Raw genomic sequence first — 126,874 nt, 5'->3', positions numbered from 1 at the left:
AACAACACAACTGGCATTCACTGAGTGAATTATTAGGCGCTCAAGGATCTACCAGAATTCTTTGGCTCCTGGCCACATCACTCCAATATCTACTTTTATCCTCACCTCACCACCTTCTCTTTTGACTTCTCACAAAAACCATTATGATTATGGGAGTTTCCTTCATAGCTCAGCTGTTAACGAACCCAACTAAGATCCATGAGGATACAGGTCCGATCTCTGGGTTAAGGGATCAGTGTGTTAAGAATCTGGCATTGCCATGAGTTGTGGTATATGTCACAGACATGGCTTGGATCCTGCATTGTTGTGGCATAAGCTGGCAGCTTGTACCTCTGAGTTGACCCCCAGCCTGGGAAATTCCATATGTCATGGGTGTGGCCCTAAAATGAAAACAAAACAAAACACCACACCATTGTAATTACACTTAAGACCCAGATGATCCAGAATAATCACCCTCACCCCTTAAAGGTCTTTCATTTAACCACATCTGTCATTAGAGGATTAGAACAGAGAAGTAACATGATTTGACTTAAGCTCTAAAGTTCATCTTCTGATCATTAGTGAATGAGGATAGTGGTTTATACCACAATGGTTGAAACACCGGTGTTGATTAGTGATGAGAATTGGTATATAACTTAATGTTAAGCCAATAGGAATTGCTATTGGATTGGATGTGGAGGGTGAAAGGGAAAGAGATGCATTAATAATGTTAATTAATGTTAATTATAGGAGTTCCTATTGTGGCTCAGCGGAAACAAATCTGACTAGTATCCATGAGGTAGCTTGGATGTGGCATGGCTGTGGTGTGTGCTGGCAGCTACAGCTCCAATTCGACCCCTAGCCTGGGAACTTCCATATGCTGTGGGTGTGGCACTAAAAAGACTAATAATAATAATAATAATAATATCCTAGGTTTTGGCTTGAGTACTTGCATGAATGACACTTGAAAGATGAAATTATTGTATTAAGCTATTGTTATGGACTGATTATGTCCCCCCCAAACTCATATGTTGAAGCCCTAACCTCCAATGTATTTGGAGATAGGGCCTATAAGGAGGTGATAAGTTTAGGTGAAGTCATAAGCAGAGGCACTGATAAGGCTGGTTGCCCTTATGAGATGAAGAGAAACTAGTACATGTCCCCCATCCCCCACTCTTTTCACTGTGAAGACACAGTAAACAGGTGGCCAATGGAAAGCCAAGGAAGAAAGCTCTCTCCAGGAACGAGAGCAGCTGACGTCTTGATCTTGGAAGGTCCCACTTCTGGAACTGGTGAAAAAAATTATTCTCTCTTGTTGAAGCCATCAGTCTGTGATATTTTGTTATAGCAGCCCAAGCTGCTCCAGCTTCCAACCATTAACAGGGAAGACAATTTCATTTCTTGATTCCAGAGTGCATCCTAATGGCTTCTATGTTAAAGGCAACTCTAAAGGTATGAAATAAATGCCACTTATGTGCATGACATTGAGAAGACTCTAATTTAGTAATTGCATGTGCATTTGAAGTAGTCATTTTATAAGACTTTATGAAGCAGATTACTAGTGAAGAATAGTTCATCTTAGGAAAGCTGTCACCTAAATACCTAGACATACAAAGACATTAGTGGGAGATGCTCATTCAAAATCATCCACTGTTCATTTTCTTTAGGTAGTAATTCATTATGACACATTTAAACAAGGGTTTTGTTTGTAAAGTTTCAGATCAAACTCAGTATTTCAGAAGTGTAGCCACTTCATAAAAGCATGATATCCCTGAAGATGTATTTGCAAATAGTATAGCAGAGATGAACAGGGCCTTAGGCATTATACCTCCTTTTTAGAAAGAAGTACACTTCAGAGCCAGAAAATGACTTGTCAGTAGATCACTATTTGAAAAATAACTAAATTATTCCATGATGTAAAGGAATTTTTGTTCAATTTTAGGTATGATAATGGTATTGTGCCTACATTTTTCAGGATATTTTTATATTTTAGAGATGCACAAAATGATATGATATCTGGAATTTGCTTCAAATTAAACCCACAAGAAGCTATGAGGAGAGGAGAGAAGAAATGAGCTTGACCATGAGCTGTCAAATGGGAGAGCTGGATCATGGTTAAATGGAAGGAAGGTCATTACACTGTTCTCTCTGCTTTGGAATCTGTTTGAAATTTTCTGTAATACAAAGTTAAGCAGGAGCCAGTCTCTCATTTAATGGATATTTGGAAAAAAACTCAGGTCACCAAGTCTCAGCTCAGTGCCTTGTCCTCTTTACCAGCCTTTCTATAACTTTTGTTTAAACAAATTTATGCACACACACACACGTTAAAAGGTCATTTTCATAAAGGGGTAAAATACTCACATATAATTATAAAAATGAATATATGTAAAAGATTTCTTTATGTCATAATTGATGAGAGAAGAAGACAGAAAAGATTGAAAAGCAAACACATCTCTAGATCAGGAGCATGAGATGAATGTGCAACTGGAAGTGATGTTGGTGCTTCTACAAGATGAAAAGGGACATCTATAATTTTTTTTACAGGAAAGGACTGAATTGACTTGTCTACAGTCAAGAATTGTTTTACATTTCCTTCAGTTGTTTACAGTCTATCTAGTTGTGAAATAGTTCAAGGACAGTGAGAGACTAAAATCAGATAACCTGGAAGATTGTCATCTAAATAATCAATTTCTCATTGAAGCACATAATTTTTCATCATATATTTCTATCAAAGAATATCTTTTAGTGATCCATGGATCCCACTTTGGGAAATGACTTTAGAATCTGCTGCCTTTCTGTGCCAAACATGGGAGATTAAAAAAAGGCGGACACATAATTGATTATGTGTCTCACTACTTGAACTTGAGTTCCAGATACTGCTCGTTTTGTATGTATCCAAACATTTTGAGAACTTATATATCCTCTATTGGTATAAATTATTTAACATTTTCAAATATTGATTTTTTCGAACTATAGGTAGCAGACTGGAAGCATTAACACACAGACACACACATTTTGTTTCTGCTGAGAAATACTGGCCAAAAATAAATAACTTGCCCACATGATCATAATTTTAAATCCATCATGTTATGTTTTCTGTTTTTTGAACCGGCTACCCTTTGAAAAATTGTTTCCTGCACATTGAAAATTATGCCATCTCCCTTCTGGAAAATGCTGATGTCTATCCATACTGCAATCTTATTAACAGACACTTTGCTGTTACTAAGAGCTGAAGGGGCAGATTAATTTGTATGATCTGTATCCACATGATTTTTGCAAAATCCTATTTTTTTATTACTCAAATGAATTTATCACACCTGTAGTTATATAATGATCATAACAATCCAATTTCACAAAAAGACACACACACACACAAAAAAAAGAAAAGATCAATGAAACTAAGGGCTGGTTCTTTGAAAAGATAAACAAAATTGATAAATTTCTAGCCTGAATCATCAAGAAAAAATGAGAGATGAAGAGTTCCCTGGTGGCTTATCAGATTAATTATCTGACATTGTCACTGCTATGGCTCGGGATGTCGCTGTGGCATGGATTCAGTCTGGGAAATTCCTCATGCCACAGATGCAGCCAAATAAATAAATAAATAAATAAAAGATGGATGATCCAAATAAATAAAATCAAAAATGAAAATGGAAAAGTTACAAATAGTACAGAAATAATATCATAAGGAAATACTAAAAAAATTATACAGCAATAAAATCAGACAACCTAGAAGAAATGGATACATTCCTAGAAACATAGAATCTCCCAAAACTGAATTAAAAAGAAATACAAAATATGAAGAGATCAATTATCATTAATGAAATTGAAGCAGTAATAAAATAAACTCCCAACAAACAAAAGGCCAGCACCAGATGGCTTCACAGGTAAAGTCTACACAATGTTTACAGAAGAGTTAACACCTTCGTTTTTCAAATCTTTCCAAAAAATTGAAGAGGAAAGAATACTTCCAAACTCATTTTATGAGACCAGGATCACCTCAATACCAAAACCAGATTAAAAGTATCACACAAAAAAGAAAATTACAAGCCAATATCAGTGATAAACATGGATTCAAAAAAACCTTAAAAGGATTATATTCAACAATGCATTAAAAGGATTATACACCATGGATTTAATCTGGGGATGTAACAATGGTTCAATATGTGAAGACCAATCAATGGGATACACCATATTAACAAATGGAATAATAAAAGTCATATGATCATCTCAATAGATGTAGAAAAAATCTTTTAACAAAATTCAGCATCCATTTGTGATAAAAACTCTCAACAAGAAGTCCCTGCCGTGGTGTAGTGGGTTAAGGGTCCGGCATTATCTCTGCAGCATCTCAGATCGCTCTAAGAATGTATCTTGAGGCATCACACTTTCTGATTTGAAACTATACTACAAAGCTAGAGTCATCAAAAACAGCATGGTACTGGCACAAAAACAGGCACATAGATCAAAGAAACAGAATAGAAACCCCAGAAATGAATCTAATCCACTCTTATATGGTCAATTAATCTACAAAAAAAGAAGCAAGACTATACAATGGGTAAAAGATATCCTCTTCAATAGATTGTGTTGGAAAAACTGCACAGCTACATGCAAAAGAACCAAACTGTACCACTTTCTCACACCATATACACCCACCTCTCAAGCCTGAAAATGGATTAAAGACTTAAATGTAAGACCTGAAACCATAAAACTCATAGAAGAAAAGATAGGCATTATACTCTTTCACATTGGTTTTAGAAATTTTTTTTTTTTTGGCTATGTCTCCTCAAGCAAGAACAAAAGTAAAAATAATCAAATGGGACTACATCGAGCTAAAAAGCTTTTGCACAAGGGAAACTATGAATAAAATGAAAGAGCCACTCACTGAATGGGAGAAGCTATACATAAATGATATATCTAATAAAGGGCTTTATGTCCAAAAATAAAAATAACTGTAAGAATTCAACACCAAAAAATTAATTCAATTAAAAAAATGGGCAGAAGATCTATATAGACATTTTTCCAAAGATGATATACAGATGGCCAACAGAAACATGAGAAGATGCTCAATATCACTAATCACCAGGGAAATGCAAATCAAAACCACAATGAGATCTCACTTCCCACCCGTCAGAATGGCTTTTGTCAAAAAGATGATAAATAACAAGTACTGGTGAGAATATAGAGAAAAGGGAAATTTTCTGCACTGTTGGTGGAAATGTGACTTGTTATAGCTACTGTGAAAAAGAGTAAGGAAGTTTCTCAAAAAAATTACTAGAACTACCACATGATCCAGCAATTCCATTACTGGATATTTATCTGAAGAGAATGAAAATGCTAATTTGAAAAGATATACAGGAAGTTCCTGTTGTGGCGCAGCGGAAACAAATCTGACTAGGAACCATGAGGTTATGGGTTCGATCCCTGGCCTTGTTCAGTGGGTTAAGGATCTGGTGTTGCTGTGGCTGTGGTGTAGGCTGGCAGCTATAGCTCCAATTAGATCCCTAGTCTGGGAATGTCTGTATGCCGCGGGTGCAGCCATAGAAAGACAAAAGACAAAAAAAAGAAAAAAAAGAAAGAAAGAAAGAAAGAAAAGATATGTGCACCTCTATGTTCATTGCAGCATTATTTACAATAGCTAGGATATAGAAACACTCTAAGTACCCATGGACAGACTACAGGTAAAGAACATGTGATATGTGTACATGATGGAAAATAATTCAGCCGTAAAAAATAGTGAAGCGTTACCATTTGTAACAACATGGATGGACCAGAAGGTATGCTTTCATTTAGCTCATGTGAAATCTAAAATACCAAACAAGGGAATCCCCATTGTGGCTTAGCAGGTTAAGAACCTAAAATAGTGTCCGTGAGGAGGCAGGTTCAATCCCTGGCATCATTCAGTGGGTTAAGGATCTAGCATTGCTGCAAGCTGCAGCATAGGTCACAGATGTGGCTCAGATCCTGTGTTGCTGTGGCTGTGGTGTAAGCCTGCATCTGTAACTCCAATTTGACCCCTACCCAGGAATTTCCATATGGCACAGGTACAGCCATAAAATAAATAAATAAATAAAAATAGCATAAAATCCCAAACAAGGAGCAAACACAACATGGAGAGTCATAGATACAGAAAACCAACAGTGGTTGCTGAGGAGGGAGGGGCAAGGCGGGGCATATTGCGTGAAATAGGTGAAAGAGATTAAGAGGTACAAATTTTCACTTACAAAATAAATGAGTCAAAGGGATGAAATGTACAGTGCAGAGAATATAGCTAATAATAGTGTTTGTATGATGAAAAAACAGGGGACCTCATTTATTTTCTCCATTCCCTCTCAACGCTCTTGAACCCAAAGTTCCTAAAGAAGTGACAACCACCAAAAATTGCCTTTCTTTTTTTTTATTACTCAAATGAATTTATCACATCTGTAGTTGTATAAAAAATTGCCTTTCTTAAGTAATATTGTTTTCCAATGTTGCATTAGCCTAAGATATTTATGTGTTGATCAACAGTCTTACCATAATAATATATAATACAATAACACCATATAATAATATATGATTATAATACATATCAATATAATACGTTGAGCAAGTATATTTAGAGTGAAAATCAGACTGTAGCATTTAAAGCCCAATGTTAGGTAAATGCACGATTTCCATTAGAAGGTTTAAAAACTGAAAATCAATCATTCTGTAACTAACACATGTTGCTCTGAAACCTCATGTTGAACTGTTCACTATAACTGGTCCCTCAGCAGAGGAAAGAAATGCCATTCCTGCCAAACTATTCCTTTGCTGGTAATAAGGAGTTAAACAATTTTTTTCTTTCTATGCTGTCGTTTGTGCGTGGGCAACTACCTTTGTCACGGGGGATATTTCCAGAAACATCCAGAGTCAAGCATCATATTGAGTCAAAGTATCAAAATATAAAAAAAACTTAACAGTTCTTAAAAATTGGAGTTACTGTTCTTTTTTTTTTTTTTTTTTTCTTTCTTTTTAGGATTGCACCTGCAGCATATGGAGGTTCCCAAGCTAGGGGTAGAATCAGAGCTGTAGCTGCTGGCCCACACCACAGCCACAGCAATGCCAGATCCGAGTCTTGTCTTCGACCTATACCACAGCTCACGGCAACACCAGGTCCTTAACCCACTGAGCGAGGCCAGGGATTGAACCCTCATCCTCATGGTTCCTAGTAGATTTCGTTTCTGCTGCACCATGACAGGAACTCCTCCTTTTTATTTATTATTATTATTATTATTATTATTATTATTATTATTTTAATCTATTGCTCTTAACAGCTATTAACAAAAATAAAGAGGAGGGATGGAGTTTCATTCAATCCACTCCTTTTCCAAGCCCATTGGCTTTTAATAAATGTGTATGGTTCCCACACATATTTCTCATAAAAAATATTCTCTTGTTTTAGCAATTTCCAAAAGATGTCAGCCCTAATGTTTTTCTACTTTTCAAATAGGCTCACAGGAGTTATTCATTTAACAGGAACACGGATATGTGAATTTTAGCCTTTAGTGATTGGGAATAATTTACAAGGAACATTCTATTAATATTCATCTATAACATTCACATTAGCTTTTAGTGATTGGGAATAATTTACAAGGAACATTCTATTAATATTCATCTATAACACTCATCTATAACACTCTATGTGACACAAGAGTGTCACATAGTTGAATACATGTAGAAAGATGACATCTCTGTCTCACTCATGAAGAAAAGGTACTGGCAGAATAAGAATTTATTCCAGGATATGCATCCAAGCACAGCAATTTTCTTTCAGCATCACCTTTTAGATAAAGCTATCATCACTATCTGGCTTCAAATTATCTACTTAAATTATATCTTAACTATCCAGAGAATTTCTTCTCAGTACAAGACTATAATTTAAACAAAACTACACTGTTTAAGGTCATTTCAATTCTGATGGTTAATCTCTAAAATCAGAGAGCTGACATCTCATTATGAACCGGTCTCTTCTGGCTCATCATTTCCATGTACAGCTGTATTTTAAGAATACCCCATTCTGGAGATTTCTGTCTTAACCTTCCACACATTGCTTACAGAGAGTATAATTGTCAGCATTTATTATCCATGTTATTTCATCATTAATCTTGAGACTATTTTTACATCTAACATAAAGAGATATTGTAGAATAAAGTTAGTTTTTTTGTTAATCAAAAGGGCAAATTTTAGGTTCTAGTGACTACATGCATAGTATTACATTCTGTCTTAAAGAACATTATTAAATGAATGGGGAAGAATTCACTGGTGGCCTAGGGGGTTTATAATCCAGTGTTTCCACTGCTGCGGCACCAATCACTGTTATGGTGTGGGTTGTATCCCTGATGTGAGACAGTTGGCAAGTTATTTGAAAAATAAATTATTTCCTATGTTAGGACATTTAAACACACACACACACACACACACACACACACACACACACATATATATAAAATTGGGATACAGTACGTGACCTAGAAAACAAAGGTATAATTTCTGATCATGCTATGCTCCCATCTTGTATTGCCTGGGTCTCTTCATCACCCTCAGTCTATGACCCAGACTGACAAAGCAGCCACTGCTAAGACATAGCTGGCTGCTGTAAAGAGGAAAAATAGGTAGGAAGGGTTTTGTCTTGGTGATTAAATACTCACGCCCCAATGGGCAGTCATCACTTCCACTAACAATTCTTTGGCCAGAACTAATTATGTGGCTCAGACCTAGCAGCGTCCCATCCACAAGGGAATCAGAACATGCAACATCCCCCTATGTCTTGAAGGGAAGAGCTGGATATATTTGTTGCCAAAGTGTATGGTCCACTTTGCCTTCTGAACAAAATAAACTCCTCACCTTTCCAAGAGAGAGAGAGAGCTAGAAAATCTCGTTTCAGAGTTTCTGTTGTGGCACAGTGGAAACAAATCTGACTAGTATTCATGAAGATGTGGGTTTGATCCCTGGCCTCACTCAATGTGTCAGGGATATGGCATTGCCATAAGCTGTGGTGCAGGTTGCAGATGAGACTTAGGTCTGGCATTGCTATGGCTATGGCTGTGGCCAGCAGCTATAGTTCTGATTTGACTCCTTGCCTGGGAACTTCCATATGCCGCAGGTACAGCCCTTTTAAAAAACAAAACAAAACAAAACAAAAAAAAAAAAGCAAAAGAAAAGGAAAGAAAGCCCCATTTCATCATGACCTTCAGCGCAGAATCCAGGATTTCCACTTTGATATGTGGGAGTTTTGACTTCAGAGGCAATGCATGGGATTCTCTACAATGGGTTGGATTGTAGTTTATCTAGAAGATCTCTAAATAAATGAAAAATGAAGTTTCCTGTCTTCTATAGAGGAATTACTCAAATTGTAGACCAGCCGCATCAAATATGTGAAATGTAAAATTTCAGACCCATTCCATACCTACTAAGTCAAAATGCTGGAGGTGCGCCTAGGAATCTATGTTTAATCCCTGGGTGGTTCTGATAGAAATTTGCTGAGCTCCGGCCTACACAGATAGTACCCTGTGACAGACCAGAAATGGAAAAGCCAGTAGAAAGGGGAAGAGACTTTCAAAAGGCGCTTATCTGTAGTAATTCTAAAGTCCTCTCTTGCTTTTTTTTTCCCTCCTTTTTTTTTTTTTCCCTTTTAAGACCACATATGCAGCATATGGAAGTTCTTGGGTTAGGAGTTGAATTGGAGCTGCAGCTGCATATCTACACCACAGCCACAGCAATGCCAGATCCAAGGCGCATCTGCAACCTACACCTCAGCTTGCAGCAATGGTGGATCCTTAACCCCTTGAGCAAGGCCAGAGATCAAACCCAATTCTTGTGAATACTAGTTAGGCTCTTAACCTACTGAACCACAACGAGAACTCCTTGTTTTCTAACAAAACACATTTTGGTTCTTAATATTCACAATGGAAAGATACACATAATTGTAATTGTTTATCTGAACAATGTTCATAAGCAAAAATGTGTATTCATATGCTCCAAATGCAATTGAATATTAAAAAAATGATGTGACTGAAGGTTCTTGCTCTACATTTTGGTTACAGTTTGTAAAATAGCAGAAACTCATGCGGATGTTTTGAGAAGTATACTGAGGGTCTGTGGGGACACGTGTTTTTCTAATGCATGCAAAGTAATTGTTAACAACATTTCAATTTTTTTGGTCATCAGGGAATAATGTTTTAAGCACTTTATATCCTGACATGAGAGTTAGAATTTATGCATAGATGTTTTACTTTATTTTGATTCCATGTTTCAGAAACTGGTTGAGGATTGAATGTTGGCATTTAATGTAGCATAATTTTCACCATTTAAATAATCAGAGTTAAGTTCCCAATTTGCATTTTCATGTAGAATTTCTGATTTTCAAGAGTGGTTCCTTTTTTTTTTTTTTTTTTCGGTTGCACCCACAGCATTTGGAAGTTCTTGGGCCAAGGACTGAACACAGCATAATCTGAGCTACAGTGGTGATAACGCCAGATCCTTAACCTGCTGAGGCACCAGGGAAATCCAAAGATGGATTCTTGATAGTTAAGAGGAATTTGCTTACATTTCCTTACTTTTTTGCCCTTTTCCCCCTATGCTGCTCTTTCTTTCTCTATTTTGACATTTTAGTGCATATATGTTGGTTTTCAAATGTGACCACAAGTTCTTAGACACTCATTTCATTAAGAGCTGGAGTCTGTATCTTATGCCATATACAGAAAATAAATTCAAAATAGATTAAAGATTTAAATGTAAGACTTGAAACCATAAAACTCCTAGAAGAAAATATGGGTAGTAAGCTCTTTAACATCAGTCTTGGCAATTGTTTTGGGTTATGTCTTTTTGAGTAAAGGAAACAAAAGAAAAACAAACAAATGGGACATATCAAACTGAAAAGCTTTTGCACAGTGAAGGAAACCATCAACAAAACAAACGGCAACCTACTGAATGGGAGAAATGTTTGTAAGTCATATAGTCAATAAGGCATTGGTATTCAAAGTATACAAGGAAATTATAAAGCTCAATATGAAAAAAAAAAAACTGATTAAAAATGTGCAGAGGACCTGAATGGACATTTTCCCAAAGACAGGCAGATAGGAAAGCAGTACATTAAAAGGTGATCAAAATCACAGATTTTGGGGAAAATGCAAATCAAAAACACAAAGAACTACCACCTCATATCTGTCAGAATGACTATTATCAAAAAGACAACAAATAACAAGTGCTGGCAAGGGAAAAGGGAATCCTTCTGCACTGTGCATGAGAATCAAATTACGTCAACCACTGCAGAAAACAGCATGGAGCTTCCTCAAAAAAAAAAAATTTAAAAATGAGTGATAAAGGCCATTTCAAACTGAGTTCTGTGCAAGGATCAAATCTAGGGCACACCTCTCACACTCCTTGTTAACACAACTAAATGAAAAAGCCATTATAGAGCGAGACCCAAATAAGAATATGATGCTTAATAAACCTTTTCAACTAGACAACATGACCTGAGGAAAGGAGCAAAACTGTGTGGCTGATATACCCGAGGTATACTGCTACAATTAGCCAAGCCTATGCAGCACGGTCCCAAATTTAGTCATATAAATCAAGATCAATTTTGCCGTGCTCATGGAGTCTATACATGTTTCTCTTTTTAGTATCACTATCATTTATTTATTTATTTAAATTGAATTATATTTGACATACAATGTTGGTTTTCAAGTGTATGACACAGTGGTTCCACATTTATGTACATTATGAAATGATCTCCATCATACATCTAGTAACTATCGTCACCATACAAATTTGTTAAATATTATTTATTTTATTCTCTATGCTGATTATTACATTGCCATGATTTATTTATTGCATGGCTGAAAGTTTGTACCTCTTAAATTCCCTTCACCTATCTTGTCCGTTTCTCTTTGACATCACCAGTTTGTTCTTTATACCTATGAGTCTGCCTCTGTTTTATTTGGTTGGCAGCTTGGTCTTTTTTTTTTAGATTCCACAAATAAGTGAAATCATGTTACAGTTGTCTTTCTCTGACTTATTTCACTTAGCACAATACCCTCCGGGTCCATTTTTGTTGTCCCAAAAGATCCCATTCTTTTTCTATGGCAGAGTAATATTCCACTTCACGTATGTATATGTACGTATATTCACACACACACAAACCACATCTTCCTTCTTTATCCATCTATTGGTGGGCATTTAGGTTGCTTCTGTATCTTGGGTATTGTAAATAATGCTGTAATGAACAAGGAGGTGCATGGACCTTTATAAATTAGTATTTTCTTTCTCTGGATAAACACCCAGCAGTGCTTGAGGGTATGGTAGTTTTATTTATTTATTTATTTATTTTTCTTTTTTGGCTGCTCTGTGACATATGGAATTCTCAGGCCAGGGATCAGATCCAAAATGCAGTTTTGACCTACACCAGAGCTGTGGCAACACTGGATCCTTAACCCACAGTGCCAGGCTGGGGACTGAACTTGCATCTCAGGGCTCCAAAGATACCGCCAATCCCATTTTTTTTACTGACCAAGGTGGGGGAAAAAATAGCAGCTCTAAAGCTTTTAGCTCTCCAAGTTTCTGGACACTCTCTTTGGAGAATCTTTTTTCTCCCTGTGTATAAACCAGCCAAGTCTTTGTGAGCTAATTTTTCTTAATAATGCACCCACACAGCCAAATAGTAGCCAACTCATACTCTATATTTTGCTTTCCGATGCCTTTCCTTAAGGGTTCATATTCATTAAGTACATGACCTGCCTTCCAAGTTATTGTGAGCGAAATGAATAATAATGGTTTTGCCTCTTCAGGACATGAATTTTCATCCTTTTTACCTTTAACAATTTTCCCACCACTCAACCCCTAACCAAAGACCTAAGATTTTTTTTCTTTCTTTCTTTCTTTCTTTTTTCTTTTTTTTTTTTTTTTTTTTGTCTTTTTGCCTTTTCTAGGGCTGCTCCCATGGCATATGGAGGTTCCCAGGCTAGGGGTCGAATCGGAGCTGTAGCCACTGGCCTACGCCAGAGCCACAGCAACTTGGGATCCAAGCCGCGTCTGCAACCTACACCACAGCTCATGGCAATGCCGGATCCTTAACCCACTGAGCAAGGCCAGGGATCTAACTTGCAACCTCATGGTTCCTAGTTGGATTTGTTAACCACTGAGCCATGACAGGAACTCCAGATTTTTTTTCTTTTTTTGTTGTTGCCTTTCTCTAGTACTATTTTTTTCAGTCAGTCAGAGTGGGTTGGATTATACTGCAATAAAAAAAAAAAAACTTCAAAATGTTAGTGTCTTAAAACAACGAAAGTTTGTTCTTTTTCACACTATGCAGCTGTTTTGGGCTGGCTAGGGGCTACCTTCCATGATGCCCAGATTTGTTGGGAACTTGGGCTGGTGGAACAGCCACTATTTGGAATATTGCTACTTATCATGAAAGGAAAAGAGAGGCCCAGATGGTCTTGGTTCCAATTAAATTCTCTGTCCCAGAAGTGACACACTACCCTTCCACCCATGATTCTTTGGCCAGGACAGGTCTTATGACCCAAATATAGCACAAGCAAATCAGAACATGCAATCCTAGGAAGGTCCTGGAACTTAAAGAGACCTATCTATTGAAGAGCAACAATGACTAGCAAAGTGCAAGAGACATCAAAATATTCATAAACTAGGAAGAAATAAACAGACCAAATTTGAGTGAGAGCAAGAACCCAGAGATGTAAGCAGAATTACTTTTCCCCCAAGGGTATGCTCTGAACCCAGTACTGGGTCTCTATTTTAATTTGCATCATGGACCTTGGGATACTGAAGGCGAATAATACCACTTTCAAGGTAAACACCAAAAGAATGTTAATTCAGGGTAGTGGAGAAGCACAAGTAAACTCTTTCCAACCCTCATCTGTCTCCTTCATCAGACTGCTTGCAAAGTTCTGCCCTACTGAAACTAACAACACTTAAGCCTTGAACCTAGCAAGAACACAGATTAGGAGTTGAACCTACATGCCAGGACTCAATAATAGCCTAAACCCAGATTGGGACTTGAACCCATGCTTTTCAAATTAGGATCACTCACCAGTGTATGGACTTATGAATTTCAGGTTTTTTGTGCATTAGGGCAGAAGGAACTCAGCAAGAGACAAAGTGATAGGCAAGAAATCAATTTTTGTGAGAGATACAAGCAGGCAGGCAAGGAGGCTCTTCCCCAAGGATGAGGTGGGCTCTGTTTTTAATCCAAGGGAAGTGGGAATGGCAAAAAGACTGCCTCTTCCTCTTTCTGGCTTACATCATTAGCTCCTCCTTCATATCTGGTAAGAGGGTATTTGACCCTATAAGGTCAAACTAGGAGTGTCAAGGTGCTTATTCAAATCCACAGAAGGGGAGGGTGGTGGTCCTTAAATCCCTGCCCTTGGTCTGAACTTGAATGCAGGCATCATTTCATCTTTCACTTAATGACCGGAGGTATGTTTCATGCTTTTATTATTTAAGTGATGTTGCTTCATTTTTATGGCTTTCTGGAGCAATTATTAACTTACAGTGGTCTCCCAAAGTTCTCTAGGTTTTCCTCTCTATCTGTGGTCTCTCACTGGGACTTCTACAACTACCTGTGTAACTATCCCACTCCATCCCTATACTGCACAGCATGAAAGAGGGAACCTCTCCAGAGGCTGGTAACAGTTGTGCATCCTTTCATCCCCGTTCAAAGCCCTGACCTTGGACTTTCTCGGTGGCTCAGCAGATTAAAAACCTGGCATTGTCACTGCTGTGGCTTGCTTGGGTTGCTGCTGCTGTGGAGTGGGTTTGATCCCTGGACCAGGAACTTCCACATACTTATGGGTGCAGCCAAAAAGAAAAAAGCCATGATTTTAAAGGGCATTAGTGGATGAAACAGGAAAAAAAAAAAAAATCCACTTAGCTAGAGGCAACTTGCCTATTTAGGACTTGAGTCTAATTTAGAATAAGGAGTAAATAAATTAAAAGCAACAACGGTAAAAGAATGTGGAGGAACAAAAGGAAGGAGAAGAAGTAGAAAAAGAAGAGAAAGAAAATAAAGTTAAATATGAAGTCAAAGAAAGAAGGGGAAGGAAGGAGAGAGAGAGGAAGAAAAGGAGGAAGGAAGAAAGAGAGAAAAAAAATAGAGACTAACCACATTTATTCAATCATGTAGCTGTAAGGTTGACATTGGCATTTTTGGTATGAAAAAAAGCCAAGAACTCAGTAAAAACATACCTTATATATGTATAACCACAAAGGATCTGTGTTCAAAGTATAGAAATTCTACTAATCAACAACAAATCTAATATAAAAAAATCCAATATAAAAAATCATCAGAGACACGAGCAAGAATTTCACAAACTGGAAAACACAAAGGCCAATAAACAAACATATAAAAGATTATCAAATTCATTAGTAATCAGGGAAATGCAAAGTAAAACTGTAGGCAGAGAGGGTTGGGGGTTCCTGGAAGAAAAGAATCAGATTTGGCTTCTCCTTTTTGACATAAAAGAAGCCATTCTGGCTTGAGCCATTTAGAGATTTAAGCTTGGCTGCAGTGCTTGCCCTTGAATAAGTCTCAGTAATTAATGATCTTACAGGAACAAAGGAATGAAAGAACAGAGAAAAGCAGTCAAACAATTACCGCAGTGAGAAAGCAGAGTCCTTGTTCCTCCTCAAGGGATAGTCATAATAAGATACCCTTGAGTTGCAGGAACTAAGGACCCCGCCCAGGAGGGGGATGGAATGAGGATGACCTCCTGACTCCAGTCAACTAAGACTTGGCCTCTGCTGACATTTGCCCCAATTCCATGCTGAATTCTCTTCTGCTCAAACCCCTTCATGAGTATGCCTGTACCCTTCACTTAAAACTTCCCCAATTTTGTTCTGGGAGACACTGCTTTGGGAAAGAGCCTCTGTGTTCTCCTTACTTGCTGCAAGTAATAGTAAATCCTTCCTTCTCCTGATCTTTGGTTTGGTTGTGTCCATTGGCTCGACACCCACTAAGAGGCAAATCTAGTTTTCAGGTAACAGATTCACAGTGAAATCCTTTTTACCCTTGTAAGGGGCTTGTGCATGCACACTGTCCTGGTTACCCTGATGTTTCTGAAACACGAGGGAAGAAGGCAGGATATGACCTTTAAGAAAAGGACATAGCCTCTGAAGACATGACAAAAATTGGTTAGAAATAGTGAGGCCCAAGATGGCAGAAAGTTTGGCTTCCAGTGGACCTGCCATCACTCCCTGCTGCCTCTCCAAGATCAGACCTTGAGCCTCATTATATGCTCACTGTAATATATTAGCATCTAAATGACACACCCACAGGCACCAAGATAGTCCCAGGCTGACTATAAAAGGCCAAAAATTAGGCAGTGGCCCAAATCCTAGAAATCGCCTCTGCTTCCCCTGAAATAGTTGGCATAATCCTCTACTTCTTAGCCTATGAAATTGCCCAGCTCATAAAAACTCACCAGCCCATATTTTGGGTTCTCTCACCTTCTGAGATGGACAGCATTCTGCCTATGTAGTGTATACCTCTCTGCATAAATCTACTTCCTTTTTTTTTTTTTTTTTCTTTCTTTTTAGGGCTGCACCTGTGGCATGTGGAAGTTTCCAGGCTAGGGGTGGAATCAGAGCTACAGCTGCCAGCCTACACCACAGCCATAGCAATGTGGAATTTGAGCCACATCTGTGACCTACAACGCAGCTCATACCAACACAGGATCCTTAACCCACTGAGTGAGGCCACGGATTGAATCTGCATCCTCATGGATACTAGTTGGGTTGTTAACCCTCTGAACTGGGACAGGAACTCCCTTAAATCTACATTTTATCCATCGCTTTGCCTCTCACTGATTTCCTTCTGTACTGAGACATTGAAGAACCTAGACTTTAGTAAGTCCTAGGACTAGATGTGTGGTTTTTAATTAAAAGACAGTGCATTCAAGAACCAATCTAAGTCTTGGCTGGGTTTGAGTCCCAGACTGTGGGTTCGAGTCCTGATCTGAGTTGAGCAGTTTCAGCTTACTAGTCATTGGTGCCTGTGATATTGTGAAGAGCCCCTTCCAGCGCTTTGAACAGTGGGGATGCCTAAGATTCTTCCCGTGCTATACCTCATTGAAAATGAAAAGTCTCTGAAAAGGTTAAAAATGGAAAATAACATTCTTCAAGCACAGTCTCACTCACATCTTAAGATGAATGAGAGAGAAGATCCAGTGTTCCCTTATAGCTCATACTTGAGTTTTCCTTGAGATGAAGGCAGGAGAAGCGTTCCCCATGGTTTGGAACAAGAATTGTGGAGACGGCAAGGCATTTTTCTGTTGAACATTGATTTTTTTTTTTTTAGGGCTGCACCAGGGGCATATGGAAGTTCTCAGGCTAGGGGTCAAATCAGAGCTTCAGCCGCCAGCCTACACCACAGCCACAGCCACTCGGGATCTGAGCCACATCTACCACCTACACCACAGCTCATGGCCATGCCAGATCCTTAACCCACTGAGTGAGGCCAGGGATCGAACCTGCATCCTCTTAGATATTCGTCAGCTTCATTTCTACTGAGCCGCAACTGGAACTCCTGTTGAACATTGATTTTGTTGGGATGTTAAGAAAGGGTTAGGAAGTGAATAAAGCTTTAAGTCCAGGGTAAAAAAACAAAAACAAAAACAAAAAAACTTCCTATTGTTTTGGCCACTGAGAAGGAGAATGCTCTAAGCCAGCCATAGACGTCATCGCCTGGCCATTTCTCATCCTCATCTTCCCAGACGGACTGGGCAGGGTGAGCGGATGGGGGGAATGTAGCCTCTAGCAGCTTGAACAAGGCCTGAACGTGTCCTGTTTTGCCCTCACAATCTCACTTCACAGAGTCCTAGTGAATTTTATAGAATGTATTGTCTCAGAAAGAATGTGAGGTATTTAAACAACGTAATTACCACAAATTAACAAAAGCTGTTCTAAACTCAATCACTTCTTTTTGTTCTCTCCACCAAGAGATTAATTAAGCAATGTCAGGACTATATTTAGCTTATCCACTAAGCTGGTTCCATACTCTAAATCATCTGTTGGGCTGCAGTTGTGCCGAATAAGAGGGGATTTTTTTTTTAATTTTTATTTTTTATTTTTTATTTTTTTTTTGCTTTTTAGGGCCTTGCCTGTGGCATATGGAAAATCCCAGGCTAGGGGTTGAATTGGAGCTGCAGCTGCCTGCCTACACCACAGCCACAGCAATGCGGGATTGAGCTGCATCTGCAACCTATACCACAGCTCGTGGCAACACCAGATCCTTAACCCACTGAGAGAGGACAGGAATCAAACCTGCATCCTCATGGATCCTAGTTGGGTTCATTAACTGTTGAGCCATGAAAGGAACTCTGGATTTATTTTTTTAATTCAAATCTCTCTCTCTCTCTTTTTTTTTTTTTTTTTTGTCTTTTTGCCTTTTCTTGAGCTGTTCCCTCGGCATATGGAGGTTCCCAGGCTAGGGGTCGATTCGGAGCTGTAGCCGCCAGCCTACGCCAGAGCCACAGCAACGCTGGATCTGAGCCGCGTCTGAAACCTACACCACAGCTCATGGCAACACTGGATCCTTAACCCACTGAGCAAGACCAGGGATCGAACCTGCAACCTCATGGTTCCTAGTCAGATTCGTTAACCACTGAGCCACGACGGGAACTCCTTAATTCAAATATCTTTAAAACTCTTCACTGGAGCTCTTCTGTGGTACAGCAGATTAAGGATCTGGTGTTGGCATGGCAGTGACTCGGGTTACTTCCGTGATGTGGGTTTGATCCCTGGCCTGGGAACATCTGTATGCCAGGGGTGCAGCCAAAAAAAAAAAAAAAACAACCTGCCTCTATTCTCCATCCACCTTTGGCTAGCAGTTGTTCTCAAATAATATCATGTATCAAAATCACTTGGAAGGCTAGTTATAGCACAAAAGGCTGTAGAGTTTCTGATTCAGCACAACTGGGGTGGGGCCTGAGAATCTGTGCTTTTAACAAAAGTTCCCTGGTGAGGCTGATTGTTGCTGGTCCAGGGCCACAATTTGGGATGCACTGGCCCTTCTTTTCCTTAGTTAACACCAGCACTTGACCTGCTTAAGTTTCATTCTGGAGTGTTAAATTGTCTCTGCATCAAAATTACTTGAGTTGCAAAGTGCTAACAGTTTTAATAACTATAGAAGTTGCAAATAAATGAATAGGTTTCTAAAAGGTCATGCTTTAATCTGCAACTTTTGATCAGTTCTCACAGGAAGTAAGATCTCAGACCAATTTTTATAATGATTTTCTTAGCTGTGCAGTTGAGTTTTTTCTTCTAGAAAGGATTAATGGATTTTCACTTTCCAATAGTATTTCTGAGGCCAATTTAGCTATCATTGAACTGAAGCAAAAAGCAGGCATCTGTGAACTTTGGGAATAAACCGATATAGAATTCAATGCTAATCCTAACAGCTGAAAGGTCTTTAATTCCATTAAGGGGTAGTGAGATGGGAAGGAAAGGCAGCTAATACAGGATGAGTTACCGACCAATGGCATTTGTGGGCGACCGAAGCCTGCACCGTAGGATGCACATCTAGGAGTTAACTGCCAGAGGAGTGAGGGATTTGGTATTTATACACCAATTCCCTTAAGCTCTTGGTGTAGGATTGTTCCATGGAGCATTGAGTCCACAGCACTTTAGCCTGCCATGTGGATGGAAAAGTAGGCTCCAAGTTCAAGAGAACATTCTCATACAGGTGCAGGCAGTTGGAATTCAGCAGTTGAATAGCTGGTGAGCCACTTTAAGTGGGGGCTCCCAGGTGGAAATCCAGGACTGACCGATGTCAAAGCCATTGCTATCTTTCTTCTTCCCTTCCTTCCTCCTTTCCTTCTTCCTTCCCTCCCTCCCTCTCTTCCTCCCTTCCTTCCCATCCATTTCATAGGCTCTTTTTCATATATGTGCATGATCCAAATTTGGGAGGAAAATGAGTGGACAGCACATTCTGAGTACCAATTAAATAGCCAAGTCACACACCGTGGGAATGAAGCAGCCTTAGGAAGAACTGAGCCAAGAGGGGTTTCATGCAAGTACTTCTCTAGGTCTTTGATTTTTGACTCATTCTTATGCCTTTTTAACATGACAGACACCTAATCCCCTTCTGCTGCCTCTCCAGCCCAATTTTTTGTGGCTTAGGTGTACCTGCTCTTTGGCAGACAGCTGCAAAAGAAATTTCAAAGTCTAAGCATATGTTTGCTCACTTACTGTAAGCAACAGAGAAGGAAATCTGAACTTTGGAAAAAGTCTATTAATAATTGACAAATAGCAGAATTGTCAGGATGTAGAAAGCAATACAGAAAAAAAAAACAAACAAACAAAAAATCATCCTGGCGTTTGCAATAACCCAGGAAAATGTTCACCCGGCTTGTCTGTATCAGTGATTATGAGCAACATGCTAAATCCATACTTCAGAAGTCTATATATGACTATTATAAGTCTGGGGCAAATGATCAGGAAACCTTGGCTGATAATATTGCAGCATTTTCCAGGTAAGAATATTTTTTTAAATCATGCTTTGAGATTACACATGGACATTCTACCAGAGCAAGATCAGTTTCTGTGTTGATAGTGTGAAATTATTTGTCTAGACAATATGCTTATTAGAGAGGGGGCAATTCATGGGGCTGTGAGACATATTGAGCTTTAAACTTGTTTTAAAATAAAAATATCCCAAGCCTGGCAATCTTGGACAGCTGACAGAAAAAAAAACTAACCCTAAGTTTCCTCACTTGAAATGACGTAGATGATTCATTTAACTGTGTATAAAAATAGTGACAGATTCTGACTCTGTTTTCTTTGAGGCTGACAGAGTGTATGTTTATGGTGGAGAAAGCCATTCGTATTAAATGCAAGATAGCCATCTTATCTGGTGGAACCAGATCGGATTGTTCTCTCAAATGTTCTCATCCTTCTGGCTTGCCATTATCATTTATTCTGATTACTATTGTCTAAACTTTCACTTGAGCTTTCAATTGGCCTAAAGAACATTAATCTTTCAGCTTTGCTGTTTCATCTCTAAAGTGCTTCATCTCTCTTCCCAAATTAGTTTTCCCTTGACTTTCATATTTCAAGATCCAACATGGTGGATGTCATGGTTTATGGTTTCTGTTTGTAATAAAAACAAGAAACAAAATAACTCTAAAGGAGTGCTTTTCTCTCAAGGCAGTTAGGAAATGGTTTATTTGCTGGAGCAGGGGAAGAGAGCCTTCAATATACTATAGTCTTTGAAGCTCATTGATCTTTTCTTCCAGCCATTAGTAAAGCCAATGAATGTCATGAGTACTCATTGATGGTGATAAATTAAAGAAAAAAAAAGGCAGAAAGTATCCAAAGGAAAGAATCTACCTTCCTCCTTGATTTCTTCTTTAGCCCCTAGAGCAAAAGCACTCAAAATCACTTTTCTACTTGTCAACTGGGAGAAATGAAATCATTCTACACAAGGTGGTTGCTGGCAAGCAGACTGATTCACCTGCAAATCAGTGTAGGAGCTTGAGAGTTGAAGTGGGGCCTCCCCTAAACTCCTTCAAGCCTTGACTTTGTCTTGCATTTTCTTTGCAACAAAAATGGCATTTTAAAAAAGCTAGGGGGAGCCATGGGAAGAGAAAAGTTGGCTGAGAGTGGAGGGGCTTAAAATTCTGCATGATCTTTTTTTCCAACCATTATGGAATTTTTTAGATCCTTTTGATATTTTCTGCTCTTGAGAGATGCTCGTTTTTGGACCTGTTTCAGCTGTTCGCCAGGTAGTGTGGTTTGCCTCTTAGTAGTCTCCTGAAAATGACACTTGAACCCAAACAGGTAATTTTAACCAGGGATATTCCAGGCCTTTGACAATCTGATGGCGTTGGTATCTCTTAGCATGACTCAGGTCGAAATACTTAGGTGACCATCTACTCCATTAATATATGATCTTCCTCAGCCTTAGTGCCCTTCACCTCATGCTGGTTGATTAATTACCTTACACATTGAGAATCTCAATGGGCTAGACTCAGTACTGCATGCTGAGGATAAAGCAGTGAGTGACAGAAAGTTCTTGTCCACAGGCATTTACATTCCAATGGAAGCACATTGACCTTTGGCCTCCATAATGGTAGTAGGTTGAATTGATGCAAAATGGACATAAAACAATCAGCCCAGTGGGGGCCTCTAAGAGGGAGGAGAGGGGTGCAGCAAAGCAGACAGACCACCTCTATCCTACCCCAGAAATTCTAGAAATCTTGTGAGACCTAAGTTCTGGTGACTTCCAAGCCTGGACCAGAAAAGTACCTCCTGCTGGAGTTCCCACTGTGGCTCAGTGGGTTAAGGAGCCAACATTGTCTCTGTGAGGATGCAGGTTTGATCCCTGGCCTCGCTCAGGGGGTTAAGGATCCAGTATTGCTGTGAGCTGTGGTGTGGGTTGCAGATACAGCTTGGATCTGATGTTGCTGTGGCTGTGGCTTAGGCCACAGCTGCAGCTCCAACTTGACTCCTGACTTGGGAACTTCTGTATTCTGAAGGTATGGCCATGAAAAGAAAAAAAAAGTTCTTCTTGGGAGTTTTCCCAGCCCATTCAGCCTAAGGACAGATCTTAGGGGCAGGACACAACTGATGAGAATGAGTTTTGAATGCCACCTTTTCCATGAACTTTGATCCTTGTCTTTTGTTCAGCTTTAAGTGAGGGAAAATGTCTTAATTTTCTCTGGGGGAGGGCAGATGATATTTTATTATCAAACAGCTGAGGAGTTTTTATGGCCTGTACAAACATTGCCTATACCATCTCAAATCCTCTTTTGCTGGGTCACGCCTAACCCTGTATCAGCAAGTTGATCACAGGGAACTAAAAACAGAGCTTCTGTCGTGGTGGTAGGTCTGGTTGTTAGGTTGAAGGCAATCAATCTGAAAGCTCTCATTCTGAGTCACATGAAATCTGCAAAGCAGCCAAACCTCAGCTCACCCATTGTGACACAAGGACAGGGTATTTTAAAGACATTTATGCAATGTACCCACCTCCCCATCCTACACATACAAGAAGAGGTCAATCACAGTGACCCCTTTTATTTCTGCATGCGGCTCTGACATGACCAAGCAGTGACTGGGGTATGTTTCTCAGTAAGCTTGGGGCTTTGACACTATTGTGTCCACTCCCCAATATTAAAAAAGGACAGAAAAGGTCAAAGAGACAGAACCACCCAGAAGAACAGAGTTTCCTCTTGCAAACATGACAAGAACAGAGAAAATGTCAGCTGGCGAAGTTTTGCTTGGACTGACCTGATTGGAGTTAATTTTCAAAAGAACAGTCCTTCGATTCTCTTACACATTAACTCAGGGTATCTTTCTAAACCATGGCCTGTACATATTTTGTGGCTTCTTGGGAAATTATCATTGGTGGAAAATAACTCTCCAATGTGGGTGTTCTAATAGTTCTCCGATTCAGGACTTCAAAGTTCTGTGATATTGGAACTTTTTCTCTTCTCATCCACGGTGTGTCACTTAGTGACACTGAAAACTGCGTAGTTTTCTTTGAAACAAACAGATGATAAAAGAGAAACCATTCCCCCTCTTTCATATTTGAGAAGAAATACACTCTCACCAGCAGCATCATCAGTATTCTTTTCATAGGTGTAAGTGTCACAGAACCCTTCAGCTTGTTTGCGCAACAGGTGAGTAAGCTGCTCTTCCTCCTGCAGGAAGAAAAGCAGCTTAATTGTCACTTGTTTTTTTTGAAGAGTCACATGGCAGGAACTCATATTCCAGCTCTGTCTCCTCCTCCCTCCTCGCCTCTTCTTCCTCTACACAAACCCTTCTGCCTCTCAATTTTGGACCTCAAAGCTGTGGCTTCTTTATGCAGACAAGTGTTGACAAACCTACACACGTGAACACACACACACACACTATTTCTGAAGTATCATGGAGGCATTCCAAAAATGGCTTGGCTATTTAAATATATTCCCCCCCACCCCCACTGTGTTTTTTTTCAGACTTCCATTCCTGCCTCCTTATTCCTTTAGTTGGGTTCTTTGGAGGTTAAATGTTTTAAAGGTCTCATGACATTGTAAATGAAGGGTAAATAAGATTACAAAAACTGTGGAATATTTTATATACATATATACACACTTTGTATATGTATATACATATATTGTATGTTTTTGGCTTTTTTTTTTTTTTAAGGCTGCTCCCATGGCATATGGAAGTTCCCAGTCTTGGGGTCGAATTGGAGCTACAGCTCCTAGCCTACACCACAGCCACAGCAACGGGATCGGAGCTGCATCTGTGACCTACACCACAGCTTACAGCAACATCCTGACCCACTGAGTGAGGCCAGGGATGGAACCTGCATCCTCATGGATGCTAGTTGGCTTTGTTTCTGCTGAGCCACAATGGGAACTCGGCATACATTGTGTTTTTAATGCTCAGAGTAAATAATGAATGTGGAGTAATTAAGATGCAATATGATCATCTCACGGGACGTAAAACATGACTTCAGTGTGCTGCGTTGCTAGGGTTCAGTAACAGCACGTGGCTTTAAAGCGGGGGGATGTGGGATTGTCCCCCTTCATGAGAGTCCCTCCTCTGGGGACTGTGTGTATCACCTGATTTAGGGCAAATTAAAATTGAGGCCCTTGTATATGAGAAGGATCCCCACTTTTGCCCCACTTCCCTTAACTCAGTAAACCTTTGAAAATAGTTCACCATTCAATTGATTCAATTGCTTTGTCAATCTTTGTATCCTTTTTCCAACGTGGAGGTCCCATGAGAGCACAGTCCAAGGCCATAGTCTTCTACTATTTTATGTAAAATTGTGGGGAAGAAATCACTTACATTGGAGCTGGATGGGGATGGGAAGGGGTAGCTCTGGGAATTACCCAAGGTTAGTTGTAATTGTTCTTTGGAAAATATCAAAACGTGGAGGATGTTTTTAGAGAATGCACACTTCCCACTCCATTGGTCTCATCTCATTTTATCTGGAAACTGCATTATGTGCATAAGATGAGGAGGGTCTATAATTTCATATTCAGGACGGGAAATGCGTGTGGGGAAGTGAGAACAACAATTATTAAACTGACTGCGCCACCTCGTGGACAAGTATAAAGCTGCTGCCTGGAGATATGGAAGGGTTGAGCCTTGATTTAAAAAGGGGGACTGAATATTTGAAAATGTTCCTTTTGAGACACACACACACACTCACACATACACACCCACATACACACCCACATACCCCTGATTCCTTGCAGCTCTGTATGTGATCTTTATAAAAGCTTTATTGTTTCCTCAGCTCTAACTAAATATTAATGCCTTCCAAGGCCAGGATGCCAATGGCTGCTATTAAATCTTTTTCTCTCATTCTAATAATACACTTAGAGACGATTGGTGGTAAAAACGCTCTTCAAGGCTTCTGCCTCTCCCTGTTCAAGGTGGAGATCAAAGAATCATGCTGTTAGTTAGGGTCAGTAGAGAAGAAAAGACTTCCAGCAGCAGAGCATGTAGTGTGACAGAAAATAATGACAATTATGATGTTCAAAGGAATTGCAGAGAAATCACAGTTAAACTTCTTTATTATGCTTTTCAGGGGCTGGATGTTTTCATTTTATTATGTGAGGAAGGGTTCTATTACCAACCCTTAGCTATTCCTCAAAGCAACATGAAGGCAGAATTTCTTCTTCCACTATAGGAAATAGGCTTCAATTAAGAATTGGGAGGTTCACCAACTATCATCCATGAGGACACAGGTTTGATCCCTGGCCTCGCTCAGTGGGTTAAGGATCAGGCATTGCCATGAGCTGTGGTGCAGGTCACAGACGCAGTTCGGATCTGGTGTTGCTGTGGCTGTGGTGTAGGCTGGCAGCTGTAACTCTGATTCGACTCCTCTCCTGGAAACCTCCGGTGTGGCCCTAAAAAGGCAAAAACAAACAAAACAAAACAAAACAAAAAGGATTGGGAGGTTCAACTTCTCTTGGCTACTCCCTTACTAAATCACACCTCACCATATTAATTAAAAATAATAATCTATCTAGATGCAGAGTTATACCTACGTCATGAAAGTTGAGTGCTGGTTAGGAAAGGTGAAGGAATATGTGCATTTACTTGTTTATTGCCTTAGTGCTCATCAGAAATGGGGCTGTTTTTTCTTCAGTTTTAATCAGTTACTAATGAGGAGAAATTAATCCTGAATAAATAGGAAATATAAATTTAGCTAAGAGAAGAAGAACTCGTTTTCCAGTAAATTTTCCAAGTTTGAGTCTTGGTTTGTTAGTAACTTTCATTGCCACACAAAAGAATTGGAGAAAAAGCAATTTAAGTTAAAGTTCAGGGGTCAGAAATTCTTTAGGCCTAACACTCTAGTCTCTGCCAAATAGCAGTTTTGAAGGAAATGCTGAATTAAACTGAAAAAACTTTCCATATCATCATACTTCAAGGGATAAAGCATTCAGATCAAGGATTGTAAAGAAACCACATTATAACTTTAAAAGTAATTGCCTGAAGCTATTATCTGTCAGAAAAAAAAAAAATGATATAGACATAGGATGTCTTCTTAAGCTCTAATCTAACCCCATGCCATTGTATACCACCTTCAAAATGCCTTGAAGGAAGTGAAATGAAAGCTATATTCACACAAAAATCTTTAAGTGGATCTTTATTGGCTTTATTTATAATCTTTCCAAATTGGGAGCATTTCTAATGTCTCTTATCTTGGGAATGAATAAACAAATGTTTATCCATGTGCTACCTTCTCACAATGGAATACTAGTCACCAATGATACAGAAAAAAACTATTATTATTATTACTTGAGGCCGCACCTGTGGCACATGGAAGTTCCTGGGCCAGGAGTCGAATCAGATACAGCCACAACAACACTTGATCCAAGGCATATGTGTGAGCTTTGCTGCAGCTGGCAGCAATGCCATATCCAGATCCTTAATCCACTGAGCGAGGCCTGGGATTGAACCCACATCCTCACAGACACTATGTCATTGTACCTAACTTACTGGCTGAGCCACAATGGATACTCCTTAAGAACAATCACTGATGCACACAGCTATATGGGTGAATCTCAAAAACCTTAGGCTAAGTGAAAGAAGCCAGACTCCAAAGGCTACATACTACAGTTGACCTTTGAACATGGGTTTGAACAGAGCAAGTGCACTTATCATGGATTTTTTTTCCCCCACTAAATATGTACTACATGATCTGGGGTTGCTTGAATCTGTAGATGGGAAACTGGAGATCTGGAAGGTCAGACTGTAAATTTATACCCAGATTTTTCAGAGCACAGAGGGCTTTCCCACACTGTTGAAGGGTCAACAATATATGACTCCAATTGTAGATGTTCTTGCAAAGTAAGAAAAGTAACACTATAGAAAAAAAAATAATAATCAGAGGTTGTTAAGGGATTGGTTGGAGGAGAGTTTCACCAAAGAAGGAAATGGGGACCTTTTTCAGGATGGCTGAGCTGTTCTAGATCTTAATTTTCTGGTGAGTCGACAGTAAGCTTTTCTCATAAAGAACTGTACACTCAAATGGGTGAATTCTACCATGTGCTAATTATACTTTACTAAGAACAATGGTTTGAGAAACTCATTATTAATTTCATTGATGATTTTCCATCTTAACAAACATTAAAATAGCCCCATTTTCTTCATCTTTGTAGTGTGCTTGCTAGGAAAATTACAAGAATATTTTCTCTTTCCAACTCTGATGTCATGTCAACATTTTGGTTATACTTTTAAAATTCTAAAACCTCTTTTATTTTTTTTTTTTTCTTTTGAAACAAATTCTAGGTGGAAGTTGTATCCACGGATGCTCCGGAATGTGGCTGAAGTAGACCTGTCAACTTCTGTTTTAGGGCAGAGAGTCAGCATGCCCATATGCGTTGGGGCTACTGCTATGCAGTGCATGGCACATGTGGATGGAGAGCTTGCAACCGTGAGAGGTAGGAAGAAGGTCCCTCCTCAGTGGAGTAGAAGCTGATTAACACTTAGTGACACCTTCTCTGTATGCATCAAGCAAACCCTGCCCCTGCCCTGGATGCTTTTATAGTCACAAAAGTTAAGCTTATTGACTGCCATCAACATATGTGTTCTTGCATGTCCTGCTTTTCCATCTTCTAACTATACGTTTCTAGCAAGACAGTTTTTCTTTTCTTTCTTTCTTTCTTTCTTTCTTTTTTTTTTTTTTTTGCCATGCCTACTGCATGTGGAAGTTCCATGGATGGAACCCATGTCACAGCGGTCACTCATGCTGCTGCAGCGACAATGCCAGATTCTTAACACACTTTGCCACAAGGGAACTCCTAGCAAGATACTCTTTGTGTCTCAGTTTTTATCAGCTGTAAAATGGGGATAAAAATAGAACTTATGACCTACTTCCTTAGGTGACTGTGAGGATTAACTAAGGTCATGCGCATAAAGTGCTTACAGCAGTGCCTGGCAAAGAGTAGTGGCTCAATAACTTTTAGTTATGAGTATTAATATCAACATCTGAAAACATCAAAGTCTGAGAAATGGGCTCATCTGGGGTCACACTGCTAGGCAGTAAAGAGATAGGACTCAGGCTTGTGGCTACCTAATTTCAAAGCCCTTCCTACTTCCCCCATACTCACATGATTCTCATACTCAAAGAGTAAATGTGACTTGGTTGGTTGTATTTTCTGCCATGGTTTTGGACCAGGATTTTTATATGGATGAGTTGTATTCCTAATGGAGCATTTCCAGCCCTCTCGGGGGGAATGATGAGAAATTCAATTGTGATATACAGAAAATCTTTTTTTTTTTTTTCTTTCTGTTTTTAGGGCTGCACCACTGACAAATGGAGGGAGTTTCCCAGGCTAGGGGCCAAATCTGAGCTACAGCTGCCAGCCTGTGCCACAGCCACAGCAACACCAAATCTGACCAATGTCTGTGACCTACACCACTGCTCACCACAACACTGCTCACCACAACGCTGGATCCTTAACCCATTGAGCGAGGCCAGGGATGGAACCCACAACCTTATGGTTCCTAGTTGGGTTTATTTCTGATACGTCACGACGGGTAACCAGTAATTCTTGATTAGAGCCAATTTATTAACTTCCCAGCTCCCTAACAGCTAGGAACATTTGAAAGTGTATGTGCAGTGATCAATCTCCCACATTCTGCTTCAGAAATGCATATGGGAGTTCCCCTTATGGCTCAGTGGTAACAAACCCAACTAGTATCCATGAGAATGTGGATTTGATCCCTGGCCTTGCTCAGAGGGTTAAGGATCCATCGTTGCCATGAGCTGTGGTGTAGGTCACAGACATGGCTCAGATCTGGCATTGATGTGGCTGTGGCATATGCTGGCAGCTGTAGCTCTGATTCAACCCCTAGCCTGGGAACTTCCATGTCCTGAGGGTGTAGCCTTAAAGAGAAAAAAAAAATGTTAAAAAAAAAGAGAAATGCATAGGAAAACTGGTCATGAATTCTATCTGATTTCTTTTGATGCTGAGCAAGGCAGGAACCTCAGACCCAAAGAACAGGAAGGAAATACTATTCTGAAATATTCCAGTTCTAAGAATTAAGGATCTTGTGGATTCCCTTCCCTCCTTGAAATGCCTTCCACAGAATACTGCCTGGAACATCAGCATGAAACAGTGAGGATGTATGGAGAGGCTGAGGTTGGAGCCTGGAGTCTCTTTAATTCTAGGACCACACACAGATAAAGTGGTTGTAGGGCCCCAGCTATTCCTCTACAGTCATCCTGAAATATGGGGAGCGAGAAGGAAAAAGAAAGGGAAATGTTACCTGTTTATTTAAAGGTAGGATAAGAGGCCTTCCCAGGCATGTTGTAGACAATAACCAGTTTAAAAAAAAAAAAAAAAGCAAACAAAATCAAAACACACGCACACAAATGGAAACTTGCACACCCTCAAATTTCTGTAAATTTGATAACAAATGGCCTACTAAAAAGTATTGAAAAAAAATGAGACTGCAAAGAGTTAATGTCTTTCCTTTGTTTTTTTTAAGATTTTTATTTTTTCTATTACAGTTGATTTATAGTGTTCTGTTAATTTCTGCTGTACAGCAAATTGACCCAGTCATATATACAAAAATGTACACACACACAAATTCTTTTTCTCATATTATTCTTCATCAAGTTCCATCACAAGTGACTAGATATAGTTCCCTGTGCCATACAGCAGGATCTCATTGCTTACCCACTCCAAATGCCATTCAACATTTGCATTTATTAACCTCAAACTCCCCCTCCATCCCTCCCCCTTAGCAACCACAAATCTGTTCTCCAAGTCCATAAGTTTGTTCCTTTTCTGTAGCTAGGTTTATTTGTGTTGTATATTAGATTACAGATATAAGTGATATCATATGGTATTTGTCTTTCTGACCTACTTCACTTAGTGTGAGAGTCTCTAGTTCCATCCATGTTGCTGCAAATGGCATTATTTTGTTTTTTCATGGCTGAGTAGTATTCCATTGTGTATATATACACACATCTTCTTAATCCACTCATCTGTTGATGGCCATTTAGGTTGTTTCTATGTCTTGGCTATTGTGAATAGTGCTGCAATGAACACAGGGATGCATGTATCTTTTTCAATGAAAGTTTTGTCCAGATATATGAACAGGAGTGGGAATTCTGGGTCCTATGGTAATTCTCTATTTAGTCTTCTGAGGTACCTGCATACTGTTTTCCATAGTGGTTGTACCAATTTACAGTCCCACCAACAGTGCAGGAGGGTACCCTTTTCTCCACACCTGCTCCAGCATTTGTTATTTGTTGACTTGTTAATGATGACCATTCTGACAGGTGTGTGGTGGTACCTCATTGCAGTTTTGATTTGTATGTCTCTAATAATCAGTGATTTTGAGCATTTTTTCATGTGTCTGTTGGCCATCCACATGTCTTCTTTGGAGAAATGTCTATTCAGGTCTTCTTCCCATTTTTCAATTGGGTTATTGTTGTTATTGCTTTTCTTTTTTTCCTGTTGAATTGCGTAAGTTGCTAATGTCCTTCCTTAATTTGAATAATAAAATAACATATAACCCAGAATTCGAGTTGTGGTGCAGCAGAAACAAATTCAACTAGGAACCATGAGGTTGCTGGTTCGATCCCTGGTCTCGCTCAGTGGGTTAAGGATCCAGCACTGCTGTAAGCAGTGATGTAGGTTGCAGATGTGGCTCGGATCTGGCATTGCTCTGGTTGTGGTGTAGGCCAGCAGCTGTAGCTCTGATACTACCCCAAGCCTGGGAACCTCCATATGCCGGGGGTGTGGCCCTAAAAAAGGAAAAAAATAAAAATAAATAAATAACATATAATCCAAAATGGAGGAAAAGATGTAAGTGGAAAAAAAAAGGAGATTCACAAATAGAGACATGAAAATGGCCAATAAACACATGAAAAATATTCAGTTTGGGTAACATCAGTAATTACCCAATAAGTGTAAATTATAACTACACATTTTCTGAATCACAAATTATTTTAAGATTAGGCAGTGTAATGAAGTTATATGCATGAAAATGTGCATTTTCAAATACTGGTAGGAAGAGTATAAAGTAGAATAATCTTCCTAGAAAATAATTTGGCTCTGTGTTAAAGCTTTAAAAATACGAACTCCATGTGGTGCTATAAATTATCTTCTAGGAATTCCAAGGAAATAATTATGATTTTGAGGAATGACATTTTTAAAAGGATTTTCACATCTGTTATTTTTAATAAGAAAGAATTTGGGAAAAACACTCAAATGTCCCATACTTGGAGATTGGTTGGAAAAAAAAAATAGGATGCCTAAAAATCAGATAAATATTTAAAAATAACATCACAGAAAGAGTTGAATGGCATATAAATATGTTGAAATATAATAATTTTAAAAAAGCAGTTACAAACAATAGTAAAATTGTAAAAAAATATATATTTTTGAAGACTAGGAATGTAGACCACATTTTACAAATTTTTATTTATTCCTGCCTCTATATATCCTCACTTTTGGTCCATATGTACACAATTTTCCTTAAATTATTATTATTATAATTTTATGGCCACACCCACAGCATGTGGAATTTACTGGGCCAGGAGTTGAAACTAAGCCACAGCAGTGACAATACTGGATCCTTAACCTGCTGAGCCAGCAGGGAATTTCCTGAATTATTTTTGAAGAAGAGAACAATAAAAGAAATTTAAAGAAGAGAGAAAAATGGAGCAGGAACCATGGAGAGAGTGGAAATGAATGGAAGGAAGTGGGAAAGAGTGTAAGCAAAGTTCACTTGGTGAAAGAGCCTGAGCCCGCAAATGATTTTTCCATGTATCACTTTCTTTGCTATATGACAAGTATCATTGTCCCCATCTCAGGAACAAAGTGCTAGTTCCAGAGAAAGCAGGCTAGTAATTGATAGAACTTTCCAACTCACTTCTGATAGTTCCAAGGTCACTGCTCTTTACTTTTGCTGGGGGTGGGGTGAGAAAAAAATGAGAAGGCAGCTTACTCAGAAACTATAATTTTTGTGTATTTTTAAAAATTATAGTTGATTTACAGTGTGTCAATTTTTGGTGTACAGCATAGTGACCCAGTCATACATATATGCACATTCTTTTTTTCAGAGTATCTTCTATCATGTTCTGTCCCAAGAGACTGGATATAGTTCCCTGTACGGTACAGTAAGACCGCATTGCTTATCCATTCTAAATGTAATAGTTTCTACCTACCAACTGCAAACTCCCCATCCACCCCACTCCCTCTCCCCTCCCAAAAACTATAATCATTTTTGGCCACACCCTCCACATTCAGAAGTTCCTGGGCCAGCGATCAAACTTTGCCCCTAGTGACCTGAGACACAGAAGGGACAATGCTGGACCCTTAAGTGCTAGGCCACCAGGGAACTCCTAGAAATTATCATTTGACAGCCCAGGCAGGACTATTTTATCTAACATTATTTCATTCCAGCACTAACCATGAGGCATTATTAAAAGTCTATTGGAGTCCTACCCCTTTAGATTTATTTTTCAAACACTTATGAAATGATTACCATGTTCCAGGCACTTTTCTAAGTACACTGCAAGTATGAGAGCATCGAATCCTCCAAGCAGACAAAGGAGTAGGTACTATTATTAAGCCCATTTTATACATGAAAAACTGAGGCAAACAGTAGATGCCCAGGGTCACACAACCCATAAACAATGGAGAATGGGATTCTGACCTAGGCAGTCTGGTTCCAGAGTCTGGTCTCCTTACCATCTTGTGCTGCTTTTCTCCTTTCTTTCCCTTTCTCCTTTCTTTCCCTTTCTCTTTTCTTTTCTCTTCCTTCCTTCCTTCCTTCCTTCCTACCTTCCTTCCTTCTTTCCTTCCTTCCTACGTCTTTTTTGAGCTGCACCCGTGCTATATGGAGTTTCCCAGGCTAGGGGTCAAATCAGAGCTATAGCTACCAGCCTACACCACAGCCACAGCAACACAGGATCTGATCCATGTCTGCAACCTACACCACAGCTCGTGGCAACACTGGATCCTTTTATTTATTTATTTATTTATTCATTTATTTTTGTCTTTTTAGGGCCACTCCCTCGGCATATGGAGGTTCCCAGGCTAGGGGTCCAATAGGAGCTGCAGTGGCCGGCCTACGCCAGAGCCACAGCAACGCGGGATCCGAGCTGTGTCTGCGACCTACACCACAGCTCACAGCAATGCCGGATCCTTAACCCACTGAGCAAGGCCAGGGATCGAACCTGCAACCTCATGGTTCCTAGTCGGATTCGTTAACCACTGCGCCATGACGGGAACTCCAACACAGGATCCTTAACCCACTGGGTGAGGCCAGAGATCAAACCTGCATCCTCATGAGTAATGGTTGGGTTCATTAACCGCTGAGCCACAACAGGAACTCCCTTGTGTGGCTTTTCATTTCCAGAATATCCCATTCATGTCATGAGGTGAAGCCCGTTTATCTATCAATCACAATCCCTCCAAAGTAATTAATTTATCACTTTAGGCGCATGTAAGCAGGCCCCCCAGGAGAGTGCAGGAGAGTGACATACTTGAAAGACATTAGGATAAGGTAGGAAGGCGGGACAAAGAGGATGTGCAGACATTGAGGACACAGAGGAGCTGGCAATGAAAGGTCATAACATACTGTCTTCGAGGATCTAAAATCCTGAACATGGGAGTTCCCATCGCGGTGCAACGGAAATGAATCCGACTGGGAACCATGAGGTTGCGGGTTCGATCCCTGGCCTTGCTCTGTGGGTTGGAGATCCGGCGTTGCCATGTGCTGTGGTGTGGGTCGCAGATGCGGCTTGGATCTGGCATTGCCGCGGCTCTGGCGTGGGCTGGCGGCTACAGCTTCGATGGGACCCCTAGCCTGGGAACTTCCATATGCTGTGGGTGAGGCCCTAAAAAGGACAAAAGGCAAATAAGTAATAAATAAATAAATAAAATCCTGAACATGACAGTTTATAGTCCAGATTTGTAGTAGAAAGGCCCCTTAAGCCTCTCAACATTCTTAAGGTTTTCTTCTATGTTCCAATTACCATCTGTGGATTGATGGTCTAGTTAATGTTCCAGTCAATCCCGAAGCCATGGTGAGCAGCTCATCGCAAGAGTATTCCGTGGCTGGTATGCTTTTGTTGTGGGGTAGATAGGTTACTCTGAAGGAGAAGCGTGCCTGGAACAGATGCTATTGGTACCAAGGATATAGCCCCCTGCTTTTTCCCAGTTCTATCAGGACCTGCAGTTTTTTGCCTAATATTTTCTCTGGCACCAGGAGCTGATGGATGGGGGTGGGGTTAGGAGTGGGTGAATGGAAGGGTGTCCCTCAGGCTGATGGATAAATGCCCAGCTCTCTTTGATCAGGGTACCTGAAGCATTTTCTAATCCTGTCCCCCAGGGTTTCCCCAACAGAACCGAGACTCAGTTGTCCTCAGAAGCTACCTGCCCATTAGTAGAGCCTTCTTGGGCTGTCTCCCACCCCCTTTCACCTTCAGACTCCTTTGGTTCATCTTGGGATCATTCCCAAATAAAAGAAAGGCTCATAGCATTATCTCATTGTCAGCTTCTGGAAGAAAGCAAACCAAGACGGCTACTTGAATATGTATGTAGCCACAGGCAAATTTCAGTCAGCATGGAGGAACACTCGTATTTGGTGGAGAGTTCTTCCTTTTCTCAAAACTCAGAAAATCACTATGCGTCTGCTATACGATTAATTATATCATTTCAAAATATGGAAGTCCTCTCAAGCCAGCCTGATCCTTGGGGAGATGGTGAAATCTATGGAAGTTTTTGTGGGGGATTTTTTCCCCCAGCCTCTAAATTATCTGGCCTCTAATCAAGCTTTCTTGTTTCCAGGGTCTTGGACCCTAGGGAGAAGGAGAAATTGAAGCCAAGTTCAGAGGATAGAGGTTAGTTAAAAGCCCTTTCTGGAGAAAGTGTTCCCATTAGGCTGGTTGGTAGGAGCAGGTGAAGGGCATTCAAATCCCCAGGGAATGGTCTGGCCTGAATAATTAGAATAAGCATCTAGAAAGTTCTGGAAGTTGCCAGGGTACCACGACCTCACGTCCTAACTGGTTCTCTAGATTTCTTCACACAGATCTGCCTCAAGGGTTCTCTGGCCTTTCGTCTCGGCCCTGGGGACAGTCTCCGGGGTGAATGAAGCCCTAGAACAGAGCTCTCTTTTTCACACGGCTGCGGCGGTGTAGAGGGACCAAAGAAGCTACTCTGCCTTCGTTTCCAAAATGGAAATGAGTGTAGGATTGCCAAATAAAACACGGGGAGCTAGTGATCATTGAAATTTAGATAAAAACCAAATCATTTGGGTATCCTATGTTTATTTGCTAAACCTGGCAACGCTAGTTACATAAGCGATCTTACCGCTAGAAGTTCTTGTGGGGATCACGTGAAAAGGAAAAGCTTCCTGAAATGGGGCTCGCTTTTTATTTGCCCCCGATATTTCAAGTCCCTAAAATATTTCTCTTCCATACATTAAAACATTGCTTTCAGAAAGGAATACGTGGTTCATCTTAGCGGGAATGAAAATTGCTCTTTTTCCTTGGTTAAAGATGTTTTTGTTTTAAGCTTTTTGCAGGAACCTCAAAAAATGGCTTTAAGGGCCAGGCTGGTAATGTAAAGGTTCAAGGAAGTTAAGAAAATGAAGTTAAGAAAACGTAAGCTCCGTGGTGGAGACTAGCGAACCTGAGATTGCGAGTTCCATTGAAGGAGAGCAGCCACATCTCAGCACTGAGCTAACTGATGCCCCAGGGGAGCGAGGATGTGGGATTGCCAAATCTTCCTAAATGTTAAGAGAAGCCAGAAACCTTGATTTTTACGTGCAATCTCCTGGTTTTTAAATGTTGGCAAATAAATCAAAATTCTTTAAAATACTGTTTGAGGCAACAATGTGTGGGCCAAAGCAAATACTTTTATGGGCTACAACTGTCCCCTGGACTGTCCAGCTGGGGCGTCTGATTTATGTGGAAATTCACCACTAACTAGTTTCACTTTCTGTGGCGGGTCATTCTCACTCTCTAGGATTACATTTCCTCCCTGATAAAGGGAGCTGCTTGTGGAGATCAGTGGTTTACTTCTGGTGCCCCAGAGAAGCTGGAGTTGTTTCCAAGGATGTTAGGGTAGTAGTGTGTGTCACTGAGCCTTCAGCTACTTGTGTTGCTCGCTGGGATTAGAAAGAACAGTTCTTTATTTTTATCTTTTTTGTCTTTTTTGCCATTTCTTGGGCCGCTCCTGCGGCCAAACTCATGACAAAGGCCTGCCTTAGATTGGCTTTTTTTTTTTTTTTTTTGTCTTTTTGCCTTTTCTAGGGCCGCTCCTGCGGCATATGGAGGTTCCCAGGCTAGGGGTCCAGTTGGAGCTGTAGCTGCTGGCCTACACCACAGCCACAGCAACGCGGGATCCAAGCCGCGTCTGCAACCTACACCACAGCTCATGGCAACGCCGGATCCTTAACCCACTAAGCAAGGCCAAGGATCGAACCTGCAGCCTCATGGTTCCTAGTCGGAATCGTTAACCGCTGAGCCACGGACGGGAATTCCAAGAACAATTCTTTAAAGAAAGAGTTCTGCTGCTAAGTTGAAAGAGAAAGAGAGAACACTCAAAACCAGAAAACAGGAGTTCCCATTATGGCTCAGAGTATTAAGAACCTGACATAGTCTCTGTGAGGCTGAGAGTTCAATCCCTGGCCTTGCTCATTGGGTTAAAGATCTGGTGTTGCTGCAAGATGCAGCTTGGGTCCTGTGTTGCTGTGGTTGTGGCTTCAGCTGCAGTTCTGATTCAACCCCTGGCCCAGGAACTTCCATATGCTTCAGGTGCAGCCTTAAAAAAACAAAACAAACAACAACGAAAGCCCTAGAAAACTCCCAACAGGAACAGATAATCTTTATGATTTTTTTTTCAGAATTTGAATAAATGTTTTGGGGCCCTTTTAAAATGTCATCAACAAAAAGAGGGATCCAAGTGGAGACCTGCCCTTCCTTATATTTCTGATATTCCCTTTCTTTCCCTACCTTCTACTCTAAGCCAGGCTGGAGGACATTGACAGGACATGACATCTGCCTACATTGGATTTTCATTTCTTAAAGCTACATTCTTGGGATAGAGAGCAATCAGATATGTATTTATCTCTGGACCTTGCTAAAAACACATAGGCATTTAATAAATTCTCCATACACTTAAAAAATGATACTTCAAAGTCGTGTGAAAAATGATGATAACCAACACTTATTTAGAAATTAATATATGCCAGGCAATTTGAATTTATTAACTTATTTATCCTCGGCTACTGTCTTAAAATATTTGAGCCCAAAGCCCTAATGAGCTTTCTCCAGCTCCTGTGGAAGTGGAAACTGAGGCTTAGAGAAATTCAGATCTTGCTCAAGGTTATTAGTCCCTTACATGGTGCTGTCTATAGCACAGCATGGTCAGTTACTGATATTTCCAAGATCCCTAAGGCGAACTCTATGGTATGGTCTTGGAATATTAATTGCAAATGTTCTATGTTTTTACAGTTTAATCCCTTTCATTTTGAGAGTGTGGGATAAGCCACGGAATATGAAACGTATTAGGAAATTAAAGCCTTGGGCAAAATTCAGGAGCATAAATAAAGGGGCTTGAATTTTAAAGAAGCAAAAATTACAACTCCTAAAATTCTCTTAAGATGGAAGGAAAATAAGCAGGAAATAGTGGAGAGCAGTTTGCCATGCATTGTGTTATGAATAAGAGATTTATTGCAGTGGATGATTTGGTTAACATTTTAATATTGACAATTATTATATTATTTAAGCAGTCATATAAATGCCTCTACTTATAATGGCACATCTGTTTGAAACTCTTTTAGATAGGTTTTGGATTTTCTAAGTTTTATCCTTCATATAAACCTCAGGGATGAATACAGAATCATTTCCTCAAAATATTTAGCATATTAAAGAAAATAGCAGTAATAAACATAAACGTTAGTAGCACGTAAGGAGGTGGTCTCATTAAATTAAATTTCCATCTTGCAAAATAAGTAGAGCATCTCTGATTTCTCAAAGAACCAATTAATAAAATGCTTACTGTAGCACGGAGGCTTTTAGTACCTTATTGTGAAAATCTCTCTGGTTTTATGCACAGTGGCTGTAATAAAATTTTATTTCACTCTCCATGGAAGTACATTAGCTCCTTTGCTCCATTTAATCATGGGAAATCATAAAGAAAGTGAAGAAAGCGATTAAATATTTACTTATACTTTTGCTTCTGACTTGTTATGTGGACAAATGCCACACGAGGGAGTGCTGGGACCTCAAATAGAGAAAAATTAAAAACCACCTAATGCGTTCCACGAATGCTCAGCATATTAGTAATTTCTTATTAAACTGTCAAAAAAAATTAAAAAAAGAAATTCCTGCCCCTGGATGCAATTAGAGGCTACCACACAGGATTCCATGGGTCATAAAACCATTAAATCTAAACACTTTCTTTTTGAGCCTAAAAGGCCAGAACATTCCAAAGTGAAGTTTTGGGGACTCAACTATGACTTGACCACCTATTAAGGTGCAGGTGGAACAGATTGCAGAGTAACACAAAGAGCCATACAGACCCCAAAGAACTGAATTAGGGTGTAGGTGAGAGCTTTAGCTGTTGAATTTTCTGGATTTTCCAAGATTAAGTGATCAACTTTAACACCGAGTGAAAGACCATTCAGCGAGAAAAATTGTCATTTTCTTTGCTCCAGACCCAAATGATGTATTTTTGAAAGCTTTATTGATTTATAGATTTATGTGTAGTACTAGGTGACCAGGTCGATATACATTTCAGCATGCCTACGAGGAAAATATCACCATTATTCTTAATTTTACCTAAATCCAGGAAAAGCACCAGATCTGCTTTAAATGAAACTTTTACTCTTTTTGAAGTGAGTGCCTTTTATGCATCAGGTGCTTGGACTTTACATCCCTGTCATTAATCCTCACAATAGACCGGTGAGGTCATTACCGTTTATCATTCCCCTCATTTGACGGGGGGAGGAAGACACCCTCCACCAATGCCTAGTGTTGGTCCATGCTTAAGGCGGCATTTGAACCTAGACCTGTTTCACACTAGAGTGTGACTCAGTTAATTTTCTTCATCCATCATTGTATCCACTTTTACTGAGAAGAAACAAAAGTAGGGAGGAATAAAGGAGAAACAATAGTTCGTGAAAACATTGTCCAAATTGTATCAGTTAAACATTTGGAAGGGACTACTTTGCATCACTGTAGTAAAAAAAAAAAAAAATCAATTCATACCCCTTTTTGCCTTCATTTTCAATCTATTTCATCTCAATTTTCTGTTTTGGATGTTCTTTTCCAACAACCAAAAGTCAGTGGATATGTCTTCGCACACATTCACACATTATGCACATATACACATATATAAACATATATTAATTATTATGGACATCCTTTATATATGTGTTTATATGTAAATGTATAATTCGTATACAAAAAATTTCAAAAAAGGATAGATTCAGTGTTAACAATCACGTTGCAATGAGGCAAACTTCATTAATCCAGGACAACCATTAAAAAATTGGACTCCAGCTGTTTTAAAGACCAGAATCAAATGCAATAATTTCTAGTATTTTGCACCAGAATTTGAGCTATCGAGCAGCTTTCTTGAGAGCATAAATTGCTTCTTCTTAAAGTATTAGTGTGCCTGATACATTAAAGTGTGACAGTGAGAAGTCAGAGGCTCACATATATATATGTATTCCAGCAAACTGAGGGATGTCAATTGACATCATCACATGCAAACTTGATACTCCTTGAAATCACTCTGCAAAGGCTTCTCACAGTGGTGTGGTGTGGTGTCCATGCCATCTGCCAGTTGTTATAGTACTTGACAACAATAAGATGACAGAATAACCTGGGAATCATTACAGGAAAGCAAATGGTTTTGTTTATTGCAGAGAAATAAAGTGGAAGCAAGGAAGGGAGGCCTAAGATGTTATTGGGACTGATTGTTCCTTGAAAATATTTTCATAGAGTCAAAAAGAGTTCTTGGTTAATTTGTGCCACATTTTAGATTCCACATATAAGTAATATCATATGGTATTTGTCTTTCTCTTTCTGACTTACCTCACTTAGTATGAGACTTTCTAGTTGCATTCATGTTGTTGCAAACAGCATTGTGGCTGAGTAGTATTTTTATGACTGAGTAGTATTCCATTGTATATATGTACCACATCTTATTCCATTCATCTGTTGATGGACATTCAGGTTGTTTCCAAGTCTTGGCTATTACATTTAGAATGGATAAGCAATGAGGTCTTACTCTATAGCACAGGGAACTACATCCACTCTCTTGGGATGGAACATGATGGAAGACAATATGAGAAAAGAATGTATGTATATGAATGACTGGATCACTAGGCTGTACAGAAATAAATTGACATGACACTGTAAATCAACAATTAAAAAAAAAAGCTTGCTAAAAAAAAGAGTTCTTGGGGTGCAGTGACATTGTGATCACTCCAGGTTATACTGCTCCAAATTGAGACAATGGACCATCATGAAAACCCTGGTGTCTCGGCCTTTGGAAGAAGTATTTAAATTTGTTAAATTGGAGTTCCCTGTCATGGTGCAGTGGAAATGAATCTAAGAACCATGAGGTTGCCGGTTTGATCCCTGGTCTCGCTCAGTGGGTTAAGGATCTGGCGTTGCCATGAGCTGTGGTGTAGGTTGCAGATGTGGCTTGGATCTGGCATTGCTGTGGCTCTGGCATAGGCCGGCAGCTCTAGCTCTGATTTGACCCCTAGCCCAGGAACCTCCTTATGCTGCAGGGGTAGCCCTAAAAAGCAAAAAAAAAAAAAAAAAAAAAAGATCTAAATCATAAATGAAGATTTGTTTGACCCCATCTAAATATTCACACATAATTATAGTGGACGTTTTGTACTTCTCTTAGATTACTGAATTCAGAGCACTATTTTTCTGAGTAATCTCAATGATAGTTTTAGATATGCAGGTAATAATGTTACTTTTGTCTTTACCAAACCTGCGTAATGACAGTTCCTGTGTGAAGAAAGGCTGACCCACTCCCTGGCTGGTGGGGTGCATGTTTATGTAAACACTTCAGTGTGTCAGACCCTGAGTGTGTCACATGCAAACGCTTGGTACTTTGTCATCACATATTTTCCCCATTACACAATGACTTCCTGTGCAGAAGACAAAATGGTTTTCTCAACCAAATTTTCAGTGCAGCTGTTTTGGTGACTAAGTTTTGCAGGAGCTTTTTAATCAAATGCACCTAAAAAAACCCCTTTAGGCCCTTTCATCATATTATCCCTTTTCCTTTCAATACACAGTTTTGGAAACTTAACTCACCTTTCCCATAAGGAGAGCTATTTTCAAAGAAAAAATTTGTACCCAAAGTAGCACATTGCTTAATTGTTCCACTCTAATCTGGGTATATGATTTGTCCCACATGAATTAATGTTCCAAATAATAGACATTGACTCCTATTGATAACTAACAATTTACATTTTCTCTGTTGTCGTTTTTGTGGTAGTGAATAAACATTACTCTTGAACATATTATAATTCTCATCCTTGTCAAAACTAGCATGACGAATTTCAGTTTTACGCAATGATTTGGCACCTTAATTGTATGTGTAAGACTGTTGGATCTGATATTAGAAGCTATTTTATAATGGGTAAATTGTGTCTTCTTATCTTTGAAGAACTTCTCTCTTCTTCATTTTCTGTCATTTTATCTTTATTTTGTTGCTTACTTTTGCTTTGAAACAAATCTAGGAAGCTGAGCAAACCCTGGATAAGCAAGATTATGAAATACTCCTGATAATGGTTGAGTGTGCTAAAGGTCTGTTACTGTAATGCAATTTAGTTCTTTGACTTCAAATCTAGTAAGAGATGAATGCAAAGAGCACCTGTGCCCCGCTCCAGAAGGACAACAATGGAGAAGGAGGAGAGATTCAGCAGGGCGTGGCTGGCAATTGACAAGACACCAGCCGTTGCTACCCACCCTTCCACTACTGGTCATTTTCTGCCCCCTGTTTCCTGTAAGGTCCAATCTTTACTCAGGCCATCAACTTTATCCAATTAACCTGCATAGGTCCTTGTGGAAGAAGATATCCACTCCATTCTTATCCACGTATAATCCATGAAACAAGCATTGGCCTCCCTTAGAGCTTGTTGGAAATACAGAATCTCAGGTCCTATCCCAGACCTGCTGAGTCAGAATCTGAACTTTATCAACATCCCCATGTGACTCCTATGCACCTTGAAGCTTGAGAAGTACCGGACAGAGACTGGCATGAAAGTTCCTGGTGGTTCCCATGGCTTAAATCCTCAAAGATGAAACAGCGTTAGGTGTCACATGGATATCATTTCTCTCGAAGACCTTTTAAGATCTCTGAGAACTTGTTGATCTCATAATGACTGCCTGCAATGAGGAGGAACTGAGAAGCAGACTCTAGATACATGACAGAGCTGGGTACAAAGTAATTTCCACTTAAATTAGAATTTCTTAACAAAATCTGACTATGCTAGATAATTTAGAAAATTAAAAACCTTGTGATTTTTGTCCCCCAAAGAACAATGTGAGCTGGAAGGGTACATCTTTATCTCTCAGGAGTAGGTGATATTTCAAGTATTTAGCAATCAGTACACTGAAGACTTTGATCAATTACAAGAGCTGCTCAGATGCTGTTCTCTAGTGCTCTGTCAGTGGTCTGGATGCTCCCAGCTTTGCCAGACACTAGCCTTTAAATTGCTGGATTGTGTGGGACTGTGGGGGTGAGAGTCCAAATGTTTCTTGGGGGGAGAAAGGAGTGATGTCACATTGAAGGGACTCAGGAAGCAGGGTCATTTATTTCAGAGCCCTGCTTATTTACCAAAAGCAGTGGAAGCATTTCAATATTTCAACAGGCAGAATTGTCATGCTGGTATGTGCCAACTTAATCTTAGATCTGTCCTTAGTGGAGCCAGGGTAGATTTTCCATGGTCTTTGTGAGTGGTTCTTGCAAAATCCCAAGCTCCCTTATCTCATTCTAACATAAAACTGTGTTGAAAACAACGGATGGGAGTCATCAGTAATTTTTCTTTATCATAACAAATAATCACAAGATAATGGGGAGCATAGTACATCATTCATACAGGGTCCAAGCAGTGCGGAGCCTTCTCAGTTTTGCTCCTATTCTCTCCTGAGAGTGATATCTTACTTAGTCTCAACTCATGTCAGCACAGACACTGATATTCCCGCTGCGTCCAAGAGACTCTCTTAAAGTAAACGCATTAAATTACCAAGTATTTATTGAATGCCTATAACTGGAAACAATGGTAATTTAGAATTTGGGGAACACTTGATTCAAAATTTCAGTCCCACATAATTGAATCTTGGAAAGTGAACCTTGGGCATCACTAATATCAGGAATCATCAGTATCAGAGTCAGTAGACTCAAGAAGCAGATGGCTTGCTTTTCTTCAGACATGCTTACCCAAGGGAAATGGACCGAATGTTTGTGAAGGCTGATGCTTCCTACAAATTTGATAGTTTAGGTCAAGTAGATATTATTGGTGCATTGGTTTGTAGCATTTTAGCAATCTGTGTGGAGCGTGTGTAGATATTTCATATGAATTCAAGGAGATCTGTTTGAAGATTTTGGATCTTCCATGGCAGAGCTACTGTTGCCCTTGCGAAGCCTTTGCATAGACTACAGAAAGCTACCATATCATTTGATGGTCTTTTTAGTTGGACCCTTTTGTATATCCACAGTTTGCTCCTACAGTATGTGGTAGGCTTTACCCACTGGATTCCAAGCTTCCATACCTTTCCAAAGCTCTCCTCAAGCATGTGGAAAGCCTGTTCCCTTGGGTGTCATGGCCCTGGAGGATTGGGGGAGTACATTTATCCATGTTTGATGCCAGGGGAGATTTCTGGACATCTAGGAGTTCTACAAGAATCATTTCCTTGGGGGAGTGGTCAGACACCCTCTGAGTTCTTATCCTACTCAGGCGCCCATCTCTGTGTGACCTTACTTTGGCCACATCCTCTTCAAGACATATTTTCTTTATGGTAAATTGATGGTCAGAGAGTTCTCACTAAAGTAATCAGTGTCTCCTAGTGTTCGGTCCAAACAGCAGTGGATGACCTGTGGCTATTTTCCGTATTTACAAATCTTAATGAAAATCAGACAATGGTCCAGATGTTCATATGCAGTATTACTTACTTAAAATGTGACTTGTTGGGCAATGTTTTGCAAGTCATGAATCCTTCAAAGAAGAGTTCTCAGGGGAACAGTTGGAGGGAACAGATCGGTGACCCACAGAAAAGGAAATCTACAGTTGAAGTCTTCTTTGTCTGACCCATGCCCTGAAGAACACGGATGAACAACACCTTCAATGGCATAGGAAAAGTAACATTTATCAAAACCAAAATCCCCTTCATTACTGGGTGAACTTAGAGTTTTACTATCACAGGATAAGGCTATTTGATTGTCAAGTGTGGTCCAAGGACTGGAAGCATCAGCACCACCAGAGAGCCGGTTAGGAAGGCAAATTCTTGGGTCCCATCTCAGATGACTGAATCAGAACCCTTGGGGGTGTTTTTCACAACCATGTTTTCACAAACACTCCTGGGGTTTGGCTGTCTGCTAAAGTTTGAGAAGCATGAAAACATTTTAACCTCTCCGGGTAGTTTTGTAAACAGCCTGTCACTAGTTACTCATCATCACCCTATGAGTGTTATTTGGACAGGGACTTTTACTCAAATTTGATATACGGCAGGCATGCAGGAAGTCCAATGACCCAGGGTAGTATCTCTTAGTATGTTTGGTATTTGATATACAAATTTTATCAGTTTCTTCTCCACTCAAGCTGACCCCAACCTGACTACCTATTTTTGGACAAAGGCCTATTAGTTATGTTCTTTAAAGTTCTTTAAGACAATTGGTTAGATGAATCTATCTAGTTTTTCACTTACATGCTCATGGTATCTTGTTTAAAAGATAATGATGTCTGCTTGGATGGCTGACATGAATGGTATAACATTTTAAAGGACAGTGTAAATGGTAGAATGCACTTTTAACAAGATTTTAAAAGATAAAATTGAAAAAAGTTAAAAAGGTAGAAAAATTAAACTCTGCCACAATTCTCCCACCTATAATTAGAAATTAGGCTGTTTAGGTTCATATACCAGTAATCACCTTTGTACAAATTGTGTTATACATGTTATTTTGTAGACTTTTAGCTTTCTTAATAAATCCTGAAAATCTTTACTAAGTTTGTAAATGTCATTCTTTTATAACTAATAGAAACAGAAGGAAGGTGGGGTGAGAGAGATGAGAGAGATAGATATATATATAGAGAGAGAGAGGGAGAGAAAGAGATTCATTTAAGGAATTAGCTCATGGAATTGTACAGATTGGTAAGTCCAAAATTTGCAGGGTAAGCTGGCATGTTGGAAGAGCTGAGTTGCTATTTGTGTCTGAAGACAGTCTGCTGACAGAATGCCCTCTTCCTCAAGAAAGGTCAGTCTTTTTTCTTAAGGCCTTCAACTGATTAGATGAGGCCCAGTGACATTATGGAGAGTAATTCACCTTATTTAAATTCCATTTGATTTAAATATGAATCTCCTTTAAAAAATTTCATCACAGCCAATACCTGGGAACCATTGCCTAGCCAAGCTGACAGATAAAATTAACTTTCATAAAAATATGACTTTTAATGGGTGTGTGTACTTCATTTTATTTATGAACTATGGTTTATCCTATCCCCCAAGTTTGGAGATTCAGGTCATTCCCAATTTTTTCATCCTTACACATATCTCATCTTTGGCAATTTGAGTCATTTTTGTCCTCAAGATCAGTTCACAGAGTGTGGAAAGGAATGCATATTTCTAACTTTTTGAAGATTTGACTTATTTCCAATTTGCCTTTGTTGATGCCTTGAACCACAACTTGAAGACTTTGGAGTCAGTAAGATGTCAGGCTGACTTTGAATTTTCTCCTTTCCTCCTCAGCCTGTAGGACCCTGGGAACTGGCATGATGCTGAGTTCCTGGGCTACCTCTTCAATTGAAGAAGTGGCAGAAGCTGGTCCTGAGGCACTTCGCTGGCTGCAACTTTACATCTACAAGGACCGTGAGGTCACCAAGCAGCTGGTGCAGCGGGCTGAGCGGATGGGCTACAAGGCCATATTTGTGACAGTGGACACTCCTTACCTGGGCAACCGCTTTGATGATGTGCGTAACAGGTTCAAGCTGCCATCCCAACTCAGGTAACCATGGGTCTCTGATCACCTGGGCCCCTGAGCTGGTTTTCTATGTCTCTTTGCTCTTGGTTAGGGTTAGGGTTAGGGTCATACCCACGTGGAAACTGGAGAAAGCCTCTGGGGTTGGATCATAAACCCCAGAGGCTTTCTCCAGTTTCCACGTGGGTATCCAGGGGAATGAGATCGTCACAAAACATTGGTCCCAAAGTATGGTTGACTGGGATCTTGTCTAGGAAAGATAAATAAGGTCTGGGTGCTAGAGATAGTGTCATTGTCAAATATCCACATAATCCTCAGCAAATCACACCCCTTATGTGAGGGTCTCACGCTTGAGCTCTAAAACAGAGACAGGAATCACCATCGCCCTGTAAAAGTCAAAAAAATGTATATACCAGAGTATTAAGGGTTTTAGGTGGCATGAATTGCCATGTAGATAAGACCATACTTAATTTAGCCTGGGTAACAGTTTGTTATTGCTATTCTTTGTCTGTTGGAATCAAAGAGCTACCTTTATATTTTATTTTTAACAGTATTTGGAATAAATCTGGCAGGGAAGGTTGAAGAAAGCTAAAACAATGGGGACAAAAGAAGTCAGCTGTTTGCTCTGTCTCTTCTTTCTTCTTCTTTCAGTAATATTCCCCTTTATTTTTTTATGTATATATTATATTTACATACATATATTCTTTTTTCTCACGTTATTCTACATTATGTGCCTTTCTTTATTTTTATTGTTGTTTTTTGGGCAACATTCCTCTTTTGCTCTAGTTCATCCATGGATCAATATTCACAATTCATTCATTCACTCCTCCACTCACTCATTCATCTAAGCAAAAACAAACAAAAAAACAATGTATCTAGTAATCTAAAATTCAGCTGTGATGGTTTTTTCAGGTCCTTCATCCCATCCTTAGTGGGAAATTGTTGTCCTTTTCCCTGGAAAAGATTAGAATCATCTTGAGCCAAAACTAGGAACTCAGTAGAGTGTACTGAGAAAGACCTCAACCCCCTTAAGCTATAGATCTTTCCTCCCCTTTGTTTTTAACTTCCTTCAGTTCCTACCAAAATCTACCCTTATGTTTTTCATGCCAGTGTGTTACTGACAGCCTTTAGGGTAAAACTATTTGAACAGGAACCAAAATCTTAGTTTTATTGGAGAACACTTTGATGATGGGATTGGAAAGGATCTATCAGAGCTTGTGAAATGAGGGATGCCTTCCCTGAAATCCAAGCCCTCATTTCACACAGACCATTGCTTACTCTGTCTATGTATAAAGTTAATCCTTCTGAAAGATCCCAAAACTAAAAGATGCAAAATCAAGTCAGCATTCCACATCAGGGCAAGAAGATTTTTGGGAGCCAGGAACTCTGTATGTATTATGGAATGGGATGTATCTTTTTTTTTTTTTTTTTTTTTTTTTTTGTCTTTTGTCTTTTTTGGGCCACACCTACAGCATATGGAGGTTCCCAGGCTAGGGATTGAATCGCAGCTGCAGCCATTGGCCTACGCCACAGCCACAACAATGCAGAATCTGAGCCAGATCTGCGACCTACTCCACAGCTCACAGCAACACTTGATCCTTAACCCACTGAGCAAGGCCAGGGGTCTAACCCGCATCCTTATGGATACTAGTTGGGTGTGTTAACCACTGAGTCAGGGAAGGAGCTCTGGAATGGGATGTATCTTAACCATCGCATATGTCCACAGTCTTGTGTAAGTGTCACATAACTGCCATATAGCTCTGCTCTGTGTGCGTGTACCTATTTGAGTACGAGCTACTGTGCATAAAACCTGGCCCTTAAACTATATGTATATGAACCATTGTGATGTTATCTCTGTGATTGTCCCAGGTAAGCTTAGATATTATTTTTGCATGTGGTACCATCAGTGGCTCAATGTCAAAAAGAGAAAGTGCCCCCCAACAGCTGTCAATCACTCTGCTACACGTATCCCAGACACCAAGTTGCCCAAACACCCTGTCTTTCTAAGAGAATATATGTGTATGACTGGGTCAGTTTTCTGTACAGCAGAAAGTGACAGAACATTGTAAATCAACTATACTTTAATAAAAAATAAAATAAAAAAAAAAAAAAACAGAAGCCCCTGACATATTCCTACTTCTTGCCAAGTTTTCAGAAAGTGGATGGTTTCATATTTCCCTAGTATGAAATCTCCATTCATATTATTTCTCTATTTTGGTTGCCTTAGTTTTCATACTTTTTACAATAATTAGTTTTCCCATATTTAGGCTGCTGACAGGAAATGTTCCTCATTGTTTGCCTTTGATCATTTGAAAAGGAATTTGCTTTTCTTTTTCCTACTCCTCTTACACTACAATCATCATCATCAACAGTGACAATAATAGATAATACAGTAGGATTTTTTTTTCTTTAAGTTTAGGAAGCCCTTCCTTGCTCTGAATAACAGAATGTGTTTCATAGTGGTATCTACTGTGACAGATGACACACGTGTTAATTCTGGTCAGTATCTCTCGCTACTTTGGTGCCAGAGCCACTCAGTCAGGAGCGGGAAGGCTGCTTTGCTTTTTCCCCCTTTTTGCGCCTGGGCTCCTGCCCAGATGACGTGAGGGACCACAAGACAAAGGCCCTTTTCAGCTGTTGATGTGCACAGGAGTGGCCACGGCTCCCCAGCTTGTCACATCTCCCGTCTGAAGATGATCAAATAATGAGCAACACATCCAGGCTACAGGGAACACAGGAAACACCCCTACCGGTGCCCTGGCCCCCAGAGCTCACATTGGCACTGTTTGTCCCTGTGGGCTTCAGAGGGGCCAGTGCCCTAGGGTCAGTGCCTTGGCGGCCCACATTCAGTGGTGGAGGCAGAGCCCACAGATGGGAGGCCCAGGCTTCCGCTGGAGGCCACAGGCCACCAAAAAGCTCATCTGTTACAGCCTGATATGAAATCAGGTTTCTTTCCGCAACTGACCTGACTCATAGAAGGTGAAGCTGGGCTGTTCAGAAGTGAGGTTTGGCAGGCAAGGGAGGCAGGAAATCCAGAGGAGAAGGAGTCTGTAAAACAGTGGCTCCTTCCAGCCCTCGCTGCTTCCTCTGCCTGGAGGGGTGGGAACAGTCCTGACTTTTGGCATCTGGAACCAGCCAGAGTTCAGGAGTTTGGTAGTCTCTGCCTGGTCTATGCGCAAAACAAGTGTGTATGCATCATGAGTGGCACGGAGGTTCCCAAAACTGAGGGGGAATGTGGCGAATTCTCATCTCCTCTCGGAAGAGGCAAGGAATGAAGCCAGTTCATCAGACTGATTCCCAAGGCTCTGAGGCAGGAAGCTTCTTCCATCTCCATGCCCCATGGAGGTGGCTCATTAACCCTGGATTAAGATTTGGCTTTTTGGTGCAGCACCAAGGCAATTAATAGAGAAGAAAAGAAATTTCCAATCATTGATGAAGATAAGGGTAAATCATGACACCTATCCTTTTGGTGGTTTGCCCAGGAACATGCTTCCTTATGCCCTGGAATGATTTATTCATCACAATAGTCAGAGCAGAACACACACAAAGAGATCAGACTGTTTTTCTTCCCAGGCCTCTCAGGAAAAAGTGGTTGGTGAGGCTCTCCCTTGCTTCTCTGACCTCATCACCCAGCACCCTCATTTTCATACACTTTTCCCAGCTCCACTGGCTTCCCTTCTGTTTTTCCAATATGTCAGGCACAGAATTGACTTTTCCTTCTGCCTGTAACCTTCTTTCCCCAAATTAATACAACACTAACTTCACTTCCTTTACATTTTTACATCAGGGATGAATCCACACGTCTGTATATTGGGAAACTAAAATAAAAAGTAAGTAGTAGATACAGTATATGGAATAGAGACACAGTATATGTGGGGATTGTGAGTTGGTGGTAGTGGGGAGAAAAGTATTTGTGAGGGGGGGACTTCAGACATAGCCCAATAGCATCTAAGTTATTTGGTTAAGAAGACATTCACAATATAATTCATATAATATGAAACAGAATAATCACCTTCCAAAGAGGTCCATGTCCTAACCCTTGGAACCTATGAATATGTTTCTTTCCATGGCAAAACAGACTTTACAGATGTGATAAAGGACCTTGAGATGGGATGAGTATCCCGGATTATCACAGGCTTCATGACAAGCAAAGGGTCGTTATAAGAGGGAAGCATTAGGGTCAGAGTCAGAGAAGGGGATGCTTTGTGAGAAGCAGTGGTAGGGAGTGATACTATTGGACTTAAGGCCATGCAGATCATTTCTAGAAGCTGAGCAAGACAAGGAAACACATTCTCCCCTAGAGCCTCTGGAAGGAAAATAGTCTTGGTGACCCCTTGAATTTATTCCCATAAGATATATTTTGGAATTCTGATGTCCAGAGCTGTCATATAATTACATTGTGTCACTGTAAAGCCTCTAGTGTTGTGTTTATTACAGCAGCAACAGGAAACAAATACAGTAAAACAGCTCAGCTAATTTCTTCTACAAGGCAGCTTCTCCATGGGGCCAGTCTATCTGATCACCATATTTAGACTTTCAAGTTAAGCCTCTATCAGTTCACATCCCTCTTATTCTGCTCTCCTTTCTTCTTTAATTTGCAGAGCACTCATGTTGTGACAGGCTCCATCATATATTGATGATGTTCTTTGCTTATTTTCTGTCTCCCCTGGCTAGAATGTCAACCCTAGGCGGCCAGGCAATTTTGACCATTTTACAAAAACATTGACGTGTAGTAGGTGCTCAGTAAGTAATGTGGAATCAATCAATGCACACTAGAGTATAAGAGACATACCCAATATAGCAAGATGAGTAAGAAGCTGAACAAGCGATTGAGCTCATACTTAAAATCCTTGTTCTGAATTTTTCTTCCAACTGCCCAGCTACAATGAATAAAAAATTAGCAAGGTTATGCTCTCAATATGTGTTTTCCTAACCACAGAATTAAAGGCTGATGTTCCATGCACCAATTCCTATAATGTATTATGAAAGTCTTTCTCTCTCATATTGTGTTAATACCATGTGTCCTACTGGTTGTTATTTTATCATTTGTTTCCCCTAATGGAGACATATAGCTTTATCTTTAATGTTACATTGTTAATACTTACAATACTTAATATTATACATTTCTCTGTAATAATCATTCTTATTAAGTTACTATTGGTTATTTAATAATGCAAAATTTCTTTAATAGTTTTTACATTTTTATGATGCTAACTTACTAAAAACTAAACTCATTTTTATATTAGATTATATTTGGGGTCCTTTCAAAGCCCAATGATTCCCTTACAAAGAAGAAATTCTATAATTCTATCCATTGCCTTTGTGTCATTAAACAGATTGGGATTCAGGTAATTAAGTCCCAAGTAATCTTGTTATTATTTTGATGTTGCCCTTTTCCTTCCTTACGAAATGGAATACTTTGGTTATCAGAAGTCACTTTAAGTGTTTTGTTTTTTTTTTGGTGTGTGTATATGTCATAATCCTAATAAAAATAGCATTCATGGAGGTTTCCTTCAGAGTCATTGGTAAAACACTCCATCGTGGGTCTCTGTCAAGTTATCTGAAAACTTTTTCTTGGCTCTGGCTTTGAACAACGTTTTAGAGTAACAACAAGGCTTCATTGTGCAGTGAAATTTCTGTAAGGCAACATTCATTCAAGTGTTGATCTGCATTTCACCATCCAAGAATAACAACAGTTATTTATATAATTTTATCCATGTTTCTGTTTTTTTCCTATCCATTTCACCCTTTCACCCCACCCCTGCTGAAACACTGTAGCTTGTTTGGGATGGGGGTTGGGGTGCTATGCAGAGAATATACACATACAGATATTATACCTTTTTTCCCCTCTGGTTTTGCTATGAGATAGACAGACTGGTCCTTTTTCTTATTAACAATATTATTTAAAAGTTTGGAAATTAATATCACTTAATATCACTTCTAAGTAATAGAATAAGTCTCCATACTAATGTTATGTTTATTGACCTGAAGGTTAGTTTAATTCAGGTTGGGATGAACACAGAAGGCCAAAGTCTGTGACTAAATGTACAACCCTAAGTGGTTTGATAAAAAGAAAATGCCCAAATATTTCAGCTAAAACCCAAACCAAAGCTCAGTAAATAGATGGATACCAGTATGACTCTCATGGAGGTGGAATTTTCTGTGATTTTTAAGGCCACCTGAATCAATGAAATTATTAGATTAACTGTTCAATCCTTATTGAGAAAAATTTGCCAGTGGTTTGAATAGAGCGATATGGGATGTGAATATACATGTCCTTACGATAATATGTGCCACCCAAGCTACACAACCAGCTATTTTAGCTGAAAGCACAATGAAAGCATTAAACGTAGTTTTGTATTGAAAGAAATCAGGTTTTTTTTTGGTCTTTTTGTCTTTTGAGGGCCGCAACTGCAGCATACGGAGATTCCCAGGCTAGGGGTCTAAACGGAGCTGTTGTTGCTGGTCTGTGCCAGAACCACAGTAACGTCAGTTCTGAGCCACGTCTTTGACCTACACCGCAGCTCATGGCAATGCCGGATCCTTAACACACTGATTGAGGCAGGGATCGAACCCGCAACCTCATGGTTCCTAGTTAGATTTGTTTCTACTGAGCCACGACGGGAACTCCAAAAGAAGTCTTATTATTCTCTTAAAAAATTAAAACCATTTTGCCTATATACCTCTAGTTTTATATAAAAATTGCTACAGCCTTGACTCCAAGATTCTTTCTAGGTTCAATGGCAGAACCAGTGGAAGGAAAGAAAGAACTATGATAAATTCAGAGGTCAATATACAGCTGTACTTTTATGCAAAGAAGAGATTGGTTAGCAGGATAATTTATGGTGTGCAGAAGAGCAAGGTGAATCCTGGTCGTTGTCATCATTCAAAGTCAGCCTTTTAGAGAAACTAAGTAGACAACTGGATTTAGGGCTGTAGGCAGCCAAATAACATGGGTGGTGGTATTGTGTATCCAGATAGCCAGCCATCCAGTTAGAGGAAGAGGTGCGGGCAGAAAAAGCTTTGTCCCTAGCTTGGAGAATTGCCAAAATCTAGATGTTAGACTATCAGGATATTAGACTTAGAGAAAAGATGTCAAGTGTAGAGTAAGCCAGAAGTGAAGTCTTACAGGTGATTTGGAGACGTACCATTCTAAACTGGGTTAACAATATTAGACATAGGAGAAGGCAGCTGCTCATGATGTTGTGTCTCAGTTTGGGTTCCTTTAGGAGCAGAGTGTGAACCAGTGGTTTAAGTACAAGTAGATCCTTTGGAAGATGAAGGGAAGCGTAATAGAGGAGTGGGGAAGAGGTGCAAGGGAGGAAAGGTCATGAACAATGGGCGTGTTATCAAGTAGAGGAAAACTATTACATTTAGAATGAATAAGCAGTGAGGTCCTGCTGTACAGCACAGGGAACTCTATGCAATCTCCTGGGATAGAACATGATGGAAAATCATATCGGAAAAAGAATGTATATATGTATAACTGAGTCACTATGCTGTACAGCAGAAATTGACACGACACCGTAAATCCATTATATTCTAATTTTTAAAAAGATGGTTACAGCTAAGGGGAACTGAAGCTTAATCTTGCTGGGAAATTCTGGGAGATCACATAGAGTTAATCTGCCTAGGGGTGAAGGAACTGGGGTCTTTACACACCAATGTCTTTGACATGTTGAGTTTGCTGAATAGAAGGTGACTTAGGCGCCAAGAGCAAGGAAACTATTAGGTACTCCAGAGAAACTGAACTAATAGGATATTCATATCTATACATCTATATCTAAAAATAGATTTATTATGAGGGATTGTCTCACATAATCATGGAGGCTGAGAAAGCCTACAGTCTAATATCTACAAGCTGAGGCCCCAGAAAGTCAGAGTAGTTCAGTATGAATCCGAAGCCCTGAGAACCAGGGAGTCAAAAGCGTAAGTCCCAGTCTGAGTCTGAAGATCCAAGAACTGGGGGGCAATAGTGTAACAGATTGGAAGATGCCCACCCACATTGTTATTCGATCTACTGATTCAAATGCTAATCTTATCCAGAAATATCTTCACAGACACCCCTAATGTTTTACCAGCTATCTAGGCATCCCTTAGCCCAATCAAGTTGACCAAACTAACCATCACACCACAAGCAAAGAAAGGAGGGCCTTGAGAATTGGAAAACTGAAATCCTGGTCAGGATTGTCTAGAAGATTGAGAAGTTTGAGTCAGCAGGCAGAGGGCCTCAGAGAAAGCAACTAAATGAAGGGAGAAGCAAGAGCTGACAACTCGCCTGCTGGAAACATTTCCCACTTCTCCCACCACCACCACCACAGTGATAGTAGGGCAGGGAAAAGTGTCTCCAGTGGCCACAGACAGAAGGTGTTAACACAAGCAATTGTAGTTTAAATCTCCTGTAGAATTTTCCACTAAGGCTTTGAAAGGTTTCTGAAGTCAAATGCAATTGCCTGGATGCAATTGAGATCTGAGTGAAGAGAATGCAGTTAGGAGTCAAGAGATCCACTTTGAAGCCCAAATGCTGTCTTAGCTAGCATACTTGGTTTTATTTCTATATAATATAGGAATTATAGATTATCAGTTTAATTTTCCTTTTTTTTTTTTTTTAAATCATGGGTCTGCAAATGCCTTTGGTAAGTTTGTTTTTGTCTTTTAGGGCCATGGTGGTTCCCAGGCTAGGGGTCCAGTTGGAACTGTAACCACCGGCCTACATCAGAGCCACAGCAATGTCAGATCCAAGCCACGTCTGCGACCTATAACACAGCTCACTGCAACGCTGGAGAGCCCACTGAGTGGGGCCAGGGATCGAACTCGTGTCCTCATGGATGCTAGTCAGGTTTGCTAACTGCTGAGCCACGACAGGAACTCTGCCCTTGCTAAGTTTTTATGCACTATGCAAATGTTCATCTTTATGATTAGTATGCATTGCTGTCTGAAAATACTGTCGAATCTATTGTTTATATTGAGAAAATGGTTTAAAAATGTACAGGTATTTGAATTTAGCTGAACATTTTTTCCTTTAAACTGATTTATTTATATAAAAAATCTAAGATGTAAAATAAACTTTAAGTGACCAATTAAGTTCACTAGGTTGTGACATTTAGCTCTGAATCTTCCATCAAAACATGGAAAATACGCATGGAATCAATATGTAGAAAGTTAAAGAATGAACAGCCCATTGACTAGAAAAGGATAACTTCTCTTTTTTTCATTGGGTGAGTCATTGTAAAGATATCTCTAACTTTGGAAAGTTTCTCATTTTATTTCAGAATGAAAAATTTTGAAACCAATGATTTAGCATTTTCTCCTAAGGAAAATTTTGGAGACAATAGTGGACTTGCTGCATATGTGGCTAAAGCAATAGACCCATCCATCAGCTGGGAGGATATTAAATGGCTAAGAAGACTGACAACTCTACCCATTGTTGCAAAAGGCATTTTGAGAGGTTTGTTTATTTCTCCACTTCAGTTCATACTGATCTTATGATTCTTTGTGGATATGAGCATGGTATATGCATAAATATATATATATATATGTGTGTGTGTGTGTATATATTATATATATATAATATATATATATTTATGGCCATGCCCATGGCATATGGAAGTTCCTAGGCCAGGGATTGTATTCAAGCTGCAGCTGTGACCTACGCCACACCTGCAGGAATGCCAGATCCTTTAACCTGCTGTACTGGGCCAGGGATTGAATTCTTACCTCTGCAGTGACTGGAGCTGCTATAGTCAGATTCTTAACCCACTGCACTATAGCAGGAACTCCCAGCATGATATTTTTAAGAGATAAATCATCATTAAAAATTAATATGTAAATAGAAAGAGACAACTGAACTCTCAACTCTCCCCTTTGATGCTAGTGGATAAATATTTCTTCATTCTTAGCATTCTGATGGAGAAAAGGACTCAAATGTAGTAAGAAGTTATCTTTTCTAAAGTATTGGGAGGACATTGCCTTATTTGGAGCCACAGGGGAAGTCTGACCTTGCCTTATTTTGGAGTTGCCATTAAATCATGGAGCTTGGCAAAATCTACATAGAAAGTCTTGAGTTCATTGCTTTGGCTGAAAGCTTCCAACAGCTGCTCTCAGACCAACAAGAAGACCCAAGGATGATATTATGACAGCCAAGCCCTATTAAAGAACCTTTTCTATTTCCTCTTGTTCCCTCCCAGTACCAGTGACTAGGACTGATTTTTGAGTGTCCTGAATTCCACATCATTTCCCTTCAAGGAATGGCTCACTAGAACATTAAAACCCTTAAATATCAATCTGTGGGTATTAAGGAACTTGACTGCTTCCCCAGAATACACATGTATTCAAATCCAACAGGGAGGTACCAATGACTATAATAATTTGGTGTGTAAATGTGTTCACCCACAAAAATGTTTTCTTGTCTTTGAAAACATTTTAAAGTACTGTTATGTAGATAACTGCCAAAAACTTATTATTTTAAATGGAGATGTTTAAGTAAGGAGCTCTCAGATGAGAGATTCTATTAATTTATCTCAGGGTTAAAAACATCTTAGAATCAAAACTTTTTCATAGGTCTTACTTGACTATGTATGAGTCACATTGTCTCTGTTTATAAAGCTAGGCATGCTGCTGACTTTATTTAATCCTATGTACACAAATATAGCTAATGCAAGTAAAAGAATGGGCCCAATGAAGCTTTTAAGTAGTGGAGATATGTTTAAATCTAGATCTGTCTTGATTTGTGCTTTAAAAAATATTATTACATTCTTTCATATTGATCATTGTCTTAGTTCAAAATTTCTGTGGGTTATGCCTCATTGAGTATATCCTGATATTATAGACACCTTTTAATAACAGTTTCACTTACCTTGCTTGAATCCATATTGTCATCAATAATTTTTTTTTTTTTTGACCATGCTTTTGGCATATGGAAGTTTCTGTGCCAGGAATTGAATCCGAGCCACAGATGCAACCTATGCCAGATACTTTGACCCACTGTGTCAGGCCAGGGATCAAACCCACACCTCTGCAGCAATAGGAGCCACTGCAGGCATATTCTTAACCCACCGTGCCACAGAAGGAACTCCATCATCCATGGTTGTTAGTATTACCTCCTGTAGCTGTATTTGAGTATCGGTACTGAAATATTAACCTGAAGGATCTGCCCATTTATTCATTCATCCATTCACTTATTCACTCATTCATTCATTTTATAAACATTTATCATGCTCACTGTGTACTAAAATTAAAAAAAGATAAATAATCTGGGGGTCCTTGGCCAAAAGGAGACCCCATTCTCATAGGAGATTAACATAAAAACAAGAATTTGGGTGCAATAAGATGTTACAGTGCTGAGACTGAAATATGTGGATGAGGCTTAAAATAGGTTTTGGACAATTATAAACTTTTCATTCCAGAATGAAAGATGATCCTTGAGTTTGGCCATGATATCAGGTCAAAAGTCTCTTTCAAGACTTAAATTATGACAAAATACAGCAGTCACAAGTAGCAATATTAAAGAAACCTTAAACAGTCTGTGTTAGAAGCCATATTAGGGAGTGACTTTAAGATGATGGGAACCACTAAAGATCAGGGAAGCATCAGATTAGCATTTTAAAAAAGTCATGCTCTGTGTAATGAACCTACTTGATGGAGGTGGCAAAACTGTGGTCAGGGAGGCTATTTAGGAAACTGCCTTTGCTCGGGAGAGAGATGATTATGGCTGACCTACACTCAGGGCAGTGAGGAAACTGAGAGAGTGTAATTGATTTAGAAAATTAGTGCTGTTTCAAGTATTAAATTCACTCTCATCATAGAAATGGCCCAGGGCAATTGGCTTAAAAGCACCAAGGTCATTTAATTTTTTTAAGCAATTTTTCAATTTTGGATTCCCAATATATATATAATTCCTATAACTTTATTCTCTAGGACATAGTACAAATCTACCAAATTAGATTTTACTACACATGTTTGGCTTCTAGAACTATATTTTGGGTATTAAAATTATATTCTGGGTAAACCTAGGACCACCACCACCCCCATCGCCACTCTTTTCTTCTTTTCCATATGCATTCTATGACTTGTTTCCATATAGATTCATGTTTTGCACTCAGTAGACAGCCCAAATGTTAATTGTGTAAAATCCTCAGTGTCTATAATTAGAGAGAGCTCAAAAGCAAGAGAAGGAGAGACAGGGCATCTGGCATTTGAAAGGAAATAACTTATTTATACATGTACAGTTTACATTGCCTAATTTTCCTGTAACTATTTAGTTCATTTATTTAACAAACAAGAAGCATCTCTATGACAACAGCTGCATCCAGGGTGCACATGCTCAATCTGGATGGAGGGGAGGGGCAAGGGTGGTAAGGCCCATTCTGGGAAATCCAGTTCTCATTATTTCACAGATTGTCATCCAAAGGTCACAGGGATTGACTGAGAGTCCTCTATCCTCTTTCATTTTCCTTTTACTAGAAAGGTACAGATTATGTTTATAGGAACATGAAATCATGGGCGACTGAGAAGACGGCAATGAAACATCTCCCCTTATAACCATTTGAAGAGTTGCATTCTAATGAATGCAAATTGGACTGCAAGACGTCATCTCTTGCTGTGGTTAAACTCTGCCCTTGGAAAACTCAACACAGACTCCAAACACATACTTGAGACAGGATTTGGTCTTCACCAGAACTCATGCTAACAAACATATGGCTGTATGAGCAAAGGCGTAATGCTTTTAAGAATTTTTTTTTAATCAAAAATTTAAAACTAGGCTCTCTCACTTCTCCAGAGACTTTTGGTTTCTCAGAAACTTCTCTAACTGGTTTTTTTCCTATCCACATATTTTAAAGACTTTCTCAAAGAATATTCACTCAGTGTTCCTGATTGTGTACAAAACTGCTGCCATGGAGCTAGGATTTAATTCCTTCACTCCAGTGAGATAACACAGAGCCTTGGGTCAGAAGCTCCAAGGATTTGAGGGTAAATCTTGAGTATTTCCATTTCCCTTTGGTATTTTAGATTAAATACAGAAATAATGTGTTAATGAGATCACAAACAGTGCCATTCACTATGGATTATTGTGTTTGTCAATCAATTAAAGCATTAACTGGCAAATCAACAAACACAGAACACCATACCAGTAAACTCTAAGAATTAATGAAAATATCAAAGCAAAGACTGGTGACAATTTTGCTAAGTCAGACCACTTTAACCCTCTTATTAAGGTAACACTGTTTTTCTCTACGGATTAAAAGAAAGTGTAAAACTACACATAAGATTTCATAAGCACCATATGAAAGGGGCTCCTATCTAGTCTTAAATTATACTTTTGTTGTTTCCCTAAATACTTTTGATCCTATTCTCTAAGCAAACCATTCTGCCATTTCTCCCTACATTCCCAGCACTGCCTGGAAGAACACAGAAAACCATTCAATATGATAGAAGACAACAAACTATTACTTGAGTAGCATTTCACAATGAAAGGCTCTTCATATTCAAATGCTTGCTAGGATGAAAATTTATTCTTATAAACCAAAATGAAATGGACTTGCCAGAAGTATCCGGCAAATGAATCTTCTTCCACCTACTCATCTTAGTTACTACGTCCTGCACCATCAGATGAAAATAATAGCTCATATTTATCTGAGTACTCAAGATGTGTCAGTCACTTTCTAAGAGCTCATTCCCTCATTTAATTCACCAGTGAATCTTATGTGAAGTATTATTCCCAATTTGTGGTTTAGGACATCAATGTACAAAGTTAAGTAACTTGCCACTTATGTGGCAAACAAGTAGCAGATATGGGATTCAAATCCAGGGGTCTGACTACTAAGCCTAAGGTGTTAATCTCTTTTTCATATTTTATATGATCAGTTTATTGACAGTACACAATATTTCAAAGCATAGGTTGTAGCTACATGGTGGCAGATATCTGCATATAAATTGGAAGACAGCTTGCATCTTCAATCATGGGGTTCTTAAAATATTATAGTTCATGTATTTTGATTTGATTTTTTTTTGTCTTTTTTGCCATTTCTTGGGCCGCTCCTGTGGCATATGGAGGTTCCCAGGCTAGGGGTCCAATCGGAGCTGTAGCTGCTGGTCTACACCACAGCCACAGCAACGCGGGATCCAAGCCGTATCTGCAACCTACACCACAGCTCACGGCAATGCCGGATCCTTAACCCACTGAGTAAGGCCAGGGATCGAACCCGCAACCTCATGATTCCTAGTCGGATTCATTAAGCACTAAGCCATGACGGGAACTCCATCATATATTTTGATTTTTTTAACTTACGATTTTACATTGAGTATCACAGGAGTTCCCATTAAGGATCTGGTGTTGCCATCTGGTGTAGGTCACAGACAAGGCTCGGATCCAGCATTGCTGTGGCTCTGGCGTAGGCTGGAAGGCTGTAGCTCTAATAAGACCCCTAGCCTGGGTACCTTCATATGCCGCAAGTGCAGCCCAAAAGCAAAAAAAAAAAAAAAAAAAAAAAAAAAAGAAAGAAAGAAAAAAAGGGAAGAAATTATTAAAGACAGCCATTATCTGAATGTTGGAGACAAAAATCAGTAGATGGAGAAAGCAAGTCAGAGCTTATTACATCCCTTATGAAATTTCAGTAAAAAAAAAAATGTGTATAGGAAAGAAAACAAACATAAAATAGGCTATTTACAAAGTAATGAGAGACGACTGGTATCAAAATTTTTGTCAACAACAATGAGCAATGGAAGACAATGGAGTTATATGTCTTTTAAGTTTCCAAGGAAAGTGATTTTTCAACCTAATTCAATTATCATTCAAACACCAAAGAAGTCATTTAAATGCTCTGTAAGTTTACCTTCCATGGATCCCTTTTTAGAAGCTACAAAGGAATATACTATAAACAACCAAGAGCACTTACCAAAGGAAATCATAAACTTGGCTAGAAATAGAGTCAACCTATAGATGAAGGGTAAGGCCTTGAGAGTAGGCAGAGCAGGATAGAGCAGGAAGGCAGAGAGCTCCAAGGGGTGGGCTCCAGGGGAAAAATTAGGTGATTTAAATAGTTAGATAGAATAATGGACAGATTTGAAACTTGAAGATACTCTAAAGTCTCATGATAAATGGAGAGAAAAGAAAAGAAAAAGAAGGGCATTTAGAAATCCAGGAAAAGGAATTTCCCCTTGTGGCTCAGCAGTAACAAACTCAACTAGTATCCATGAGGACGTGGGTTTGATGCCCTGACTCAGTGGGTTAAGGGATCTGGCATTGTTGTGAGCTATGGTGTAGGTTGCAGATCTGGCTTGGATCCGCGTTGCTGTGTATAGGCTGGTGTTTACAGCTCCAATTCAACCCTAGCCTGGAAACTTTCATATGCCGCAGGTGAGGCCCTAAAAAAAACGACCCCTCCACCCCCAAAAAAGAAAGAAATCCAGGAAAAGAAAGTCATGTAATAAAACATGTATGATCAAAATATGAAGTAACATTAAAATATAAAATATTAGTAAACTAATGGGGTGGGGAAAAAAAAGTCTTCTTTCATTCATGAGGCCAGAACATTTTCCTCGTGTGTGGTTCAGAAATTGCCAATGAACCATGCCATTGCCATGCTTAGATTAAGACAGGTAGCTGAAAACAGTTACATTGAAACATTGGATTTTGCATTTAGCAAAACATAAATGGAGGATATCAATCATATATCTAGTATGTAACAAAATGCCTAACACAATATATGCTTACAAGTGACTAGATAAGATACAAAGTAGTTAGTTGGTAAACACTGGCAACTCAGTTATTAGATGGCCTTTTTATACTATATATGACCTACAAAAAACACAGGTTTGAACTGTGCAGTGGATTTTTTAAATTATAATTTCCACGGTACTACATTATTCCCAGTTGGTTGAATCTATGGATATGGAACCACATTTACAGAGGAATCACATATGAGGAGGACCTACTCTAAGTTATAAATGGATTTTCAACTGTGCGAAGTGTTGGTACTGAACCCCTGCATAGTTCAAGGGTCAATCATATTTCATTGTATTTTAGGGTTTGTCATAACATTCCTTATGTACTTATGTATGCTATATATTACACACACACACATAAGAATAGTATACATACTATATATTCTTTATAATACTGTTCTCTAATAGTAATAATAAAATAATAACAGTATGATGACGTGTTTTAGTCAGCCCAGGCTACCATAACGAAATACAGTAGCCTGACAGGGTGGTTTAAAAAACAGAAATGTATTTTCTCGTGCTTTTGGAGGCTGGAAGTCTGAGCCAGGCTGCTGGCATATCCAGTTTCTGGTGAAGAGTCTTCCCTTGAGGTGCAGATGGTTGCCTTGTCACTGTGTGCCCACATGACCCCTTCTTTGTGTGTGTGTGGAAAGAGAAAGGGGAGCAAGCTCTCTGGTCTCTTCTTATAAGGGCACTAACGCCATCACGAGTGCCCTACCCTCATGACCTCATCTAACCCTAATTACTTCTCAAAGAATTCATCTCCAAATCCTATCACACTGGGGGTTAAAGCCTCAACATATGAATTTTTTAAGGATGCAAAATTTCATCTATACCAGATGGACTTAACACTTTCATATACCTAGAATTTTAGAGGAAAAATATTACTAACATCATTTTTAAAAAAATGAGACTATTTAAAAACCAATATTCCATGAACATAGTTTGGAAAATGGCAGATTCTCTTATGAATATGTTAAAATTGTTCTAGGACTTCCCTTGAATTCCATTGTTGAATTACAAATATGTACAATGCTCTGTATCCATTTACTTATGTTTCCAAAATCTGATTTCACTACAACCATGGGTCAACTAGTTTTGAGTGTTAAACTTAATAAGCAGTGCTATTTTCATTATTTTGTTAGCAAATGGTTTTTATTGGGAGAATGCTGAAAATAATAAAGCATAAAACATAAGCAAGTCAGAATTTGATTGAAGAGAATGTTAATCTAATTTAAAACTGTATTTTCAGAAATCAATTTTTTTTTTTTTTTTTTGTCTTTTTAGGGCCATACCCATGGCATATGGAGGTTCCCAGGCTAAGGGGTCAAATCATGAGCTGTAGCTGCCGGCCTACACCACAGCCACAGCAACACCAGATCTGAGCTACATCTGTGACCTACACCATAACTCACCACGACGCTGGATCTTTAAACCACTGAGTGAGGCCAGGGATCGAAACTGCATCCTCAAGGATGCTAAGTCAGGTTTATTTCTGCTGAGCCACGACGGGAACTCTGAAATCAATATATTTTGAAGCATGATTTCAGATGTAGTGTATAATTTTAGTATTCCATTTTTGTGTACTTCAATGGACAAAATACATTTAATTATAGAACATCGTTACTTTAAATAATTACTGGTTATAACATTGTATTACAGAGTGTTTTTGAAATAGACATGTTCATCACCTGTTACACTTAAAGTGCTTGCTAATTATATATTCTTTTATGCTACCCAATTGGTAGAGGAGTAATTATGTTAAATGCTAAATAATGTGGTCTTAAAGTTCCCATTGCAGCTCAGTAGGTTAAGAACCCAACTTCCTGAGGGTGTGGATTCGACTCCTGGCCTTGCTCAGTGGGTTAAGGATCTGGCGTTGCCACAAGCTGTGTTGTGGGTTGCAGATGCAGCTCAGATCTGGTGTTACTGTGTCTGTGGAATAGGTCCTAGCTGCAGTTTTTATTTGATCCCTGGCCCAGCAACTTCCACATGCTGTGGGTGTGGCCATAAAAGGAGAAAAATAAAAAATAAATACTATGATTTTGTTTAATAATAAAAAAAATCTTAGCAGGAGTACTTCCTTATGAGGATAAACAGATTCCAACTTCATGTCAACTTACCATCTATTGATAATTTTATTCCACCATTAAATTGTTATAAATGCTATCCTTTTTTAAATTAAAAAAATTTTTTTTTTTGGCTAAAGAAACTATCACTAAATTCTAGATTTAACTGTTGGGCATATTTCTCTGCTAAAGTTTCTGAGCAAGGTATGTATGTATGAGATGAGGCTCCCTTTGCCTGGGATGCTTTGGCCTCAGAACCCAAGCCTTTGATTAAGTTGTCTTTTCCATACCATGGTTGTCTTACTCTTTCTAGGTGATGATGCCAAGGAGGTGGTTAAACATGGTTTGGATGGGATCTTGGTGTCAAATCACGGAGCTCGACAACTTGATGGGGTACCAGCTACTGTGAGTTTCAGCAAATGCCTGGATTGGAATTCCCATTTCTATCCCAGTTTTAACTCTCTCTGTGACTGCCTCTCCTTACATATATATTTTCATGTGAATGCTCAAGGTAAAATATGTAGAAATATATGTATGACCTCAGATTTTAGGTTTAGTGGCAAATAAATACCTAAATCAGATCATTATTCAGTATGATTATTTGTAAACTTCTAAAAGTCTGTGTTAAATAAGCAGCTGTTTGTGGGCAGGAATTATTCCTATATTAATAGATATACCATAAATTGGAAGATGAAAGGAAAGACTATGCCTTCCTAAAGGTGGGTGTTGAAGAGCTGCAGAAAGAAGGCAAGTGGGGAAGGAAGTTAGAAATTCTATGGCCCAGGTAAGAGAGGTCTGCTGCAAACAAGCCACTCTGTTGAAACTGTAAACCACCTTGGCTATATATTGGAATTGCCTGGGGAACTATAAAGAATTCTAATGCCCAGTCTGCACCCTAGATCAATCCATCAGAATCTTGAAGGACCAGTAGGGAGGCAGAGGCACCAGCATTTTTGGCATTTACCCAGAAGATCCAACATGCATCTATGATTTTTATACACATACATCCTGTGCTAGGCAAATCAGGGTCCAGAATCCAGATATAAAAATAAACTAAACTGGCTGGGGTGATGTGTGCTCTAGTTAAAACTATAAAGGAGAATAATTAACTCCCCAAAGGCCAAGCACCAAGGAACTCAACCAGGGGTAGATTTTTAAGATCAAGAATTGATGGGGTTAAGAAATGGATTAAAAGCCATGGCAGCAAGAGTTCCCAGGTGGCTTAGCAGTTAAGAACTCAGCAATGTCACTGCTGTGGCTCAGTTCAATCCCTGGCTTGGGAATTTCTGCATGCCATGGGCATGGGCAAAAAAAAAAAAAAAAAAAAAAAAAAAAAAAAAGTCATGGCAGCAAACACATATCCAAGGGTGGATTTCATGGATCAGGGATCCAGAATGGAGGCCTGGAGCCATAGGTGAGGTGATGTGGGCTGTTAAAAAGTGGTCCCTTATATGCTATCCACACTGTGGGAATATGAACAAGATGAAGCAATGGGGTCACATCTCTGCTCTGTTTCCATGTGGACTACTGCTTTTAGAAGTGTCATTCTAGAAGTGGAATGGGAAAGGGTGGGGTGTATATGGGGAATCCTAAGGAATCCATTCTGTTTGTGTCTGGTGAGAGTGGAGAATCCTGGAAAATATGCCTTCTTGGACAGATCAGGGAGGAGGTCCTTGAATATTATGAGTCACTGGATACGCAATAGGAAAGGCTTGAGTTAGTAACAATGAATCTCACAAATTGGACTGTGATCTGATGGGGCAGGAGGACCAATGAGGTGGTCTGAAAACTTATGAGAACCAAGGAAAGAGGGAAGGGCCTGACCTACTCTGGGGCAGAGGGAATCAATAGACCCTCTGAACCTTAATTTTCTCATCTTTTAAAGTTTAAAAATCAAATGATTGATTCTTTTCTGCCTTTAGACTTTAGTATTCTATAATTTTATTTTCATAGGCAGAGTAAGCTAGCATTGTGTAAAAAACTTAAATTATATGTATTTACAAAATAATCTGGGTGGACTTTCTAAACCATCATTTCTGAACTGGATCCTCATACACATTTCCCCCTTTTGTCGAAAAGATTTAGGCAAAGTTATTCCAGAATGCTTTTAGTTGGGATAAAATTCGAATTTATTCAAACAACTGGAAGTAGAGCAGAACAAATAATTTAGTCAGGAAGTAGTGGATTACTGTTTCATTAAACTACCAGGCTGATTTAGCTAAATCCCTAGATGTTGTGTAGCTCTTGGGGCAAATTGAACGATGACAGGGGAATATGGAGTATATGTATTTGGACTCAGCTTTTCTTGAAGCACGAACCAGCTAACTATAGGAATGGATCAAGTCTTTGCACACAGTCAATAAGAAAAATCATAAAAATGGACATCAGTGTCCCTTTCCAATTAAGTGTTACTTATAGAGACCCATCTTTTTAGGTGATATTAAACATTGCCTGCAGTGGAGAGCAAAGAGGTTCTCTAGGCAGGGAGAAGTTGGAAGCTCAAGGCTTTTCTGCAGATTTATGCCTCTCTTGTGTAAGAAGACATAAACTTAGTGTGCGGCCCAAATTAAGTTTGTTTTCTAAAAATAAAATCTAAATCTACTGAAATCAAATCTAACTAGATTTTAAGGGGAAAATATCTGAATGGTGTGGTTTATTTCCCTGGCTGAAGGGATGTGGAAACTTATCTAAAAGGGCTTTTTGAGTTGTGGTCTCAGGGCCTGTTTTAAGAAAAATAATGACCCTCCCCTTTGCATGATGTGTGCATGAGAGAAAGTGCTTGCTTGAGTTTGCCTCGTACTTTAGAGCAAATTTAAGGCCCCTAATGATGAGAGGAGTGTGAAACCTGATTCTGTTGAGAGTGAAGGTGTTCTTCCTTCAGTGTGTTGGTTTTGAGGTGAGTGACAAATGACTTGGAGGCTCTGTGTATCTACAGACACAGACGGACTTGCTCTCCTGCAGGTTCCATGACATCATAAGTCAAAGCCCAAGAGGGAGCAGGATGTCATGGGAAAAACATTGAAATGAACCCAGTCTTGGGTTCAAGTCCCTGTATTGCCTCTTCTGAAGGATGGGAACTGGGTGAGCGAGCAAGTTGTTCAGACTTTTCAGCTTGAGCCTCTACATAGTATTGTGTTGGTTGCAAAAATAAAAAGTGGCTGGATTATATGATTTCTACATTTCTATAAACCATAGAGTTTCCTTATATGGAGAAATACTTCTCACTAGGAGTCCTAGAATAGGGGTTTGACTCCAGTGTGTCTTAATACAGTGCTACCAAGAACCATGGCCAGACTTAAGCTACACCAAAGAATTTAAAAATAAGTTCATGTCAAGATCCTTACCCTGAAGCTAATAATGTGCCCAAGACTGGTCTTGAAGTATTTAGAGAATGATATTACAGAATTAAATTCATTTCCAAAATTTGCAGTACTGGAACACCTCAAACTGGGGTCTAAATCATATTCTATGGAGTCTTTGAAGCCTAGAACCAATTCTTTTCATTTTTTTCATTTTTGTTTTGATGCTACTGAACCCAAACTACTTTAACCTTAAAAATATGACCTTCTTTTCAAGTGAAAATTCTCCACTATAAAACATTTTCATAGAGTAAACTTTAGATTGTTAAATCACGGTTCCCAAAATTGAATCCTTGGGCATATTCTATGATATCTAAGATATTTCATTTTTCCTTCTAAAAGGGATTTGTGAAATTCTACCTTTGAGACTCTTGTTGTATCAGTTAGCTTTTGCTTTTAATGAACCACTCTGAAATATACTGGCTAAAATCCAGTAGACATTTGTTTCACAACTTTGCGAACTGGCAATCTGAACTGAGATCTGCTGGGAGGAATTTCTGGTCCTGGCTGGGCTCACTCATATGCATCTGTGGTCAGCTGCTGGGTCCACTAGGGCAGGGTGGTATAGGATGACCTTGGCAGAGATGGCTCTGCATTGTCTGACATCTAGCACATTAGGTGGGCTGGTTCTCACAAGGAGGCAGTTTTCCTAGAGAGTAAGTGGAACTGTGCAAGGCTTCTTGAGCTCTAGGCTTACAACAGGAGCACTGCCACTTCCCTATAGTTCTGGTCAAAAGGCTAGTTCAGATTCAAGGGGTGGGGGAAATAGAATCTTCTGGCCCAATTTCTCCCTCATGATGGGAGGAGTGGAAATGTCACATTGTAAGGAGATGAAGATAGGGAGGGAGAGAATTGCAGCTATTTCTGCAGTTGCAAACAATTAGCCAGAGCTATATGCATCAGTGATTTTCTAAGCATGCTTAGTAGTAGCCACTCCCCAACTCCCAGCCAGGGCTGCCTGGTGAAGCATGATGGGTAGACAGTCAGAAGAGCATTTTTGGACAGTGGCTAGAATTTGACCCCCTTCACTATAAAATAAAGCACCCCTGGCTTTATCTGCCTTTGTTTGTGTTCAACTGCTTTGGTTTAGAAGCTTAAAAAGGTTTCCTATCTAAAATGTCAGAAATCAAGAGTATAGACCTGGATGCTATCAATAGGCAGAAAGATGAGTGCTCCCTGTGAGTAGAAGTTTTGTGGGTCACAGAGGACCTGGAAGAGTGAGCCTTGAGCAGGAAGGAGGATCTTTTTGGATTCCTTAAACTTCCTGGCATAGCTCCTGGGATTTGCCAGGTCATCAATAAAGTGTTTGGTAAATTGGTAAATGGATGGATAAGTGAGCAGTAGTCTGTTGGAATCTTAGCATATTTTCCTGTAAATTAACTCCACTGGAGCTAAGCCTACAGTTGCCTAAAGAACCATGAAGGAGAGAAGAGCTGAAATGAATGGTCTCTTAGATGTGTAGCAAGCTGAAAAGAAGAAAACAGAACAGTCGTAAAATAGTGGATTTGTCTACTATATTTATTTATTTAATCTGCTCTGATCAGAATTATTCTGAGTAACATATATCCAGTAAAACTGCAGCTCCAGAAAGAAGAGGGGAGGATAGAAATGCTCAGTGATAAATAGAACCTCCTTGTCCACAGACACAGGAAACACCATACTGGGCTTCGTTTTCTAACCCAGGATTCACATTTTTAATTATCCTTATTAGTTTATTTTTTATGCCAGGTTGGGCATTGGAAATATCCTAAGCAGACTTGATTTGCCTGACTTTGAAAATGTGTATTGAACCCAAGCTAGCTAATGTTTTTCTTTGGTTTTGGTTTCAAATGGGGAAATAGGCTTAATTATAGCTTGCATCATCAGTTGGAAATTGTAGCATTTATATGTTGATGTAACTTGCTGAGTGTAAAAGGAGGACTATGTATAGGTAAAGGGACGTATGTAAATGGATCCAGAGCATGTTTGGCAGGACAGAAAAGCCAAAAGGAGAGGGGAAAATCACATTACCTGCCAAACGTTTGGGGACCATGTGCCAAATGTTGCCTTCAAGGCCTATCTTCCAAATCTGTAGTCGGGTTCGGTCTTCGAAACTTTTACATAAAACTCTCTAACTTTTGCCTCTAAAATTTTAGGAGAGAATTGGGAAAGCCTCTGAGTGGTTTCAGCACAATTATTTCTAGAAAAACTGCACTTGAATGTATGGTAGTTTCTTCAACATGCATTTTAAACATGGATGGACTTCATTTGCTATTTAAACATTTGGGGATGAATGTGGGTAATTTCTACAGATTTTGACCTACAGGTCACCTTGGGAATTGTTTCCACCCTCAAGTGCCAAGATTTACATCAAAGTAGCCAATTGTGTCAGTTGTGAGCTATTAACTCTATTGGCTATTAGCCAACTTTATTAGCTATTGCAAAATGAGGCTAGAAAACAAATGATTCCCAAATCAGTGATTTCAACCCAGTCTTTATTCCTATGAAGCTTGGTGTCAACTGGGGGTCTGCTGATCTAGATTTGGTACTGATTAGGTGGCTATGCTCCAAGTTTCAGGTCCAGCGGGGCTTGAATGAGAGAACTCTGCTTGCTGAATATTTATCCTGGGTCTCAGCTAAAGGGGAAGCATTACCAGGGACTATCCTCACATGGCAACTGGCAGAGGTGCAAGAGAAAGTTGAAATGCCTATGCCCAGAAATGGCACTCTGCCACTTCTGCTCATGTGTCATTGGCCAAACTGGGTTGCAAGGCCAAGGCCACTGTCAAGGAGTAGCAAGTATACTCTGTTTCTTTTAGTAGGACACACGGCCAAGTGGCTTTGGAAGAAGAGTGGGTTCAGAATGGTGTGAAGAATTAGAAACACTAATGCCATCTACCAGATCGACCTCAATGAGGATCTTATATTCTCTAGGGCTGATATAAGCCCATCATAAATTGCCAATCAAGATAGGGACCTTTGGAGTTCCCACTGTGGTGCAGTGGCTTAAGAATCTGACTGTAGTCCCTCAGGTCACTGTGGGGGTGTGGGTTCAATTCCTGGCCCCACGCAGTAGGTTAAAGATCCAGTGTTGCTGCAGCTGTGGCTTAGGTCAAAGCTGCAGCTCAGATTCAGTCCCTGGCTTGGGAACTTCCATTTGCTGTAAATGTGTCCAAAAAAAAAAAAAAAAAAAAAAAAAAGATGAGGACCTTCCAGGTGTATGTGGTCATAGTCCTTAAAAGCAAGAAAAGTATTTTCAGGGAGACTTTTCTAAGGGATATCAGGTTGCAAAGTATTTTGGATGGGAATGGGGAAACCAAAGACAAGTTTTTATGATCAGTGGTGTTTACATTTTTATACACCACTGCTTCTACCACAATCTGGGTATAAATCTTAGCAATTGATTTTCTGTGAGTAAATAATGTTCAGAATAACTTCTATGAGCAATGTATTTCTCTTATATTTATGCATATAATGAAGACTATCTTTGTATCTTTTAAGATGGTTGTGTGTTTTTTAAATTATGTTTATATATTTTCCAGTGGTGATATCAAAATTTGAATATCAGGAATAGAAAAACAACTTGGGTCTTTGATAGAAAAATAAGCCACTCAGTTCCAAATTTAGTTGGTTTTTAGTTATTAACATTTGCACCTCTTTTATTTTAGGAGGGAATAATTTTACCGTTGATTCTGAGTCCAGCCCCTTTCATGCTAATCCCTAGTCAGATGTTTGGTGGCCTGTGGCATTTGAGTTGGGTAACAATTCAGCATGCGTAATATTACATAATTGACTTCTCTCCACAGATTGATGCTTTGCCAGAAATTGTGGAGGCTGTGGAAGGGAAAGTGGAAGTCTTTCTGGATGGGGGTGTGCGGAAGGGGACTGATGTTCTGAAAGCTCTGGCCCTGGGAGCCAAGGCTGTGTTTGTGGGGAGACCGATCATTTGGGGCTTGGCTTCCCAGGTAATTGGAAGATGAAGCAATAAATGTATAAAACAGGATGATTCAACAGTGGAATAAATTGTTTTTATTTTTATTAGAATATAGTTGATTTACATTGTTGTATCCATTTCTGTTGTACAGCATAGTGACCCAGTCATACATATATATATGACTTTTTCTTATATTGTCTTCCATCATGTTCTACCCCAAGAGATTGGATATAGTTCCTTGTGTTGTACAGCAGGACCTCATTGCTTACACACTCTAAATGTAATAGTTTGCATCTACTAACCCCAACTCCCAGTCCATCCTACTCTCTCTCCTTCCCCCTTGGTAACCACAAGTCTGTTCTCTATGTGATTCTATTTCTGTTTTGTAGATAGGTTCATTTCTGCCATATTTTAGATTCCACATGTAAGTGATATTATTTGTCTTTCTCTTTGTAACTAACTTCACTTAGTATGAGAATCTCTAGTTGTGTCCATGTTGCTGCAAATGGCATTATTTTGTTCTTTTTTATGACTGAGTAGTATTCCATTGTACCTATGTACCACATCTTAATCCATTCACGATCCATGTCTTTTACTTGTTTAGGGAGAGAAAGGCGTTCAAGATGTCCTTGAGATATTGAAGGAAGAATTCCGTTTGGCCATGGCTCTGAGTGGTAAGATTGGCATTCTCATTTACAGCTTTCTTTTCTTCTGAAGGTCTTTAGGGTAGGCTTCTTGATGGAGATAAATGAATTTGCTGGGTGCTTGGGATATGGGGAGGAGATTGGAATCATTTGGATTTAAGTCATTTGTATTAAACTTAAACTTGGCTCCATACTCCCAGTACTAGCGCAGAGTCCTCTCTGAATGGAAGAGCTCCACAGCTGTGCTGTCTGTGGGGATCACTTAGCCTCTGCCTTTGGCAGTCCTATTAGGGATATTTTGGTGAGTCTTATTAGTACCTTAAGGGTAAATACTACATTCTACTCTTACTCATCTCAAAACTCATGAACAATAAATTTAACTGGCTAGTCAACACCTCCACCTGGATGTCTAAGTGGCATCTCAAAATCTATCCATCCCAAACTAAACTGCTAACTTCCCCCATTAAACCTGATCCACCTACAGACTCTCTAGGTTCTGTTCCTGTTAATACTATTGTCTTGGGTGCTCAGATCAAATACCTTAAGCCATTCCTGACTCCTTTTCTTTCTCACACTCTCACATTCACTGAGGTGCTTTCTGAAAAAGAGACCTCACTCACCCATCTCCATTGCCACCTGCCTAGTGGAGGTGGGGAGTGGGGGAAAGCCTTCATCTTTCTTCATCTTGGAGATGCTGATGATCTCCCTGGGTATCCTTTTTTCCTCCAGCATTTCAGGTCAGCCTGTCTATTGGTGGGTTTTTGTTTTTGTTGTTGTTGTTTGTCTTTTAGGGCCTCACCCATGGCATGTGGAATTTCCCAGGCTAGGGGTCAAATTGGACCTGCAGCTGCCAGCCACAGCCACAGCAACTTGGGATCCGAGCCGAATCTACGACCTATATATACTATAGTTCACAGCAAAGCTTGATCCTTAACCGACTGGGTGAGGCCAGGGATCAAACCGGCATCTTCATGGATACTAGCTGGGGTCGTTACCACCAAGCCACGACAGGAACTCCTCTATTGGTGTTTATATACCTGTCCCAGTCTACTTTGAGCACAGCATCAGAGGGATCCTTTTCTTTTTTACTGTTTAATTTTTGTTTTCCTTTTTTGGTTACACTCATGGCATGTGAAAATTCCTGGGTCAGGGATCGAAACTGAGTTGCATCTGTGACCTCTGCCACAGCTGCAGCAAAGCTGGAAACTTAACCCCCTGTGCTGGGTGGGATATCTAATGGCAACAGCATAGAGACAAGCCATATCCTTAACCTGCTGCACTACAGCAGGAGCTCCCAGAATGACCCTTTTAAATATTCATTTAGATCCTATCACTCTCTCTCGCTCTTTTTTTTTTTTTTTTTTTTTTTTTTTTTTGCTTTTTAGGGCTGCACTAGCAGCATATGGAAGTTCCTAGGCTAGGGGTTGAATCAGGGCTGTAGCTAGGGGTTGAATCAGGGCTGTAGCTGCTGGCCTATAGCAATGCTGGATCCTTAACCCACTAAGCGAGGCCGGGGATTGAACCTGCATCCTCACGGATACTAGTTGGGTTCGTTACCACTGAGCCCCAACAGGAACTCCTCACTTTTCTGAACAGAACCTTCTGATGGCTCTTAATTTCTTCAGAGTAAATGCCCAGCTACTTAAAATGGTCTACAAAGCCTTATGTGGTTTGACCTCTGTCACCAATCTGACTGCAGTTCCTCCCACTGTCATCCTTGCTTATTCTATCCAGGCTACATTTGCCTCCTTGCTGATCCTTGACTATGTCAGACATGTTTCAGCTTTGGAGCTTTGACTTTGGCTGTTCCTTCTGCCTGGACACTCTTTCCCCAGATTTCTCTGTGGCTAACTCGCTCACATTTGTCCTTCAAGCCATACTTACATCGTACTTTCTCACAGGATCCCATCCTGACTGCCCTATTGAAAATGTCAATTAGTCCTCCACCTCTTCAGTTTTTTCCCCTATTTTCCATTATTTTCCTAGAGCGCCCAACACCTTCTATAGATCATCTATCATACAATTAATTTTTTGAATGACATGCATTATGCATTATCTCTTTTTTCTCTGGAACATAAGAACAATGAGGCAGGGATATTTGTTGGCTTCACTGCCGTATCTCCAGTGCCTAGTGCAGTGCATGGCCTGTAAACAAATATTTGCTGATAGGAGGACAAGATGGCGGAGGAGTAGGGGGACACGCTCGCCCTCTCCCACAAACACAACAAAAAAAGCACATCTACAGAAGAAATGACTCGCACAGAACAACAACCAATCGCTGGCAGAGGAACCTAATCTCCAATAACGGCAAGAAATTCGTGACATTATTGGGCAGAACGGGAGAAAAGAGGAGAGTGAGAGAAGGTGAATCCGAGCGGGACAGGCGCTCCCGAAAGGGAACTGCGGAGGGGAAAGGGATCCCGCACCCTGGAAAGTCACCTACCGGGCGAAAGATCAAACGAACCGGAGGAATCTCCAGATGCAGAGAAGAGTGTAGCAGTAAGTTGGAGTACGGAAAAACGATCAAGAACCCAACGGACCATCTGAACTACGGGCACAGTCACCAAAAATTGAGACGCCTGGGTGGGGGCTGGGCACCGAATCCTCGGCTCCAGAGGTTAGTCCCCGGGAAAGGGCCGGGGGACGCCTGGGTGGGGGCTGGGCACCGAGACCTCAGCTCTGAAGGTTGGTCCCCGAGAGGGGGCCGGGGACGCCTGGGTTGGGGCTGGGCACCGAGACCTCGCCTCCGAAGGTTAGTCCCCAAGAAAGGGCCGGGGGACGCCTGGGGGGGGGGCTGGGCACCGAGACCTCGGCTCCAGAGATTAGTCCCCGGGCTAGGGGGGCGGGGCAGAGCGGAAACTGCTTGGGAGGTCTCTAAACCATTTGACGGGGCAGAGACTGCCTGGGAGACTAGAAAACAAAGCTGTCGCAGAGGAAGGGAGCAATACTCTAGGGGCGGGGAAGTGGAAAGCCGCCTCAGAGGGAACCTGGGAGAAGAGCCTGGTCTGCGCCAGTGCTGGGGAGGGGAGAGAAGAAGGGGTGGGTCCCCATAGAATACCCCCCACGCCACAACAAGCTTACAGGCCCGCTAGCTAGCAGAAAGCTGTGCTTCCCAGTGCATTCCCTCCCCCCACCCCCACCACCCCCTACGCTCTCGCCGAACCTGGGGCTGCCTGCCATCCAGGAGGGCTGGCCTCAACAATTGCCTGAAGCCTACCACCGCAGGGGCTCTCCCTGCACAGGCCTGCTTGCCCTTTGGAGGGGCTACACTTCCACAGAGCAGCACCAAACACCACCAGCCCCCTAAAAAAGGCCTGCAGCCCAGAAAAGCTAGAACAAGCCTAGCCAGGCCGTGAATAGATCTACCTAATTCTCTGACGGTTTTTCTGAGACGGGCTCCCCCGGGGAGGAGCCTCTTGAGTCTCCAAGGGCCTTGCTACACGCCCAAGACCCTAGGGGGTGCTAAGACCTAGTGGACCAGCTGCATAGGACTGCCAGCTCCAGGCAGGACCCCCTGCAGCCCAGAAAAGCTGCAACAAGCCTGGCCGAATCGGGAAAAGATCTCAGACGGTCTTTCTGAGTCGGGCTGTCCTGGGGAGGAGCCTCTTGAGCCTCCAAGGGCCCTGCTACCCGCCCAAGACCCCAAGGGGTGCTGAGACCTAGTGGACCAGCTGCATAGGACTGCCAGCTCCAGGCAGGACCCCCTGCAGCCCAGAAAAGCTGCAACAAGCCTGGCCGACTTGGGAAAAGATCTCAGACGGTCTTTCTGAGTCGGGCTGTTCTGGGGAGGAGCCTCTTGAGCCTCCAAGGGCCCTGCTACCCGCCCAAGACCCCAGGGGGTGCTGAGACCTAGTGGACCAGCTGCATAGGACTGCCAGCTCCAGGCAGGACCCCCTGCAGCCCAGAAAAGCTGCAACAAGCCTGGCCGAATCGGGAAAAGATCTCAGACGGTCTTTCTGAGTCGGGCTGTCCTGGGGAGGAGCCTCTTGAGCCTCCAAGGGCCCTGCTACCCGCCCAAGACCCCAGGGGGTGCTGAGACCTAGTGGACCAGCTGCATAGGACTGCCAGCTCCAGGCAGGACCCCCTGCAGCCCAGAAAAGCTGCAACAAGCCTGGCCGAATCGGGAAAAGATCTCAGACGGTCTTTCTGAGTCGGGCTGTCCTGGGGAGGAGCCTCTTGAGCCTCCAAGGGCCCTGCTACCCGCCCAAGACCCCAGGGGGTGCTGAGACCTAGTGGACCAGCTGCATAGGACTGCCAGCTCCAGGCAGGACCCCCTGCAGCCCAGAAAAGCTGCAACAAGCCTGGCCGACTTGGGAAAAGATCCCAGACGGTCTTTCTGAGTCGGGCTGTCCTGGGGAGGAGCCTCTTGAGTCTCCAAGGGCCCTGCTACCCGCCCAAGACCCCAGGGGGTGCTGAGACCTAGTGGACCAGCTGCATAGGACTGCCAGCTCCAGGCAGGACCCCCTGCAGCCCAGAAAAGCTGCAACAAGCCTGGCCGAATCGGGAAAAGATCTCAGACGGTCTTTCTGAGTCGGGCTGTCCTGGGGAGGAGCCTCTTGAGCCTCCAAGGGCCCTGCTACCCGCCCAAGACCCCAGGGGGTGCTGAGACCTAGTGGACCAGCTGCATAGGACTGCCAGCTCCAGGCAGGACCCCCTGCAGCCCAGAAAAGCTGCAACAAGCCTGGCCGACTTGGGAAAAGATCCCAGACGGTCTTTCTGAGTCGGGCTGTCCTGGGGAGGAGCCTCTTGAGTCTCCAAGGGCCCTGCTACCCGCCCAAGACCCCAGGGGGTGCTGAGACCTAGTGGACCAGCTGCATAGGACTGCCAGCTCCAGGCAGGACCCCCTGCAGCCCAGAAAAGCTGCAACAAGCCTGGCCGACTTGGGAAAAGATCTCAGACGGTCTTTCTGAGTCGGGCTGTTCTGGGGAGGAGCCTCTTGAGTCTCCAAAGGCCCTGCTACCCGCCCAAGACCCCAAGGGGTGCTGAGACCTAGTGGACCAGCTGCATAGGACTGCCAGCTCCAGGCAGGACCCCCTGCAGCCCAGAAAAGCTGCAACAAGCCTGGCGGAATCGGGAAAAGATCTCAGACGGTCTTTCTGAGTCGGGCTGCCCTGGGGAGGAACCTCTTGAGTCTCCAAGGGCCCTGCTACCCGCCCAAGACCCCAGGGGGTGCTGAGAACCAAGTGAAATCTGCTACCATCGTGGGGTGGACCTCCCAGTCCTGTCTGCCCTCAGGAAGTCCTCCTTTGCTTCAAAGAAACACTGTTAGTCCCATCAACACTCCAGAAAAGCCACACTGCCTCAAAAAAAGATTGACCAACAACGACAGCCCTCAGGAAATATTCCAGGGCAGTGACAAGGCAAACACTACCCGATAACAGAGAGTACAACTCCCTCAGGAGAAAGAAGACAACAAGCAAGATGAAGAAGCTGAGAAACCACCCCCAGTCAAACCAACAGGAGAACTCACCTAAAACAGTCAACAATGAAACTGATCTCTGCAGTCTGACAGACCTGGAGTTCAAAAGAGAAATAGTGAAAATACTGAAGGAATTAAGAGAAGATATGAACAGCAATGCAGATACCCTCAGAAAGGAGCTAGAAAATATAAGGAGGAGCCAAGAAAAACTAGAACATTCATTTGCAGAGATGCAAACTGAACTAGGGGCAGTAAAAACCAGAATGAATAATGCAGAAGAACGAATCAGTGATATGGAAGATAGAATAATGGAAATCACTCAATCTGGTCAACAGACAGAAAACCGAATCAAAAAACTGGAAAGCAATATAAGAGACCTATGGGATAATATAAAACGGGCCAATCTACGCATAATAGGAATTCCAGAAGGAGTAGAAAAAGATAAAGGAATGGAAAATATATTTGAAGAAATTATCGCTGGAAACTTCCCAAATCTAAAGGATACTGGATTCAAGATACAAGAAGCACAGAGGGCCCCAAACAAACTGAACCCAAACAGACCCACACCAAGACACATCATAATAAAAATGGCAAAAGTTAGTGATAAAGAGAGGATCCTAAAGGCAGCAAGAGAAAAACAGAATGTTACCTACAAGGGAACCCCCATAAGAATATCAGCTGATTTCTCTACAGAAACACTACAGGCCAGGAGGGAATGGCAAGAGATATTTAAAGTGCTCAAAGGAAAAAATATGCAACCTAGAATACTTTATCCAGCAAGAATATCATTTAAAATAGAAGGGGAAATAAAAATTTTTCCCAACAAACAAAAACTTAAAGAATACAGCAACACAAAACCCAGGTTAAAGGAAATATTGAAAGGGCTTCTCTAAACCAAAAAGAAAGGAAGGAAAGGGAAGAAAAAAGAAAAGAAAAAAAAAAAAAAAAAGAAGAAGAAGAAGAAGAGGAAGAACTAGGACTGAGGAAGATACAATCAGAGAGCAGTCACTCAAATAAGCCAGCATACAGATTTAATCATGAACATGCTTCAAACAAAATAAAAGTAAAAAGAAAAAAATAAAAGAGTCATCAAAACCATAAAATGTGGGCAAGGGATGTTAGGAGGTAAATAATCCTTTTTGTTTGTATGTATGTCTCTCTTCTTAATTTTAATATAATAATGAAGTGTTTGAACTTACAGGACCATCAGGCTAAAACACACAATTATGGGAAGGGGTTAGCATACTTAAAAAACAGGGCAACCACAAGCCAAAACCAAATATTGCATTTGCAAAAAATGAAAAAAAAAAATACACTCAAGCAGATAATAACAGGAGACCATCCAACCAAAAAAAAAAAAAAAAGAAGAATGGAGAACCATAGAATCAACTGGAACACGAGGATCAAATGGCAATAAATAATCATCTATCAATTATCACCTTAAATGTCAATGGACTGAATGCCCCAATCAAAAGACACAGAATGGCTGAGTGGATAAAACGGCAAAAACCTTCAATATGCTGCCTACAAGAAACTCACCTTAGGACAAAAGATACATATAGATTGAAAGTGAAAGGCTGGGGAAAAGTATTTCATGCCAATAGACATGACAGAAAAGCAGGAGTTGCAACGCTCATATCAGACAAAATAGACTTTAAAACAAAAGACATAAAGAAAGACAAAGAAGGACACTATTTAATGATTAAGGGATCCATCCAAGGAGAGGATGTTACTATCATCAACATATATGCCCCAAACATAGGAGCACCCAGATACATACAACAAATATTAACAGACATAAAGGGAGATATTGATGAGAATACAATCATAGTAGGAGACCTAAATACCCCCCTCACATCAATGGACAGATCCTCTAGACAGAAAACCAATAAAGCAACAGAGATCCTAAAGGAAACAATAGAAAAGTTAGACTTAATTGATATCTTCAGGACACTACATCCAAAAAAATCAGAATACACATTCTTCTCAAATGCTCATGGAACATTCTCAAGAATCGACCACATATTGGGACATAAAGCGAATCTCAATAAATTTAGGAGCATAGAAATTATCTCAAGTATCTTCTCTGACCACAATGCCATGAAATTAGAAATCAACCATGGGAAAAGGAAAGAGAAAAAACCTACTCCATGGAGACTAAACAACATGCTACTAAAAAACCAATGGGTCAATGAGGAAATCAAGAAGGAAATTAAAAACTATCTTGAAACAAATGATAATGAAGACATAACCTCTCAAAATCTATGGGATGCTGCGAAAGCAGTGCTCAGAGGGAAATTTATAGCAATCCAGGCCTTTCTCAAAAAAGAAGAAAGATCCCAAATTGACAACTTAACCCTCCACCTAAATGAATTAGAAAAAGAAGAACAAAGAAGTCCTAAAGTCAGCAGAAGGAAGGAAATTGTAAAGATCAAAGAAGAAATCAATAAAATAGAGACTCAAAAAACAATAGAGAAAATTAATAAAACCAAGAGCTGGTTCTTTGAAAAGGTGAACAAAATTGATAAACCCCTGGCCAGACTCACTAAAAAGAGGAGAGAAAGAACCCAAATCACCAAAATTATAAATGAAAAAGGAGAAATCACAACGGATACAGCAGAAATACAAAAAACCATAAGAGAATACTATGAACAACTATATGGCAATAAGTTTGACAATCTGGAAGAAATGGACAATTTTCTAGAATCTTACAGCCTGCCAAAACTGAATCAAGCAGAAACAGACCAACTGAACAGACCAATCACTAGAAATGAAATTGAAGAGGTCATAAAATCACTCCCTACAAATAAAAGCCCAGGACCAGATGGCTTCACAGGTGAATTCTATCAAACATATAAAGAGGAATTGGTGCCCATCCTCCTTAAACTCTTTCAAAAGGTTGAAGAAGAAGGAATACTCCCAAAGACATTCTATGAGGCCACCATCACCCTCATTCCAAAACCAGGCAGAGATACCACCAAAAAAGAAAACTATCGCCCAATATCATTGATGAATATAGATGCAAAACTTCTCAACAAAATCTTAGCCAACCGAATCCAACAACATATCAAAAAAATTATACACCATGACCAGGTTGGGTTCATCCCAGGTTCACAAGGATGGTTCAACATACGCAAATCAATCAACATCATACACCACATTAACAAAAAAAAAGTCAAAAATCATATGATCATCTCAATAGATGCAGAAAAAGCATTTGACAAAGTTCAACATCCATTCATGATCAAGACCCTCGCCAAAGTGGGTATAGAGGGAACATTCCTGAATATAATCAAAGCCATTTATGATAAACCCACAGCAAATATAATCCTCAATGGGGAAAAACTGAAAGCCTTCTCACTCAAATCTGGAACAAGACAGGGATGCCCACTCTCACCACTGCTCTTCAACATAGTTTTGGAAGTCTTAGCCACAGCAATTAGACAAACAAAAGAAATCAAAGGCATCCATATAGGAAGAGAAGAGATCAAACTGTCACTGTATGCAGATGACATGATTCTATACCTAGAAAACCCTAAGGACTCAAACCCAAAACTCCTTGAACTGATTAATAAATTCAGCAAAGTGGCAGGATATAAGATTAACATTCAGAAGTCAGTTGCATTTCTGTATACCAGCAATGAAGCATTAGAAAAGGAATACAAAAATACGATACCTTTTAAAATTGTACCTCACAAAATCAAATACCTCGGAATACACCTAACCAAAGAGGTAAAGGACCTATATGCCAAGAACTATAAAACCTTAATCAAAGAAATCAAAGAAGATGTAAAAAAATGGAAAGATATTCCATGTTCCTGGATTGGAAAAATCAATATTGTGAAAATGGCCATCCTACCCAAAGCAATCTACAGATTCAATGCAATCCCTATCAAATTACCCATGACATTTTTCACAGAACTAGAACAAACAATCCAAACATTTATATGGAACAACAAAAGACCCAGAATCGCCAAACCAATCCTGAGAAACAAAAACCAAGCAGGAGGCATAACTCTCCCAGACTTCAAGAAATACTACAAAGCCACAGTCATCAAAACAGTGTGGTACTGGTATCAAAACAGACAGACAGACCAATGGAACAGAATAGAGAATCTGGAAATTAACCCTGACACCTATGGTCAATTAATCTTTGACAAGGGAGGCAAGAACATCAAATGGGAAAAGGAAAGTCTATTCAGCAAGCATTGCTGGGAAACCTGGACAGCTGTATGCAAAGCAATGAAACTAGAACACACCCTCACACCATGCACAAAAATAAACTCCAAATGGCTGAAAGACTTAAATATACGACAGGACACCATCAAACTCCTAGAAGAAAACATAGGCAAAACACTCTCTGACATCAACATCATGAATATTTTCTCAGGTCAGTCTCCCAAAGCAATAGAAACTAGAGCAAAAATAAACCCATGGGACCTCATCAAACTGAAAAGCTTTTGCACAGCAAAGGAAACCCAAAAGAAAACAAAAAGACAACTTACAGAATGGGAGAAAATAGTTTCAAATGATGCAACTGACAAGGGCTTAATCTCTAGAATATACAAGCAACTTATACAACTCAACAGCAAAAAAACCAATCAATCAATGGAAAAATGGGCAAAAGACCTGAATAGACATTTCTCCAAAGAAGATATACAGATGGCCAACAAACACATGAAAAAATGCTCAACATCGCTGATTATAAGAGAAATGCAAATCAAAACTACCATGAGATACCACCTCACACCAGTCAGAATGGCCATCATTAATAAATCCACAAATAACAAGTGCTGGAGGGGCTGTGGAGAAAAGGGAACCCTCCTGCACTGTTGGTGGGAATGTAAACTGGTACAGCCACTATGGAGAACAGTTTGGAGATACCTTAGAAATCTATACATAGAACTTCCATATGACCCTGCAATCCCACTCTTGGGCATCTATCCGGACAAAGCTCTACTTAAAAGAGACACATGCACCCGCATGTTCATTGCAGCACTATTCACAATAGCCAGGACATGGAAACAACCTAAATGTCCATCGACAGATGATTGGATTCAGAAGAGGTGGTATATATACACGATGGAATACTACTCAGCCATTAAAAAGGATGACATCATGCCATTTGCAGCAACATGGATGGAACTAGAGAATCTCATACTGAGTGAAATGAGCCAGAAAGACAAAGACAAATACCATATGACATCACTTATAACTGGAATCTAATATCCAGCACAAATGAACATCTCCTCAGAAAAGAAAATCAATCATGGACTTGGAGAAGAGACTTGTGGTTGCCTGATGGGAGGGGGAGGGAGTGGGAGGGATCGGGAGCTTGGGCTTATCAGTCACAACGTAGAATAGATTTACAAGGAGATCCCGCTGAATAGCATTGAGAACTATGTCTAGATACTCATGTTGCAACAGAAGAAATGGTGGGGGGAAAAACTGTAATTGTAATGTATACATGTAAGGATAACCTGACCCCCTTGCTGTACAGTGGGAAAATAAAATAAAATTTAATAAAAAAAAAAAAAAAAAAAAAAAAAAAAAAAAAAAAAAAACAAATATTTGCTGAAAAATTACCAAGTAAATGGTCACCATTATTATGACTGGGGACTGTTTTGACTTAGAATGGAGCTATAGATGCAAGGAATCACCTTGAGTCAGGTATCACCTCCCCAACTTTTGAAGGTAATGAGGGCTTCCTTTCCTGTGATCCATGTTGTCATGGTCCCCGCATGCTGGTTGGAAAAAGAATTTTCTGGCACAGCCAGGTGAAGAGAAAGACGAGTTTATTGAGATAAGAGGTACTGCTAGTGCAGCAGAAGGACTTCCTCATAGTCAGGGAGAGCCGATCCTGGGCTCGTGGTCCTGTCTGTTTTTATGGTTTTATACCCCAGGGAGAGGAGAGGTCTGGTGATACACCTGCTGACCTACCCATTGGGTGGGGAAGGAGGGGTCTTACAATACACTTGCTGGTTGGTGGGGGTGTATAAGGGTGGGGTGAGGAGTGGGCCACATACCTTCCTAGTAGAGGGCAGGAAGGAGTGGGCCAGGCTGCTCAAGATGGGGGAGGGGGCATTACAATGAGCGGGTGGGGTGATGATAAGGGTTTGGTAATTCTTTCTTGGCCAGAGGCTTTGAGTTCAATCTCCTTGAAGGGGCCTTGAAGTTCCCCATGTATCACCCAGATGGTCCCCACAGATAGACTCCTGGAGATCAGAATCTACTCACTCCTGTACTCAGGCTGTGTGGACACAGTGTCAGTGAGAAGAATGCCATTCTGTGACTCCTCACTCTGCATTTTAATTTGCTACAGACATATCCTAAAAGAGAGCTTTCAGCCACTGACTCTCTATTAAATGTGGCAGAAAGAATATACTCTTTGTGTTAATAAAAATATGTGCCAGTCATTTTGTGTTAAGAACTGTTTAGGTAATAAAAATGGTCTCATGCCACATAAGATTTGGCAAGCCTACCTTGAATCATAAACCTTACATTTGTCAAGTTTTACATTCCTTGGGAAAACGATTACCTGCCTGATTATTATTGCATTCATTTCATATTAAATGTATGCGTTATTTTTTCAGGGTGCCAGAATGTGAAAGTCATCGACAAGACATTGGTGAGGAAAAATCCTCTGGCCGTTTCCAAGATCTGACAGTGCACAATATTTTCCCATCTGTATTATTTTTTTCAGCATGTATTACTTGACAAAGAGACACTGTGCAGAGGGTGACCACAGCCTGTAATTCCCCACTTCGATACAAAGGGTGTCCTTCTTCTCCAACAAAATAGCAATCCCTTGCTATTTTAAGTTCATTGCTTCTGACTTTTCAATGGGTGTCCCAGGAACCTTTTAGAAAGAAATGGACTTGCATCCTGAAAATATATTAACTGTTAAAAAGAAAACATTGAAAATGGGTTTAGACAATGTCATCCCCTGACAGGCCACGGGCTGCAAAACAAAAGATATCCTTGGATAAAATTGGAGGTAGCTTGTGTGTGTGGAGGTGAAAAGATAATGATTACTGTTTATTAATCTGCATGTGTCCGGGTAGCTTTAAAACCATGACCTTAAATTATATGTGCCAAGTTCAGAAGGCTGGAGGTGCCTGGAGAAATAGGAGATGTGGGTTCACAATACTGAGGAGCTAGCACTTGATAGAATTAGGATAATTGGGTGGTGATTTGTGATTTTTCTAGATAACTTTTTTAACACCCTGGGCTATGTTGCTTCTCTGAGTGTCAATTTCCATTCACATCTCCCATTCGCATCTTTAGTATCTGAATATATCTGAGTATTTTATGATACAGATTTCTTCTTAGAAATAAAGCAGTATTTGAAAAGAAGATAACTCGTCCATTTGTAACTGTGGAATTCGCTCCCCCCCCCCTTTTTTTTTGGTTTTTAGAGCCGCACTGCAGCATATGGAAGTTCCCAGGCTAGTGGTCAAATCAGAGCTGTAACTGCTGGCTTATGCCACAGCCACAGCAAGGCGGGATCCAAGCCACATCTATGAACTGCACCATAGCTCATGGCAATGCCAGATCGTCAACCCACTGAGCAAGGCCAGGGATCGAACCTGCATTCTCATGGATACTAGTTGGATTCGTTTCTGCTGGGCCACAGTGGGAACTCCCGGAATTCAACCAATTTCATCTCTGAACTGGGATTACCTCCCTGTTCCCTTTGTGCTCACGAGTTCATTCTCTTATCCCTTTTAGTTCCTCTTTTAAAAAAAAATTTTCTTTTTATGGCCACACCTGCAGCATACGGAATTTCCTAGGCCAGGGGTTGAATCCAGAGCTCCAGCTGAGGACTAGGCACAGCCAGAGCAACATGGGATCTGAGTTGCATCTGCAAACTACACCACAACTTGAGGCAACACCCGGATCCTTAACCCACTGAGCGAGACCAGGGATTGAACCCAAATCCTCATAAAGACAATGCTGGGTCCTTAACCTGCTGAGCCACAATTGGGAACTCCACTTCCTCCTCTTTGTCTTCTTCTTTTTTTTTTTTTTTTTTTTTGTCTTTTTGCCTTTTCTTGAGCTGCTCCCATAGCAAATGGAGGTTCCCAGGCTAGGGGTCTAATTGGAGCTGTAGCCACCAGCCTACACCAGAGCCACAGCACGCAGGATCTGAGCCGCATCTGTGACCCACACCACAGCTCATGGCAACACCAGATCCTTAACCCACTGAGCAAGGACAGGGGTCAAACCCGCAACCTCATAGTTTCTAGTCAGACTCGTTAACCACTGCACCATGACAGGAACTCCCCACTTTCTCTTCTTTATTCATGTGCTTCTTTCAGCCTCATGCAAGTCCAGCTCCATGATTTGTGAGGACCATGCCAAATGAAAATGTGGGCCCTCTGTTCAAATAAGAAGGAAAACCTTTCTTCCAAGGTTTTCCTCCTAACCTGTCAGGGTGTCTTTTATTTGTTTTTTAATGTCATGTTTCCTTGGGCATGGGGATATCCACGGGGAATGTGGAGACCCTTACAGGTGCCTGAACACCACCCTGTTATCTGTCCTGGCTCCTCAGTTCCCAGGACGCCAAGGACCCTGAAGGGTGGGGGTGGACAGTGAGGCTGCCCCTGGAGGTGGGTGAGCCATCAGCATGGACTCCTTCAGGAGAAGTGCAGAGGATGGGCCATGTGGGCCTTCTAGGCCCCAAGACCCCAGCACAACAAAATATGTTGAGGGAGGGGATTATAGGGAACAGATAATTTAATGTAGGCCAAGTCCCATCACTATGTACTTATAAAACACAATCTCAAAGACAAAATTATTAAGAATGTCAAGCCAACAGAACATTAAATTCAAGCCTGAGGCCACCTTTGGGGTGTGGAGTCCTGCGTGACTGTACTGCCTGCCTGCGAAGACCTGGTCACATGACTCTTACATTTATTCCCAAACCAGGTATTTGACAGATTGGAGGTAAACTTGGCTACAAAAGTAATTTTGAAATTGTCTTTCACCCTCTCCCTGGTTGTTCATTTACTGTCAACCATTGAATGAAACAGTAGAATCCCTACCTTAAAATATGATCGTGATATTTATTATGTTTTACTGTGTTATTATTTTGTTTTATTATGTTCAGAACTCTCTGTCATTCTGTCTCTCTGTCTCTACCCTTCCTCCCTTCTTCTCTTTTTTCCCTTAAATGCTAGGGCATTCGTAAATATTTTGATGGACACAAGCATAGACCTTTCTTTCTGAAATTGTATCTAGGTCTGATAAAGAAGAATCATTTCATTTGATAAAAAGAATAGTTACCCCTAAAGTTTTACTCTAAATACCAAGAGGGAATATTACTGTCATATCCTGGAACTGTTTTGTGCTTTTCCAATTAACATTCATCAATTAATAGGTCTATAATATGCACCTCTTTGATCCCACCAACTGATTCAGAAGTGCCTTTGCTGTTGGCCAAGAATATCCACTTTGGCTACAATGTAGTATGTGGTTGCTAAAAACTTGATAACTTTCCCAGCAAGTGGAGATCTGCACATGGTATTTTAAGGAAGTTTTATGAGAATGGGGATTAGTGGTCTTAATTTGTGAATTTCTAGACACTTTTATGACCCCCAAAGCTATGCTACCTCCTTGAAAACAGATATCCGTTTTTTCTTCAGAGTTGTAATATAACTGAAAGCTTTATGATATATGTTGTTTCCATAATCAGAAAGATACAAAGTTGTTTTTATGTTTTTTGAGCGTGTCTCCTGTCCATTGGTAGGGGAGGCTAAAACCAAAGCTGTCTGATGTCTGAGACAGGAATGGAGTGTGTTGGTTGTACATCCATTTCTGGACATTTTCTCACTTGAACTTGAAAGAATTTATTTGAGGAAGACAACTGATTTTTCTGTTCCTAAGTTTCTTAAAATATGGGGAGGGATTTATAGGGAACAGATAGTTTAATATAGATCAAGTCGGCTTTTCAGGTATGTTTAATATACATGGTGCCCTAACTCGCTGAGCCACAATAGGAACTCCTGAAATTTATTTCTTATTGAGAAAAAAAGTACTTACAGTGATGTGTGTGAAGTGTTCAAATTTAAGTCATAGGTGGATACATTTTACATGTACCCCCATGTGATTATCATCATCAGATCAAGAGTTGGAAATTTTCCATCATCCCCAAATGACACCCCCTCTACCAGAAGTAAACCAACTATCACACTGGTTAGTTTTGGCTGTTCTTTTTTTTTTTTTTTTTTTGGTCTTTTTTTTTGCCATTTCTTTGGGCCGCTCCCGCGGCATATGGAGGTTCCCAGGCTAGGGGTCCAATCGGAGCTGTAGCCACTGGCCTACGCCAGAGCCACAGCAACGCAGGATCCGAGCCGCGTCTGCAAACTACACCACAGCTCACGACAACGCCGGATTGTTAACCCACTGAGCAAGGGCAGGGACCGAACCCGCAACCTCATGGTTCCTAGTCGGATTCGTTAACCACTGCGCCACGACGGGAACTCCAGTTTTGGCTGTTCTTGAACTTCATATAAGTGGGACCATACCGTTTGTACGGTTGTTTTGGGTTTTCCATGTGAAGTTCAGTCATACTATTGAGTATATCAGTCATTAGTTCTGTTCTCTTCTCTGTAGTAATCCAGTGTATGAACAGGCCACAATTTATTGATTCATTTTCCTTCTGTAATATGTTTGGGTTGTTTGCAGTTTTTCTGCTGGAAGCTGATTCCAACTCTTTTTAGTGAAAATGCAAGTTGAGTGTTATTTTCTGATGTTTCAAGAAAAGGTAGACATCTACATTGTTCTGTGAAGATTTTAAAGGTTGGCAAATATTGAACATTTTCAACATCGAATAGGTCATGTTAAACATGGTCATGGCCCTTGTCTGGCCCATGAGTCACTGGTTCTTAAAGCCTGTAACATCTTGTTCTCACAGATGTTTCCCTCATGGCTAAAATTACTCTTAATGCCCCTACACAGAATCATGCCTGGGACATGTAGCAGTGATGGGAGCCAGCTAACAGAACGCATCAGAATATCTGTTTAAGCTTGCTTATATTCTGCTACCTGGAAGAATGTGGGTGTGAAATAAACTTCCTTCTCTCTACCAGGCTTGGGGAGCCAGGGTCCCAGGCCTGTAGGAATGAATCAAGTAGTATTGATGCTTCTTAGCGTGTAGTTTGCAAACTGCATCTGTGTCATTGCTGTGTTATTCATTCATTTGTTTATCTTGCCAAAACATTAACGTTTGTGAAACAGCTTTAGAGGACTGTGGTGGATTAGTGTAGCATGAAAGGAAGTGATGGCTTGTTCTCAAACAGGGAGAAAAGACCTTTCATTGTAGAATTCAAAATTTATTTATTGTCTGATGGACTGTATTACAGGTCCGTTGCATAGCAACAAAATAAAGTTTGTTTAGGAAAGTCTGAAGTTTTCTTATAATGTAAAGATAGAGAACGCTTTTTGAACTTATGTTTGCTTCAACATGTGTGCTGTCACATGCCAATTATAGGAGAACATCAGGATGAGAGTTTATTTTAGGTAATGCAAATGTTAGCACAAATGATAGAAGGGTATTATTATATGTTTATGAGATGGGAAATCTTATCTATTTAAAAGGATGCAATTTCCTGTTCTTATCCAACTCTAACTTGAGCAGTCAGTATCCTTCTTTCCTCCCAAATGTAGTTGCCATTACTGTTTGGGGAAAATAAGAAATGCTTATTTTTATCCAGTTATCTGTTTGTTTTTCTACTGATATTTTTCTGAATATCATTTTAGATAAGGAGCAGAGGTTGGTTCAAGTGAAAATTTTCCAGGAACTTCTGCAAACCAAAAATTGTGTTACCATGAATGATGCCGGAACAAGGGCTGGAATTCAAGTGAGCAATAAATTTTATTTTGTTTGTTTACTTGATTCAGCTTCATTGGAAAAAGATTCTGGCTTGATTTCCTACCTGTATTCTCTGGTTAGATCATCTGTTTTTAAAGCTGATTTGTTTTCCATTATAGTCAAAACACTGAGTCTATTTCTAACAGTGGGGATCTTCTTATTGATGGAATAGTTTACTGTAATATATTTCACATTATGTATTAGAGCTTTATTACAAACCTCACTAAATGAAGGTCAAAGCCAACCCACCCCCAAACCTTTGGGTTAGGATTCCAAAGATCCGAGTGAACAGCCACTAGAGACATTATTTAACCTTAGGATCCTCAGATTCTTGGCTATGAAATTAGGACACAACATCGTGAAATGTGTAATACTGCATTGTGAATTATAAATTGGCATTCAAAGTCCTATTCACAACGATTATTATCAGAAGAGATAATATAACTCCAATATGCATTTTGTTTTTATATTATTTATTTCAAAAATGACTTTTTGTGGCAATGGTTAAGGATTTCAAGCAATTCAACAAGTAAAAATGAAATTCACATATTTTATCACATAGAAATAATTGTTATTTATATTAGGTGAATAGCCTTTCGGACACTGCTATATACATATAAATAATAAGCAGCTGGATATATAGGTAGAAATATTTTCACTCAAATATAATTAATCAATAAATATTACATTTAAGTCAAATATTTAATTTAGTTTTACTTGAATTTAGAAGGGAAAGTGAAACTGAAGGAATTTTTAAAATTAAGGTAAATGATTCTTCCAAAAAGAAACATATTAAGTGCTCATTGCATTTTGAAAATTATTTAAAACCCAAGAGGTTGGAGTAATTTTTTTTTATTTCTAGCTCATCCATACTTCAGTTTGGACACTATCTGTTAGCTCGTCACTCTAATATGAAGAAATTAGCCCCTCTTACACCTACTTTCTTTTTTTCCCCTTCTCTCCCAATTTTCTTAACGTATTATTTTTCTGCTATCAAAGTATAAAGCATCCTCCTATGCAACAATAATTTCCAAAATTGTTTAATATTAGTTTTCATTGAAAAGGGTTTAGTATTGGTAGCTTCTCTATTCCCTGGTTCTCAACTTTGATTTACTTCTTCCTGTTTCCCTGGATTTCATTGATAAATTATATTTTCAAAAATAACTGTATTCCTTGAGTGTGCGTATGTTTAAACATCAGCCTGATGATTTTCTATTTGAGCGATAGCTAAAATGAATACAATACTTTGGGGCCACACTTACCTTTGATAGACAATTGCATTACCATCTGGCATCTGGTGAAATCCAGACTGGCTTTCTTTTCTTCTCTTCCTGTTAACTTAGCACCATTCACCGAAACAAATAAACAAAAAGCAAAAACAAAAACAAAACGTGATACCTGAAAAATTCGTTGTTTACTTTCTTGGCTGTACTCATGGCATACAGAAGTTCCCAGGCCAGAGATCAGACACCTGCCACAACTGAAACCAGAGCCACAGCAGTGACAATGCCAGATCCTTAACCTGTCGAGCCACCAAAGAACTCTCTGAAAAATTATTTCTTTATCTTTGAATTTTAATACTTTCGGATGGGGCAGTGCTAAATATTACATGATTCACAATTTAAAACAGGATGATGCCTAGCACATTGTTTTTTAATTTTAATTTAAATATGAAAAAAACACAACATAACTAACATATGTCTCATATCAATTATTAATATATTATTAACATTGTCCTCTATTTTTCTATATTAGCATTACTAACAATGTCATAACTATAGTAACATCAGTGATTATTATAAATTTGGGGATATTTTTTCCATTAAAACAAACATTTAAAGATTCCTGAAATTCCTTGGTGGCCTAGCAGTTAAGAATCCAGTGTTGTCACTGCTTTGGTGTGGGTTCAGTCCCTGGCCTGGGAACTTCCAAATGCCACTGGTGTGGCCAAAAAAATAATAAGGATTCTTATTATTTAGACCAGCACCACCCCATGAAAGTTTGGTGATGATGAAAACATCATACATCTGTCCTATCTGATATAGTAATCTACCTACATATGGCTGTTGGGCACTTAAAATGTGCCCAGTATTGAATGCTGCATTTATTCAACTCTAATTATTCTAAATTTAAGTAGTCACGTGTGACCAGTTGGTATAGTCCTGGGTAGCACAGAGCTAGATACACAGAACAATCTTAGGCAGAGAAGAAACTTTAATACATTTAAGACCAACCTTGCTTCATGGTTACTGTGGGCAAGTCATATAAAGTCTCTCCACTGCAGCTTTCCAATTTAAAAAATAAAATGCCATTACTCTATTGTAGGCACATCAGTTGCAATAATAGAGGAATAATGTTTAAAATTATTTGGAAGAAAAATACTATATTGATCTAAAGCATCTTTTTTTTTGTTTGTTTGTTTTCCTTATTAATCTTTTCATTTATGGTTTTCTGGGAAGATCCTAGAAGTTTTGTCTAAAGTCTTGAGTTCATGGCTCAGACCCACCCCTGAGAGCTCATCATCTTGAGAAAAGATTCTTGATCATTAATTTTTATCCTTTAGGTGGAATAGTAATATCGCATCATCCATAGGATCAATAGGGTGTAATGATGAATAAAACTGCCCTTTTAGACTAAGAAATGATGAACCTGTAAGTTATTATATAAATAATTATAATAAGAATATATGGCACACAGTGTAATGACTGACATCTTGTAAATCTGAAAGGAAATCTGCAAGGCTGGTTAGACATAGTGAAACATGTCCTTAAGTAGACAAAACCCTGTATCCTAAATAGCCACTGGCACCAATAAGGAGGTTTTCTCTAAGGAACTTTGGCATTTCTTTGATCCAAGAGCACAGATTTCTTTACCATATGGACACGTAGTGTTGCCTAAGTCAAGAACACACCTTTGGTTCAGATTTTCCTTTATTGTTGATACCATGTTCTCTGGTTTTAATATTTATTAATGGATATTCATGTTGCAACAGAAGAAAGGGTGGGGGAAAAACTGTAATTGCAATGTGTACATGTAAGGATAACCTGACCCCCTTGCTGTACAGTGGGAAAAAAAAAATTTATTAATGAGCAAACCTCTCAGATTTTAAAAAAGTTTCTGAATAATAGTAGATAATAGTTTTGTCCTAGTCAAGAATATACTTTTGGCTTGAATATTAGTTATTACAACCATGCTATCTCATTTAAATATTAATGAGCAATATCATTAATTAACTCCAATTTTTTGAGAATTTCTGAGTAACACTAACTCAATATATGTCATGACATGAACATTTCTGTTGTAAGTAGTGATTTTTTAAAAAATGCACTAAATAGCGGTCAGGAAGAAACTCTTCTAAACAATTCTTCAAAAAAAATAATTGAATAAAGTTAAAATTCACTGTTTCCAACACTCTCAATCATATATCCATGAAAAAAAATGCAACAAAACCAAGAAAAATATTTGAAGATTCAGGCACGAGTAAACTGTTAATGTACCAAAAAATTAACTTATGCAACTCTTAAATATTCATAGTTATGGGCAGGGACAGTGTATATGAAAGCCAGAATCCATAAATTTGAAAATGCAATCATTGGATCAGCTGGTGGTTTTGTCTATACAACTGCATAAACAATTTGCCTACTTTCCACTAAATTGACCAGATGCTCTGTTGTCATGTAAACACAATCTAAATGAAATCCACAGACTTCCCCCCAATCCTTATTTTAGCTAAATGTTTCTTGGTTAATTTTTTCCAGGTCTGTTAACAATCAGAATGATTTGATTGGCTTTCAACTCTTTTGCCATTTCTTGTCTATCCTTTATTGAGCAGGCAAATGATGGAGAAAATGATGCAAGGGCAAGCAAATAAACATAGAAAGAAAGGTCTTTGGAAAGCAAGGCACTGCACATAGTTGGCCCTTTCTCAGGACAGGAGTGGTTAAGAGGGCGTGGGAGGTTAATGGCCAAACTGCCTCCCCAGTTGAGATGCCTCCTTCCAGGAGTTCAGGAATGAGAACCTCTCTCCTCTTCTATGAAATATCTTCTTTGTTAATGTTTGTACTTCCAAAGTTCTTCAAAGGTTTCACTTAAGTAAAAACTAGCAACATATGTTTTAAAAAGTTGATTTGATAAACATAGAATAACCTAATTAAAATTTTCAGTCCCTAATAATTTTGATAAAAGTGTCCATTCTTGTTGCTTATCCAAATCTTCCTGATGAAAAAGTTTCATGTGGTCATCCATTTTTATTTTTTTACCTTTTCTGATAGAGGGAAATGAGAGATGATAAGGCTACAATAAAAACAACATAGTAAGACTCACATCATAGCAAGAATCCATCTTTTCACATTAATTTAAATTTATTTTAAGTCCTGCTGATCCTCTGGAGTTTTCAACACTCATTCAGAAACAAAGCATAAATTAGGTATTCTAAGTATTCCAATCCTGTGTAAGAGCCAAGATGATTTCCTCGTCTAGATTCGTTTATAGTTTTGCTTCCATCAAACTGAGAATTAAGAATGAAACTGAATCCTGCTGTATAGTGCAGGGAACTACATCTGGTCACTTGTGAAGGAGCATGATAATGTGAGAAAAAAGAATGTGTACATGTATGTGTAACTGGGTCACCATGCTGTACAGTAGAATGTTGACAGAACACTGTAAGCCAGCTATAATGAAAAAAAAAAGAAACAGAAATATCAGACCCTGTTGGAAAATGCTCATAATAAGACCTTGTCTGCACTATGGAAGCAGCTCAGTAATGAACAATTACATTTGTCACCCACTGATTATTACATGATCACGTATCTGTTACTAAAACAATATACTAGTCTTAAAAAATTTTCAACCAGTTTCACATTGGGAGTGCAAAGGAATATGGGGGTGGAATTTTGGGGACAAAGACTTGAATTTCCAGAGGATGCTTAGATGGCATTAGATATTTCTCTGAGCACTGAGGTCATAGCATGATGAGACCTGAAGTAAGAGCTCCCTTTAGATCTTTGGGCTCCCAGCAGAGACCTCTTTCCTTCTGTACTGCTCTTTGGTACTTTGATATCTCAGAGAGGGAAGAGTTCTATAATTGCTAACTGTAGTACTTATCAGTCCTTTAATATTTTAACAGCATCAAGAACAAAAAAAAAGAGTCTCCCTCAAAGGTGTTCCTTCTACTCTTGTAGCATTGCTTCCAGTTCTGGCCACATCGAGTTTATTCAGGGTATAGCACACATGTTCCAGGTGCCTGGACATCAAGTCATGCTTCTAGAATGTACCACAGTCTTGAAAGTTGACATGTGAAGACCTTCATTTTCTTATACACTCTTAAGTAAATCTATGGATAAACTTATACTATTTGGTCCTAAGAACAAAACAAACACCAACAGGGAAAAATTGTGAAGACATAGAGCTAGAAACCAATTGTCATATCCATGAAAGCAGAGAATCTATCTTGTTTTTTTGCCATATTACCAGTACCTTAGAGGAAAAATTGTAGTGATTCAATAAATATTTATTAAATTAATTGATGAAAGCTTTTCAGGGATATTATAGAATTTTTTTTTAGAATAGCATTCTATGCTTGGCATCAAAATATAGCAAATACTTAACACATTCCATTAAGAGAATTAAAAAAATCATAGTATTTGGTGGAAAATCCTGAGAACCCTGATTTTATATGTATTTGATGATCATAAATTGCTGTTGTGAAATCATGTTTGATTTTCAAAACGGAAAGGAAAAGGGGATATTATTAAAATAGGAAGAAGTACAATTTTCCCAAGGTTAGATTTCATCATTTAAATTTTCTTTGATTATATTTTTGTAGCAAATAACTACCAAATTGATATTGATAAATTGTTGAAATGTCACAAAGTTGAATTTTAGAGTTGCTTGGAATTCGTCAGAATATGTGTCCAAGTACTGCTCACAAGTATTCTATGATGATTGGTCCAACACAAGTTAGGTGATGTGGGTATTGCTGCATATCAGTTATGCGAGAGTTAGTTTCTAAAACATGGTGAATAATTACTACTTCTTTAGTCCTTCTGAGAAAATAAATATTTGCTTAAGTAAGCTGAACAATGTCCCATTGTGATTTTATAACTCCTGACGCTTAGCCGAAGAGAACACAATTTGTATTAGGTCAAGCAATAAGGAGGGGCTTTTTGTATCTCACCAAATCACAGGAAGTGTTAAACCATGAAGCCTCAGGAAGAACATGAATGTAGGTGGAACTTAGGAAACTTGGTTCCAAGGATTTAAAAGTACTTGGGGCTTGTTTTGCCTTTTATTTTATTTTTTTTTTCCTCTTTAGTTCTCCTAGAATGTTGGCTCTATTGCCTTCTCATGGCAGACAGGCAACTTCAACTTAGTAGGTCACATGGCTGCAGGAAGCTCCCTAGATTCAGATTTCCCAGTTCTGCTACCAAGAATTCATGCTCTTGTTCCAGCTCCAATTTAACATCATGGGAGAACAGAACACTAACTCGTATACCCCCTGATCAACCAAACCTGATTAGGGAGAAAAAGCACAGTATGAGTATGGGGCTTCTGTGAATCTTAAATGGAAGAGAAGGGGTGGTACTGTTTCCAGAGTAAGGAATTTTGGGAGGTAACAAAGCAATAGGTGTTTCCTGTGGAAACAAAAAATGTTTTATGGTATAAGTGTATCCCATACAATATTTGGGATGTACTTATCCTAAAAAATTTTTGTGTTTATCCGATATTCAAATTTAACTTGGCACTCTCTATTTTCTTGTATGTGTGTGTGTGTGCTAACATTGTGGGCTTTCTTATAACATAACTAATGTTTTCTGATAATATTTTCATTAAAAAGAAACTTGGGAAACATATGAGTTCTTTGACCTTAATCTTGTAACACCTGAAGGGTACAGCATCACTTGATAACTGGGAAATTCATAGCAGGCCAGGGAATTGCCTTGAATCCCACTGTGAGTAGTGTCTTACTTTCTTTGCTTGACCATGCATCAGTGATCCAGAAACATACTGTCAGCTTCAGACCACAGAATGTTTGATGAAAGTTCAACATGTTATTCCAAGACTAGTGTGTTCATTCCTGCAAATTTAATTTCTCAATTGCTTTATTATTGAAGTGCATAAATTAATCATGGTAATTTAAATTTAAGATCTGTGGTTTGCTACGATACATTTGCCTTTAACGTATTTCAAGTCTTATATTAAGGAAACCTACTTACCTTTGTTAAATCAGGTATTGTCCATAAATACTTTGTGTATGTCTACACTTACTGTAATATGGAACTAAAGTTCTATGGACTGCAATGTGAGAAATGCTACAAATCCAGCCCTTTCATCTTTAGTTTAGGAAACTGATCCCAGAATAATTATGACTTACCCAAGTTCAGTTAACTAATAGTAGTAGAGCTGGAAATAATTTATAAAGTTTTCTTAACAAAATAAATAAAAGTTTAATGGTAAGGATATTTATTTATTTATCTATCTATTTATTTAGGCCACACCCTCGGCATATGGAGGTTCCCAGGCTAGGGGTTGAATCAGAGCTGTAGCTGCAATCCTACACCACAGCCACAGCAACACCGGATCCTTAACCCACTGAGCAAGGCCAGAGATTGAACCTGCGTCCTCATGGATACTAGGCAGATTCATTTCCACTGAGCTTCAATGGGAACTCTGAATGGAAAGAATTTTAAAAAGATTGTTTTATGCAAATTCTGCTCAGAATACTCCCCATCAGTTTAGCATATGGAGACTTCAGGTAATCATTTCTTCAAAAAATCAGGAAATTTGAAAGGACGCAGTTTTATTTTCCACATTGCAATGCTGAAGGAACTATACAAAGCAAGAGAGATATAGTGGCTCATCAAGATCACCAGACAATAAAAGGAATTCAGCACAGAGGAGCTGGAAATCAGTGGGGCAGTCAAATAAAGTGCTATTCAATCTCCTAACAGGAAAGCAACTCATTAACAGGAAAACAGAAGATTCCATGTTTGCTCAAAACATGTATGCTCCTGTTTGTTCAAAACAGTCCCATTTTAATACTCATTCTCCCGGGGAAATACTCATTCTCCCAGTATAAATGTCCCATTTACTCCTCTAAATCTCCCAATTTGGATTATGAATTACCTGGGTCTCTTTGATGGAACAATATGAACTGTACTTGTGATACACCTCAACTGACCTGTAGTTGTACTGCTGAAAATTCTAGCTACCTATTTAAACATTGGTGGGGAAAATGCAGTGTTCCTGGAGTAACCAGAGGGATAAAAGAAAGGCTGGATCCCAGGAAGTTATCTTTAATATATAAATAGTTCTTTTAAAAGAAAAATAAACAAATATCTTTGGTTGCTTATACTCAAGATAAAAATATAGAATCACTTGTACACAACATTTTACAGGCCATTGTTGAATAGGGTATTTTCTTCTGTGAAAACACCTTCTTAGAGTAAGATGTTTCTAATTAGAATTCTTTCTGACACTATGATCCAGTGTTTTTTGTTTTTTTTTTTGTTTGTTTTTTTTGGCCATGATGAAATTCTGGGGCCAAGGATCAAACCAGAGCCACAGCAGCCACTCAAGCCGCCACCAGATCCTAACCCACTGAACCACAAGGGAACTCCCCAATATGCTTTGAAATAGTTTCGTAGAGAGTGATCAACATCTAATTCTCCCCTCTGCTACTTCTGGAGCAAAATGTTCGGTATTGGGAAAGGAGGAGAAAAGGAAAGCTTTCCTGCCTTCTCTAGCTCATCTGGCCTCCCAGATGTCTCTGGGCATGTCTGACAAGCCATCATTCCTGTCTACTGTCTAGTTTTTCCTGCAGAAGGTCATTGCCTTTGATGCTCTCCAACAGCTCTTCATCAGGTCTTATTCTGTGAGGGATGGAGCCAAGGAGAATACAGTTGAGCACTTGCCTCTGGCTCCCATTCTAGCCCTGGCAAGGCTAGACTCCAGGATGAAGACAGAGACAGGAATCCAGCCATGAATATCTGCTCCAGTTAGAGTTCTTGCCAGGCTGGGATCTGGTCCTTATTGGAACACCCGTATTCCCTCTTCTATCTTCCATCTCTATGGTTTGGTGGTTTAGATAATTATTTCCACTCTCAGGTAAGTCAGCTTATCCAAGATGGCTGAACCTGGAAACCTCCAGCAGAGTGATTATAGGAGATTTTGGTCTGCATCTGTTATTTAAATTCAGGAATACAGTACATTCTCATGTTGTTTCTTCCAAGTATGGCTCTTGGAGTAACACTTCTTAAAAATGATCCTCGTGTCCTAGAATTACCCAGCTAACTCATACATGGAGGGAAAATTTCTACAAGGACAGACCAAATGTTGGGTTTTGAATGAAACATACAAATAGGCAAGGACAAAAAGAGAATATTGTATATCGATAATGTTTATCCTGTATCTATAAAACATGCTTTATTTATGTTTATTAGCCATTGAGGTTTGATTCATCAGTGTGCTCTTTGCTGTCACACAGTCTCTCCTTTCTATCACAACTCTCTCTACTTAGGTTTTATTTGAATGAGAGGCCCAGGAAAAGTTTTGAAACATCCAGATTCTAAAGTGCTGATTTGTGGGAAATCTGGATTATAAGAAGAGCAGCTCCATTCCAAACTACATGACAGGCACAGATTTTTTGTTTTTAATGTCTCAAGCTCGAGGACCCATTCGAAGCTATCTCATTCAAAAGAGTTCTCCAACATCTCTCTCTAACACCTGTCCAGGTGACTAACAAGGCAACAGAAACAGATCGAAACTGTGATTATTTTCCCTGTTCTTCACACAATAAATGCCTCTGGTTTCTGTCTGGTATTTAATCGAAAAAGAAAACCTGCAACCATCATAACTATTGATCTAAATTACCAATATTTGGAGCTACTAACACATTTGCCTGTTATGCCAAGGCATCTGAAAGTTTAAAGCTTGGCAAAGTAATGTTTTTCTTTTTCTTCTGCTATAATCCCAGGGAAAACATTAAGCAGACAGTATTTCTGCTTTGAGCATTAAAGAAAAAAAAAAAAAAAGACTGAATTTGAAAAGCCTACTAGTACACGTTGGGGATTTCGGAAAGTGTCCTTTGGCTAGGAGCTGAGTGGAGGAGCTGCCATTCTGTAGATGGGAGAGGAGGGAAGCCGCATGGCCTCATTCATAACTTCACAGCTACTGCAAATATCAGCTGATGAATATTTATGTTATCCCTGGCTTAGACCCGAAAGACAAACAGGGGAAAAAAAAACTAAAGTTAGGAAAAGGTCGTCTGAACTCTGTGGGATTTTTTACCAGCACTTTCCATGCGTGAGCAGTAGCCCTGAATGAAGTCATTCTGCTCAGGGGCCCAGCACAGGAAAACAGAGCCTGTTCATTAGTGCCCCACACTTTGTTTGAACCTTGTACACTCATGGGGTCCTGAAAGGGAAACCCTTTTCCTTAAGTCAAACACACAAGATATAGAGCTACTGTATTATTCAGCTTTTTTGTTTGTTTGTTTGTTTTTTCAGTTTTGTAGATTATTGCCAATTGCTCTTCATCATAGAATAACTTCAATGGTTCAAAGAGAGAGCAGGTCAGGGAAGGAGAGCTTTTAAACATAAAAAAAGGACATTTCCAGGCCAGCTTAATATTTTATTGAGTTATGTTTTAATACAAATATCTATAAGCATGTATAAATAATAGAATTACATAACTCTACTAGTATCCTAGTAGAGAAAATTATTTTCTTAAAATGTAATAGAGATTCTAGTTTTATTTCAGAAAAGATGCCCCTTGAGCCCCACTGTCTAAGAAATAATCAAATCTTGGAATTCCTGTGGTGGTGAAATGGGTTAAGAATCTGACTTCAGTGGTTCAGATCTCTGTAGAGGTGCAGGCCCCATCCCTGGCATGGTGCAATGGGCTAAAGGATCTGGCCACGTGGCGTGGCGTAAGAAGTTGCAGGTAAGGCTCAGATTCAGTCCCTGACCTGGGAACCTCCACATGCTGCTGATGCAGACATGGAAAAAAAAAAAAAAGAGTAAGAAATAATCAAATCTTAATCACTTGGGGCTGATTATTTAAATTCTCTCTCTCTCTTTAAACTGTTTCTTTACCCGCCAGAGCTCCCTTTAGCCTCTCCTGCCATTTCTGCTATCTTTACCCCTTCCAAGTTGACCAAGGCTATGGAAACAAGAAAAGGAAACTCATCAAGTTGAGAAAAATTTTCCACCTGCTCATAATTATTATCAATTTTAGTTCAGGAGAAGAAGCTCAAAAATACAGATAAAATGAAATTTGTGACCACCTTGTGAATGTCAATGACAGACAAATCTACTTTCTCATACTATGGAAAGGCAGATGCCTTCAGTAAGTATATCCAGAAATGTTTCACTGAGATGAGAATGGGGTGCAAATGATTTACAAAGGAAGCACTTTCAGGGGTCATGGAAAGTGACAGAGGGGAAACAACATTCAGAAGGGGAGATGGCCAGTAAGGGAAATTCCAGCCTCAGCTGGGTCCTGCAAGGAGTGCTGGAGCATAATTGTACCTGAATATTTATCCACTTGAGACAAGAAAATTGGGCTTTCCTGCTCCTGCACTAGTCCAAAATGGGCTAAGGACTACCCACTTGTGGTGATGGCGGTGCTTTGGGTGACCAAGCATCTCAGTTTGCCTGAAGCTGTCCTGCTTTTAGCACTGAAAATCCCACATATTGGAAAACCATTCAGTCCCAAGCAATCTGGGTGGATTGGTCACCCTTGGAAGACACAAATTCCCAGCTACCTCCAGCTCTCTGGGCAGTAAAATGGTGCCAGGAGCCCAAGGCCAGCTTTGTAAAGGAAGTCACAGGTGCAGGGTACAGGATGCAAAGTCCACCAAAGCTTGTAGATGAGCACATGGTCATGGCATGGGAGACTTGAGGGCCTCTGGATGTCCCCTGTGGCAGTCACTTCCTGTAACTGGTTCTCTAAGGAACAACTAGGTATGAGTGGAGATTATTTTAGATGTGGGAATAAGGGCTGGAATATTAGGTGAGGTGTTTATTTTATCCTCCACATACAATTCTTAGTCATAGTGGGACTTCAAGTGCTATGGCATGTAGGTTTAACATTAGTCAAGACAAGGAGATTTTAGGAAGAGACTACTGACACTTGAGTGAAATCTGGTACCAACCGGTACAGTAGAAATTAACAGAGGGAATTTGAACAAAGTATCTATAGATATCACATGGGTAGGGCATAATAAACAATTACCCTTTCTCGGTGGCTCTCCTTCAAACTGTTGCTTCCCAGGGGGCTGAGATGTCTAATTCTGAAAGGATATCACATGTATTAGATGAAAACAGAGGGGGAATATTTTCCAGCAGTGCACAAGGTTATTGGAATCTTGTATTTCTTTTGATTTCACTTCTAAGAGTTAACAGTAACTGCCAGAAATTAATAGTGAATGATCTGCAAAGTTCACTTTTCTTTTTCTTTCTTAGGTTTAAAAATAAAAGTGAGCTTTTTTCCCCCTTGTGTTCCTCTCTTGGTTTATAAAAGTAAAAAAGAGTGAGTGAGAAATGGGTCAATTGACTAGTCTGGGCGGGTCAACTTGGTAAACTGTGTGTGCTTTTAACTCCATGTTGTCAAGGCCTTGAGTTTCACACTTTGTTCTTTTCTTGTTTTTCTCAGCTCTTCAAGACTCATATAAAGCAGGCTCACCCAGAGCATTTAATGTAGGACTGCTTCCTTCTGCCTACAGCAATATTGTATCCACATGAAAGGATGCTGTAGACAGCCCACCTTGTATCCCTGCTTAGGAGAAGCTGGGATTCAGAGAAGCAGTTTCCAGCTAAACAGCTGTAAAAGTTTCTGGATTCTGAAAGTACATCACATAAATGATATTATAGGGGCAGGCGAAGAGGAGAAATATTTCCACCATTGCTCAGTTCATTGAGAAAATCATCCAGATGCTGGCTTCTTGGAAATTCTTAAAGCCAGTCTGCTGTTTGGTCTTAGGTTCATTTATCATGCCCCCCCCTCCCCCCCAAAAAAACCTTTATCTTTTGCTAAATTCCCACCACAATTAAACATCAGAATGCTCTTTGGGAAACAAATTCATGGACTTTGAGAACAGACTTGTGCTTGTCAAGAGGGAGGAGGAGGGAGTGGGAAGGACTGGGAGTTTGGGGTTAATAGATGCAAACTATTGCATTTGGAGTGGATAATCAAGGAGATTCTGCTGTATAGCACGGGGAACAATATCTAGTTACTTGTGATGGAACATGATGGAGGATAATGTGAAAAAAATGTATAACTGGTCCTTTACTATACAGCAGAAATTGACAGAACATAGTAAATCAACTATAAACAATTTTTTAAAAAAGAATGCTCTTTGGATATGGGGATAGAATGAGACCTAAAATAAAGAGGAAGAAAAAATAACAGGAACAACAACAACAAAAACAAAAACCCCAAAAAACAAAGGGGTGCTATTTCTGAATTATTTATACTGAATATTTTCGAAGGACAAAGACTGATAGAATATGGACAAATTCACTAAAGTTGAGAACCATTAAACTATGATCAAGCTTTTGAAGCTATCGAGAAGTGAATTTATGGCATGCTAAAAGAATAATATTTATTGAAACTCTATATTAAAAATGGTACAGATAAAAAATATGGGTAGGTTTGTGACATTTAGCTCTCATTCAACTATTAGTTTTGAGGTTTGAAAGGGAGCTTACCTAAGCATTTAAACTACTGGTTAAGTAATATTATCAGTGTCTTCAGACTTTTATATGACCAATGTGAGCAATTACTCAGGTGCATAACACAAACCAGGATTCTGGGTCATGGCATATTGCAGGCACTAGATAAAGATTTGTGTGATGCATGACTGTTTTTTCTCTGAATTATAGGTTTCTATGCAAATAAATACCAAGAGTGAGTGTGAAAGACATTTGTGTTTTAGGAAATGCATAAAATTACTATCTGTTTCTAAAATGACATCTGTAAGAAATCAACTTGGTCAGACTCTACCTCCAAGTACACAGAGTTTCAGAATTAGAAAGAGTTAGGCTGACTAATGCACTTTGCTTCTTTATGCAACTGATTATGTTCCATGAGAATTTGGTTGTCTATCCTAAGCCAACCTATTGCCAAAATATTTTCCCCAATTAAATGTAAGTTAATGATATTATTTGCAGATAGAATCTTCTCTAGATTAGATTTGCTCCCTCTGTTTCCACTTAGCATCAATTGCATCACTTTAGTTAGACACCTATGTATCAATTAAGCAGAAATTTGATTTTTTTTCAGTTTTATTGTCTTTATGTTTTTTTTTAATGTGGTAAAGTAAAAATAAGCCTATTTTTTTAATGTGGTAAAGCTTTAATTACATGATTATGTAAAGTTACAAACTTGTAAGCCTTTAGCGTTTTGCTGTTACTATTTTCTCTTACTGCCCATATTCCCCAGTCCTCCTGGAAAATAGGCATCAAACAGGTTAATGTTCTTGACCTCACGATTTTTCATTACTAACTACGCCTGCCTGGTGTGGGGACCTGCCCTGAGCCATCTACCTTCATCCCTTGTGCTCCTCAGCTTCCATGATAACTTTGATCCTGCTGTGCCATCACTTCTGTCTTAATGTATCTACATCGTCCCACAGATGGTGAGCTGTCTTAGGACAGGTCCTTTTTTTTTTTTTTTTTTTTTTTTTGGCTTTTTGCCTTTTCTGGGGCCACTCCCACGGCATATGGAGGTTCCCAGGCTAGGGGTCGAATTGGAGCTCTAGCCGCCGGCCTATGCCAGAGCCACAGCAACTCGCCATCCAAGCCAGCCGCGTCTGCAACCTACACCACAGTTCACGGCAATGCTAGATCCTTAACCCACTGAGCAAGGGCAGGGATCGAACCTGCAACTTCATGGTTCCTAGTTGGATTCGTTAACCACTGTACCACGATGGGAATTCCTTGTTTTTGCTATTTGCCACCATATCCCAAGTTTGCTTTTAGCACCATAGCTTACATCACAAACCTACGAGAAATAATTGTTAAATAAGTGAATTTATTGGATTTAAAGGATCCAAAGAGAGGCAGTGGTCAAACCACGGATGGAGTGACTGTTAGTTTGGCAAAATGGTCTTTGATGTCGTGAGGGTTTTGATGTTTTTTTCCTCCCTCTTCCCCTCTTCCTTTGGTTGAACCCTTACTCTTGGCCTCATAAATCCAATACTATAAATGTTCTGTCTAGGTGTCTACCTTTGAACTCTTCTCTTTGGGGCTGAGAAATCACCTGGGTTGTAAGAAGCAGTGTATGGCTTCAGAAAGGCTGATAAATGTAATCTGGAATTTGAAAAGAAAATGACGACATTCAGAGCTATGTGGTCAATTCTTACAAGCTACCAGAAAGAATTTCTAAAAGTATTTCACAATGATATGCATTTGGGTTAAGAGTGTAGTTCTTAAATACCAGTACAATACACTCTCTCTAATGATTTTTTGATCATTAACATTTGGATGATGTAACTATTCATGTTACATTAAAAATGTACCAATTTGGATTCTATGGCTTTTAAATGTAGGTATTTTAGACAGGAGCTAGGATTAGTTTTTGTTTAGCAAGAGGTTTCTTTCAAGAACAAATTGGGAGTTCCCGTCGTGGCGCAGTGGTTAACGAATCCGATTAGGAACCATGAGGTTGCGGGTTCGGTCCCTGGCCTTGCTCAGTGGGTTAACGATCCGGCGTTGCCGTGAGCTGTGGTGTAGGTTGCAGACGCGGCTCGGATCTGGCGTTGCTGTGGCTCTGGCGTAGGCCGGTGGCTACAGCTCCGATTCAACCCCTAGCCTGGGAACCTCCATATGCCGAGGGAGCGGCCCAAGAAATAGCAGCAACAACAACAACGATAACAAAAAAAGAGAAAAAGACAAAAGACAAAAAAAAAAAAAAAAAAAAAGAACAAATTGATTAGTTTAAACAAATAATGTGTGATGGTAGAAAATATTTCTAATTCCTTCTTTTTTTCCCCAATATAAGTCATATATTAGACCAAGGTTAATTACTTTTTACATTTTTACTTAAGGTATCATTACGTACAGTAAAAGCCACTCTTTCTTTCCCTTTTTGGCCGTACCTGCGGCATGTGGAAATTCCTGGGCCAGGGATTGAACACATGCTGCAGTTGTGGCTTGTGTTACAGCTGTGGCAACACTAGATCCTTAACCCGCTGCATCACAAGGGAACTTTTAAGCCATTCTTTCTATCGTACAGTTCTGAGCATTTTGACAAATACAAAGAGTAGTTTTATCACCAGCTCAATCAAGATCTAGTTTCTTCACCCCCCCAATTTTTCTATACCCCTTAGTTGTCACCCTCTTTTCTTATGCCAACAACCACTGATATATTTTCTGTCCTATAGTTTTCACTATCAACAATGTCATTAAATGAACTAATGCAGCATGTAGTCCTTTGAGACTAGCTTATTTCACTTAACATAATGCATTTGAGATTCATACATATTATTAGGTAAATCCGTTCCTTCACTGTTTCCCTCCTTTCCCCCAGGGCAGTCCTGTGTCATGAATAATTGAATATGATTTTTCTTCTAGTATTTTTTGAAAGATAATTTTTTTTTTCTTTTTAGGGCCACCCCTGTGGCATCTGGAGGTTCCCAGGCTAGGGGTCGAATCTGAGCTGCAGCTTCCAGCCAATGTCACAGTCACAGCAATGCCAGATCCACACTGCCTCTGTGACCCACACCACAGCTCACAGTAATGCCAGATTCTTAACCCACTGAACAGGGCCAGGGATTGAACCTGAATTCTCATGGATAATAGGTTCTTTATCACTGAGTCACAGTGGGAGCTCCTACTCCAGTTTATTTATTCATTCACCTACTGAAGGACATTTTGGTTGCTTTCAAGATTTGGCACTTAAGAATCAAGCTTAATTTGTACATCCATGTACAAATTTTTGAGTGGATATATGTTTTCTCAACTTCTTTGGGTAAACGCCAAGCAACATAAGGGCTGGGTCTTTATGGTAAGAATGTATTTATTCTTTTGTAAAAATCTGCCAAAGTATCTTCCGAAGTGTTTGTATCACTTTTCTTTCCCACCATCAATGAACAAGTTCCCACTGCTTCACATCTTCGTCAGCATATGGTATTGTCAGTGTTTCAGATTTTGGTATTCTGCTAGGTATATAGTGGTATCTTGTTTTAATTTTCTTTTCTGTGTTGATTTATGGTGTGAAATATCTTTCCATGTGCCTTTTCCCATATACATCTCTTCCTTGTTGAGGTGTTTGTTAAGGTCTTTGGCCCCGATTTTAATCTAGCTGTTTATTTTCTCCTCTTTCATTCTTTGATTGTTCATTTTCATATTGTTGAATTCTAAGACTCTGTATATTTTGGAAAATAATCTTTCATCAGATATGTCTTTTGCAAATATGTTTTCCCAATCTATTACCTGTCTTCATGTTTTTTGGACACTGTCTTTCAGAAAGCAGACATTTTTAATTTTAATGAAGCCTAACTTAGTAATTACTTCTTCCATGGATTGTGTCTTTCATATTTTATCTAAAAAGTCATCACTGTTCCGAAGTCATCTACATTTTCTCCTGTATTATCTTTTAGAAGTTTCATAGTTCTTCTTTTTACATTTATGTCTGATTCATAATGAGTTAATTTTTGTGAAGGTCATAAAATTTGTGTCTAGATTCTTTTTTAAAAAATTTAATATGGATGTTCAGTTGTTTCAGAACCATTTGTTGAAGGGACTGTATTTGCTCCTTTGTCAAAGATCAGTCAACTATATTTGTGTGAGTCTGTATCTGGACTATTTTGTTCCACTGATCTTGTTCTAAGATTTATCTATTTGTTCATGAATGCCACACTGTCTTGAGTATTGGTGCTTTATAGTAAGTTTTGAAGTCTTACAGGGTCAATCTTCCAACTTTTTTCTTTGCCTTTGATATTTGTAGGTTAATCTGGTTCTTTGCCTCTCCATAAAGATTTTAGAATCAGTTTGTCAATGTCTATTAACTTGCTGGAATTTTGATTGGAAATGAATTAAATTGCAGATCAAGTTTGGAAGAACTGACACTGTGACAATACAGAATTTTCCTATCCATGAAGATGGAATGTTTCCTATTTATTCAGTTCTGCTTTGATTTTGTTCATCAGAGTTTTATAATTTTCCTCGTGTAGACTGGTACATATATTGTTAGTTATAAGTAGCATTTCGTCCTTGAGAAGTGCTGATGTAAATGGTATTGCATTTTTCTTTCTTTTTTCTCTTTAAGGGCACACCTGCGGCATATGGAAGTTCTCAGGCCAGGAGTCAAATCATAGCTGCAGCTGATCCCTATGCCACAGCCACAACAACGCCAGATCCAAGCCACATCTGTGACCTGTGTTACAGCTTGTGGCAATGCCAGATCCTTAACTCTCTGAGTGAGGCCAAGGATTGAATCCACATCCTCACAGAGATAACATTGGGTCCTTAACTTGCTGAGCCACAGTGGGAACTCCAATGATATTGTGTTTTTAATTTCATGCTCTACTTCTTCATTGCTGGTATGTAGAAAAGCAACTGACTTTTGCGTTAACCTGGTATCCTTCAATCTTGCCATATTTGCTTATTAGTTCCAGAAGTTTTTCATTGATTAAGATTTTCTACATAGATGATGTCATCTGCAAACAATATTTTATTTCTTTTTCCCCCTCTGTATAATTTTTTTTATTGGAAAGTTTTTTTTAACATAGTCAATATTTAATAGTCTCCCTATTACTTTGTACTTAGTTTTCTTATTAAATTTATGTAATATAAAGAAAATGTAATAGAGTTTTTTCACCCCATTCCCTGTAGATCCTTCCTGGTTACCTCCAGTTAACCCCCAATGCACTGGGCAAATTTGATCATTTTCTTTGTGTGCAAAATCCCTGGGAAATCTTGGCTCCCTACTTCTCTGAACTGATTTGCCACCCCCTCACCCCTGTCCACTGGGGAAAAGAACAAGGTGAGTTACCACACCCTTCAAGAATCTCCCTCCCACCTTTTCTCCTTGCTCCCACCTCCCACCCTCTCTTTGAAAGATTCCTTCTTTAGTAAAATCATGAGGCCTCAAATGGTTGCATGGCAACCCTCATGCTGGAGGAACGGAGTTGCCTGACTTGGAGATGGGCTTCCATGGCTCAGCTGCCTCTCCTTTTGGGGCCAAATTATGATGGCAGGTAGGAGGGTGGAATCAGGGCACTTGGGCTTCCTGGAGGCACAGAACCTCTATACTCAGAGCTGCAGGGGACCTCCCCTCTCCTGGGGTCCCCTAGATATCTGACTTCTACACTTCCAAGGTTTAATTTATCATAAGGCCACACACTCTGAACACAGTTTTTTTTTTTTTATTACTAATGGATTTTATTACCTTTATAGGTGTACAACAATCATCACAACCAAATTTTACAGCATTTCCATCCCAAACCCTCAGTGCATACCCCGTTCCCAAATTGTCTCATTTGAAAACCATAAGTTTTTCAAAGTCTATGAGTCAGTATCTGTTCTGCAAAGAAGTTCATTGTGTGCTTCTTTTTTTAGATTCCACATGTAAGTGATAGGATTTAATGTTGGTGTCTCATTGTCTGACTGACTTCACTTAGCATGATAATTTCTAGGTCCATTCATGTTGCTACCAATGCCATTATTTCTTTCCTTTTAATGGCCGACTAATATTCCATTGTGTATATGTATCACATCTTCTTTATCCACTCCTCTGTCGATGAGACATTTAGGTTGTTTCCAAGTCTTGGCTATTGCAAATCCCCTCTGTATAGTTTTAATTTCCTTTTCTTGTATTATGTTAACCAGAACTTCCAATAAGATGTTGAAAAGAAGTGCTGACAGAGGATATCCTTTAACTTTTTCCTTATCATAGTGAGAAAGCTTCTACTTTATCACCACTGATTATGATGTTAGCTGTAGGTTTTTGTAGATATCATTTGTCAAGTTGAGGAAGTTCCCCTCTATTCCTAATTTACTGAGATTTTTTTTTTTTAATCATGAAATAGTGTTGGATTTTGTCAAATGATTTTTCTGCATCGACTGATTTGACGGTATGGCTTTTCTTTGTTAGTCTGCTGATTTGATGTATTACACTGGTTGATTTTCAAATGAAAATTGAAAATATTTTATTTAGATTTAAAATCCATTCTATGTTAATTTTTATATAAGGTGCTAAGTATGTGTTGAGGTTTCACATGTTTTGTATAATTGCTTCAGCTCAATTTATTGAAAAGACTATCATTATTTTTTCAGCTCAATTTATTGAAAAGACTGTCATTTCTCCATTGACTTTGTCATGGTGTATAATTCTTCTTATACATAATTGGATGTGATTAACTAACACTTTGTTGAGCCTTTTTCCCTTTATACTCATGAAAGTTATTGATATCTAGTTTTCCTATAATTTTTTTTTGGCTTTGGTATTAATACTGGCATCAAAGAATGAGTTAGGAAGTATTCTCTCTGCTTCTATACTTGGAAGAGATTGTTGAGCATTGGTTATAATTTCTTCCTTAAATGTTTGGCAGAATTCACCAGTGAACCCACCTGGGCTTGATGCTTTCTGCTGTGAAAGTTATTAATTATTGATTTAATTTCTGTGATAGATATGGGCCTATCAAGATTGTCTATTTTTTCTTGTGTGAGTTTTAGTAAATTGTGTCTTTTCAGAAGTTGTTCCATTTCATCTAAGTTATCAGATTTGTGTGGTAGAGTTGACCATAATCTTCCTTTGTTTTCCTTTTTGTATTCATAAGATCCATATGGATGTCCCTTTTTTTATTTCTGAGTTCCTTTGCTTTTATTGTTGGGTAGGATTCTGTTATTCCTAGTTTTTCTATCCATTTACCATTGAATAACATTTGTGTTTGTTCCAAGATTTGGTGATTACAAATAAAGGCATTGTAAACATTCTCATACAGTTTTTATGCATAAATTTTTATTGCAAATACCCAGGCATAGGATTGCCATGTCATACCGCAAGGGCATATTTAGCTATATAATGAAATTGTCAAACTGTCTTTAAAATGTCTGCACCATTTTTATTCCTACCAGTAATATAAAATATTTCTCATTGCTTTGCATTCTTTTGTATTTTCAATTATTTAAAAATTTTAGACATTCTAATCAGTGTGTAGTTGTATCTTACCACTTTAATTTCCTTTTTGAGTACTGATGTTGAGAATTTTGTCTATAAAAGTGTTTGACTTTGACTTAATTTTTTGTTTGACTTATTTTTAAATTCAATTATTCACTTTCCTAATTTTTAAAAAGTTTTTTAAAATTTGAAAAGTTTAATATATATTCTAGGTACAAGTTCTTTATCAGACACATGATTTGCAAATATTTTCCCCTATGATTTGTCTTTTCATTTTCTTAATGGTACCCGTCAAAGAGTAGAAAGACTTAATTTTTGATAAAGTCCATTTTATAATTTTTTATTTAATGATTGTGCTTTTAGTTTCATATTTGATATTTCTTTGTCTAATCCAAAGTCACCATGATTTTCTGCCATATTTTCTTCTGGAAATGTTATAATTTTATGGATTTTATTAGATTTATAATCCATATTTAGTTAATTTTTATATAAGGTTGCACATGTTTTGTATAGTTGTTTCAGCACAATTTGTTGAAAAGTTATTTTTCATTGAATCATCTTTGCATTTTTGTAGAAAAACAATAGACACAATGTATGAGTTTACTTATGGATTCTTTTTTTTTTTAATTAAAGTACAATCTACTTACAATGTTGTGCCAGTTTCTGCAGTACACTCATATGACCCAGTCACATATATATATATATATATATATATATATATATATATATATATATACATGTATTCTTTTTATCATACTGTTTTCTATTATGTTCTGACCTGAGATTGGACATAGTTCCTTGTGCTGTACTATAGGACCTCACTGTACTTCCGGATTCTTTATTCTATTCCTTTGATTTGTATGTGTAGTCATTCGCCAATACCATACCAGATTAATTATGTTTTAAACCGTGAAAATCTTATAAATAGACAACCTGAGAATCTCTTGCACCTTTGATGAATTCGGCTAAATGTTCTATTTTTCTTTTTTGCTTTTTTAGGGCCACACCCTTGGCATATGGAATTTCCCAGGCTAGGGGTAGAATTGGAGCTGTAGCTGCTGGCCTACGCCACAGCCCATGGCAACACCAGATCCTTAACCCTCTGAGGTAGGCCAGGGGTCAAACCTGTGTCCTCATGGATACTCGTCAGATTTGTTTCCACTGAGCCAGGACGGGAGATCCCCTGCTAAACTTTCTGAGGTCCGTTACTGTGGTCATATAGAATGGGTATTTGCATTAGTGGAAATCTACAATCCTTTTTTTTCCTTCCTTTCTCTTTTCTTCCCTTCTTTTTCCTCTTTTGTTCTTTCTTTTTCTTTCCCCCCTTCCTCTCTAGCCTTCTCACTCTTTCTCACCCCCTTTCCCTATGCCCCTGTCTACCTTTTTCTCTCTTTCCTGGGTTCTTTCCTTGTCTGGTCAGTAGATGGTGCTGTGCTGCAACACATGTATTTGCTGAGTTCCTAAAACTTTTAAATATCTATGACATCATTTTTTAATTCTGTGCCTTCACTCTGAGAAATGATTGCTAAATTGCTAATGGGACAGTGATGTTCACACTTCTCCCCCTTGGAGAAACAAAATTCTAGACATGGATTAGATCACAAACTGGTCACTGGAAAAGTTGGAGATAAAGCTTTTGATTAAGAAGACTATTTTTTAAAAAGCAGACGCGGGTAGGAGCCCTGAAAACCCACAATATGGCTCAGCCTTGTGTGACATTTGAGTTGGTGTTTGTTTATCCAAGAGCAAAAATATAGATGGCCACTAAGAACATAGGATAGGAAGCCCCTTTGCTCAAAATAAAATCCCAAGGTTAATTTGTTTGTGAATCACAGAGCCAGCTGGCTGTCTTGGCCCAGCTATGACTTTTGTGGTGACAGCTGTTTCTACCAAGATTTGACGGGTGGGAGCAAGGGCAGTGCTGGTGGTTGCAAGATGGGATGAAAGTGGGAGATGGTTTGAAAGAATGGACTATGGTTTCTTTAGAAAGGAAATCCATGGGTTTCAGATATTCTCAATTGAACTCATATTTCCTCTAGCAGAAGAGGTAGAAGTGCGTGGTCAGTTGTTACTTCATGTCCCCTTAGGTTATGATTTAATGGTGGGTGTTTAATTTTCCAAAAGTTTAGCAAACTGTGAAGGTTTCCAGAAAAGGCACTATGTTTGCTTGCAAATAACCCAGCTTGTACTTCTCTGGCCCCAAAACCCTGAGGAGTTGTGGACTCTTGCATGTTTCTCAAAGTCTGTTTTTCCAAAATCCAAATAAAAGGCCCTTTGGGAGGGTTGATGGTATCATCCTGGGGTCTCCATGTATAAACTCTAATAACTTACACTTTACAGTGCTTTATGGTTTCACAAAGCAGTTTTACCAATATACGTCATGATCTCTTTTCTTAGACAATAGAGATTCAGCCGAGGGCACTGGAGGGCCAAGCCAGAGAAATCAATGAAGAAGAAATGCATTGGTTAATGATGAGCTCTAGCTTCATTTGAACCTCCACTTGGATGTTTCAACTTAACACATCCAAGACTGAGTTTCTGATATCCATCCTCCATCTGCTTCATTTCCTGTCCCCTGTCTTGGTGAATGGCAATGGCACCTTATCAGTTTTCAGCTCTCAAACTTGGGGTTGCACTTGACTCCCTCTTTTTTACTCTACACCTATAAGCTCTGATCTATAAGCAAAACCTATTGACTCTACCTTTAAACTATGTTCAGAATCTCACTTCATTGCTCTACCTCTGTCAGTACATATACCCTGGCCTGACCCACCATCATCTCTTGCATCAATTAAGCCATCAATTTTCTAATGGATTTCTCTGTTTCAACTCTTGTCCCCACTTCCATCTAATCTCAGCACTGTAGCTGTCTTGCGTCTGTTAAAAGGCAAGTCAGATACTTGCCCAGGCTCTCCAGTGGCTCCCATAACCCACAGAGGATGGGCAAACATCTTACAATGTCCTGCAAAGTGAGGAGGCCTTTTCTAACCTTTAGGACCCTGTTTTGTGTCACTCATTTTCTCACTCACTCATTGCCTCCTCTTTGTTTCTCAGACTTGTCAGTAATATTGCTGCCTTGGCATCTGTTTGCATTCTCTTTTCCTTGAAATCTCCTTGTCCAGACACCATTCTTTTTTTTCGGTTCTACTCATTTTTAATAAAATTTGTAACTTATGTTCGTTTTTTTTCCAGTGACTGTTTCACAACAATGGTTCCTAAATGTATCACTGGATAGATGGACATAGAATCTTATGCAAATACAGACTCCTAGTTCCCACACAGGGAGATTTTCATTTGGGAAGTCCGTGGTAGAATCTGTAAATCTAAGTGTTTTTCTTCCAGTTTTATTGAGTTACAATTGATCTAGATCACTGTATAAGCTTAAGGTATACAGTATAATGATTTAACTTAGATCAATAAATGATTAGTGCAATAACTGTAGTGAACATCCATCATCTCATAGAGACATAAAATTTTAAATTTTTAATATTTTTCCTTGTGATGAAAACTCTTAGGATTTACTGTCTTAAAAACTTTCCTGTGTGAACATGGAGCAGTGTTAATGATACCAATTATGCTGTTCTTTACATTTCTACTGTTTATGTCTTTCCCATTTATATTAGCCAAGGTAAGTGGTAGTCATTGTTGTGAAAAATAATCCCCAAGTCATGGTACCTTAACAGACTAAAGTTTTACTTTCTATCCATACCGTAGTCCAGTGGGTTTCAATGAAGTGGGGGTGGGCTGGTTGTCTGGACAAGAGCCTCAGCTCTATGCGGTCATTTGGAGACCCATGTTTGTTCATAACAGGTCTCTGTAAAGTGAAACCATGGCTTCAAAATCATCCTGACCCCTTCTAGACAGCAGACAAGGAGAAGAGAGAGTGGAACAGGCACTCAACTTTAAGATGTCTTAGGCTGAGAATTTGGATCTTTTTCTGTAAAGGAACAGGTAGGTTTTTTGTTTTTTTTGTGGTTTTTTTTTTGTATTTTTAGGGCTGCAGCTGCAGCATATGAAAGTTCCTAGGCTAGGGGTCAAATCAGAGCTGCAGCTGATGGCCTACACCACAATCATAGCAACTCCAGATCTGAGTTGCATCTATGACCTACCCACAACTGATAGCAATGCTGGATACTTAAGCCACTGAGGGAGGCCAGGGATTGAACCTGTGTCTTCATGGATACTAGTCAGATTTGTTTCCACTAAGCCATGATGGGAAGTCCCCAAAAAACTTTATTGACAAAGGCAATGAGCCAAATTTGGCCTCTAAGCTATATGGTTCACTGACCCCTACATTAAACCAAAAGGGATGTCTTTCCTTTCCATCCCACTGGCAAGACAATCCCACCTCCCCACCTAGATACACAGTGTCAGAGGGATGTCATTTGGCTGTGTGTCCAAGAGAAGGAAACCCTTTGATGAGTAATGAGCCAGTCTCTGATAGATCATGCATCAGGGATAGAGTGCCCATTGTTGCTGTTTTTGTTTTTAACAGTGGACACAGTCTTATCTAGCTCTGACTTGATCAAGGTCAGGAACATTCCTTTACAAACATCTTCTCACAAGTTCTAGGTGGGGATGTTTTGCTTAAGATGGTCCTGGCAGGTTTTATGTTGATTAGGTGGGAAGCTTTCCTTCTGGGGAGGGATCAGTACTCTCTCAACTAGACGACTGAAGTGGTACATGCTCCCCAGATGTGCTAAGTGGTCACTTCCGGGTGGCAAGGAGAAGGACTACGCTGAGTTAACTCACGTTTCACATACCAATGGGGAGCTCCAGCTCTTCTGTCAATTGGTTCTCTTCCTTCTCTCCTTCCAAACTCCCCAGAGATGGGTGAAAATCTTGCCCTGCAAATGTGCACCCAGAGATTGAATTATACCAGCAGTGATTCAGTTTGGGTAAAGTGTTTACTTCTTCACCCTCCTCCCCTTCAGCAAAGGCTCCCCTTCAATTTACAGTGGAGACAGAAACAACAGGTTCTTTCAATAACCCTGTGAATTAAACAGCAAATATTTAGCTAAAAATAAATGCAGAGATGGCTTCCTATGTAGGAGTCAGTTACAAACAATCTCACAATCCCGGGCCTTCAACCTCATCCTCTGTGTTGGGATGATAGATTGAGTGTAACAGTGGCTCCACTCCTCCCCTTGCTTTGGCGCTGGCCTTGTGACTTGTTTTGGTCGAAAGAATGTGGCGGAGACTTACGTGATCCACGTCTCTCAAAACTCTGCTGCTCTCATCTGCAAAAGTCTGGGCTGGCCAGGTGGAGGGTGGAAGATACCATGAAGCAGAGAACAGCTGTCCTAGCTAGGCCTTCCCAGCACAGCCGGCCTGCCAGTGCCTCCAGATGCTTAGAAGGGCCCAGCCCAGAAGGAGGGTATTTGCCAAGATAATAAAGCGAGAGATTGATTGAGCAGGACTCAATGGCACATCTTCAGATTTGTAGTCCAGGGTCTTACCACAGCTTGCAAAAATAGAGGAAGTGCCTATGATCTCAGAGTTTCCTGTCCATCTATCCTTTTTTATGGCCTTTATCACGTTGAAATGTAGTCATCTCTTTACTAGAGTGTAAACCTGAAGGCGCTATTGCTATTGGTTGATGACCTTGTGCACATTACTTAACCAGTGTCCCCCCAAATGCTGCTAATGGCATGACTCAGTTAACCAGAGAAATACCTCTGATTCACCCTATGTGAGAATCCCCATTTCAGATAAGTTGCAGAAGTCTATTCAACTTACACAAATACTGTCTCACATTTATCCCATTAATATCAGCCAATTTAAGCATCCACTATCTCTCAAAGGTCTAGTGCAATAACCTAAATGTCTACTTGTTTCCTTGGGATGTCTGAAATCCATCCTGTATCTGAATTCAGTAGGCTCTTTATAAAGCTCGGTCAGCCAGGCTTTGCCCAGTTAAAGACTCTCTGGCTCCTCACTGCTTCTCTATGTACGAGTGCCTGAAAAGGACTCCAGACTCCTTTATAACTTTTTCTTCAGGGAGATTCCCCCCCACACCCCACATCCACTTTACACCTCTTGTCTTCTTGCTCACCTTGGTTTAGCGTTTGCCCAGTCCTCTTTCACTCTCAAAATTGAACCAGTTTGGAGTTTCCTGGTGGCAAGCAGGTTACGGATCTGGCATTGTCACCGCTGTGGCTCAGTTCCCTGTTGTGGCGTGGGTTCGATCCTTGGCCCTGGAACTTCCACATACCATGGTGAAGCCAAAAACAAAATCTGAACCAGGTTGGATAGTAAACATGGTCACTCTCTATACTTTTACCTATTTCCTTTTTGTGGCCTTTCTCATCATCTGAAATTCCTGATCTGTGTCCTTGAAGGACTAAAACTTAACATTGTTCTCAATGCCTGAGCTCCTATTTTGTAAGATTTAAGTGCAAATGAGAGGTATATGTTTGCATATGGAAAAAGGGGCAGGAGAGGTAGGAACCATGAAGCAGGGAACAATTTTAAAATTGGACCCCACAGAGCTCTAGCTTGCTTGCCTGCCTGCCTGCCTGCCTTCCTTCCTTCCTTCCATCTTTCTTTCTTCCTTCCTTCCTTCCTTCCTTCCTTCCTTCCTTCCTTCCTTTCTTTCTTTCTTTCTTTCTTTCTTTCTTTCTTTCTTTCTTTCTTTCTTTCTTTCTTTCTTTCTTTCTTTCTTTCCTTCTTTCTTTCCTTCTTTCTTTCTTTTACAGGGATGCACCTGAGGCATATGGTAGTTCCCAAGCTAGAGGTCAAATCAGAGCTGCAGCTGCCAGCCTACACCACAGCCACAGCAATGCCAGATCCAAGCTGTGTCTGCGATCTATACCACAGCTTATGGCAACACTGGATCCTTACCTCACCCACATCCTCACAGATAATAGTTGGGTTTGTTACCACTGAGCTGCAATGGAACTCTGATTATTTCTTATTTAAACTTTGTTCCAATGCTGTTTGCCATTTTAACCCCACATGACTCTTGTGAGAAGTAAAGAGGACTTCGTGATTCTTGGCCAAAGGAAGACTGGCAATTTGCTCACTTCTTTCACGGACTGAAAAAGGAGGCAAATTGAAAGAAGTGATGCAACGAAAATCCATTCTGGGTCTTCTTGGGTGCAGTCTCTTGTTCTGAAAATTCACCTGAGAGGTTTGTACTAATAGGAATCCTCACTCACCTCCAGTTTCTCATACCTGCAGAGAGAGATCTGCTGGAATATCCATCTCCATGAGCATGAAGAGCATCCCAGGCGAAGAGTCTTGGGACCCTGAAGTTTTAGATCCCTGACCATCTCTTCCCAAGTCCACCTGGTGTTATACGTATGCTTGGAGTATGCATAGTCCCTCTTAATTGCCTCAGTTTCTTCAGCCATATTAGAGATCATGCAAGCCTACTGTGCTTTTTCATTATACAAAATACAAAATGCATTCCCAGCGCCAAATCACTGACTCATGTTCATACATGAGTAATGTCTATCTCAGCACTGGGACCTTTAGGCAAAGATGTGAGAGACCCCCCCAGAGCAGTCTGTTTTTGCAGGGAGTACGCCCTTGTCCCCTCCAGTTAAACTGCAGATATTTAAAAATTATCACTGTAGGACATATTACAAGGAAAAATCAGAATCAGACCTGGCATTAGAGGTCACCTTAGATTAGAAAATTGAGCTCCCATGTAAGAAAGCTAAAAATAAATAAGTTGCGGTCATTGTCTGATGAGAAATTCCTGCTTTTCCCTCCTTCTGGCATCTTTTCTTTTTTTATATAATATATTTCTTTATTAATTTTTTTTGTGTGAAAGGGAAAGGAATCAGGACAGCCAGAAAACAGATATGGAGGAAAGGGGATTTACCAAAGGGAACAGATGTTTTTCTAATTTTGAAAAGGTATAAGGTTGAAACATGCCTTTCAAAGTACGAGATAGGCACAGATTACCACCTCTTATGGGTTATGGGTGCTTGGGGATTTCTTGTCCATTTTATATTTTTTGAAGTTTAATATCTCAGCAGTTAAAGGAAACAGAAGCGGTGAATTCTGAACCTAAGAGTTCTTTCCTGACCCCTTGGTACCTAGGCACAATAGGGTGAGTTCAGGACTGGGTAAGGTCGTAACTCGCTGTTTCCTGTCTTTTGTTAGTTTTAATCTGACACTCAAACATACTTCAATGTGGACTTTTGTGTGGGCATGCCTTTGATTTTTTTTTTTTTTTCCATTCCTGAGGAACACCAGCTAAGAGAGGGCAAAAAAATAGAATAAAGTTCAAATCACATGTAATATATATCTTAAGAAGTGATGTGGTGCTTTTTTTTTTTTTTTTTTTTTTTTTAACTTGAGAAGTAGACTGGTGACATTGTAATGACATTTTCTTAGAAGGAATCTAAACTTGAACTTGAGTCCTAGGAAGAGGATGTAATCCTCCCATGACTTTCAAGTGTGCGTATGTCCATGAGAAGCTCACATGGCTCAGGCTCCTGATACCTCATCTTGTCCATCTTGGATCTGTGGATGGGGGTGGCAACTGGGGTACTTGCCTTTGGGAAAGTGAGCGCTGTTCCCATTTTAGGGGATGGTCAGTCCTACCAAATGCACATCTTCTGGGTGTGTGTTTGGGGATGGGGTGAGGAAGGGCTCCTGGATGGCTCAATGAAATTCCTCCTTGGCTTGGAAAACCATTCCCTTGAACTAGTTGACCCATTCACTTGGTCAGTCATTTTGGTGGCTCATCAGTTGACTATGACTAATGGGCCATTAGACTTGGAACTTTGGTTAATGTGATCTGCTCAGCTACCTATATGGAGAAACACTTCCATTTCCACTAGAATGATTGGGACCATGACTGGGGGGGGATGATACATGTGTTTTACTTTGGGGGATGGTGGAAAAGCAAATAACAGGCAAGGGTGAGTAATAATGATTAAGCAACACAGTCAACATTTTACCCTTATGACTGCATGTTTAACAGAGTGTGATACATACTTGTGATGCAGAAACCTATAAACTGAGAGTTACTGAGTGGAAAATACATTGGTTACAATATATTGGTGACATTTTAATATATGTATATGCATATATGTATGTTAATATGTGTGTATAGTAGCCAACCATCTTCTTTAAAGACCTCCATTGTATTATTCTGTTGATGTTTTCATTTAGTGTTTCTTGTTTTTTTGTTTGTTTGTTTGTTTTTGTGTGTGTTTTGTCTTTTGAGGGCCACTCCTGAGGCATATGGAAGTTCCCAGGCTAGGGGTTGAAGGGGAACTGTAGCTGCCGGCCTATGCCACAGCCACAGCAACATGAACCCGAGCCACATCTGTGATCTACATCACAGCTCACGCCAACACCAGATCCTTAACCCACTGAGTGAGGTCAGGGATTGAACCTGCATGCTCATGGATGGCAGTCAGATTTGTTTCCATTGAGCTACGATGGGGACTTCTCATTTAGTGTTATTATTTTAACAGATATAGTCCTTTCATTTTCATATTACCTTGGAATTCTTATACTAAGCTGTTTAATAGAAAACATTCTCTGTATTCTGTTAACACGTACTCAGCCTACACTATTTGGTAGTTTATGCACATGAAAAGAAGTTATGCAGTTATAGTGTCAAAGCACAATTTTCAAAAAGGTAAAATCATGATTCACTCAAATATAAAATGAGTGCTTGTCAAAGATTTTATTTAACTGATCTCATTAATAAATGAGGGAACCAGTAAGATGTTAAAGCATGTCTCCACAAGAACTTGGCTTACTGGGGTTTATGTAATTCATTTGTGCTCCTGTGGGCAAGAATCATTTGCATTGCTAATCATTTGCTAAAAATTAAGTCACCCTTACAGAATTTTTTTTTTTTTTTTTTTTTAGTCTTTTTGCCATTTCTTGGGCCGCTCCCATGGCATATGGAGGTTCCCAGGCTAGGGGTCGAATGGGAGCTGTAGCTGCCAGCCTACACCAGAGCCACAGCAACGCGGGATCCGAGCCGCGTCTGCAACCTACACCACAGCTCATGGCAACGCCGGATCGTTAACCCACTGAGCAAGGCCAGGGATCGAACCTGCAACCTCATGGTTCCTAGTCGGATTTGTTAACCACTGCGCCATGACGGGAACTCCTTTTTTATTTTTTATTTTTATTTTTTTGTCCCTTACAGAATTTTTTAAGTAGCCAAGATGTAATCTTTTTTTTAAGGGCTGCACCTGCGGCACATGGCAATGGAATTTCCCAGGCTAGGGGTCGAATGTAGCTGTAGCTGCAGGTCTGCACCACAGCCACAGCAACATGGGATCCGAGCCATGTCTGTGAACTACACCACAGGTCATGGCAATGCCGGATCCTTAACCCACTGAACAAGGCCAGGGATCCAACCTGTGTCCTCATGGATACAAGTCAGATTTATTTCCACTGAGCCACGACGTGAATTCCCCCCAAGATGTAATCTTAAAAAAAAAAAAAAAAAAAAAAATAGCTCCAAGTCTTGGATAAGTTTTCCTGACAAGAGTTTTTATTTCTTCACTCATTAGTTCAAGTATTTTTGAAGGTCTAATATGAGCATGTATTCAAGACTGTTATACACAGGTGAACAGGAGAAGGTGTCTGTTTTTTCAGGAGGTCAATACTTAGACAAGGATGGACTCAATTAAATTTCATTTGATCAATGCCATTAGAGTCTTGGTGAATCGTTATTCTCTTAAGGAAGGGCAGTCATGGTTCTGCCAAAGAAATGTTGTTTGAACAGTGCCTTGCTGGTTGAAAAGCTCACTGGCAGGAAAAAGAGGCCTGATGGTTGAGAGTTGAAAGGCAGGCTTTCCATTCTACCCAGAGGGAATAGAAATGGCTCTTGGGTGTGATCAAGCAAGGCATATTTATGGGAACTGCAAGTATTGACTAAAAACTTAGGACTGGGGAGTGGAGTGCCTGGGAGGTGAAGCCCCTGGGGCAGAAAAGGCAGAAGGAATTGATAAACCAGATAATGCTAAAGGGGGCAGAGGACCAGGATTGAATTTTAAACAAGACAGACTGAAGAACTTTAGTATTTCAGATCTTACTCTGAAACAGTGTAAAGTTGTATCGGAAAATCAGCTAAAATGCTGTGACAATAGACCTTGGAAAGTGGTGGTCAGGAGAGGGTCAGAACTCCAAGTCTCCAATCCTCAAATATTCTAACACTTTGAAGGGCCCAAACGGGATTTGATGATTGATTTTTGGAAAAGGGGGCTTCCCCCTTCCTTCTGCTACTTTCCTTTGCCTCTGATCCCTTCTTTTTCTCCCCTTTCCCCTCACTCCACATTTTCCTTCTTCTTTCTTCCTTTCTTTGGACTCCAGTGTCCCCACAGTTTAGTGCTCTAGGAAACACCTGCCACACGTCTAAAGTACTCCCGTGGAATCAGTGATTCTGGGAGGTGCTCTAATTTTCAAGGCGATTGTGGACAAACCCTGACACATTCCTACTCTCTGATTCTTGTTTTTAAATCAACTGCTAAAGCACCATGACGTCACCCTAAACAAGGTAAAATGCAGCTGCTGTTTTCTGCTTTATAATTATTACATGCCAGTCTGGTTTTCCTGATCCCTCTCAGGACTGGAATCCTTTCCCTCCCATTGACAGGCATTTACAGGTCACCTCCCAGGACGGGTTATTTCCACAGATGGCTAATTTGGCCCATTTGTCTTGACTTGCGGTAATTTCCTCTCCAGGGGGTGAGATTTTTCTCTGACAATATTAATTTTTTTTAAAAGTAGTAGTCGTGGGGAAAGATGGAGAGGGGAAGTAGAAGAGGATCCTTACGCAGTTAGCAGTTTCCAATATACCAAATCTATCATAGTTCCATCAGAACTCCCGACGAATTCAGTAGGAATGATTTTATCCAAATACCTGGATACATTTAACCTGATAAAAGACAATTCACATCAAAGTGGGAAATGATCAATAGCTAACCCATCTAAGCTTGATGATCATTTCAAAAGAGATTATTAACCAGAAAGTATCTCAAGCTGAGTACATTTGGAGTATTTTATTTTTTTTATTTTATGGCTGCACCCATGGCATATGGAAGTCCCCCGGGCTAGGATTGAATCCCAGCAACCCGTTCCTTTAACTCAATGTGCTGAATGGGGGATCGAACCTAAACCTCTGCAGTGAACCAAGCCACTGCAGGTAGATTCTCAACCCACTGTGCCACAGGGGGAACTCCAAATTTGGAATATTAAGTAGAAGGAAAGGAATTCAAACCACTTAAAAGGGTGATGTTTGATCAATTAATATCAACTGCACCTAAAAATAAAATAATTATTTACCCTATGACTAGGACAACTAACTCTGGGGAAGTCTAAAACAATAACACTATGGTTCTGATTGCTGTGAAATTGTTGACTAGGTCATAAGTATTCTGGGTTAGTTTCTTTCTTTCTTTCCAACAACGTGAGATCCGAGCGGCATCTGCAATCTACACTATATCTCATGGGAGTGCTGGATCCTTAACCCATTGAGCAAGGCCAGGGATTGAACCTGCGTCCTCATGGATGCCAGTCAGATTCGTTTCCACTAAGCCATGACAGGAACTCCTGGGTTCAGTTTTTATATCTCCGAAGTGAGAGGATTCTAATAGAATAGGGACAAGGTTTAGACATGAAAAATTAGAAAGCTCTTATATAATTCTTTTTCAAATATAACAATAAAAAAAGGGGGAAAAGAAAAGAAAGAATTCTAGCTGAAAAAATATTTGCAAGTAACATGCCCCTGGTGTAAAAATGAACATTCCAAATCCAACTAAAGCAAATCAGAATGACACAACATTCACTTTTACAGTATAATAAGGTGACAGTGGAAGTGTCCCTTTACACTTTCAGGAGCCACACTCCCATTCATTTCTCAGAAGTAATTAGTGTTGATTTCTTGTAGAGCTTTTCAAAAATGTTCTTAAGGCATTGCATTAGTTAAGGTTCTTTCGGTTTCAGGCCACAAAAATAAACTCCGGCTGACTTAAACCAAAAAAAAAAAAAAAAAAAAAAAAGAATTTACTGGAAAGATGCTGGGGTATTTTGCGAAATTGAAGCAGGATTAAACCCCTAAGTCTTCGGAAAGGGTGGGCTAAAGGAAAGTTACAAGACATCCCAACACCATATGTCAAACAATTTCCGTTAATACAAAGATTCTCAGCCTCTCGTGCTTGTTTTAAATTTCAAATCCGATTGGCCAATCTGCATGAAGCAAATGAACTGTAATGCGGCTGGCTGGCTGGGGGCAGAAGAGTTAGGGAATGGGCCAATTTTCAAAGTGTATGTAGCTGGAGAAATTTTCTGGACAGGTTGAATGGTAACTTGCAGGATGGCAACCTCATGAAGAGTCTGTTGAACATAAGTATGTTTACATTTACTCACAAAACACACACCTGCACTGTCTATATTTGCTTCTAGGACAAATGTCTTTCACATTTTAATTATCTCTGAAATGTGGGGTGTATTTTATAATTGATGCTACCTTAGCATTAGACGATAATTTTATACAGGTCATTTTTTCTTTCTCTGTGGTATATGAAATTGTGAAATCTTTCCACTTTGGCATTTTTGTAACTTCTGCACAAGTGGAAAAAAATACTGTTTGTTTCTGAGCCAAGTGTCACATATAGGTATACTGGAGTTGCAAAGTTGGCACTATTTTTAGGAATCCGCACACTAAAAACTCGTGCCTAAAGTTACCTTCTTGAAAAGCCTCTTGGCCATTACAATTAAATTAAACTTTACATAAACACCCTTGCGCTTATTTTAGGAGGAAAGTACAAAGCTAGGTGCTGTGGTTTAGAGTAAAATATGACTATTTTTGCTTTCAAGGTAATTACAAATTGACACCTCGATTTTGACTTTCTAGTCTCCAGAACTGCAAGAGAATAAATTTCTGTTCTTTTAAGGCATCATGTTTATGATAATTTGTTACAGCAGACCCAGGGAAATGAAAATACAGGGGAGAGGTAATACAGTGTTTTAAAAGTATAAAGCATAATGAAGTATATTGGATATTTTTTGAGATCTAGTTTTAGTAGCAGAAGGAGAATTCTGAGTCTGAAGCTGTGGTTCTTTAGTAATTTAATTCACCAAATACAGCCTGAGTTTCTGCTTTAATTTATAACTCCTCCTGGCTAAGATGGAATCATTGTAGTTGCCTGTTTACCTGAAATAACAAGAACAACACAAATTAAATATATGAAATGATGAGATTTTTTTATTGGCATATAGTTGCTTTACAATGTTGTATTAGTTTCGAGTGCATAGAAAATTGATTCAGTTATACATATATTCATTCCTTTTCAGAGTCTTCTATGTAAATTATTATGGAATATTGAGTTGAGTCCCCTGTGCTATGCGATGGTCCTTGTTACTTATCTATTTAATATATAGTGGTGTGTTTGTTTTAATCCCAAATTCCTAATTTATTCCCCTCCCCATGTTTCCTCTTTGGTAACCATGAGTTTGTTTTCAAAGTCCGTGAGTCTGTTTCTGTTTTGTAGATAACTTAATTTGTATATATACTTTTATATACCACATATAAGTGACATCATGTGATGTTTATCTTTCTCTGACTTACTTCACTTAGTATGATAATCTCTAAGTCCATCCATGTTTTTGCAAATGGCATCACTTTATTCTTTTTTATGGTTGAGTAGTATTCCATTGTGTATATGTACCACGTCTTCTTTATCCATTCCTCTGTCAATGGACATTTAGGTTTCTTCCATGTCTTGGCTATTGTAAAGTGTATGCAATGAATGTTGGGGTGCATGTAGAAAATATGAGTTTGTTAAGACATTAGTCATTAGGCAATGCAGGACAGTGATATCTGAGAGAGAAAACAAGTGTGGTAAATCCTTGATTTTCCTAATTTACTGCCTTTGGAGAGTCATGGAGGGAGTACCCAGGAAGAGCTTGGTGGACGATATGAGTAGAAGAGATCAAGGTGTTAAGTCTACAGAGGGGGACAGAATGCATATGCATAAGAATCACACACACCAATGCGTACAGTACTAGTGCATTCATTTTCATCAAATGTATAGTCTGCTTTGAGGTACCACTCTCCAAAGTAATTCATCACCATTTAGGACTTCTATCCGGAAGACCCTGTGGCATGCACCACGTGTTCTTCCTACAATTTCTACTCAAGAGGATGAATACGCCATTGTGTGATGGATAAGAACATTCTTTTAAGGCATGTTCAGTATTTCACACCTACTGAGAGTTGAATAAGGGTCCTGGTCCCTTCAGTTCAGCCATCTGAGGAGGGTCTGACAGAAAGGAGGCAGGAAAGGATTAGCAAAAGGCAATCAATAAGTTGTCATATTAATGTGTTGAAACAGTGAAGAGAGTAGGTAGGAGCGAATGTTGGAAAGACAGGAGGTTCAGAGAGGAATATACCCTTGTACTTTTGAAGAAAGTGCTTTTGTGGACTTCACTTAAGTCAATGGATGAATGCAGAAAATGATTTTTTTCCCCTTAAAGTATTACTAGAGACTGTCCTCTTCAAAGTATTTTAAAAAGTGTGAATAAAGAATTTATTTGGGGAGTTTCCTGGTGGTCTAGCAGTTAGGCCTTGGCACTTTCACTGTGCAGCCTGGGTTCCATCTCTGGTCTGGGAGCTGTGATCCCACATCAAGCCACGTCCCAAAAAAAAAAAAAAAAAAAAAAGAAATAGAAAAGAAAAATTTAGGTTATTCGCTGCACCTATGGCACATGGAAGTTCTGGAGCTAGGAGTTGAATCAGAACTGCTGGTGCAGCCACAGCTGTTTGTGATCCAAGACACATCTATGACCTAAGCTGCAGCTTGTGTCAATGCCAGATCTTTAACCCACTGAGCAAGGCCAGGGATTGAACCCGAATCCTCACAGACACAATATCGTGTTCTTAACCTACTGAGCTGCAATGGGAACTCCGAGAGTGCTCATTTTTGCATGAACTGTGTCCATTTGACTATTTTCTGAGTCTTAATTCAGAGAGATACGTAAACTGGTACATTATAGGACTTCAGAACACATTTGGTCCTCACTGTTTAATTGGGACTATGTTATAGTTCCCATATTATGGGACTTTAGAAAATTTTTATTTCTGCTTCAGGCAA

The 126,874-nt window shown here is 39.6% G+C and overlaps 1 protein-coding gene and 1 long non-coding RNA gene across 3 annotated transcripts; both read left to right on the top strand.

Moving 5' to 3' along the window:
* Nucleotides 1–20,311: 20,311 nt before the first annotated feature.
* HAO1 (hydroxyacid oxidase 1) lies at nt 20,312–85,150 on the top strand. Of its 2 annotated transcripts, NM_001243431.1 has the most exon segments (8): nt 20,312–20,492; nt 27,757–27,908; nt 46,439–46,694; nt 55,940–56,115; nt 64,773–64,864; nt 71,604–71,762; nt 72,336–72,405; nt 84,388–85,150. In NM_001243431.1, coding segments are annotated over 8 exon segments (1,113 nt in total). In that variant the 5' UTR covers nt 20,312–20,355; the 3' UTR covers nt 84,459–85,150.
* On the top strand, nt 32,549–36,313 carry LOC146395177 (uncharacterized). Its single transcript, XR_014831906.1, has 3 exons — nt 32,549–32,595; nt 35,283–35,335; nt 36,009–36,313. It is a non-coding gene; the product is annotated as an uncharacterized LOC146395177 (long non-coding RNA).
* Nucleotides 85,151–126,874: the final 41,724 nt, after the last annotated feature.

This window comes from Sus scrofa, chromosome 17, assembly GCF_054392235.1.
Source record: "Sus scrofa isolate SSC_HxYL_T2T_F1_AM1 chromosome 17, Sscrofa_HxYL_maternal_Yorkshire_Landrace_v2.0, whole genome shotgun sequence".
In the NCBI taxonomy this organism is placed as follows: domain Eukaryota; kingdom Metazoa; phylum Chordata; class Mammalia; order Artiodactyla; family Suidae; genus Sus; species Sus scrofa.
Note: the sequence above shows the minus strand (reverse complement) of the source record. Positions and strands in the feature narration are given on the sequence as shown.

Bases quoted from the DNA above. Each gene is read 5' to 3' on its own strand.
- HAO1 (XM_021077275.2), top strand. From the start codon at position 20,356: ATGTTCACCCGGCTTGTCTGTATCAGTGATTATGAGCAACATGCTAAA. The intron at 20,493-27,756 runs GTAAGAATATTT...AACAAATTCTAG, and splicing joins AATATTGCAGCATTTTCCAG to GTGGAAGTTGTATCCACGGA. The intron at 72,406-84,387 runs GTAAGATTGGCA...TTATTTTTTCAG, and splicing joins TTTGGCCATGGCTCTGAGTG to GGTGCCAGAATGTGAAAGTC.